The following is a 144,179-nucleotide window of genomic DNA, read 5'->3' as shown; positions in this document are numbered from 1 at the left end:
ATATGGGCTGGAAATGACAGTGTGTGTTGTAGTAGAATAGTCTAAAAATGGTTATAGGAACTGTAGTGTAAAGGGTGCCACCTAGTGGCCAGGAGAGGAAGGATATCAGACAGAGCAAGCAGGGAGTTTACCAAGACAAATAAAACTCAGGGTAGAGAGAGAGGTTCCTCAAGGACAAAGCCGAGGAGAGGAGGGAAGGAGAAGGGATCTAAAGTCCAAATTTGAGGGGGGAGGGGCTGCTGGTTAACCTGGTAGGGGAGCAAATATGTCCTGGTGAGTAATATTAAGCAGTACAAGATTAGGACATACTTTCCAAAAACGGTCAGCTCTGGGAGGACAGTCTTATTTGGGAGGACGTATAATCCTATTCAGGATTATGGTGCTTAAATATGATGTCCACGTGGCCTCTTTGGCTAGGGAAGGACAGGAACCCAGGTGTACAGTCTGATAATGTTATAGGTAGAGAGAGAAAAAAGGGGAAAAATAAGTCATTAGTCATTGAAGTGTGTACCACAAAATTAGTACATATGCCTTAAATCAAAGAGCAGATCAGTACATAGACTACCATAAGACACATTGTATTAAGCGGTTTAGTTAGACTGCTAATAAACACAGTAGGGCTTTCAATAACAACCTTGCAATAGTTACATGCTAGAATAACAATAAGCAAGCGAGATCAACCACACTGTAAAATAGGTACCACTCTTTAACATGAGTAACAAGCAGTCAGCAGCTTCTAGAGAAATGGCAGGTCATAACATTCACAGCCATGCGTCTATAGCCAAATAATTACAGGATCCCAAAGGGGATACAAGTTAGAATATAGTGTTGCTTCAATGTGAGTAGGTCAAAATATTACATACTTTGTATACATATGTGCACAGAGCTAATAGGCATATTTCAAGAGCATTGCAAAAGAAACAGTGAGCAGAAGCATTTCAGTAATAGCACATAAGCATAAAAAAGTCTTAAACAGCTACAGCTTCATGTGAACGCCAGCTAGAAGTTGTGGGAGACCATGTGGAGGCTGGTCTGAGGCAAGGAACGCTGTCGATAAGCTGCAGCAAGGGGTAACGCTAAAACCAGAGAGGTTGTAAGGGGTATCCACTGTGGTAATCAGAGTGAAAGAATGTGACTGCCACTGTGGTAAGCACGATTTAGGAAATGCATGCGTGCGGCCTCATATATCACGCTACAGTTGAAAAAACCCACTCAGCATCAACAGCTTAGGCTACAGGTTTGGGCCAAGGTATGCTGATGGGATAAGCACTACCTCTGGGTCGCTGGCCAGAAAAGAAGGGAGGAATAGAAAAAAAGAAAAAACAAAGCCTGCCAAGCGTAACCGCTGCTAGGTATAAGGTGTTACATAGGCGCTTTAGGCGCTGCACTCTCCAGCAAACAGGCTAAGAGAGAGCGGTATGCCGAACGCTTCCGCTGTGGCTGTTTGTTTTAAAAAATACACTAAAGCAAACTGGCTTTTCCAAAGTTGTAGTAAATATTCTACTGTGGTGCCAGTAAAACATTAACGGCTCTAAAGCGTCAATAAACAAAGCCTGCCAAGCGTAACCGCTGCTAGGAATAAGTTGTAACATAGGCACTTTAGGCGCTGCACTATCCAACAAACAGGCTTAGAGAGAGCGGTATGCCGAACGCTTCCACTTTTTGTTTGTATTAACAAAAAACTACACTAAAACAGATTGGCTTTTCCAAAGTTGTAGTAAATAGTCGACTGTGGTGCCAGTATAACATTAACGGCTCTTAAGCGTCATTAAACAGTAGTAGGCGATGCTTCGAGTGAGCGGTTAAAATATATGCTACCGCTGTGGTTGTTTGCCTAATGTAAGGATAGGACATAGGCACGGGTACCGCTGGTAGTAAAGTAACTACAGTAGCAGATTAACTGCATGGTGGCTGGCCCAGGGCCAAACAGGAGTAGGAAAGGGGCCGATAACCAGCTTCCGTAAGTTCCTAGTGAACAAGGCATTCCACGTGGTTCACATCAGCATCATAAAGTACAGTTCAACATTTCCAGGTATACAGAGCTAGTCAGACAAAGTCGGACAACAGTAATGGATACAAAGAGAAAAAAAAAAAGAATAAATGAAACAAAACACTTAAACAATGCACTTGAGCCAAGTACTCACATAAGGAATATCTACTCCCAGCCCGAGGAGACACAGCAGCCCACAGAGGGATAGTCTATAGGGAGGAGTCGGCTAGGGGATGGGTGTATTTGTAGGATAGAAACGGAAATGAGGCTGGAGGGGGAGGAGACAGGTAGGGATAGTAGGAATAGGAGTACAGGGCAGAAAAACAACAAGTATGTGGATCAGGAAGCTATAGGTGAGGAGGCAGGGATGGAAGGAAGTGTGGTAGAGTAAGAGCTATAGGCAGACAAGAAATCGAGAGTAGAATACTGAGGGGGAGATGATGGTCAGAGGGAGGTGAGCGTAGTAAGGGGAGGGTAGGGAAGGCAAGTAAAATGAGAAGGAGATGATGGTCAGAGGGAGGTGAGCGTAGTAAGGGGAAGGTAGGGAAGGCAAGTAAAAGAGTAAAACACAGTAGTATGAAAGGTAAGGAACAAGCAGGGCAAAAGAAAAGTCACAGAGTATTACAGGTAAGACAGGGAGAGGGGGAAGCGAGAGTGGGAAAAGAGAATAGGAGTATCCAGGTCAGCAAGTGAGACGATCAGTAGCAGAGAACAATCAGGCAAGAAGAGAGAAGCAGGTGAAAAGGTAAGGGTGATCTCAAGAGTGGAAAAGTCGTGGAGAAGTATGGTAAGTGGGGGGTAGGTGATAGTAGAGGGCAAGGTAGAGGGGTCAGGCGTGAGGTTAGTAGCAAGAGGCAGAGGTGAAATATGGGCTGGAAATGACAGTGTGTGTTGTAGTAGAATAGTCTAAAAATGGTTATAGGAACTGTAGTGTAAAGGGTGCCACCTAGTGGCCAGGAGAGGAAGGATATCAGACAGAGCAAGCAGGGAGTTTACCAAGACAAATAAAACTCAGGGTAGAGAGAGGTTCCTCAAGGACAAAGCCGAGGAGAGGAGGGAAGGAGAAGGGATCTAAAGTCCAAATTTGAGGGGGGAGGGGCTGCTGGTTAACCTGGTAGGGGAGCAAATATGTCCTGGTGAGTAATGTTAAGCAGTACAAGATTAGGACATACTTTCCAAAAACGGTCAACTCTGGGAGGACAGTCTTATTTGGGAGGACGTATAATCCTATTCAGGATTATGGTGCTTAAATATGATGTCCACGTGGCCTCTTTGGCTAGGGAAGGACAGGAACCCAGGTGTACAGTTTTCCAAAAAGGGTCAGCTCTGGGAGGACAGTCTTATTTGGGAGGATGTGTAATCCTATTCAGGATTATGGTGCTTAAATATGATGTCCACGTGGCCTCTTTGGCTAGGGAAGGACAGGAACCCAGGTGTACAGTTTTACAAAAACGGTCAGCTCTGGGAGGACAGTCTTATTTGGGAGGACGTATAATCCTATTCAGGATTATGGTGCTTAAATATGATGTCCACGTGGCCTCTTTGGCTAGGGAAGGACAGGAACCCAGGTGTACAGTTTTCCAAAAACGGTCAGCTCTGGGAGGACAGTCTTATTTGGGAGGACGTATAATCCTATTCAGGATTATGGTGCTTAAATATGATGTCCACGTGGCCTCTTTGGCTAGGGAAGGACAGGAACCCAGGTGTACAGTATGAGGAATATCTTTGATGCTTTGGTGAGAAGTTGCTTATTTCTGTATAACGCTCCTAGTTTTTTGTGGACTTTTTTTATGGTCATGGATATGTGAATGCCAAATTTTAGTTTATTATCTATTTCCACTCCTAGCAATTTGGTGTGCTTACTTGGGTAAATAGTGGTGTTGTCTTTTGCTGTAATGTTAAGGTGAGAGTTGTTTTGAGTATGTTTGGTGGGTTGGAAGATGACTAGTTTACTTTTGTTTGGGTTGAGTATTAATTGGGCATCGGATAACCAAGTTTCAACAGAGGAAAAGGCTTCCTGTGTGACTTTTTGCAGTTTGGGTAGGGACTGGGCTGAGCAGATGATGGTTGAGTCATCTGCGTATTGTATGAGTGTGCCATGTTTGGTGGCAGAGGCTAGATTATTGGTGAAAACAGAAAAGAGTAGGGGTCCAAGGATGGATCCTTGGGGAACCCCTATGGAGACAGGTAGTTGACTTTATCTTGCCTTGTCAATCTGGTGAACTTCTTTGAGAAAGTCATCAGGGCCATGGATGAGGGTAAAAGAGTACACACTACCTATCTAGACCTGGCCAAAGCTTTTGTCACAATCCCCAACTCGGGTATCATAGATAAAACTTACTGAGTTAGGTATAACCTCCTACATAGTCAGATGAATAGCCAACTGTCTCACTAACAGGACACGTGTTGTACGGATAGGTGAATCTACTTCCAATAAAATACCTGTTACTAGCGGTGTCCCACAGGGCTCAGTGTTATGACCCATCCTGTTTGGTATATCCTTCTCTGAAGTGAAGGCCTGTTTTAGGGGCTTCTGGCTCACCAAGTTTGCCAATGACTGTAAGCCGAGAGCAACCACTGAATACCCATATGATGCTGATATCCTACAAACAGGCCTAGAAAGGGCAAATGACTGGTGCCAAAATCATGATCTGAGACTAAATGCTAAAAAATGAATAATCATACCCTTTGGTAAATCAGATATCCTTGCAAATTATAATATTGATAGCACACTCCTAAGAGTAAACCCAGCTGTGAGGGATCTAGGAGTACAGATATATAATAACCTAAACTTTGACCACCAGGTAGCTACAGCAGTGAGGAAATCCTTCTGTCTGGTTCAACTTATACGTAAAGGCATGGCATCAAGATCAAAGGAAGTCACAGTGCCATTGTACTCAGTCCTCATTAGGCCCATAATCAAGTAGTACAGTGCTACCGTTTGCATGTACTTAACCAGGCACTTAACACCAAGTGGAGCAGCCTCAGAGTTTTCTCACTAAAAAAATACAAAGTGTAAGCTACATGTCTTATGCAGACTGCCTAAAGGCCATATCCATTTACTCCATCTCATATCGTTTATTGAGAGGGGACTTATGCCCAACCTACAAGGGATTCTCTGATCCAGCCTGATGAAAATGTTACATAATCTCAAGAAAAGTATACAAGGGTTATACACTCCATGGACCTGAACCTTATTTGTGACTCTAACAGAACTTACTGGAGAGACAGCTTTGTATCTCAAAGGTTACCTCATTTATGGAATAAACTTCCCATCTTTTTGTAAAACAAACCCCATCCCTCACTCTTTACAAAAATAATTTGGATAAACGGATGGTAAACTGAAAATTAACTCATGAGTTACTGCCCACATCCCCTATGGATAGAAGCAGTCTATAAAATGACTGAGGAATCCAACACCTAAAGTCCTGCTACCCTGATACTGCCTCATCCCATATCTGGGGAATTTAGATAATATTGTCATATCCTGGGTATTATTGACTAGAATTGTAAAGGCTTTTGTGCCATTAGCCTAATAATCACATATGAACCTATAAAATTACATGAATTGCATATTGACAACATCATACTTCAAGAAACATTGTATTAGAATGAGCATAGTAGATTGACGATTTCAGAATAATGGCAAATAATAGAATTAATTCTGAAAGGCATATGAGTAATACAATAAAAATAAAATATATAGTAAAATGTTATTTGTTGTTAAGAACAATATTAAGAACAATTGCATCTAGAGAGTTTAGTGTGTTGAAAACAATTTATTAATCAATAATAAGATCAATTATGAAATACTGGGTTAAATTTTGCATTTATTCATTTGCCAGCATTAAAAGGCTGGAAAAAATTAAAAACATTTTTTTCCCAAGACACTAAATTGGATGGAAAATATGAACTATGAATAGAGACTGACATCTTTAAGTCTATTCTCATTTAGTTATAGTTATAGAATTATAAGATGGGATCTAATACAAATGTATAAATGTTTTAGGAAATAATAACTGGAAGTAACTTTGGGTGTATGAATTCTTAGACATTTGGTAACTAACATGGATAGCTATTTTTATTAGTTAAATTGGAAAATATGAAATCCTAATTAGGGATAGAGTTATTTCATCACAGATCAGGTAGGGTTTGGGTTAAGGTTAGTGCATAGGTAGTTGTGTATTTAAGGGTTAGTGTAGGTTTATAAGGTTTTTGGTGTGCTTGTGTTGTGTGTGTGTTTTTTGGAACAGCAAATTTTTTCCCTGGGAAAAAATTCGCTATTCTGATGTTTCAATGTTATTACATTTCGATCTTCCAAGTTTGAACATCTGGTGTTCGACCTTCTGGAATTTCGATAATGTAATATGACCTCGTATATTTTTGGGGGTCTTCCTGCCCAGTTACATAAACCCTTTTGTTGGTGTTGTGCTTGTGATAGGTGCATCTGTGACAACCGTAAGATATTCACAAAGTTTATCCTCAGATCTGGCAAATACTCTAGAACTGATTCCTTCAGGGAATCGCATTTACCTTCCAATCATCATGAGTTAATTCTGTGGGCTCCTGTATATGTAACTATTTAGCAGCATAAATGGAAGGAAAAAACAAAAAAATGTGGATGTTTGGGACACCTGTCTGTGTGCAAAGAATAAATAAGTATTTGTCCCTCGCCTACTTAAACTGATCTATGAACGCTGTCATTGTAATCTTAAAAGCAGAGTTACATTTAATGATACAGAGTAGTTTTACCTGCTTTACCCCACAATGCTTCAGTGAACAGGTCAGCAGGTCTTACATGAAGTTAACCTGTGTGCCTGTCAGTATTTCTAGGGGAACGCCACACTGCTGAAAATATCTGAGTGTTTGCCATCTTATATGCTTCAATAAAGACAAAGCTAAACAGATCAAGTTACCTAGAAGCATGATCTACCACTGCCAGGATTTACCTCTTATCTTAGGTGTTTGAAGTACTAATGGCCCCACAATATCCATGGCTACCTTCTTAAATGCTTCTTCAATAATAGGCAATAACAATGAAGCAGCCTTAGCTTTGATTCCATCCTTACTAGCTTTCTGACACTCCTCACCCATCTTGCAATAGTTTCTCCTGTCTTTTGCTATACCTGTCTAAAAGTAAATTTGCATAAGCTGTATACTTGCTTGGTTCATACCCATACTGCATACAAAAGGTATATAATCTTCTGTGCCCAGACAGACCTGTTGGTAAGGCTGTGAATCATACCAGGTGCTGTAGCACTTTCCCTCTAATGCTCTTTAGGTGCCAGTTGTCTGCATAATAGCTTCTTTTTCAAGTATATGGATGATCCCTAATGTTGAGAGGCAGAAACTTCTATGGCTATCTTCCTCAAGTTCTGCAAGGTGGCATCTGAGAATGTTTGCTTGTCTTAACTTCCAATTTGCAATCTTTCTCAGTTCATTTCCAAGGAATGTTTAGTATATTTTAACAAATGTGTATCAGATTTATGTTTTCAAAACTAGACATCTTTGGGCAGTTGTGACCCAGAATCTGGCTTACTACTACCACCTACCATGCCCAACCAAGTGGCCAAATTATCACCCTTGGTTGGATATTGTCTAAATGTCTGTACTACTACCTTCTCCACATGCTTATATCAATGCAGCATTGATTATAATCATATATACATAAGTTTCTTTATCATTACATTTATCTCCTATTAAACCTTCTGCATGGGTATCATCAAACTTGACCACCGACTTCTTTTCTGCTCTTCTTTGAAGTCCAAGTGAACTCTTGGGCAATAGTATATAAAAAGTACACTTCTCACGGTCATTTCAGGAATGAACTGCTTGATCATGTAATACTCCTCTTTATCATCTGCAGGCTTAAATATAGCTATATTTGAAACAATATCCATTTTATGAATAATTTCTTTACCCTCAAATAGGGTAGATTGGTGTCCTTTGGATAATTTGGAGCAGATGCAGTTTTAAGATAACCCAGCACTACTGTGGCGGCTGTGCTTTTATCTCCCCCTCATGCTTTTCTTTCCTACTTAATCTCTATGGAAATTTGGAGGGTACATACCCCACTTGGTTACTCTGGAGTAATCTAACTCCAAGACCTTGGCATACACTGGAACCCAGAGCCATGGCCGAGTCTCTAGAACCCAGTGCACCATTCCCTGATCTGGTATCCCTCATCTCTGAGATGCTGTGCTCTGGTGCTCTTCTACTTTGAAGCATATTCTGTTCTCAATGATCACCAGTCTGTATGCTCCTCAACCCTCTAAATTGACATAAAAAGGCCTTCTCTTTTTTAAACTGCAACAAAACTTTTACAAATAGAGATGAGCATTGCAGCAAGCTGTTTGCAACAGTTACAATATTACACACTAAGATCCCCTCAGCGATGAATCCCTGACACTAATGACCGTATCAACATTCATTATTGAATGCCAGTACTGTAACGAAGACTCAATTATACCCCTAACATCTTGCACCCTGGGAAGCTGCCCCCTTTGCCCCACCTTAGCTATGCTTCTGTTGGAATCAGTGGCATTTTCTCTTACCTGTGGAAACTGCTATGGTGGTTCACACTGCCCTTTACAGATTCCCTTACATCCATGTTTACTGGTAGGTGTCCACTTCCTGTGTAGACATGCTAAGCTTGTTAGATGAAGGTCACTCTCTCTACCATATCTTTAAGTGAGGTATATTCCCAGTTGGTCGACCATATTCTTAGATTCTCAGGTAAGGTACTGAGTGCTCAGTATGGGCATTTTCATAACACTTGTGCCAATTAATAAGTAATGCCAAGATAATTTTGGATAAATACACACACACACACACACACACACACACACACACACACACACACACACACACACACACACACACACACACACACACACACTGTCTCTCTCTCTCTCAAGTACTTTCTGCAAGGGTTTAATGATGCAATTCTAGTACCAGTGCCCCCTTTCCCATCTTTACAGCATCATGTTGCCACGCAGAAATCTCAAATTTACAGTCCTCAAGCCTCAAGCTTGCCCAAGATAGCATACTTCTAGTGAGGAAAGCTACTATACCATATTCCTAGGTGTACTGAATACATTTCCTTTTCTTTTGCAGATTCTCACTTGGCTGATTGGTTGATTGGGCTAATCCTCACGGTCATTTGAGATTGAGAAACTTAATGCTAGCACACTAATGACACAACTACAGTTCACTCTTAAAATATACCGACCATAAATTATTTGCATGGTAGTTGTGGCTAAAACTGTCAATCTTCTTAAGCCAGACAAGGACAATTAATAATTAACTAAATACAGGTATTACCATTATATACAAATAAACAAGCCACCAGCAACAGGTTACTGAAATTGAATAACATAATTCTTTATTTGAAATAAATTAAATTAAGTAATATAAACAAAGGGTTTGTAAAAATACCGTATTTAGAAAAACACAGTTTGCAGCTATTTTGGTCCTCTTACTAACCACTAAGAAATTTATTGTAGTCTATGTGCCTCTGACTTGTAAAAACATTTACCAGTTGTAGAAAACTCACAGACAATGAATCCCAAACATAAGCACTCAGTCTAAAAATCTTCTATGTGCACATCAGAAGGCAAAGCCTAACTGCCACTGCTTAACAGTTGGTCTATAAACTTTAAAAGAGTCACACGTTTTATATTTCCAGTTTTATGCTGATTTTAAATGAAAACGTCCCAGGATCAGTGTGAACCCAGTAATAGTATACGAAAGTATGCCAAACTTAAAAAAAAAATATTACTGTGAACAAGTGTGGTAAAGTGTTGACTTACAGGTACAGTAGGAATCACAAATGTCGTGGATGCCAACAATTTAAACGTATATATGAACAATGCAGAGGTGTTGTGGTACATAATTTGTTTAATGGGTTGCCCATGGATACATTTAATTGTAATGTAATGGGTGTGATTTGTTTAGCTTGCTGTAAATTATGCAGTACTTTCTATACAGGAAAGATCGAGAAAAGATTTTGATGTAGAATATGTCAGCACATCTATAGTATTCATAAAGTTGATATACACAATGTTTTGGCAAAACAAGCACACAGAGTTCTGTTTAATTCAATGATATTTTATTAATAATTTTGGAAAGGGAAGATAGATACCAAAGGAGAGATGCCTGGAAAAAGGAAGTTGAGCACCAGGAAGTGATATGGCAATTAAAAAAATGATGCAACCAGTCCCTCTGGGTTAAATGGAACTATTGGAACTGGAAACATTTTGAAAATAAAATCTGCTTCTTTATATTTTCAGTTGCTAATTGACTTATTTATATTTGAGATTAGATGAAGAAACACTAATGTTTTTACTAACAGTTAACAATTGTGTTACATTTTATGTATGCAAGAATAATACGATGGTGTCACGTGATAATATGAATATTTATCTAGGTGGAGTGGTTGATTTTAATTGTTCTGCCCAACAGTGAATAAGGGAGGAAGGAAGTTCTTTACCCGATTTATATAAATTGTATTTGTGATTTTACTAAAAGTGTTGTCTGTATACATTTTTAGACAGTGTGGACATGCAGTTCTTTTTTGGTTTAACACATGACATACTCTTTATGAGATATTAGTCTGAATAATGGCATAGTAAATATACTAATATAGTGTTCATGAAATAAGTAGTTATAGGTCTAACTGTATTTTTCTTATCCAAATGTAGTCAGTATTATTATTTTAGCACTCATTCCCCTATACATATATTGATAATTGATATCTCCTTATGCATATATATTGCTTCTTTGTACAACATACAGTTCCTGCAGCATTCACGTTAATAGTGGAATATTGTTAAAACTATTAATTTGTGCCCCAAACAGTCATATCAATGGCCATCTTTCTGTTACCTGCCTATAATTTCTTTTTTTGTAACACTGATTGGCCGCAGAAGCCGTAATATAAAAAAAACTCAACCCATTTTGCTTATTAAAAGAAATAATCAATAAAAACTGAAAGAAATATCTAGCAAGGCTAGACTTTCCACTGTGTGATTCCTTAAACCTCTTGTACTGGAGGCAACATGGGATATATGCAAATGACCGTTTAAGGACATCATGGGTTTCAGCTATATGGCAATTCTGAATGTCCATGACTTTTTTTCTTTTTAAGTCTGTTTATAGAGGAATTCAGGCCAATAAAGCCAAATCCCACTTGCTGTGGACATGCATGTTTCAGCTTTCTTATGGCATCATTAAAAAGAAAAAAGTCACGGACATTCAGAATTGCCATATAGCTGAAACACCTGATGTCCTTAAATGGTCATTTGCATATATCCCATGTTGCCTCTAATACAAGAGGTTTAGGGAATCACTTAGTAGAAAGTCAAGCCTTGCTAGATTTGATTTTGTTTTTTACTGATTGTTTTTTTCTGTGTGACCGTTTTAGTCATATTTTTAGTTTGTTGGTTGGGATCTTTTGCAAACACCCTAATGGTTATGGATATCAGCTGGGTACAATGACCCAGTGTTTTTAATGGTTAGTGTAATATTCTATTTATGCTGTACTGATAATACTAGAAGAAGGCTGAAACATGCATGTCTACAGCTAGTGGGGTTTGGCTTTATTTGTTTGAATTTGTCCATAATAGCCTTAAAAAGAGACAGAATTGGCATATAGCTGAAATACCTGATGTTCTTAAAGAGTCATTTGCATAGATCCCATGTTGACTCTAATATAAGAGGTTTAAGGAATCACACAGTGGAAATCTAGCCTTGCTAGATGTTTCTTTTGGTTTTTACTGACTGTTTTTTCTATGTGGCCTTTTTACTCATTGTTTTAGTTAATTAAAAGAAATATGGAAAATAGTTTATATTTTCATAACTTTTTGCAAAGACTGTTTAATAATTCCACCACTGTATATTCCAAAGTAATTGTTTTGCTGTACATGCCTACCAGATAATGTCAGCTTGCAGATACCAACTTGTTCCCCCATCACTCATGAGATATTAGCATTGATAACAGAATAGTGTTGATATTAATAACTTGTACCTTAAATCGTTATATATCTCTGATTATGTTTTCTTACACAATTTCTCTTACCATCATTTCTTGTCAAACAGCTAATGCTTATACAGCCCCCCAGCATAGCACTGTCATTGCATTATTAATGGAAATATATTATAATTTTCATAACTATCTGTAAATACTTTTGAATTACTCAATCCCTGTATACTCCTCAATGATGGTTTCACTGTTTGTTTACACCAAATCATGCAAGCTTCCTCATGCATCCTTGATTCCTACTGCTCTGTGCATGCATGAGTGCACATTAACACTTCTGCTGCCAAGTCCACTATTGCTATATTAAAGTAGACACAACAAAATATAATATTTTCACTGACAGTCTTGAATGCTTCAGGGACTGTATATCTCACAAATATAATTTCATTGCATATGCCTAACCATTCATATCAGCTTGTGTTTGGCAATGTGCTCCCTTTTGCTGGAACTACCATTCTTGAGATATTAGCATTGCATCTGAGATATCGATAACATTCTGCCATGCATAAACAAAGCTATAAACCTTAGCATGTTTGTAAGTTATTAATATCCTTTCTGTGCCATTTCTTTTTTTTACCATCCCTTACAATAATGGCATCACTCATACATGAATGAATTGCAAATCTAAGTATGAAAAGTGTTATAATCTGCACTAGCAATCATCAGTACTTTGTGCAAAGTACATATTGTGCTGGGTCTTTTGGAGCATGGATACACTAAACCAGACAGATTTTGACTTGATATTTCAATTCCTACTGCAATAGCTACTATTCCTGCCATTGCTGATGTTTTAACTGCAGTAATAAGACATGCCCACCAGACCCTGACACATTGTTAAGGTATCTGATTGTGAGCAAATGAATGAATAGTACATACAGAAATGGCCACAGTAATATATGTTTAGTTCATTGCTGTCAGATGCTTACATTGTAGCGATTTTACACACACACACACACACACACACACACACACACACACACACACACACACACACACACACACACGCACACACGCACACACACACACACACACACACACACACACACACCACACACCACACACATTTCTTACAAGCAATAGATGGAATGGCTACAATTGTCTGATGCTATACCTTGATTGTCCCCATGTACCTGCATACACAGATGCACACACATGCACACACAAACATACACATGCACAAACACACATACATAGATACAAAGATACATATGCTGTTCAAATAATTTCCATAGGCTGTGAAATACATTTTTTCTCAGTTACTAATACAAAAGCAATAACTTTGTTCCCGTAACAGATACTCATTATTCTAGGTTTTAGCTTTCAGTTATTGCAGAAAATACAAATATACTGGATCCCACGCCACAAACAGGATTTTATTGTAATATTCCAAAAAATTTAAATATTGATTTTAAACAACTTGATGTGTCCAGTACGCCAACAGGTTTAGTTGTTTAGACTGGTTATGGAAGATGTTAACCTCATAAACCCATCTCATATACATTCTATTAGATTTCTAAAACACTGCTTCAAAAGTTTGGTTCTCCATTGGATCATTCTGCTGTGCAAGTGGTCTTTGCAAAGTGCTCAGCTTTAGGGTATGAGGCCTGCTGACCAAAACAGAAATGTGGAGAGCGGAAGCTGTATTGTACTTAATCCAATAGTTGGGCAGACTAGCCAGACCAATAGTCTCCATATTCTGATTAACTGTGTGGGTGTATGGTAGCATACATTCAGTCCCAAGTCTGTATTCTGTCCATTCCTGCTTATACCTCAGGTTTCTGAGGGTGGGGGACACCACTACACCTCAATGATAAGGCTGCTAAGTACTGGGTCCTTCTTAGCTCTGCACACTAAGGATATTTGATGCCATTTCACACTGAGCTAATCGGAGGAAGTCAGAGGAAGGGCTCTGAGCCAGCTAATGTGTGATATATAACATTAAGTATCCTGTTTTTTGCTTATTTCTGAGTTATTTATACCACTTTTATTGTCTGCATATACTTTGCTAGCTAGTTTCACTGTGTGTGCGGTATTAACTAGAAATTTTCTACAATTGTTAAGCATCTGGTTGGGTTTGTTTGTTCTGATTTCCTGATAAGGAGCGTATCATATAACCTGTTTGCAGTTAAAAACTTTCTCTAGAGTCTCCTTGATCCTTTATCTGTTTAAATTTTGTGCAGTTTTTTTCTACCTAAGTAGTGTTAGTAGTGTAGCACTGCCCATATTCAGGCTTGTGTTTTGGGCCTAGTTGTTTGTTAGTAGAGGCTATGTGTCTGAGCACATGTTCCAGGCCATCATAGCTTAGCCAAGGCCAGTATAGCATTTCTGTGAGGGCGAATTGTTTGTGGTCATTGGCTGACTGGGGTTGCTCGGACTATGGCTTGGAGTAAGCACCTCATTGGTTCTTTCAAGCTTTTTTATTAAATTGTTTCAGGTTTCAACTTTGTTACTTAAGAAGTTAACTTGTAAGTGTTTCTGCCATTTCACACTGAGCTAATCAGAGGAAGTTGGAGGAAGGGCTCTGAGCCAACTTGTGTCTTTTGGCTTTTCCCAGTTAGGGGTCGCCACAGCGGAACTCCGGTCTGCTAATGATTGGCAGTAGAGTTTTACGCGCTGGCTTGCCGGGCCTAACGCACAACCTTCAATCAAGGAACGCCCGTTCATGCATGTCGCCACACAGAAGATGCTCTAACTGAGAATTGAATGGGCAATGTCTAACTGAGAGGCGACAACGCTACCGTGGCACCATCACCACAGTCCTGGGCTCTGAGCCAACTAATCTGTGATATATAATATTAAGTATCCTGTTTTTGCTTATTTGTGAGTTATTTATAGCACTTTTATTGTCTGCACATACTTTGCTAGCCAGTTTCACTGTGTGTGTGGTATTAACTAGAAATTTTCTACAATTGTTAAGCATCTAGTTGGGTTTGTTTGTTCTGATTTCCTGCTAAGGAGTGTATCATTTAACTTGTTTGCAGTTAAAAGCATTCTCTAGTGTCTCCTTGATCCTTTATCTGTTTAAACATTTCTGCAGTTTTTTTCTACATAAGTAGTGTTGGTAGTGTAGCATTGTACATATTCGGGCTTGTGTTTTGGGCCTAGTTGTTTGTTAGTAGAGGCTGTGTGTCTGAGCACATGTTCCAGGCCATCATAGCTTAGCCAAGGCCAGTATAGCATTTCATTGAGAGTGAATTGTTTGTGGTCATTGGCTGACTGGGGTTGCCTGGACTATGGCTTGGAGTAAGCACCTCATTGGTTCTTCCAAGCTTTTTTTAAAGTTGTTTTAGGTTTCAACTTTGTTATTTAAAAAAGTTAACTTGTGAGTGTTTCTGCCATTTTACACTGAGCTAATCAGAGGAAGTCGGAGGAAGGGCTCTGAGCCAACTAATCTCTGATATATAACATTAAGTAACCTGTTTGTTGCTTATTTCTGAGTTATTTATAGCACTTTTATTGTCTGCGTATACTTTGCTAGCTAGTTTCACTGTGTCTGAGGTATTAATTACAGATTTTCTACAATTGTTAAACATCTGGTTGGGACTGTTTGTTCTGATTTCCTGCTAAGGAGTGTATCATATAACTTGTTTGTGGTTAAAAGCATTCTCTAGAGTCTCCTTGATCCTTTATCTACTTAAACGTTTCTGCAGTTTTTTTTCTACCTAAGTAGTGTTGGTAGTGTAGCATTGTCCATATTCAGGCTTGTGTTTTGGGCCTAGTTGTTTGTTAGTAGAGACTGTGTGTCTGCGCACATGTTCCAGACCATCGTAGCTTAGCCAAGGCCATTATAGAATTTCATTGAGAGTAAATTGATTGTGGTCATTGGGGGTTGCCTGGGCTATGGCTTGGAGTAAGCATCTCATTGGCTCTTTCAAGCTTATTTTTAAAGTTGTTTCAGGTTTCAACTTTGTTACTTAAGAAGTTAACTTGTGAGTGTTTCTGCCATTTCACACTGATCTAATCGGAGGAAGTCAGAGGAAGGGCTCTGAGCTAACTAATCTGTGATATATGACATTAAGTATGCTGTTTTTTGCTTATTTCTGAGTTATTTATAGCACTTTTGTCTGCATATACTTTGTTAGCTAGTTTCACTGCGTGTGAGGTATTAACTAGACATTTTCTACAATTGTTAAGCATCTGTTTGGGATTGTTTGTTCTGATTTCCTGCTAAGGAGTGTATCATATAACTTGTTTGCAGTTAAAAGCATTCTCTAGAGTCTCCTTGATCCTTTATCTGTTTAAACATTTCTGCAGTTATTTTCTATCTAAGTAGTTTTGGTAGTGTAGCATTGTCCATATTCAGGCTTGTGTTTTGGGCCTAGTTGTTTGTTAGTAGAGTCTGTGTGTCTGAGCACATGTTCCAGGCCATCATCGCTTAGTCAAGGCCAATTTAGCATTTCAGTGAGAATGAATTGTTTGTGGTCATTGGCTGACTAGGGTTGCCTGGACTAAGGCTTGGAGTAAACACCTCATTGGTTCTTTCAAGCTTTTTTTTTAAAATTGTTTCGGGTTTCAACTTTGTTACTTAAGAAGTTAACTTGTGAGTGTTTCTGCCATTTCACACTGAGCTAATCGGAGAAAATCAGAGGAAGGGCTATGAGCCAACTAATCTGTGATATTTAACATTAAGTATACTGTTTTTTGCTTATTTCTGAATTATTTATAGCATTTTTATTGTCTGCATATACTTTGCTAGCTAGTTTCACTGTTTATGAGGTATTAACTAGAAATGTTCTACAATTTTTAAGCATCTTGTTGGGTTTGTTTGTTCTGATTTCCTGCTAAGGATTGTATCATATAACTTGTTTGCAGTTAAAAGCATTCTCTAGAGTCTCCTTGATCCTTTATCTGTTTAAACATTTCTGCAGTTTGTTTTCTACCTAAGTAGTGTTTGTAGTGTAGCATTGTCCATATTCAGGCTTGTGTTTTGGGCCTAGTTTTTTGTTAGTAGAGGCTGTGTGTCTGAGCACATGTTCCAGGCCATCATAGCTTAGCCAAGGTCAGTATAGCATTTCATTCAGAGTGAATTGTTTGTAGTCATTGGCTGACTGGGGTTGCCTGGACTACGGCTTGGAGTAAGCACCTCATTGTTTCTTTCAAGCTTTTTTTAAAGTTGTTTCAGGTTTCAACTTTGTTACTTAAGAAGTTAACTTGTGAGTGTTTCTACAATTTCACACTGAGCTAATCGGAGGAAGTCTGAGGAAGGGCTCTGAGCCAACTAATCTGTGATATATAACATTAAGTATCCTGTTTGTTGCTTATTTCTGAGTTATTTATAGCACTTTTATTGTCAGCATATACTTTGCTAGCTAACTTCACTGTGTGTGAGGTATCAACTAGAAATTTTCTACAATTGTTAAGCATCTGGTTGGGTTTGTTTGTTTTGATTTCCTGCTAAGGAGTGTATCATATAACTTGTTTGCAGTTAAAAGCATTCTCTAGAGTCTCCTTGATCCTTTATCTATTTAAACATTTCTGCAGTTTTTTTTCTACCAAAGTAGTGTTGGTAGTGTTGCATTGCCATATTCAGGCTTGTGTTTTGGGCCTAGTTGTTTGTTAGTAGAGGCTCTGTGTCTGAGCACATGTTCCAGGCCATCATAGCTTAGCCAAGGCCAGTATAGCATTTCATTGAGAGTAAATTGTTTGTAGTCATTGGCTGACTGGGGTTGCCTGGACTACAGCTTGGAGTAAGCACTTCATTGGTTCTTTCAAGCTTTTTTTTTAAAGTTGTTTCAGCTTTCAACTTTGTTACTTAAGAAGTTAACTTGTGAGTGTTTCTGCCATTTCACACTGAGCTAATATGAAGAAGTTGGAGGAAGGGCTCTGAGCTAACTAATCTGTGATGTATGACATTAAGTATCCTTTATTTGCTTATTTATGAGTTATTTATAGCACTTTTGCCTGCATATACTTTGCTAGCTAGTTTCACTGTGTATGAGGTATTAACTAGAAATTTTCTACAATTTTTAAGCATCTGGTTGGGTTTGTTTGTTCTGATTTCCTGCTAAGGAGTGTATCATATAACTTGTTTGCAGTTAAAAGCATTCTCTAGAGTCTCCTTGATCCTTTATCTGTTTAAACATTTCTGCAGTGTTTTCTTCTACCTAAGTAGTGTTGGTGGTGTAGCATTGTCCATATTCAGGCTTGTGTTTTTTGCCTAGCTGTTTGTTAGTAGAGGCTGCGTGTCTGAGCACATGTTCCAGGCCATCATAGCTTAGCCAAGGCCAGTATAGCATTTCTGTGAGTGTGAATTGTTTGTGGTTATTGGCTGACTGGGATTGCCTGGACTATGGCTTGGAGTAAGCACCTCATTGGTTCTTTCAATCTTTTTTTTAAAGTTGTTTCAGGTTTTAACTTTGTTACTTAAGAAGTCAACTTGTGAGTGTTTCTGCCATTTCACACTGAGCTAATAGGAGGATGTCGGAGGAAGGGCTCTGAGCCATCTAATCTGTGATATATGACATTAAGTATCCTTTTTTGCTTATTTCTGAGTTATTTATAGCACTTTTGCCTGCATATACTTTGCTAGCTAGTTTCACTGTGTATGAGGTATTAACTAGAAATGTTCTACAATTGTTAAGCATCTGGTTGGGTTTGTTTGTTCTGATTTTCTGCTAAGGAGTGTATCATATAACTTGTTTGCAGTTAAAAGCATTCTCTAAAGTCTCCTCGATCCTTTATTTGTTTAAACAAGTTTGCAGTTTTTTTTCTACCTAAGTAGTGTTGGTGGTATAGCATTGTCCATATTCAGGCTTGTGTTTTGGGCCTAGTTGTTTGTTAGTATAGGCTGTGTGTCTGAGCACATGTTCCAGGCCATCATGGCTTAGCCAAGGCCAGCATAGCATTTCAGTGAGGATTAATTGTTTGTGGTCATTGGCTGACTGGGTTTACTTGGACTATGGCTTGGAGTAAGCACCTCATTGGTTCTTTCAAGCTTTTTTTAAAGTTGTTTCAGGTTTCAACTTTGTTACTTAAGAAGTCAACTTGTGAGTGTTTCTGCCATTTCACACTGAGCTAATAGGAGGAAGTCAGAGGAAGGGCTCTGAGCCAACTAATCTGTGATATATAACATTAAGTATCCTGTTTGTTGCTTATTTCTGAGTTATTTATAGCACTTTTATTGTCTGCATATACTTTGCTAGCTAGTTTCAAGGACCTCCAAAGCAGAAACATAAGCAACTTCCACCCCCCCAACACAACCCAAATGACACATAGCCCACAATCTCAGTGTGCCACTCAACCACAGCCCATAAGGCATAACAATGTACCCAACGCTCTAGTCACAGGTGACTCTATGTTCCACTCACCAGGCTAAACAAGGAGAAAGTTACTGTCAGCTGCCTGTCAGGTGCCAAGATCCGCCACATAATGCATGCACTCAGGTTACTCCACAACAAGTACAAATATGACTCTGTCATTGTCCATGTTGGTGTGAATGACCTGAGACATACCTCCCTGGACTACATGAAAAGAGACATGGAGGAGCTGTCCGATCTTGTAGCCCAGGCAGGTATGACCCTAACCCTAAGTAGCATCCTGTCGTCACCCAGACTGATACCACAGTACAAGGACAAAATGATTGACTTCAACAATTGGCTAAGCTTCTGGTGTCATTCTAAGGAGATCCAGTATCTGTCTGCCTGGGATGACTTGATCGACAAACCTCGATGCTTTGCCAGAGATGGCCTGCACCTGTCGCCCTTGGGATTCTGGATACTGGCTAAGGCTCTTTCCACCCCTATAGTGCCTTTTTTAGGCAAGATTCAGATGACAAATTCACCACCATAACAGATACAAGCAAGCAAAATCTGAGGGTAATGCTACTTAATGCTAGAAATCTAAACCTCAAAATGCACTCACTCGAGGCACTCCTTAAAATTGAGAACATCGACATCTGTTCAGTGTCAGAGACCTGGTACAAGGCTTCAGAGAGCACACCTGCATTACCAGGCTATAATTCATACCACACCTTTCGGCCACCTAACCTGGACTGAAGCACTAAAGGTGGAGGTGTGTCCATATTCATTAAGGTTATCCACACCTCCAAGCTAGTTGCTCAGCATAATGCATCCAAGATTATACAAGTGCAACTAACTCTGGGCAAGACCACAATCCAAATTGTAGCTTGCTACAGATCCCACACCATGGCCCAGGATTCCCACTCCTTATTTCTTGATACACCAGAAAATATTAGGATACAACCTAACACCCTAATAACTGGCAATTTCAACTACCCCACCATTAACTGGGAAAACTGCTCATGTACCAACTCTTGTGCTCAATGTTTTCTGGAATTCATAAATTCCAATGCCTTTGGATCAACTTATGCACACCCCCACCAGGGGCAGTAGTATCCTAGACCTGGTCATTACCAACATGGGCAACCGGTGTTCCACACCAGAGGTCAATTTGTCATTGTTCAGATCCGACCACAACCAAATCACCCTAGACATCCACATCCCACCCCCACCCCCATTTGGGAAACAACCATAAAATTTCTCCAAAGCCAACTTCATGCTTCTTAAGCAGAAGTGGCAAACTTCATGACACCCATGCTGACAGACAATAGAGGTACGACTGCTGAATCCTATACAATTGCACTTTATAAGTACTTACACGAGTGCATGGATCGTGCAATCCCTAACAGAACCAAGATGCTATCCTCCAAAAAAGGGAAGCCAATCTGGTGGTCCCCTGCCATAAACAAACTCTACAACAGAAGAAAGAAACTGTTGCAAAAACGTGTAAAATCTCATGATTGGAGGAACTCCATGGTCAGCCTCGGTAAGAAGCTGAGATCCCTCATAAAATCCTCCAAAGCTAGTTACAAAAACAAAATTGCCACTGATTCTAAAGACAACCACAAAGCATTCTATAGCTATGTCAAGAATCTCAATGGCAACACTCATATCTGCTCCGAGTTACAACACAATGACACTAAATATACAGAACCAACTGATATTGCCAACATCCTGACAGATAGGTTCAGTGCTAACTTTACCCCTCACTCATCCCCTAAAGGCCCCATCGCTATACCAGAAGAATGCAAAGTTCTTGTAATCATGGCTGCACAGGTAAAAAACACACTCTCCAAAACCAAGAGCACAGCATCCATGGGACCTGACAACATCCCAGGCTGCATTCTACATGAACTACGGAATGAACTGGCACTCCACCTAAGTACCATGTTCAGTCATAACCTCACCTCAGGCTTTGTGCCCACTGAATGGCGCACAGCAACGGTTATCTCACTCCACAAAGAGGGAGCCATCACAGACCTCGGGAACTACCGCCCCATTAGCCTGATGAGCCTGGTCTGCAAGGCTATGGAATGTATCATCATGGAACTTATAAACAATGACAATGGTAATCTCCAAACTCTGGACCCTACCCAGTTCGGGTTTGTAAAAGGCAGATCATGTTTCCTAAACCTGATCGACTTCTTTGAACTGGTCACCAAAGCCGTAGAGGAGAGTAAGGTGGTTCACATAGCCTATCTAGATCTCGCCAAGGCTTTCAACACCATCCCCCACTCCGGAATTTTTGATAAACTCATTAAACTAGGTATAAATCCCTATGTCACAAGATGGGTTGCCAGCTGGCTCAGTGACAGAACCCACACTGTGAAAGTAGCAGACTCTAAATCCAACTTCAGACCAGTGACAAGTGGATTACCACAGGGTTCAGTCCTAGGCCCTCTCCTGTTTGGTATCTACTTCTCTGAAGTACAGGCTAACACAGAAAGTCTTTGGCTAACAAAGTCCGCAGATGACTGCAAACTAGGAGACATAATCAAAACTCCTAACGATGTGGACATCCTACAAAAAGGCCTCACTGAGACAGATGCCTGGTGTCAAAGCCATGGCCTCAAGCTCAATGCCAAAAAGTGCATTGTCATCCCTTTTGTTAATAACTCTGTACCCATGAACTAGCACATAGGCGGTAGTCTACTTAACACCGAAAGTGTGATAAGAGACCTTGGGACACAGGTGGACTGTAGTCTCTCCTTTGATAATCACATCGCCATAGTAGTCAAGAAATCCTTCTACATGGCACACCTCATCACAAAAGGTTTCTCATCCAGGAAAAAAGAGGTCATTGTTCCCCTCTACTCATCACTCATTAGACCCATTATAGAATACAACACCCCTTTTAGTATGTACCTTACAAGACATCTACAACAACTGGAAAGGCCACAGAAATACCTCACAAAGAGGATTACCAGCATCAAACAGATGTCCTACGCAGACCGTCTCAAAAAACTCCAGCTTTACTCTGTCACATATCGCCTACTCAGAGGCGCTCTCTGCTTAACATTCAAAGCTATGTCAAACCCAGAGCTGTTGGACATGCTCCACTTAAAGAAATCCCAATCCCTCTGAGCTACATGCTCTAGGGACCTAAATCTTGTCACCACAATAAACAGAACATGCTGGAGGGATAGATTCTTGTCCCAGAGACTTCCCAAATTCTGGAACAAACTACCTATCTATATCAAACAAAGCTCCTCATTAGCACTCTTCAAGAAAAATCTTGATGATTGGATGGGAAATAGAAAATTCACCCCGGGGATCACTTCTGTGGCTCTGCTTGACAGGGGCACAGGAAAATAATTTTCTTGGGTGGCAAAAGCCAGGGTACCATTTGGCTAGGCTTATATAAGCCCTAGGGCCAATAGCCTAGTACCTACCTACCTAAGAACCTATGAACCTTCATTTTTAACCCATTGCTTTCTACAGGTGGATACTCTCAGGAAAGCAGACTACCTGAGTATCCTGTAAGAGTGTACTTGTCTTTACAGGAGACTTCCCCGTACTCTTAAAATAAGTATACTTGTCACGGTGTTCAAAGTTTAATTTCTGAAGTTCTGGTAAAAATGCATATTTAAAACTAAGGCAACAAGGTGGCATTTACAATCAGACATGATTTTCTAAGAATGACAGTGAAATAGTTAGCATGGGATGCATGGAACTGGAGTTATTAAGGAGTGATTCCAAAATATATGAAAAAAATAGGGTATTTCTATGTTTACAGTAGCAATGCAAAAATAAAGTGTGATACTCTTATGATGGGGTGTTGTATTCAAGCAATTGGTATTAGAAAAAAAATTACATTAAAACATGATGGGTAAATTGAACACATTCTGAAATATAAATGCTCTTTTAGTAAAGCAGCTATATTACCCATATTTTCATAACTGCATTAATTTCATAAAAGCTGTGAGACCTACTTGAGAAGAAATGGTGCAATCATATACAAAATAATAAAGCACACAATGTTTTTCTAGAATAATATTGTTTAGAAATAATGTAAAATTATTACATGGATAATTTTCCTAGGTTCTGCACCATCAGCAAACAGCAGTATGCTACCAGTCTCTTCGTGTTGTATATCTTTGGAAAGCACTTGAACAGGTGAAGGGTTCAATCACTGATGTTTTGGATCTATCTTGTACACTTACAGATATTCTGTTTGATCATAACACTAGTATACTTTAGCAAATAAAATACAGTTTTTGTTTCATAAATCTGCAATATAAAATCAGCAGCTACAGACAGACCTTTGATATCAACACCAATATATAGCCCATTGTCGACCAAATCTATATCATAGTTTACATTTTTTTTGTAACTCACAGCCTTTATCACATATTAGAAATCTACTGAAGTGTGTTTTCAATAGAGGATTTTAGAGAAAAACTCTCTGGAAGTAAGTGGTTTCCTGGCTTAGAAGATCTCAGGAAGCAAAGGTGTTAATTAGCCTCCTGCTGTTCTGGATTAAATAAACTAAAATCTTTCTTGGGCTTCCAACCATTGTGACCTCATCTCCCATAAGTCCCTTCATTTTACCCATTCTCTGGTATCAAAAAAATACTGGGGAAGGAAGGTTAAAAAAAAAGAAGGACCTTAGCCATCATCCAAAAGTGGTTCGAAAAGTTTTGGAACATTCTAGCACTTTCAAAGGCTGAGAAGTGAGTATGATGCCCACTACTGTGAGGCCAATGTGAGTACATGTTTCATCACATTAGCAATCTTCTGTCACAGTGTTGTACATTCGTTGGGGGAGTTCCTCTCCCCTGAGCCTTAAATACAAGAGCTACATTTCTGAAACTTCTTCAAGATGGGGCTCTACTAATGCCCTCCTCCCACCAAGGATTAGTGAACCAGCATGGCCCACTCCTTCCAATGTCTCCTCAGTCTACTGCTACACTACGCTGGACCTTCAGTTATTTGAGGTTGCAAGGAAACAAACAGAGCTTGTATATCTATGCTGTGATGGAGCTGTCTTCATGTCTTCCCTGTGTTTGTATGGGTTTCCTCTGGGTGATCCGGTTTCCTCCCACATTCCAAAGATATGTAGTAAGTGGATTGGAAATTCTAAATTGGCCATAGGTCTGAGTGTACATGTGAGTGCGTGGTATGGAAGAACAGCGGTGGCAAGGCTTGCCACCCAATGGTATGAACCTTGGCTCTAGATAATCATCACTGTTGAAGTGACACTCTGACCCCTTGTGAAAAAATGGGAAAAAGGGTTGTGGATGGATGGATGGATGGATGGAAGGATGGATGGATGGATGGATGGATGGATGGATGGATGGATGGATGGATGGATGGAAGGATGGAGCTAGCACAGATTGGTTATATTCTACTTCAGTCTCTGCATAGAATGGAAAGTGGACATTGCTTACATCACAGTCCAAGCTCTTCAGGGAAGAGTACATTATCAAATCTTGCAGCAGTGCTTACAGTAGAATGCAGAAAACATAACTTGCCTGCTTGGCCTAAATGCCCACAAGTAGGCATCGATAATATTTCAGCAGAGGTTGTCCATTCTGGTAGTGGGGATTATGCATCCTTCAGTACCTATTATTCAGAGGGTGAAAGCATCCCCAGTATTTCCATTATCTCTTTTGTACATATCTGAGTACTGATACTGTTCTCATTCCAGCCTGTGTGCCTCCTTCCATTAAGTTCAGTATCCAGCCAAAGGTCCTTTAGTCTGCAGGATTTACCTGTCCAGCTTGTTATTGTTACTGTTAGTAGAACAAGATCCTGACAGCTGTTTGCACTGTCAGAATAGGCATGGGAAGGTGCTTTGAGCCGGTAATACCAAGGCTGAGAAAAATGTTTCTCGGTTAGCAATGCAAGTGTCTGGCTATCATTACAGGATACTGAAGAATTATATGGCTTGGCTGTAAGGATACTTTTGGGAGAGATTTATGATTTACAATCTAGTGCCTGTGAGAACACTTTTGAGTGTGATTTGAGATGGTCATTAAGGAACTGTAAAAGTACTTCTGGGAGTGATCTGATTTGGTAGTGCAGAAATGGCAAAAAACTCTTGGAAGTGATTTGAGTTAGCAGTATATGGACTCTAGGAATATATCTGGGATATATCTAGGAACTGCAAAAATAAGGGCAGCACAGTGGCACAGTGGATAGTGCTGTTGCCTTACAGCAAGAGGTTCCTTGGTTTGATTCTTAGCTGTGGTGCCTTCTGTGTGAAGCCTGCATGTCCTCTCTGTGTTTGCATGGCTTTCTCTGGTTTACTCCCACATTCCAAAGACATGAAATTGGTGGATTACATACTCTAAACTGGCCATAAGGGGTGAATTTGAGGTGTGGAAAAACTACTGCGGCAGGACTAGCTACCTGTTAGTGTAAACCTTGGTTCTAGATGATTGTCACTCTTGAAGTGATACTCTGACCAGATACACAAAAAGGGGTTATGGATGGATTTGAGTTGGCAGTGCATTACCGTGGCTGTCAATTCAGGATCTATGATGAGTCCCTCATCAGAGTAGGGACCTATAAGGAAGTCTGACTCACAAATGTAAGTTTCTGAGGGCAAATGAAATCAGAAACAAGGTGTTCACATAAATATGCACCTTGCCCATCAAGGGCATTTACTGTTTTTTCCAGACAACCCCCCTCCCCCACCACCACCATCATTAACTGAAAAGCTATAAAACTTGCTGAAGCATGTTCTTGGCATTGCCCCCCATCTCTCAATCACAGATGCATGGTGTTCAATAACTTCATGTAGGTGGTAGACACAAACTGGAAGGGAAGACTGCTTTGGAATGCTCAGCTTAAATTCCCATAGCGTACCCCTTTTTGCATACTCCCAAAATAAGCTTCAATAAAAAGCTGTGGTTCACTAACAGGGATTCATTATGCACACACCTGTATCTGTGCTAGAAACCTACTATCAAAGTCCATGCTTTTTTTTTACAAACACTCCTACACCCATGCTACACACATGCTATCATGATGCACACATGCTGTCAACACCCATTCTGAAAACATTTTACAAATATGCTTACACTCTTATAACAAACATACTATGAACACCCACACTGTATACTTACATTAACAAACACACATGCTCTTATGCTGCATACTTGCTATCAACACAAATGCTGTTTGCTTTCGTTTACAAACTTGCCCACACTCACCCTGCACACATACACTTAACATGCACACTGTTTATGTAGTTTTTTGAATATACTTGTGTTTCTCCTCATTGCAGGCTTCAAGACAGTCTCTTTATCTAGCTGCCCACAATCATACAGGCCCTTCAGACAATATTTTGCTCAAATCATTTTAAGATGATGTAAGTAGTTTCCTTAGAACATTTGTTCAGAATGAGGAACAAACATTCAGGTAGAATGCTTATTGCAGTACTTTCCAGACCTGGCTGGGAACATTTACTTCCATACCACTGATGTTTAAGCACAGTGACATTTGCATGACTAGCTGTAGGTCTGTACAACCTTTAACTGGAGTCTGCATGGAAAGTGAGAATGCAGTGATCCTCAGAATGCCACCAACAAACAGAAATAAAGTCTTTTTCATATATTTTTACACTGTTTGTTGAACAAATTGATTCTGAATTGAGAACAGAGGCAGAGTATCTTTAAACAATTGACATTTTAACACTGGTCATCACTGCATGCAATTGCTGGAATAACACAGATACAGTGTTAAAAGCTATCTTTCTTGACTATCTTCTGTGTAAACAGACAGATCACATTCTAAGCTATAGATGTAGCTTTGTTAGTCTGTATGTGTAGTATTTCATCTTACATGGACTTAGAGAAGCTTGTGGGTGAACATAGTCATTGCAGGAGTCTACAGGATGCTCCTGTTCAGAGTAATATTCTCTTCCAAGTTAGACAGCAACATTGATTTCCTATCCTTGTATACTTATGTAGGAAAAAGAGTTAATGCCTACAGCATGTTTAGTAAATGCAGTTTACATGTAATGTAGATCCAGGCATTTTCCCAACTTATAACCCTGGCATTCTCTGTTTATCAGAAATGTGCCTCAGTTTCCATGTTAAGAGTGAAACAGTTTTCCCATCAATATACACTGAATAGGCAGAACTGATCTTATAAGGGAGCCATTGGCCTGTCTATTCTTACAAAAGACTGCCTTATCTCTTCTTTATTTACTAAACAATATGCTTTCAATAAAGGCAGTGATACAATCATTGTCAGCACCCTGCTAATTATTTACAAATCCTCCAAGATCTCAACAATGTACAATCTCTCAATAAATCACTCAGTCTCCTGGAAAGTATCCTTGCATGGGTGGTAGAATCCATCAAGAAAAAGTTACTAGTTAATTTGATTTGATTATTTCAGCCATATGACCATCACTGAACAGAACCTGTACAAATATGTTGCCATAATCAACTAATTACTATCCCTACTTGCACTGATGGAAGAACCCATAAATATATACTATCTTGAACTAGATATTTTTCTCTCACTCCTTTAATAGTCAAACAACTTCCCTCTTCTCAGACCTCATCATCACCCATCATGCAGTCTGTATTATGAGATGTCCTTTGACCGGGATCATATTAACTTATAGGTTCATCAGATTTAAAAGTTACAAAAGCTAAACCAAGGATAAGGCAAGTATATTGCCCAGTCAAGTGACTAGCATGGCTTGGACCATCTACCTAGAGTTGTTGATGAAATAATCTCCATTACTGAAACCATAGAGTAACTCTCTTCATTGAAGCCACATAAACAAATGTGCATGGCTATACTCCTTAAAATATTTCAGTGTAAAAAGCACAGCAACCATAGCCGAAAGATGTTAAAATTCCTTATGATCTCTGGGAATAAAACCTGGACATTCCACAAGCACTCAAACTCTTTTATCTTACATCAGTAAAATAGAACCCTTGCAGAAAGACAACCAAATTTGAAAATGAAAGTTCCTTGAACCAGAGTAGACTCCCCAAATATCTTTTAGGATAGTATAAATCAATATTCTTTATCCTGGTAAAAATAATCAGCATCCTTGCATCTCTTTGATGATCTGGCTTTTCCATCACTTTAAACTATATTTAACTCAGCCATGTCATCACCAGAGATTACATTGCTGATGTTGTATGATCTGTCAGATCACATTTTTGCCTAAATGCCATCAGTCTTACACTTTTCAGAAAATGACTTTCCTCAGTCAAGGAATCAAGATTCCCAGGAAGCAATCTAGTTTCCCCCAAAATTAATTAGGTTTACAGTCACCTACCTTGATGTTCCTCTAAAATGTGTGATAAACTGGAGTATTGTAGAAGGAAAGATACCCAGGCTTTGAAAGTTTTCTTCATACTGCTGTACATAGCAGTCAAAATCAACAAGCATAGACAGACAGTTGATTTTAACACCCTAAGACCATTAAGTGTGTAGAGCTGCTCATCTGAAATTCCTGCAGAAAAAGGAGCTACTTATGGCTCAATGTTGGGTCTGTCACTTATTCTGTATATTAACTCTCCACCATCCTACTGCCTGAAACTATCAATCTGTCCTAACATTATATGCAGATGACACAACTGTCATCGACAGGGACAAATCACTATTGGAGTCTTAATTCATGATCTAGAAAAGTCCCCCCAAGCTTAGATGATGACCAAATAACTCCTACTTCATCTTTATCTTCAAAATCAGCACTGTTCTGTAGTAACCATTATTTTTTGAAGAACTCCAAAGACCATAAAGTCACTACAATGGGATTCCCTTTGCAAAGGTAAACTCTCTCTAATGCATATCATCAGATGCATATGTAGACTCCATCATTACAAAATGCAATGAGATAATAGGATGGTTATACTGAGTCAAAGACCACATTCTCCCTAACACAAGGCACAAAGTCATTACTTCCTTAATGTACCCCAAACCCTCCTATGGGCAATTTATCCTTCTTGCCTCTCTACTAGCAATAAAATAAAAATTTGACAAAGCCATATCTGTTCTTTTAGCTCTTTCCCTTATGTAACACAGCAACTTCAACAAAGAGCAACAATGGTTATCCTTCAAAGATAAACTTAAGAAGTCACTTAAGTCACCAGTCATTGTTTCTTTGCAGCTGCTTTTATTATTAAAATTGTAAACACAATAATGCAAGCATTCCAGAAAGCACAACTTCAAAACAATGTAAAAGAAGAAATGCAGCACAAGCACTAATGTTCCAAGGACAGTAAAGACCCATTAGATTCTTCTTAAATCCACCATAAAAATGACAAGCAACTAGCTCTCTTCCACTCGTACTACCATGGATTCATGCTCCAGTTTTCAAGATTTCCTTGCATTTACTAATCTCCACTGTTAGTTTATGCTATTCTGAGGCCTTCACTCATAAACGGTATTTCCTTTCATCCTTTCGGTCCATCTGACTCTTTAACTGCTCATAGCCAGCATTGCTTGTAAAACTGATAAAAGATTGACTACTATATCTATCCATCTATCTATATAATTATATCATAATAGGAAAACAGCACAAATGAGAAAACAAACAGAGAGAACAAAAAAAAGCTAATGTATAAATGTGTGATGGCAAATGAGCGAATCACAAAACACAGAAAACCTCATTTCACACTATTAACAAACCCCAGTTACAAAACCTAGATCAACAATGACAGAAAAGTGACTATATTAGGATACTTTTTTAGCAACTTAATTTGTACGGCCAGGGTTAGGGACAGGGCTGGGTTTAGGGTTAACACACATGAATAAGGTAGTGCAGACAGATCTAGATCTAAATCTAGAACTAGACGCACACACACACACACACACACACACACACACACACACACACACACAAGCAAACGTACACACTCAAACAAAGCTTAGTGCTATACTGTTGTAAATACACCAAACCATCTTAAAGCATCAATTTAACAGGTTGTTTATAAGTATATATGAACACAAAGCACAACTTTTAAACACAAATAAGTATTCATGCTTTTCTTAAATGCTTTGCCCGAAAATGGCTGTAGGCACAAAATATGAAAAAAAAAATCTCATCCTCAGTGCAAAACACCTAACATTAACTACTCACCAAAACTACACATTTAAATTTTATGCATATATATATATATATATATATATATATATATATATATATATGCGCCGAGGTAAGACACGGAACATAAAGGGTTATGATCAAGTTTCTGGCTATAAATTCTTATGTAGTCAAGAAATGGATTCAAGAAATTTACCCTAAAGGCAAACTTGGGGGATGAAGTTCTTAAGTCCATGTCGAGGACACAGAAAGGTGGTTGTTATTGAAGATCTGATCATAATGCTTCATAATGTGTGGGAGTTTTGTCTGCCATGCTGAGCTGTGTCAACACAAATTGCCTATCAGTTTTTCTTAGCGGTGCCTGAGTTTAAAATCAAAATTTGCTGTCTCATCAAAAATTGTGATTGCTTTTTTCATTAGAAAAGATACTAGGTTTAGTTAGTAAATAATCACAGTCAGTATAGTTGCAGATTTTGTTTACCTCAGTAAAGTTTTTGTCAATTCAGTTCTTCTTATTCTGTTTACTTTCTTTCAGTAGTGCTGGTATTTAAAGATTACCCTCATCCTTGATTATTTTTGGCTCTGTCCCTGAGTTAGGAAGTAGTGAATAGATATGGCACTTTGCTTCTGGTTTCCAAGTGTGTGTGGCATTGTAAGATAAGTTAATTAAGGTGATTAGCTAGTCTTTGGTGCTGAAGTGCTATGACTGCCCTCTGTATGGCAGCACAAGGTTTGCTCACTTATAACAGCTAGATTCACACAAGAACCTAGCTGAAACAAGCTTGTCATAAATGTATGCATATTCATCTCACTACAACAAGGTTATTTTTATCTGTGCTTCAGCACACAGTGAGAATGCTTTATGAATTGCAGGAGTGGAGCATAAATCTCAGATATAGCTTTATCACTTGTAAGATAACTCATGTACTCTACTTCTGTTCATGATTACCATAGTATCATGTAACCCACAAGTCTATGTAATATATATCATTTTAGAAAAAAAAGATTTATTTTTAGAAATGCTAGACAGCAAAGGAGCAAAGCTTTTGTGCAAGGAGTGCTACAAAATGACGGAGTTAAGGATTAAAATTTGATACCTAAAAGAACTGGAAAGGTGTGTGTGTGTGTGTGTGTGTGTGTGTGTGTGTGTGTGTGTGTGTGTGTGTGTGTGTGTGTGTGTATGTATGTGGGGGTCTACACCATAGTTTTCTATAATACAGGTGCAACTTGTGCTGTGTGATACATTTATGGTATTAACTTTTTTCCTTATCAGACTTGCTTTGCACAATGATTTTTATCAGTGAGTATTATTGCTATTACCTAATGGGGGAAAGCTACTTTAACCAGTCATACATGCATATGGATTGTTTATGTGGTGTACAATACAAATATGTTTGCACAGAATGTCACATGCATTTAATAAACAGAACAGTAATAGAAGATCTTCCTAGATTTACAGGTTCAAAGGTATATACTAGATAATTACCACTAGGCCCTTATAAACCTAGCTATGCAACCCAAACATGACCCATACATTTGATTTATATAGGGGGTGATTACGGACTTCCTCTGTCCGTCAGAGACAAAGGTACCAGACCAGGGGTTAATTTTTGATTGCCAATCCATTGGTCCAAGTTGTGCTTAAATAGAGAAAGGGAGAAACTCTGCTTTGCTTTACATGGATGGGGCAACATTATTTATTTATTTATTTATTTATTTATTTATTTATTGACATTTGATTACTGGGAAAGTCCATATGGGTAGGGGCCCATTTTTAGTGAAGACCTACAGATAAAAACTCCAACGTATTACAAAACATTTTAAGAATAATAATTTTACGGCCTTTAAAAAATAATACAAACAGAAAAAAACAAATACAGTTTAAATAATTATATCAAATTAGGCATACTATGAAAACATTCATTAAGAACTGATACAAGTTATATGACAATGATTTAATAGTTAGAAACATTTTAGCCAGTTTGTAGAGAAATTAAAAGTAAGTTAGTATAACACAAACAGGAACTGCAATATGAAGTGAGAGAAATGCAGGCTTATGGTATATTTAGAGAGAAAGTCAGGGGAGAGAAATTGATAGAAGTAAAGAAGTGACTGAAGAGGAGATAGTAAGGAGATGTTAGACAGTAATAGGTATTTGTCCACATTTAGGGATATAACCCGGTGTTGAGTAAGAACAGAGCCAGATTTTGGCTAAGAAGTTTTGCATGATAGGTTTGAAGGATGGAAGGGGAAGGTATTGATCTCATGGATGGAGATAAGTAGTTCTAGGCCTTAGCAACATGGTATGAGCAGAGACAATGACCAGCAGATTTAATAGGTTTGTGGACAAACAGGAGTTTTTGGTCATTGGATCATAATGACCGACTAGGAATATAGTTGTATGGAATATTATTTAGTGCTGGTCAAGCAAATATATTCTGTATAATTTTAAAGGTGGTAAGAAGCTATGCTTATGTTAGTTGATGGGGCAGATTTAAACAGTATAATCTTTTTAGTGTTATACAGTGGTGGGTTTTGAAAGGAATATTTGTGCAAATTTAGCAACATTGTTATGGCATTGTTCATGTTTTGATTTTTGTGATGCCTGAAGTTTAGTAAGGATGGGGGTACCATAAAGAAGTGCATGGAGGAGATCAGTAGTGGTAAGTGTAGCTTTAGCTGCATCAGTGAGAACATTTTTGGCTCTATAAAGATCTGTAAAATAACAGTATTTATTTTGAATGTTATAACAGTTTGTTTGAGAATGTTATTTTATGGTCTGGCAGAATGCAATAGTTATTCTGTGAAGCTTACAATTATATATGTGACAGATAATGCTGGTCCCAGTTTTCACCTGCAAATGTTTTACACTGTTAGCTAGAACATCTTTTGTTTCATTTAGCCTGTGCAAAAATAGCCATTTGTCCATTTTCTAAACCACTTTTCCTGATAGTGGTAATTATCTTAAAAAAGATTAAGAGGACAGAATAGGTACCACTTACCCCAGCAATAGTCTCCAGCTAATGCTGCAGGACTCACAACCATTCCCAGCCAAGCTGAGCAATATCTGAGTAATATTACATGTTTCTGGGTCATTCTGGGACTGACCCACATCCAATGGGTCTTGCTTGATACATTTCCCATGACAGGTTCTGAGGGAATATACTTATTTAGTGCCAAAAGCACCTCAGGTAACTTGTCTCCCCTCAGAAGAGTAGTGTGTCTAGTCTACGATCCTCCCAGATTGGCAAACTCATTACTCTGCAGTGGGAGAGAAGTCCTGCAACTCTGCAAAAGGAGGTTTATTTCTACTATCCTTTTAGTCACTATCAAAAGCTTGTGACTGTACAACAAGATTATATAACATCACCAGTAAAATGAAACCTTATATATCAGCATGCATATGTTGAAAGTAGATCGATTACCACCTGTAACATGATGTTCTATAACAATATAATATCAGCTATGAATGAAAAATTGTGCTGTGATGTAATTTACATAGATTTAACTTCAGCATTTGACAGGGTCATACACAAATCACTGATCAATAAATTAGAACAACTGGGTATTAATGTACTCTTAGGTTCATAGGTTCATAGGCTCATACTAGGCTATCTGCCCTAGGGCATTTATAAGCCTAGCCATAGTGTGTTTGGCTTTCGCCACCCATTTTAAATTAATTTTGCTATGCCCTTTTTTGAGGTTAGTATACTGTGCCTCTGTCTAACAGTGACACAGAAGTGATACCCGGGGTAAACCTACGATCTCCCATCCACTCATCAAGATTCCTCTTGAAGAGAGTCAATGAGGGACTCTGCCTAACCTGGACTGGGATTTTATTCCAGAGTGAAGGGAGCCTCTGGGTTATGAATTTGTCCCTCCAGCATGTCCTATTTATTTCAGTGCTGAGGTTCAAGCCTCGAGCGTAGCTCGATGGGATTTGGATTTTCTGAGGTGCAGCATGTCCATTAATTCCGGGTTGGACATGGCTTTATACGTCAGGCACAGGTCACCCCTGAACAGGCGGTATGCCACTGAGTAGAGCTGGAGTTTCTTTAACCGGGCAGCATATGGCATCTGTTTGAGCCCTTTGATCCTCTTGGTGAGGTACTTTTGGGGTCTTTCCAGTTGCTGCAGGTGTCTGGTAAGGTACATCCCAAAAGGGCATTGTACTCAATTATGGGCCTGATGAGGGATGAGTAAAGAGGCACGATGACCTCCCTGATCTAGATGTGAATCCCTTCATGATTAGGTGGGCTATATAAAATGTTTTTCTAACCACTTTGGCCACGTGGTTGTCAAATGAGAGATTGCTATCAACTTGGGTCCCCAGGTCCCTAATTACTACTTCTGTATTAATGGATTACCACCTATGTGGTAATTTGTGGGCACTTTGTTTTGCCAAAGGGATGACTATACACTTTTGGCGTTTAGCTTGAGGCCATGGCTCTGGCACCAGTTGTCTGTTTCTATGAGGCCCTTTTGGAGGATGCTTGTGTTGGCTGGAGAGTCTATTATGGCGCCCAGTTTGCAGTCATCTGCGAACTTGGTCAGCCACAGTCCTTCCGTGTTGGCCTGTACCTCCGAGAAATATATACCGAACAAGAGAGGTCCCAGGACTGAGCCTTGTGGGACGCCACTTGTAACTGGTTTGGAGTCTGACATGGCTCCAGCAATTCTAACCATGTGGGTTCTGTCCTTGAGCCAGTTTGCAATCCATCTAGTGACATAGGGGTTTATATTTAAGCTGGTGAGCTAATCTATAATGCCCGAGTGGGGTATTGTATCAAAGGCTTTTGTGAGGTCCAGGTAGGCTGTGTGGACCACCTTCCCCTCGTCAATGGCCTTGGTGACTGTTTCAAAGAAATCGACCAGGTTTAAGAGGCAGGATCTGCCCTTAACAAAGCCAAACTGGGTAGGATCCAGTGTCTGTAGGTCCCCAATATCTTTATTTATGAGGTCCATGATGATCCTTTCCATAGCTTTGCAGACCAAGCTAGTCAGGCTTATGGGGCGATAGTTTCCAGGATCTGTTGAGGCACCACCTTTGTGGAGAGGGACCACTGTTGCTGTACGCCACTCTTTGGGTACATATGCTGTAGTAAGGCTGAGATTGAACAGTAGTTTTAGGTTTGGGTTTAGCTCTTCTTGGAGTTCACGTAGGATGCAGCCTGGGACACCATCTGGTCCCATTGATGCTGTGTTTTTTGCTTTGGAGAGAGCAGCTCTTACCTGAGCATCTGAGATGTCAGGGGGGCAGCACTCTGCTGGGATAGATATTTGCCCTTTTGGTGGGGAGGGGGGGAGAAGTTTGCGCTGAAGCTGTCAGCTAGGATGTTGGCAATGTCTGTGGGTTCGGTGTATTTTTTGTCATTTTGGACTAATTCTGAGCATATCTGGGAATTCCCACCCAGGTTCCTAACATAACTAAAGAAGCCTTGTGATTATCCTTAGTGTCCTGTGCAATTTTTATCTCAAAGCTGGCCTTAGACAATTTTATGAGTGCCCGTAGTTTTTTGCTAATACTGATCAGAGATACCTTCCCTTTTTGGGATTTTGCTCTATCATGTAGTAGCTTCCTCCTTCTATTGTATAGTTTGTTTATGGCTGGGGTCCACCAGACAGGACGTCTGCCTTTGGAGGATTGGGTCTTGGTTTTATTTGGGATTGCATGATCCATGCATTCCTGAAGGTGTTCATAGAATGCGTTTATAAAGGATTCTGTGGTCTGGGCCATATTTTCCACGGGCCCAGGGGCTTTGAAGGATTCCACTTCGGTTTTGAGGAGTGTGAAATTTGCTTTAGAGAAGTTTTTCACTGTGGTTTTCTGGGCAGGGGGTGGGGTCGGGATGTGAATATCCAGTGAGATTAGTTTATGGTCTGATCTTACCAGTGAGGGATACACTTCTGGTCTGGAGCATAGAGTCCCCATGTTGGTGATGATCAGGTCCAGTATGTTTTCCCCTCTTGTGGGAGTGGTAACAAGTTTTTCCATAGCATTTGAGTTTATAAATTCTATTAACCTTTGGGCTAGGGTGTTGGAGCTTGAGTAATGCTCCCAGTCTATGTTTGGGTAGTTGAAGTCGCCCAATATAATGGTGTTTGGAGAGACCTTCATATTTTCCAGTGTTCTCAGGAAGGCCGAGTGGGGTTCCTGGGTTTGGGAGGGTGGCCTGTAGCAGGCTATAAACTGGAAGGCAGTTTTACCCACTGTTAGTTGCACATGGATAGTCTCTGATGCGTCGTGCTGTGCCACCAACCTGGAGGTGTGGGTATCTGCATGGCTTTCAAATAGGATATGGCAAGTATCATACAGCAATTGGACAGGTGAAATTTTTGGTTACAGTCAGGGTGTCCCGCAGGGCTCTGTCCTAAGCCCTTACTTGTTTAGATAGTAATTTCATCCCTAACTTTTTCACCTGAATTCTTCTGCAGTCTTTAAGCAGATGACCTGAAACTGGGTAAACTGATTATATATATAATCTGCACAAGTAACTGATTTGTCTGCAGTTAAAAGCATTCTGTATCTTTACAAATCTTTATCTGTTTGTGCTTTCTCTAGTGCTACTGTCTGTAGGCTATTGTTTCTAGCTGAAGCCTCTTTAACTTTGCTAGATTATGTTAATAGTCTGCTGAGTGGAGGCTGGTTCTTTTGTGTTCTTGTAAAAAAAAAGTTGTTCTTCTGGTATTTAAGCCCTAACTTTGATAAAGTTTCTGTCTATACACACTGAGCAGAGTGGATAAGTTGTTGACCGCAGCTGTTACCTGAGATATATAAGTATCCTGTTTAATTCGATTTATACAGATTATTGTTTTTAACAATTAATATAGAGCACTTTTATTGTCTGTTTTTTAGTCTTCGAGTGCATTTTATTGCTATTAACTAATCTGCACAAGTAACTGATTTGTCTGCAGTCAAAAGCATTCTGTATCTTTACAAATCTTTATCTGTTTGTGCTTTCTCTAGTGCTACTGTCTGTAGGCTATTGCCCCCCCTCCCTCCCAGTTGGTGTCTTGCTCTTATACTTGGTGGCTTTGTAGTTGCCCGCCCCTACTGTAAATCTGATCTGTGACACTCCTCCCAGTCTAGTGTCATCATCTCATTGCCTTAATATTGCTACAACTCAAGTGTCTAGGTTGCAGTGCATCTGAAGTGGTTGTGTGTTTTAGCTGCTTTTCCGTATATATAGACTTCTCTGTTTCTTTTACTAAATAAGCTCTGCAAAGTTGTTTTATTGCATTCCTGCCTGTATTTCTGAGTTTTTTGCACTTTTAAAGTTTGTTTTTGCTTAGTTTAACTGGTAGGCTACACACTCAAATGCGCTAGCTGAATTAAAGCATTTACTGTGTTTCTGTACCTAATTTCTGCTACTTTGTAAAAAAAAAAAAAATCCTTGTTTCCCGCCTTTACTGAACTAGAATAGTCCAGTCTTCAGGTATTGCTGATCTCTGGACTGTGTCATAGTTCTTGTGTTGCCCATATCCTTATTTGGATAGGAGGAAGCTTCTTTGTTCACCAGTGAGAGTGGGGAGCTCTGAGCAGCCTATCTGTCCCTTGAGGAGTGGTTCCAGCCCAGTGACCTGTAGCTTATTGGCCGTTTTGGGCCATTTCCTATCTCTTTCTAACCCCCTGCTTTAAAGCCAGCTTTAGCGCGCTTTTGCGCTTGTAATTTAAAGTTTGTCCTGTTTGTTGCTTTTACCTGTTGAGGCTACACACTCAAGTGCACTAGCCTGTGTTACATATTTATTGCATTTTGCTGCTGTTTGTTGCAAAAAAAAAAAATTATCCTTGTTTCCCATCTTTCCTGACCTAGAGTAGTCCAAATACAGACTTTGCATTTTTCTGGACTTTTGGAAAGTTCCTGTGTTGCCCATTTCCTTTCTTGGATAAAGGGAGGCTTCTTTGTTCACCAGTGGCAGTGGGGAGCTTAGAGCAGTCTATCTATCCCTGGAGGAGTGTTCCCAGCACAAGAATCTGGTAGTTCCTGTGTTGCCCATTTCCTTTCTTGGATAAAGGGAGGCTTCTTTGTTCACCCATGGCAGTGGGGAGCTTGGACCAGCCTATCTATCCCTGGAGGAGTGTTCCCAGCACAATAATCTGGTAGTCTGTTGAAAAAAAGAAAAAAAAATGTATCCTTGTTTCCCATCTTTCCTGATCTAGAGTAGTCCAAATACAGGCTTTGCTGTATTCTGGACTTTTGGAAAGTTCCTGTGTTGCCCATTTTCTTTCTTGGATAAAGGGAGGCTTCTTTGTTCACCAGTGGCAGTGGGGAGCTTGTAGCAGCCTATCTATCCCTGGAGGAGTGTTCCCAGCACAAGAATCTGGTAGTTTATTGGCTGTTTTGGGCCAATTTTTAGCTCTTTCAAGCCCCCCTGTATAAAACCCACTTTGGCATGGTTTTTGCGCTTGTTACTACTCAGCCAAGCTCCTTGTGGTCCTGCAGAGTGGTGCTAGCAGCAGAGAGGCTAAAAGAGCGACTGCTAACCTGATAAAAGTGTTTGTTTTCCTGCTACTACCTGGGTGACTGTCCGATCTAGCTAAACTGCAAGTATTTCTGCTTCTTGAACTGTTTTAAACTGTTTAAAGTTGTTTTGCACCTGCACTTTTAAAGTTTGCCCTGTTTGTTGCTTTTACCTGTTGAGGCTACACACTCAAGTGCGCTAGCCTGTGTTACATATGTATTGCATTTTCCTGCTGTTTGTTGCAAAAAATAAATAAATAAGTTATCCTTGTTTCCCATCTTTCCTGACCTAGCGTAGTCCAAATACAGGCTTTGCTGTATTCTGGACTTTTGGAAAGTTCCTGTGTTGCCTATTTCCTTTCTTGGATAAAGGGAGGCTTCTTTGTTCACCAGTGGCAGTGGGGAGCTTGGACCAGCCTATCTATCCCTGGAGGAGTGTTCCCAGCTCAGGAATTTGGTAGTCTATTTGCCAATTTCTAGCTCTTTCAAATCCCCCTGTATAAAACCCGCTTTAGCGCGGCTTTGTGCGATTTTGCGCATAGCGCAGCATCGGGCATCACCGCATAATTGGGTTTAAACCATTCTCGGCTCCACAAAGTCTGCTCTTCACTTTTTCCCTTAGAACTGATCTAGTTCTCATAATAAACACCCTATTCCCACTCTAAAGCCTGACACTTGCTCACTACAGCAATTATATAAGTCAGCACTAAAAAATTAAAAGCACTACACCCTCACAAACTCCCCTTGAGTACTTTGTTCCCCATTGGCCCTTTTTTTCAATTATAAAGGAATTCCCAATACTATTCTAGCATGTCCAAAGGTCAGTTGTCAATCTTCTCTCTGGTCCAGCTGGTGAATCTGGGAATCTTGAGGCAATGTTACAACTGCCTCATGTACACAGATAACCCTCTCCTCCTCCCAACAAATTCCAACACATGTGAGAGATGCAACCATATAGCCAAACTGGAGGCTAAGCTCTCTCAACTCAGTACTGGCGTAACCAGTCAGGAGGAGAAGGAAACCACACTCACTACAATTCCAGTCTCACATAGACCTACCACGACAGCAAACCAAACACATAAACACACAAAAACATACTCGAAGGCTCTAAATAAAAATCTGCCTAAGCAGCAGAGACTTCCAAAGCAGACACCCAAGCAACCACTACCCCAAAACAAAACACGTGCAACACATAGCTCACAAAGCCAGTGTGCTGAACAGTCACAGCCCTTAAGGCTAAACAACACACCTGATACACTTGTAATAGGTGACTCTATCGTCAGGCACACTGACGTCCCTCTCACCAGGCTGAACAAGGAGAAGGTCATGGTGAGCTGCCTGTCGGGCGCTAGGATCTGCCACATAACACAAGCACTCAGGTCACTCCAAGGCAAGTACAAATATGACTCCGTCATTGTCCATGCTGGTGTGAATGACCTGAGATGTACCTCCCTGGACTACATGAAAAGAGACATAGAGGAGCTCTCTGAGCATGTAGCCCAGGCCGGTATGACCCTGACCTTGAGTAGCATCTTACCCTCACCAAGAATGATGCCACAATATGAAGACAAGATGATCAATTTCAACAATTGGCTTAAGTATTGGTGTCATTCAAATGGGATCCAATGCCTGTCTGCCTGGGATGACATGCTCAACAAGCCACGATGCTTCGCTAGGAATGACTTGCACCTCTCACCCCTAGGCTTTCGGATATTGGCAAAGGCTCTTGCCACCCCCATAGTGCCTTTTTTAGGCAAGGCTCAAAAGACAAACCCACCTCCATAGGTATCACAAGGTATAAGAAACTAAGAGTAATGCTACTCAATGCCAGAAGTCTAAACCTCAAGATGCACGCACTCAAAACTCTCCTTAGCATGGAGAACATCGATATCTGTGCAGTAACAGAAACCTGGTTCAAGGCTCCCAAGAGCATCCCAGCACTACCAGGTTATACCTCATACCATGTTTTTCAGCCACAAAACTTGGACCGAACCACAAAAGGAGGGGGAGTATCAATATTCGTCAAAGATACCCACACCTCTGGGTTGGTGGTATAGCACGAAGCATCAGAGACTATTCATGTGCAACTAACAGTGGGTAAAACTGCCTTCCAGTTTATAGCCTGCTACAGACCACCCTCCCAAACCCAGGAACCCCACTCGGCCTCCCTGAGAACACTGGAAAATATGAAGGTCTCTCCAAACACCATTATATTGGGCGACTTCAACTACCCTAACATTGACTGGGAGCATTATTCTAGCTCCAACACCCTAGCCCAAAGGTTCCTAGAATTTATAAACTCAAATGCTATGGAACAACTTGTTGCCACTCCCACAAGAGGAGAAAATATACTGGACTTGATCATCACCATCATGGTGACACTATGCTCCAGACCAGAAGTGTATCCCTCACTGGTAAGATCAGACCATATACTAATCTCACTAGATATTCACATCCCGACCCCAGCCCCTGCCCAGAAAACTACAGTGAAAAACTTCTCTAAAGCAAATTTCACACTCTTCAAAACCGAGGTGGAATCCTTCAAAGCCCCCGGGCCTGTGGAAAATACAGCCCAGACCGCAGAATCCTTTATAAACGCATTCTATGAACACCTTCAGGAATGCATGGATCATGCAATCCCAAATAAAACCAAGACCCAATCCTCCAAAGTTAGGCGTCCTGTCTGGTGGACCCCAGCCATAAACAAACTATACAATAGAAGGAGGAAGCTACTACATGATAGAGAAAAATCCCAAAAAGGAAAGGCATCTCTGATCAGTATTAGCAAAAAACTACGGGCACTCATAAAATCGTCGAAGGCCAGCTTCGAGAGAAAAATTGCACAGGACACTAAGGATAATCACAAGGCTTTCTTTAGTTATGTTAGGAACCTGGGTGGGAATTCCCAGATATGCTCAGAATTAGTCCAAAATGACAAAAAATACACCGAACCCACAGACATTGCCAACATCCTAGCTGACAGGTTCAGCTCAAACTTCTCCTCCCCCTTCCCCACCAAAAGGGCAAATATCTATCCCAGCAGAGTGCTGCCCCCCTGACATCTCAGATGCTCAGGTAAGAGCTGCCCTCTCCAAAGCAAAAAACACAGCATCAATGGGACCAGACGGTGTCCCAGGCTGCGTCCTACATGAACTCCAAGAAGAACTAAACCCAAACATAAAATTACTGTTCAATCTCAGCCTTACTACAGGATATGTACCCAAAGAGTGGCATACAGCAACAGTGGTCCCTCTCCACAAAGGTGGTGCCTCAATGGATCCTGGAAACTATCGCCCCATAACCTTGACTAGCTTGGTCTGCAAAGCTATTGGAAAGGATCATCATGGACCTCATAAATAAAGATATTGGGGACCTACAGACACTGGATCCTACCCAGTTTGGCTTTGTTAAGGGCAGATCCTGCCTCTTAAACCTGGTCGATTTCTTTGAAACAGTCAACAAGGCCATTGACGAGGGGAAGGTAGTCCACACAGCCTACCTGGACCTTGCAAAAGCCTTCGATACAATACCCCACTCGGGCATTATAGATAAGCTCACCAGCTTAAATATAAACCCCTATGTCATTAGATGGGTTGCAAACTGGCTCAAGGACAGAACCCACATGGTTAGAATTGCTGGAGGCATGTCAGACTCCAAACCAGTTACAAATGGCATCCCACAAGGCTCAGTCCTGGAACCTCTCTTGTTCGGTATACATTTCTCAGAGGTACAGGCTAACATGGAAGGACTGTGGCTGACCAAGTTCGCAGATGACTGCAAACTGGGTGCCATAATAGACTCTCCAGCCGACACAAGCATCCTACAAAAGGGCCTCATAGAAACAGACAACTGGTGCCAGACCTATGGCCACAAGCTAAATGCCAAAAAGTGTATAGTCATCCCCTTTGGCAAAAACAAAGTGCCTACAAATTACCACATAGGTGGTAATCCATTAAGTATGGAAAAAGTAATTAGGGACCTGGGGTCCCAAGTTGATAGCAATCTCTCATTTGACAACCACATGGCCATAGTGGTTAGAAAAACATTTTTATATAGCCCACCTAATCATGAAGGGATTCACATCTAGATCAGGGAAGGTCATCGTGCCTCTTTACTCATCCCTCATCAGGCCCATAATTGAGTACAATGCCCCTTTTGGGATGTACCTTACCAGACACCTGCAGCAACTGGAAAGACCCCAAAAGTACCTCACCAAGAGGATCAAAGGGCTCAAACAGATGCCATATGCTGCCCGGTTAAAGAAACTCCAGCTCTACTCAGTGGCATACCGCCTGCTCAGAGGCTATCTGTGCCTGACGTATAAAGCCATGTCCAATCCAGAATTAATGGACATGCTGCACCTCAGAAAATCCAAATCCCATCGAGCTATGCGCTCAAGAGACTTGAACCTCAGCATTGAAATAAATAGGACATGCTGGAGGGACAGATTCATAACCCAGAGGCTCCGTTCACTCTGGAATAAAATCCCAGTCCAGGTTAGGCAGAGTCCCTCATGGACTCTCTTCAAGAGGAATCTTGATGAGTGGATGGGAGATAGTAGGTTTACCCCGGGTATCACTTATGTGTCACTGTTAGACAGAGGCACAGTATACTAACCTCGAAAAAGGGCATAGCAAAATTCATTTAAAATGGGTGGCGAAAGCCAAACACACTCTGGCTAGGCTTATAAATACCCTAGGGCAGATAGCCTAGTATGAACCTATGAACCTATGAACCTATATGTGTTACGGATAAGGCATGTCTCCAAAAGAACTTGACTAAATTGACCATTTGGGGCACAGGAGAATAATATACTAATAAATACATCAAAAGCTAAGCATATGAGATTTGATAGACATAAACTGAAAGGTGAATATTTAATACAGCGCACAGTGATTGAAACGGTAGATTAATTTAAGAACCTAGGTATATGGGTAGATCCAGCTTTGAGTTTTTCTAATCATATCAACCAATTGGTTATTGATAGTTATAGAACTATATGTTGTACAAAAAGATTAATAAAGTCTAGGAAATCAGAAATGATGAAGTCATTTGTTTGTTAGTTACATTAGACCCAAACATGAGTATGGAATAACAATATAGAAACCTTAAAAGAAAACAAGCATGAGTAAACTGGAAAGAGTACAGTGGAAATATACCAACATACCTCTCAACTTCTTACAGCAAGAAATCCGGACAAAGCCATTAATAAAGGTGAGACAAAGGCCCAAAAATAGGGACACTTTTTTAAATATTGCACTTACAAGCTTAGAATAACAGGTTTTGCTTTAGCATGAATTTTCTGAAGGGCATGAAGTCTGAAACTCAAATGCCTGTTATTATTTTCTAACTTCATTCTTTAATAATTTACCACTAATTAGCAAGAAAACCGCAATTTTATGAAAAATGGACCAAAAATGTGAGGCAAAATGTGGACATTCTGTGAAAATCTGTACAGCTGAGAGGTATGTCAAGGGCATCCATGGATGTGAACATTTAAGTTATTATGAAAGACTAAAATATATGAACTTGTATAGTGTCTATTATAGATATCTAAGAGGAGCTCTTATTCAGGTATATTTAGGGCATTTAGAGACAACTACTTCTAGGAATGTATGGGATTATCAAAAAGTAGTAGAGAATCATCAGATAACCTGTGTAGAAGATTCTATAGGAATGAGAAGTGTACTAACTAGTTCTCTGAGAGAGCAGCTGATGCAGGGAACAGACTACCAAACTACATTAAAGCAAATACCAGTTTAGATATTTTTAAGAACACCCTGGACTCTTATTATAGGAACAAGTGTTTTGCTATATTGCCAGGATAGAAGGGCATTAATCCCAATGCTTGAAATATTTGTATGTATGTATGTAAAGCTTTGTCCAATAACTCAGGACTCACTTCATTACCACCATTTGGTACAAGGTTTGTTTTACTGGAGTCATTAAAATCATCTGTGTCAGCCTCCTGTTCTCTTCTGGCTTCTTTCTTGAATAAAACCTCAAAAATCTTTGATAAAATGTCACTTTTAGAAGGTGATTCACTCTCTTTTAGGGGAGACTAATAACTACTGATTTAGAGGTACTGATTTTCATTGCAGATTTTTAAGAGTCAGTAATGAACCACACTAGTGCACATTAAGATCATAACCATTTAAAGTCAAGAGAACGACATTGTCTGAATAAAGCTAAGATTTAGACCTTGCATCAGCAGAGTAGGTGTTTACCAAACATCAGTTCAGCCTCTGTAGCCTTTCCAGGAAAATCACAAACATGAGCAGACAAGCTGCACCCTTGGCAGAGTCCTATGCCCATCATGAATGCATCTGACATAGCACTGATAATACATCTGGTAACTGGTACAAGCCTTTCTTTCCACAATTTTTTGAAAACTGGGTCCACCACTCAACTCCAGTTAGCCAGTCCAGAGATATTGTTCCCATCTTCTATGCAGCACTGAAGAAGTGGGTTAACAATAACACCCCAACAATATCCAGTACGCAAACATTTCCTGCTGCCGCTCACCTACACATGCAGCCCTATCACCTTAGAATTGTTTAACTGCCACAGTGAGTTCACCTACATAATTAGATATAATAACAATCATTGCTTTTGGTATTGTCTCTTCAAAGGAGGGTATGTTCACCAGACTCATGAGTTCCTGAAGGCATTAGTTTAAGCTCGTGAAGATGCTCATAGTCAAGGTTTGCACTGCAGTATTTCTCCCTATTGCTGAGAACAACTTCAGCAATGGGACCTCCCCCCGAGCAAGGGTTTGCTCAGAAACTCTTTGCAGGCATACAAAAGTCATTTTCTTTTCATGCCAAACATCTACACCCCAGCTATTGCTTTGGAAATTGCTAAAGTTGCTGACTTCCTGAACTGTAAGTACTTCTCAGTCAGATCTATAGACCTTGCCTGCTAACAGTTCATTGAAAGCCTCTTTCTTTAATCTCATATTCTTTGGGAAACATGATCTGCAAATAGCTTATAACCCAAAGCATAGGCCATGTCTTGTTAATCATCATCATCATCATCATCATCAACTTCCTTTTCCCCATTTTTCTATATGTGGTCAGGATGTTGTTTCAACTATTATCACATTTCATTTCAGTGCTGCTTCCCAACCTTCTTCAACTGTTATGCCTGATTGTTCTTAGGTCTTCTCTCAAGAAATCCATCCATTTCTTGGCCGGATGTCTTTGTTTCCTCTTAACTTCTTCCTGTCTCTCCCAAACATTCTTCACCAAATCATCTTCTGCTTTCCTGCACATGTGACTGAATCACCATTACATTGGCTACTGCAGTAATGTCCTCATTTCTTCATCTTTCCCACAGTGGAAATCCTAACACCTGTCTCAGGCACTTCACTTGTGTCACCTGAGGTTTCCTCATTTGATTTGCCTTCACTGTCCTCATAACTTTCTTAGTCAAGATGGAATAACAATATTTTTCTTTATACTGTATATTGATGATTTTGGATCCCTATTTTAATTCTGAGACTCTTAAGTGGGAGTCCTGGAATTATAAAAAAGTAAGAAATTGCAGGAGGACATCAAAAATTGAGCACTGTAGTTTCCTTAAAAGTTGCTTTTTCACCCAGCAGCAAGCATTTTCTCTGTATCCCCTAGAATGTAGGTGGCAAGACCACCCCATGAACTTATATACCAGCTCTTAGATCACCATACATTGGAGGAAATAGAATATTCAGAAAAACAGCTGTCTTGGACTCAATATATGCAAGTCTGCATTTTTGGACAACTAGTCTTCCTATTCTGGGACTTACACTAATGAGCTTTTGAATATTAAATGGTTCTGATAATTTCTTGTCCTGGGCTGGAAGACACATCCTGTTTTTTTATGAGCAATAATCCCAGGCATGATGTTTTCTCAGTGCAGCACACATTGCTTTGCATGTATGTTATATGAAAGTAGACAGACACAGTAAATAATATGAAGAATAAAGGCTACAAATAAATGACAAAATATACAAACTAGTCATCATGGCAACTGTAATAAAACAAAGTAGAGAGAGTTTATATAGACAGAACCACAACACAAAAAAGATTCACAAAGCATCATTCATTAAGCATAGCACACCCTGTCATTAGATTAATATCTGAAGTAAACAAGTGTGATATGAAGTCCAGTAAGTAAAATTTCTTCACAGAGGAGGATATAAAGGAGAAATTTGCAATTGTTATGCAGTAAGGCACAACCCACAATTTACTGAAGTTTAGTATGTTTATCTAATTTTTGGCATAGACTTCCTCTGAGGAAGTGTGTTTTGTGTTTTTTACTTTTCAGTAGTGAATGCATTTGCTGCATATTCATCTTTGATTTAAATTGTCAGATACCTCTTACTAATAAAGAGACAGAGGAAAGAATTGGAGTGCACCTCTTTTCAACGAGCTTTAAAAGCTGTTTGAGACTTTGTCACATCACTTGCTTATGGGGTACCACAAGGTGTGTTACAGCTTTCAAAGCTGTCTCTAGGTTTCTGATTCATTACTTAAGTGTTGCTGTCTCTATGGCACTGTGAGTCTCATTAATAACAAAGTTCACACATGAACCTCGTTATAAAAATGTGCTGCAGCTAAGTTTTGCATATGGGCTTTGTAGTCAGTGAATTCCATGTGTTGCATATTATGTGATATAAAAATGCTGACAGAAGGACATCAGGAATTTCTTTGCTCTTACCAGATGTTATAGCTATCCCACAGCAGTCCCTCCCTTTTTTCCCAGTGCAAGGCATAAATGTGTCACTAGGCTAATGTTGCATATGCAGATGACACAACAGTTTAAAATATACATGAATATAGAAGCAGGTACAAATAGCACACCGCTGTGATTCATGGAGGTAGCTGGGCTGAAAAGGAAACTTTATAAATGAAACACAGTGGCATAGACAAAAGTCTGCAAAGCAAAATAAAAATGCTATATTGAGCAAAACTCAACTCCTGAGAATTTAGGGGCACACTCACCGTTGGTAGCCTGATGTCATCATGCAGTTGGTCCAACGAATCTGCTACTTGATGCAAGAAGGGGTTTCTGGATGATGATCCAGCATGTTATTGTCCATTCATATTCATTGTAGGTCTGGCACCCTCAGGGTCAGTGATTAGCATGGGCTAACTGACCTGTATTAACAAGATTCAGCTTCATCTGGGACAGCAGCAACCAGCAACAGATTCACTTGTGGCTCTGACTGACCATGGAGACCTGCAGAAAGAAGATGAAAGTGGGAAATCTAACAGTAACGAGGAGGGCTCAGTAGTTATTCAGAAAAGGCTATAGATCTATCTAACCCTGTTTTGTCTGAAGTCTCTGCTGTGTCTTACAGAGCCGCCTGCTTGTGCTGAAGCAGAGAATGATGCCCACTTTTCTCCATGGACACAGCTCTGTGCCCATTAGAGCAAAACAACATAGAGCCGCAAAGTGATAACTGCTACCAACAGCATACATAACAGACAGACAGACATTCACCCACAGCAGGTAACCTGGAATATTCTGGGATCTGTCTGATTAAGTAAAAATGTAGAACGAGGAGCACATCTTTTACAAACAATAACAAAATGTTCATTAAAAGCAGCTCTGCAAACAGCAGACAATGGCAATAGTTACCAAACCATTTCTGTTATCTCTGCTTAACCACTGCTCTTCACATATTGAAATCTTCAGACTGATAGTAGTACAGGTCATCTTGCCAGTGTCCACACTGCCCTCCAGTATGTTGAATGCTAGTCATAATAGCAACTCTCATTTGAGGTGTCCACTTTCTTGAATGGACCTATATAAGATTCCAACAACTGATCCCTGAACTGGCTGGCAGAAGACAGATCATTGTTTTGCTTTACTTTGTACTCCAGGCAGGTGATCTCCATACAGCACTATCGATGGCAACAATCTCCATGAATGTATAGCAAAACCATATCACAGCATGTAATTCATACCATACATGGGACATTAAATCACATGCAATATACTGCAGTGTCTCATATATGCAAAATTTATGTATGTGGACAGCTTGCAAAAAAAGAGCAGATGTGCACAGCATGCCTGTGATGTGCATCGAAATGAATCTATGGCTCATATCAAGGATGAGCTTCAACAAAACATAGTGATTCATAGACAAAGGTGAAATGTAGTCTCATTAGCAGAAACAAGGTGGAAATTAATACTTATCAGTGATGCTTACACAAGGGAGCTACCATTTTGGGCACCAAAATGTGCAGCAAAGAAAAATAAACTGCAAACTCATTTCAGCAACTTGAATCACTTACAGCTAACATAGAAGAAGCAGTTGCTTAGGAAATACCCTATACAAGGGAAACAGAGGCCTGTATAAGGATATATTAGTGGTATCACATACATCAGTAACTCTCTGTTTTCTAACAGTAAGGTTGTTATGTTAAATTAGTGTGTAGCACTAAACATGCTAAAACTGGCACCTATACTCCTTAGGAAACAGAGGCTCTGAGAACTACTAGATGCCATGTATCTCTCATAGAGATCAGTCGAGTAAGTACCCATATAGAAAGAGGCATAATGAAACTGTAATTGAACCAGTGCCATACGGCTTGCACTAAACACTGTCTCTGGCCTACACATGCACATCGTGTATACAGAGTCAGAAGACTAATTCCACAAGTAGGTGTTTCATATTCATCACTGGAAATTCAGCTATGGTAGCATGCAGACCATGGGGCATTCAGACTTATGGGACAAGCAGTGTCATACAGTCTTGTCATGTACTTATCCTCACAGTGGCTACCACACATCACACATATAGATGCTAGACTAAGACAACAGGCTGAGGACAGTCCATTATGAAGGTCTGAAGTGGAAGCTGACATTGAGTCACAATTACAAGACAAAGTGATAATGTCTGTCTTACTTCGAGGGAAATTTTTCGCACTATGCAGTCCCACAATGATGATACGAAGTTAGTTTCAGCTTTATCTTGATTAAAAGAATAATTTATGAGTAGGGGTTACAAGAGTAAGGTTATTGATAAACAGATATCTGAAGCACGGAAAGAAAGGAGCAAGAGATGTAAACCCTAATATGGTAATAATACACCCACCGATACTTTATTAGAGCCTGATAACATCTCTGATTCTAATGTAGCTATAAATAATAACAAGAAGATTTGTATGCCTTTGGCTTTTGCTAGTAATATTGATTTTGTATGTTAAACTATCACTACTAATTGGGACATTTTATTAACTATACCTGAACTCCATGGGTTTGTTGGTGAGAAACCAGATTTTACTTTTAGAAATAATAGAACCCTTAAGCAACAACTTTGTTATAGACCCCTGAATTCTTCAAACTTTGTTTCATCTGACAGAAAAGGCACTTATGCCTGTAGAAAATGCATGGCTTGTGCTCACCTACATATAGGTGGTCACTCTCTCCATCCGAGTCTTAATTTTAAAATTGATACTGACTTTTATGCAGATTGTTCTACCAAACATTTGGTATATTTTTGTTATTGTATTTTATGTTTTTCTTTTTATATAGGTAAAACCAACAGGGCATTTAAAGAGAGAATTTTAGCGCACTTGAGGGATATCAGAAATGCTAAAGAGATGAATGCATTGACTATGCATGTCAAAAATGAAGGTTCTGCACATAAGTTTAGGTTCCTAGCCTTAGGACTTATATGACCCAGTGTTAGGGGCATTGACCTTATAAATAAAACCAAATCCAAGGAACAGAAATGGATATTACAATTTCATGCTGATAGACCTCCCCCCCCCGGGTTAAAGAGCAAGGTTTCTTTGAAACCTCTTCTGAAAGCTAGACTGCTTAAACATTGACCTTTACTCTTGAATATACATTACACATATATAAGAACAGAAGATGGGTTTAGTGTATCTAGCCAATACCACATTTTTGATATGTATTTTTTATATATATTTATATTTATTTTTATGTATAGAGATATATATTTATGCAGATATATGCACAATATGGATTTTATATATTTTTATATACTATACTATTTATTTTATATACATTTTTTATAATTATTTACATATAGGTTTGCATAGAATGTATCTACAACATTGGTTCCTTTTTCATATATATATATATATATATATATATATATATATATATATATATATATATATATATATATATATATATGCTCTGCATTTATATGTTGCACTGTTGTTGCTGACAGATTACTTTTCCTGAAGTGCTTTTTTGAACAGCCAGGTTTTATCTATTACATAAGTTTTCTCTCCCTTTTTCAGTTGTTTTGATTGGTTGTTCTGTGCTTTAAATATTTGTCAGTTTACTTGTGATTTTAATATGGTCTGATGAAGCAGATTTCAACTGTGAAAGTGCTTACTTGTTCAACAAAATAAAGGATTTCTCAGTTTTCCTAAGGATTATTTATTATTCCTGTGAGCCTTGCTTGAAACCTTAGTTTTTGTGACTATATTTTCATTTTTTGCTTTGTGGTTTCTTCATCAACAACGAGGTATGTATATTCTTTCTACATTTTTTACTTCTGTATGAGCCTACAACAAATAGCTGAGATGGCTCCTCCACACCTACCCAATAAACAACACAACATTATATAATGTCAAGCTAGCTTTTGGGAGCCTTCACATGATTGATATCATAGCCCAAGTAATAATGGGATGGCAGGAGTGGATCACTGCACTGCTTCTGACGTATAGATAGGGACAGTATGATGAGCTAGTGGTAGCGCAGTGTTCTCCACTGCCACTGCCAGCCTCTGACATGTAGATGACTCTCAGATTCAGCTAACACATTTTTAGGGTTGTTATCCTAGCAGAATCTATAGCTACTCATTAAGAAATGGAAATGGTTGTCATTGTAGTTGAACTTTGATAGAGGCTTGTTCACTCCACTGTGGGAAATATTGCTTCCATGGGGGCATTCATGTAAATGTTTGTTTGAGGGGACAGGCATGTGCCCACTCATGGATGACTATTGTGAGGATCAAAGCCATCAACTACCAATGTTAGTCTTCCATCATACTCACAAGATCACTGATAATGACCATGGCACAGGGCTGCTCAGGGAGGGCCATTTCTTGTGTAATCTAGAAACAGGTCATGACTTGCTCCTTCTGCCATAAGCACATCCTTAGTAACATCTGGATCAGCAATGCTATCAGAGTGCTATGACCTTACTGCATGGTTCCTTAACATCTCTCCCACATGTCCTCAGCTCACTCACTCAACTAAATGGTCCAGAGTGGCACTTCCACTTGGACCACATAAGAGATCATATTTGACACAGATAGCACTCTTCCCCATGACCTCTGTCTCTCTCTCTCTCTCTCTACATTGATCTGTTGCCCCTCCCCTGTCCCCTGGTAGTATAAACTGCTTTGTGTCCTTATGTCCTCTGGAACTTGAACAAAAGATGATGGCTGTGACTCCTGCCATCTCATTTATGTGTAGGTCATGTGGAGATTTCTTTTGTACTGTGGGATTCAAACATGGAATGCTAATCGTAGTTGCTAGATAACATTGTATGAATCATTGTTATCTGTGTGATATCACACTACCACTGTGTATAAATCAAGGTTAGTTTTGGTGGACTAAACATTGTTTCTTTGCCTGCGCTGTGGTATACTATGTATTATGCTATCTGAAAGGGTGTGGTGTACCTACTGGTGGCTATCTTCTATAATCTGTGTTGCTGCTGGTGGATGTGGCCGTGGTGGTAGTGGTGGTCAGAATGGGTCATGATGGTGCACTGTTTTATGTTAAGGGATGTTGGCTGCCCTGCCTTATGTCATCGTATCATACTATGTACCTTATTGGATATTGCATATATCTGGATGTCTGTGGTGAAGACATAATGTAGTGTCACTTATATAAATATCAAGACAGTGAAACCAGTCTTTCAGCAGGCTGAAGACATGTTCAGCCACATTTCTTGTTTGATTATAGGTGACATTACACTGCTGTCCAGCCATACCTTGCAGAGTTTGTATAGGCATCATCTGCCAAGGCTCTGGGTCTTACCCTGCATCACCTGTATCTCATTAGGAACACGGGAGGAGAGACTGAGGGAGTACTGCTGTGTACATGCTATATATGTGCCTGAGAATATGGAGATACAGACCTGTGCCTGTACGTATCCACGACATGGTCTTGTGAGATGCCTCCAAACAGGAAGCAGCAATATACAGATGACTTGCTACTCCTCAGACCTCCTTTCACCTACTTATCTTCCTTAACGGTTGTTCTTTTTTCCTGCTCTGCCTTACTTCTGCAACCCCTCTGATATCACTAAATTCTATTCCACATTGTCTTCCTTTTTGCTCACTCACTCCTATATTTCTCAGTTCACAATCCTTCCTTCTTTACCCCCCAACAGTATTTCACTCCCTCTCCCTCCTCCTTAAATTCTTCCCATATAGCTTTCCTGATATTCCTCCTCAGATATTCTTTGCATATATTGTAAATAATGTAATGGGGGTATTTGGACCTCTTTAGGGCAACCTCTGTAACACAGTACATCATTCTCATGTATAGCCAGTCCTACTATTTGTTTTACATTCAGAATAAATAATTGTAACCCAGAGCTAAATCTGAAAATGGTCCAGGATGATCAGTGTTCTATCCTGATCAGCAAATGAAAAGGAAACTAAATAAAATATGTGGATGTCATGGACACTGTCACTGTGCTGTACAAATGCCTTGGTTATTAGCCCTTAAAGATTGCACACTACCTGGCAGTTCATATACTAGTACACTATCTTGTTGATATAAGGATGTCCATGGATACCACTTGGGGCCCTTCCTGCCAAACTGGTGCATTTTATTTCTCCCAGAACTTTAGGGATTCAGGCAATATTACAGAGTCCACGTCGTAGAGTAGGTTCTATCCCCTGCTGTGTTGATGAAGGAGATGTGATTCTCCACACATGGAAATGATTTGTCAATGGACATCTTATGTATTCTGCAGGCTTATGCCTACAATATATCCAAGATGTCCTCAGTTTATCTCAGGAAGATCCTTGTAGCTAGTATGGTAGGAGCTATATATTCCTTGCTATTCACATGCAAAGGATAGCCATGCATGCTTATTGGTCGTTAATGTCAACCGATGTTCATGTAATGCCCATGTCTATGAGCAGCTAGTCTCAGGCTTGATAGTCTGTCAGCTGAATGGATGTAATCCTCTGCTGGTACCATTTGTCTACAACATGAGCAGCCATATCATACTCCTAGGATACCACTGCTTGAACTTATCAAATGTTGGTTTACTAAGACTGCTGCTGCTGCTAACCTGTTGCTTGGATTGTCAGACATTTGGGTGTTTTCTTTACCTTTATAATTTGATGACTTTGCACTGCAGCATGCTTTACCCTACCCTCATTTACAAGTCAATATGCACTCATATGTTTGCATTGCTTTGCATATATACACAGACGGATAGAGATTAGAATCAGTTTGTAAAAATATCACGAAAAAATATCATATCCATTAGAATAAATATCATTGCTTTAAGTGTGACTTTTAAATGCAGGACTTCTGATTCTTGTTTAGGAACCAATGTACAGCACTGGAAACTTTAATTTATACGCTTTTACTTCTGAACTGCAAATGCGTTGAATAGTTTGATTTTGGCACTAATGTGCTGCAGATGGGAAGCAAGAGGATTTCTGCAAAACCACTTTTTTGTTTTCCATTGATTTCTATGTCTTTGCTTCATCGATGATAATTTACAATTGCAGGATCTGATATTAGCATTTCTGATGTTCAGACATGAATCTTAAATACATAAACGTGTGTGTGTGTGTGTGTGTGTGTGTGTGTGTGTGTGTGTGTGTGTGTGTGTGTGTGTGTGTGTGTGTGTGTGTGTATGTGTGTGTGTGCGTGGGTGTGTTTGTGTGTGTGAAGAACATAAAACAAAACAAAGCAAAGAACACAGACCAGACAAGAGTAAGGAACAGCAATAACACGCACACACACACATGCGCAAGCACACACACACTCACACACACACACACACACACACACACACACACACACACACACACACACACACACACACACACACCACGAATTGCACAGCATCATCAGGACTGGAAGATAGCACTGGGAGAGGTAATATGAACACATTAACTTCAAATCATGCAAGGAACAGTGATAGGAACTCAGCAAATGTAGATTATACAAAAAATATGTGGAGTCATGAAAATAGATCAAAGGATACAGCAACCCAGGCATACAACAGAAAGCACCACATGGAGAGACAATCAGATGATAAAGGAAGAATATGAATTCCAACAAAGGCAGCAATGACTGCACAAGCAGCAATCAGAATGACATGGGCAATATAGGCTCACCAGCAGACGGCCACAATGGAAAAGACAGCAGGAGGATTGACAAGTGGGTTAAACAACAGAGACATAGGATGAGCAGAGGTGCAAGAATCAGGAAAAGGATTTCACTGGTGAAATGGCTTACCTTCACTTTCTTGACCTGTCATGCTTGAGCTATATTGAATCAAGCACAATGACTTACTTTAATATTTGAAAACATTTACGTTGTTTGGTTATTTGGAATGTGGGAATTACGTATTTGCTTTGTAGTCAGCTTTGTGTAGTCTAAGGATGTTGCATCTCAGAGAAAGAGCAAGACAGGTGTTACACTGCCTGTCAGTATTCACTAACAGTATTAAAGTTTGGGGGTGCAAAGGGGATTGCCTTGCAAAACACACCTTTTTGTCACAGTTACTCATAAATTGAGTAAGTTAAGTGCATGCTTTCCAATAAGGTGTGCATTTAAGCTATAATTTATGAGCTGTGGTGACCAGGCAATTGTCATATGAACTTTCATGCAGCATGTTTCAACACAGCATCTAACAACACCTACTACAACTGTTTAAACACAGCATCTAACAACACCCACTACAACCTGCATATATTTATCACTGAGCAGCTAATTGTAGATGCTGGAGCAATGATGGCTGAACAAAGCACACAGCTGCAGACAGTACATCTGAGAGTATGTTTTGGTACAGAAGTGACAGCAGGCACTGGAGACTGAATAGTGGTACTGTGAAGTATAAGATAAATAAACATGTTGCACTAGGTACTTGTGTCATTAACATGCACCTTCTCTGCATGAGCTGTGCAAGCAAACCATGCAACAAATCATGCTTGACGTATTGTTTTATACAGACCACAAATTACCAGTGAGACAGAAAACCACAGCAAGAGATCCAGCCTTGTGATCTATGACACTGAATGAGGGTGGTTTAAATCACAAGTGGCAGCATCATTATGGGGAAGATCAAGTGACTTTGTAGTAGCTGAACTAATCTCTATGTTACAAATCAGAATCATATGATACATGCATCATTATGGACGTTTTCATACTGAGTCCTTGATTATTGCATTAAGTATTTCTTCTGTCACTGGTAAGATCTGTCATCTATTGCTACTCCTGTTCTGTCTTCATCAGTATCTCTTTTCATTTAGTATTGTATTTTGGATTTGGAGATGGCTGTGAACTTCTCTTTAATAATTTTGCTGTTGATAAATCACAGATGCATTCTACAGTCTGTTTCAGACTTTGATGTTAAGCTTGAGGAGCATGTAAATTATGCCATCTGGTTCAGGCTTTCTGTTATCCATATAGTGTTCAGTAATATCTTCATGTACTAACGATTTTTTTTATTTGCATTTCCTCCTTTGTGGTGTCTATCAGTGGTTACAATAATGTCATGGGCAGGGGATGTGTGAAGTGTACCCCATTTGTTTGAGTCTTTGGTTGTTATATTCACTTACCTGGTTGCACACATTTTGAGAAACAGTCCTTTATGATAGGATGGGACTTTCTTACATACCCATAAATGAAACCAGAAAGCTTTCTCTGATGAAAAAAATGTAAACAAATCTATGAACCGTGTCTAATTAGACTATGTTTCTTAGACTATGTTTCTTGGTACAGTTCTGATAATCAGAGGAACACTATTTAGTTGCACATTCTGTTTTTTTTTTTAATTTCCTTTTTAATGTTAGTATCCAGTTCAAGCTTTTTATTCAGTGTGAAATCATGATTATGGTGCAGGATCTACACTGCAAATTAATTTATTTTAGAGTGTGACCAGTGCATACTACCTGTATATGGCATTTATGTTACTCAATGCATAACAAGGCTGCTGACTGGGAAACGTTAACGATGGCCATATTGTAAATAAACAATGACCCATGAGGGGGTACACACTGTACAGGTAACACTACATTTGCAATGCAATTGTAAGACATACGTTCAAATAGCATCTCTCTTATTGCTAGACTGAAAATGTGGCAACCGGAATACCATGAGCAAACTTAACTTATAGCAGTGTTAGTGGAGCAACAAATCAAAGTGATAACTGCTACCAACAGCATGCATAACAGACAGACAGACATTCACCCACAGCAGGTAACCTGGAATATTCTGGGATCTGTCTGATTCAGTAAAAATGTAGAATGAGGAGCACATCTTTTACAAACAAAAACAAAATGTTCATTAAAAGCAGCTCTGCAAACAGCAGACAAAGCCAATAGTTACCAAACCATTTATGTTATCTCTGCTTAACCACTGCTCTTCACATATTGAAATCTTCAGACTGATAGCAGTACAGGTCATTTTGCCAGTGTCCACACTGCCCACCAGTATGTTGGATGCTAGTCATCATAGCAACTCTCATTTGAGGTGTCCACTTTCTTGAATGGACCTATATAAGATTCCAACAACTGATCCCTGAACTGGCTGGCAGAAGACAGAGCATTGTTTTGCTTTACTTTGTACTCCAGGCAGGTGATCTCCATACAGCACTATCGATGGCAACAATCTCAATGAATGTATAGCAAAACAATATCACAGTATGTAGCTCATACCATACATGGGACATTAAATCACATGCAATATACTGCAGTGTCTCATAGATGCAAAATTTATGTATGTGGACAGCTTGCAAAAAAAGAGCAGATGTGCACAGCATGCCTGTCATGTGCATCGAAATGAATATATGGCTCATATCAAGGATGAGCTTCAACAAAACATAGTGATGCATAGATGAAGGTGAAATGTAGACTCTTTAGCAGAAACAAGGTGGAAATTAGTACTTAGTGATGCTTACACAAGGGAGCTACCATTTTGGACACCAAAATGTGCAGCAAAGAAAAATAAACTGCAAACTCATTTCAGCAACTTGAATCACTTACAGCTAACATAGAAGAAGCAGTTGCTTAGGAAATACCCTATACAAGGGAAACAGAGGCCTGTATAAGGATATTTTAGTGGTATCACATACATCAGTAACTCTCTGTTTTCTAACAGTAAGGTTGTTATGTTAAATTAGTGTGTAGCACTAAACATGCTAAAACTGGCACCTACACTCCTTAGGAAACAGAGGCTCTGAGAACTACTAGATGCCATGTATCTCTCATAGAGATCAGTCGAGTAAGTACCCATATAGAAAGAGGCATACTGAAACTCTAATAGTACCAGTGCCATACAGCTTGCACTAAACACTATCTCTGGCCTACACATGCACATCGTGTATACAGAGTCAGAGGACTAATTCCACAAGTAGGTGTTTCATATTCATCGCTGAAAATTCAGCTAATGGTAGCATGCAGACCATGGGGCATTCAGACTTATGGGACAAGCAGTGTCATACAGTCTTGTCATGTACTTATATTCACAGTGGCTACCACACATCACACATATAGATGCTAGACCAAGACAACAGGCTGAGGACAGTCCATTATGAAGGTCTGAAGTGGAAGCTGACATTGAGTCACAATTACAAGACAAAGTGATAATGTCTGTCTTACTTCGAGGGCAAATTTTTCGCACTATGCAGTCCCACAATAATGATACGAAGTTAGTTTCAGCTTTATCTTTATTAAAAGAATAATTTATGAGTAGGGGTTACAAGAGTAAGGTTATTGATAAACAGATATCTGAAGCATGTAAAGAAAGGAACAAGAGATGTAAACCCTATTATGGTAATAATACATCCACCACTACTTTATTAGAGCCTGATAACATCTCTGATTCTAATGCAGTAGATATAAATAATAATAAGAAGATTCGTACGCCTTTGACTTTTGCTAATAATATTGATTTTGTATGTTAAACTATCACTACTAATTGGGACATTTTATTAACTATACCTGAACTCCATGGGTTTATTGGTGAGAAACCAGATTTTACTTTTAGAAATAATAGAACCCTAAAGCAACAACTTTGTTATAGACCCCTGAATTCTTCAAACTTTGTTTCATCTGACAGAAAAGGCACTTATGCCTGTAGAAAATGCATGGCTTGTGCTCACCTACATATAGGTGGTCACTCTCTCCATCCGAGTCTTAATTTTAAAATTGATACTGACTTTTATGCGGATTGTTTTACCAAACATTTGGTATATTTTTGTTATTGTATTTTATGTTTTTCTTTTTATATAGGTAAAACCAACAGGGCATTTAAAGAGAGAATTTTAGCGCACTTGAGGGATATTAGAAATGCTAAAGAGATGAATGCATTGACTATGCATGTCAAAAATGAAGGTTCTGCACATAAGTTTAGGTTCCTAGCCTTAGGACTTATACGACCCAGTGTTAGGGGCATCGACCTTATAAATAAAACCAAATCCAAGGAACAGAAATGGATATTACAGTTTCATGCTGATAGACCTCCCCCCCACCCCCGGGTTAAATAGCAAGGTTTCTTTGAAACCTCTTCTGAAAGCTAGACTGCTTAAACATTGACCTTTACTCTTGAATATACATTACACATATATAAGAACAGAAGATGGGTTTAGTGTATCTAGCCAATACCACATTTTTGATATGTATTTTTTATATATATTTATATTTATTTTTATGTATAGAGATATATATTTATGCAGATATATGCACAATATGGATTTTATATATTTTTATATACTATACTATTTATTTTATATATATTTTTTATAATTATTTACATATAGGTTTGCATAGAATGTATCTACAACATTGGTTCCTTTTTCATAGCTATATATATATATATATATATATATATATATATATATATATATATATATATATATATATATGCTCTGCATTTATATGTTGCACTATTGTTGCTGACAGATTACTTTTCCTGAAGTGCTTTTTTGAACAGCCAGGTTTTATCTATTACATAAGTTTTCCCTCCCTTTTTCAGTTGTTTTGATTGGTTGTTCTGTGCTTTAAATATTTGTCAGTTTACTTGTGATTTTAATATGGTCTGTTGAAGCAGATTTCAACTGTGAAAGTGCTTACTTGTTCAACAAAATAAAGGATTTCTCAGTTTTCCTAAGGATTATTTATTATTCCTGTGAGCCTTGCTTGAAACCTTAGTTTTTGTGACTATATTTTCATTTTTTGCTTTGTGGTTTCTTCATCAGCAACGAGGTATGTATATTCTTTCTACATTGTTTACTTCTGTGTGAGCCTACACCAACTAGCTGAGATGGCTCCTCCACACCTACCCAATAAACAACACAACATTATATAATGTCAAGCTAGCTTTTGGGAGCCTTCACATGATTGATATCATAGCCCAAGTAATAATATGATGGCAGGAGTGGATCACTGCACTGCTTCTGACGTACAGATAGGGACAGTATGATGAGCTAGTGGTAGCGCAGTGTTCTCCACTGCCACTGCCAGCCTCTGACATGTAGATGACTCTCAGATTCAGCTAACACATTTTTAGGGTTGTTATCCTAGCAGAATCTATAGCTACTCATTAAGAAATGGAAATGGTTGTCATTGTAGTTGAACTTTGATAGAGGCTTGTTCACTCCACTGTGGGAAATATTGCTTCCATGGGGGCATTCATGTAAATGTTTGTTTGAGGGGACAGGCGTGTGCCCACTCATGGATGACTATTGTGAGGATCAAAGCCTTCAACAACCAATGTTAGTCTTCCATCATACTCACAAGATCACTGATGATGACCATGGCACAGGGCTGCTCAGGGAGGGCCATTTCTTGTGTAATCTAGAAACAGGTCATGACTTGCTCCTTCTGCCATAAGCACATCCTTAGTAACATCTGGATCAGCAATGCTATCAGAGTGCTATGACCTTACTGCATGGTTCCTTAACATCTCTCCTACATGTCCTCAGCTCACTCACTCAACTAAATGGTCCAGAGTGGCACTTCCACTTGGACCACATAAGAGATCATATTTGACACAGATAGCACTCCTCCCCATGACCTCTGTCTCTCTCTCTCTACATTGATCTGTTGCCCCTCCCCTGTCCCCTGGTAGTATAAACTGCTTTGTGTCCTTATGTCCTCTGGAACTTGAACAAAATATGATGGCTGTGACTCCTGCCATCTCATTTATGTGTAGGTCATGTGGAGATTTCTTTTGTACTGTGGGATTCAAACATGGAATGCTAATCGTAGTTGCCAGATAACATTGTATGAATCATTGTTATCTGTGTGATATCACACTACCACTGTGTATAAATCAAGGTTAGTTTTGGTGGACTAAACATTGTTTCTTTGCCTGCGCTGTGGTATACTATGTATTATGCTATCTGAAAGGGTGTGGTGTACCTACTGGTGGCTGTCCTCTATAATCTGTGTTGCTGCTGGTGGATGTGGCCGTGGTGGTAGTGGTGGTCAGAATGGGTCATGATGGTGCACTGTTTTATGTTCGCAGGGATGTTGGCTGCCCTGCCTTATGTCATCGTATCATACTATGTACCTTATTGGATATTGCATATATCTGGATGTCTGTGGTGAAGACATAATGTAGTGTCACTTATATAAATATCAAGACAGTGAAACCAGTCTTTCAGCAGGCTGAAGACATGTTCAGCCACATTTCTTGTTTGATTATAGGTGACATTACACTGCTGTCCAGCCATACCTTGCAGAGTTTGTATAGGCATCATCTGCCAAGGCTCTGGGTCTTATCCTGCATCACCTGTATCTCATTAGGAACACGGGAGCAGAGACTGAGGGAGTACTGCTGTGTACATGCTATATATGTGTCTGAGAATATGGAGATACAGACCTGTGCCTGTACTTATCCACGACATGGTCTTGTGAGATACCTCCAAACAGGAAGCAGCAATATACAGATGACTTGCTACTCCTCAGACCTCCTTTCACCTACTTATCTTCCTTAACGGTTTTCTTTTTTCCTGCTCTGCCTTACTTCTGCAACCCCTCTGATATCACTAAATTCTATTCCATATTGTCTTCCTTTTTGCTCACTCACTCCTATATTTCTCAGTTCACTATCCTTCCTTCTTTACCCCCCAACAGTATTTCACTCCCTCTCCCTCCTCCTTAATTTCTTCCCTTATAGCTTTCCTGATATTCCTCCTCAAATATTCTCTGCATATACTGTAAATAATGTAATGGGGGTATTTGGACCTCTTTAGGGCAACCTCTGTAACACAGTACATCATTCTGATGTATAGCCAGTCCTACTATTTGTTTTACATTCAGAATAAATAATTGTAACCCAGAGCTAAACCTGAAAATGGTCCAGGATGATCAGTGTTCTATCCTGATCGGCAAATAAAAAGGAAACTAAATAAAATATATGGATGTCATGGGCACTGTCACTGTGCTGTACAAATGCCTGGGTTATTAGCCCTTAAAGATTGCACACTACCTGGCAGTTCATATACTAGTACACTATCTTGTTGATATAAGGATGTCCATGGATACCACTTGGGGCCCTTCCTGCCAAACTGGTGCATTTTATTTCTCCCAGAACTTTAGGGATTCAGGCAATATTATAGAGTCCATGTCGTAGAGTAGGTTCTATCCCCTGCTGTGTTGATGAAGGAGATGTGATTCTCCACACATGGAAATGATTTGTCAATGGACATCTTATGTATTCTGCTGGCTTATGCCTACAATATATCCAAGATGTCCTCAGTCTATCTCAGGAAGATCCTTGTAGCTAGTATGGTAGGAGCTATACATTCCTTGCTATTCACATGCAAAGGATAGCCATGCATGCTTATTGGTCGTTAATGTCAACCGATGTTCATGTAATGCCCATGTCTATGAGCAGCTAGTCTCAGGCTTGATAGTCTGTCAGCTGAATGGATGTAATCCTCTGCTGGTACCATTTGTCTACAACATGAGCAGCCATATCATACTCCAAGGATACCACTGCTTGAACTTATCAAATGTTGGTTTACCAAGACTGCTGCTGCTGCTAACCTGTTGCTTGGATTGTCAGACATTTGGGTGTTCTCTTTACCTTTATAATTTGATGACTTTGCACTGCAGCATGCTTTACCCTACCCTCATTTACAAGTCAATATGCACTCATATGTTTGCATTGCTTTGCATATATACACAGACGGATAGAGATTAGAATCAGTTTGTAAAAATATCACAAAAAAATATCATATCCATTAGAATAAATATCATTGCTTTAAGTGTGACTTTTAAATGCAGGACTTCTGATTCTTGTTTAGGAACCAATGTACAGCACTGGAAACTTTAATTTATACGCTTTTACTTCTGAACTGAAAATGCTTTGAATAGTTTGATTTTGGCACTAATGTGCTGCAGATGGGAAGCAAGAGCATTTCTGCAAAACCACTTTTTTGTTTTCCATTGATTTCTATGTCTTTGCTTCATCGATGATAATTTACAATTGCAGGATCTGATATTAGCATTTCTGATGTTCAGACATGAATCTTAAATACATAAACGCGTGTGTGTGTGTGTGCGTGTGTGTGTGTGTGTGTGTGTGTGTGTGTGCGTGGGTGTGTTTGGGTGTGTGAAGAACATAAAACAAAACAAAGCAAAGAACACAGACCAGACAAGAGTAAGGAACAGCAATAACACGCACACACACGCGCACACACACACACACACACACACACACACACACACACACACACACACACACACACACACACACACACACACACCATGAATTGCACAGCATCATCAGGACTGGAAGATAGCACTGGGAGAGGTAATATGAACACATTAACTTCAAATCATGCAAGGAACAGTGATAGGAACTCAGCAAATGTAGATTATACAAAAAATATGTGGAGTCATGAAAATAGATCAAAGGATACAGCAACCCAGGCATACAACAGAAAGCACCACATGGAGAGACAATCAGATGGTAAAGGAAGAATATGAATTCCAACAAAGGCAGCAATGACTGCACAAGCAGCAATCAGAATGACATGGGCAATATAGGCTCACCAGCAGAAGGCCACAATGGAAAAGACAGCAGGAGGATTGACAAGTGGGTTAAACAACAGAGACATAGGATGAGCAGAGGTGCAAGAATCAGGAAAAGGATTTCACTGGTGAAATGGCTTACCTTCACTTTCTTGACCTGTCATGCTTGAGCTATATTGGATCAAGCACAATGACTTACTTTAATATTTGAAAACATTTACGTTGTTTGGTTATTTGGAATGTGGGAATTACATATTTGCTTGTAGTCAGCTGTGTGTAGTCTAAGGATGTTGCATCTCAGAGAAAGAGCAAGACAGGTGTTACACTGCCTGTCAGTATTCACTAACAGTATTAAAGTTTGGGGGTGCAAAGGGGATTGCCTTGCAAAACACACCTTTTTTGTCACAGTTACTCATAAATTGAGTAAGTTAAGTGCATGCTTTCCAATAAGGTGTGCATTTAAGCTATAATTTATGAGCTGTGGTGACCAGGCAATTGTCATATGAGCTTTCATGCAGCATGTTTCAACACAGCATCTAACAACACCTACTACAACTGTTTAAACACAGCATCTAACAACACCCACCACAACTTGCATATATTTATCACTGAGCAGCTAATTGTAGATGCTGGAGCAATGATGGCTGAACAAAGCACACGGCTGCAGACAGTACATCTGAGAGTATGTTTTGGTACAGAAGTGACAGCAGGCACTGGAGACTGAATAGTGGTACTGTGAAGTATAAGATAAATAAACATGTTGCACTAGGTACTTGTGTCATTAACATGCACCTTCTCTGCATGAGCTGTGCAAGCAAACCGTGCAACAGATCATGCTTGACGTATTGTTTTATACAGACCACAAATTACCAGTGAGACAGAAAACCACAGAAAGAGATCCAGCCTTGTGATCTATGACACTGAATGAGGGTGGTTTAAATCACAAGTGGCAGCATCATTATGGGGAAGATCAAGTGACTTTGTAGTAGCTGAACTAATCTCTATGTTACAAATCAGAATCATATGATACATGCATCATTATGGACGTTTTCATACTGAGTCCTTGATTATTGCATTAAGTATTTCTTCTGTCACTGGTAAGATCTGTCATCTATTGCTACTCCTGTTCTGTCTTCATCAGTATCTCTTTTGATTTAGTATTGTATTTTGGATTTGGAGATGGCTGTGAACTTCTCTTAAATCATTTTGCTGTTGATAAATCACAGATGCATTCTACTGTCTGTTTCAGACTTTGATGTTAAGCTTGAGGAGCATGTAAATTATGCCATCTGGTGCAGGCTTTCTATTATCCATATAGTGTTCAGTAATATCTTCATGTACTAACGATTTTTTTTGTTTGCATTTCCTCCTTTGTGGTGTCTATCAGTGGTTACAATAATGTCATGGGCAGGGGATGTGTGAAGTGTACCCCATTTGTTTGAGTCTTTGGTTGTTATATTCACTTATGTGGTTGCACACATTTTGAGAAACAGTCCTTTATAATAGCTTGGGACTTTCTTACATACCCATAAATGAAACCAGAAAGCTTTCTCTGATGAAAAAAAATGTAAACAAAACTATGAACCGTGTCTAATTAGACTATATTTCTTAGACTATGTTTCTTGGTACAGTTCTGATAATCAGAGGAACACTGTTTAATTACATATTCGTTTTTTTTTTTAATTTCCTTTTTAATGTTAGTATCCAGTTCAAGCTTTTTATTCAGTGTGAAATCATGATTATGGTGCAGGATCTACACTGCAAATTAATTTATTTTAGAGTGTGACCAGTGCATACTACCTGTATATGGCATTTATGTTACTCAATGCATAACAAGGCTGCTGAGTGGGAAATGTTAACGATGGCCATACTGTAAATAAACAATGACCCATGAGGGGGTACACACTGTACAGGTAACACTACATTTGCAATGCAATTGTAAGACATACGTTCAAATAGCATCTGTTTTATTGCCAGACTCTGAAAATGTGGCAACTGGAATACCATGAGCAAACTTAACTTATAGCAGTGTTAGTGGAGCAACAAATCAAAGTGATAACTGCTACCAACAGCATGCATAACAGACAGACAGACATTTACCCACAGCAGGTAACCTGGAATATTCTGGGATCTGTCTGATTCAGTAAAAATGTAGAATGAGGAGCACACCTTTTACAAACAAAACAAAATGCTCATTAAAAGCAGCTCTGCAAACAGCAGACAAAGCCAATAGTTACCAAACCATTTATGTTATCTCTGCTTAACCACTGCTCTTCACATATTGAAAACTTCAGACTGATAGCGGTACAGGTCATCTTGCCAGTGTCCACACTGCCCTCCAGTATGCTGGATGCTAATCATCATAGCAACTCTCATTTGAGGTGTCCACTTTCTTGAATGGACCAATATAAAATTCCAACAACTGATCCCTGAACTGGCTGGCAGAAGACAGAGCATTGTTTTGCTTTACTTTGTACTCCAGGCAGGTGATCTCCATACATCACTATTGATGGCAACAATCTCCATGAATGTATAGCAAAACAATATCACAGCATGTAACTCATACCATACATGGGACATTAAATCACATGCAATATACTGCAGTGTCTCATAGATGCAAAATTTATGTATGTGGACAGCTTGCACAAAAAGAGCAGATGTGCACAGCATGCCTGTGATGTGCACCGAAATGAATCTATGGCTCATATCAAGGATGAGCTTCAACAAAACATAGTGATTCATAGACGAAGGTGAAATGTAGTCTCATTAGCAGAAACAAGGTGGAAATTAGTACTTAGTGATGCTTACACAAGGGAGCTACCATTTTGGACACCAAAATGTGCAGCAAAGAAAAATAAACTGCAAACTCATTTCAGCAACTTGAATCACTTACAGCTAATATAGAAGAAGCAGTTGCTTAGGAAATACCCTCTACAAGGGAAACAGAGGCCTGTATAAGGATATATTAGTGGTATCACATACATCAGTAACTCTCTTTTTTCTAACAGTAAGGTTGTTATGTTAAATTAGTGTGTAGCACTAAACATGCTAAAACTGGCACCTATACTCCTTAGGAAACAGAGGCTCTGAGAACTACTAGATGCCATGTATCTCTCATAGAGATCAGTCGAGTAAGTACCCATATAGAAAGAGGCATACTGAAACTGTAATTGTACCAGTGCCATACAGCTTGCACTAAACACTGTCTCTGGCCTACACATGCACATCGTGTATACAGAGTCAGAAGACTAATTCCACAAGTAGGTGTTTCATATTCATCACTGGAAATTCAGCTAATGGTAGTATGCAGACCATGGGGCATTCAGACTTATGGGACAAGCAGTGTCATACAGTCTTTTCATGTACTTATATTCACAGTGGCTACCACACATCACACATATAGATGCTAGACCAAGACAACAGGCTGAAGACAGTCCATTATGAAGGTCTGAAGTGGAAGCTGACATTGAGTCACAATTACAAGACAAAGTGATACTGTCTGTCTTACTTCGAGGGCAAATTTTTCGCACTATGCAGTTACACAATGATGATACGAAGTTAGTTTCAGCTTTATCTTGATTAAAAGAATAATTTATGAGTAGGGGTTACAAGAGTAAGGTTATTGATAAACAGATATCTGAAGCATGGAAAGAAAGGAACCAGAGATGTAAACCCTATTATGGTAATAATACACCCACCTCTAAAGAAAGGAACAAGAGATGTAAACCCTATTATGGTAATAATACACCCACCTCTACTTTATTAGAGCCTGACAACATCTCTGATTCTAATGTCGTAGCTATAAATAATAAGAAAAAGATTTGTACGCCTTTGACTTTTGCTAATAATATTGATTTTGTATGTTAAACTATCACTACTAATTGGGACATTTTATTAACTATACCTGAACTCCATGGGTTTGTTGGTGAGAAACCAGATTTTACTTTTAGAAATAATAGAACCCTTAAGCAACAACTTTGTTATAGACCCCTGAATTCTTCAAACTTTGTTTCATCTGACAGAAAAGGCACTTATGCCTGTAGAAAATGCATGGCTTGTGCTCACCTACATATAGGTGGTCACTCTCTCCATCCGAGTCTTAATTTTAAAATTGATACTGACTTTTATGCAGATTGTTCTACCAAACATTTGGTATATTTTTGTTATTGTATTTTATGTTTTTCTTTTTATATAGGTAAAACCAACAGGGCATTTAAAGAGAGAATTTTAGCGCACTTGAGGGATATTAGAAATGCTAAAGAGATGAATGCATTGACTATGCATGTCAAAAATGAAGGTTCTGCACATAAGTTTAGGTTCCTAGCCTTAGGACTTATACGACCCAGTGTTAGGGGCATTGACCTTATAAAAAAAAACAAATCCAAGGAACAGAAATGGATATTACAATTTCATGCTGATAGACCCCCCCCCCCCCCCGGGTTAAATAGCAAGGTTTCTTTGAAACCTCTTCTGAAAGCTAGACTGCTTAAACATTGACCTTTACTCTTGAATATACATTACACATATATAAGAACAGAAGATGGGTTTAGTGTATCTAGCCAATACCACATTTTTGATATGTATTTTTTATATATATTTATATTTATTTTTATGTATAGAGATATATATTTATGCAGATATATGCACAATATATATATATATATATATATATATATATATATATATATATATATATATATATATATATATATATATATATATGCTCTGCATTTATATGTTGCACTATTGTTGCTGACAGATTACTTTTCCTGAAGTGCTTTTTTGAACAGCCAGGTTTTATCTATTACATAAGTTTTCGCTCCCTTTTCAGTTGTTTTGATTGGTTGTTCTGTTCTTTAAATATTTGTCAGTTTACTTGTGATTTTAATATGGTCTGATGAAGCAGATTTCAACTGTGAAAGTGCTTACTTGTTCAACAAAATAAAGGATTTCTCAGTTTTCCTAAGGATTATTTATTATTCCTGTGAGCCTTGCTTGAAACCTTAGTTTTGTGACTATATTTTCATTTTTGCTTTGTGGTTTCTTCATCAACAACGAGGTATGTATATTCTTTCTACATTGTTTACTTCTGTATGAGCCTATACCAACTAGCTGAGATGGCTCCTCCACACCTACCCAATAAACAACACAACATTATATAATGTCAAGCTAGCTTTTGGGAGCCTTCACATGATTGATATCATAGCCCAAGTAATAATGGGATGGCAGGAGTGGATCACTGCACTGCTTCTGACGTACAGATAGGGACAGTATGATGAGCTAGTGGTAGCGCAGTGTTCTCCACTGCCACTGCCAGCCTCTGACATGTAGATGACGCTCAGATTCAGCTAACACATTTTTAGGGTTGTTATCCTAGCAGAATCTATAGCTACTCATTAAGAAATGGAAATGGTTGTCATTGTAGTTGAACTTTGATAGAGGCTTGTTCACTCCACTGTGGGAAATATTGCTTCCATGGGGGCATTCATGTAAATGTTTGTTTGAGGGGACAGGCATGTGCCCACTCATGGATAACTATTGTGAGGATCAAAGCCTTCAACTACCAATGTTAGTCTTCCATCATACTCACAAGATCACTGATGATGACCATGGCACAGGGCTGCTCAGGGAGGGTCATTTCTTGTGTAATCTAGAAACAGGTCATGACTTGCTCCTTCTGCCATAAGCACATCCTTAGTAACATCTGGATCAGCAATGCTATCAGAGTGCTATGACCTTACTGCATGGTTCCTTAACATCTCTCCCACATGTCCTCAGCTCACTCACTCAACTAAATGGTCCAGAGTGGCACTTCCACTTGGACCACATAAGAGATCATATTTGACACAGATAGCACTCTTCCCCATGACCTCTGTCTCTCTCTCTCTCTACATTGATCTGTTGCCCCTCCCCTGTCCCCTGGTAGTATAAACTGCTTTGTGTCCTTATGTCCTCTGGAACTTGAACAAAAGATGATGGCTGTGACTGCTGCCATCTCATTTATGTGTAGGTTATGTGGAGATTTCTTTTGTACTGTGGGATTCAAACATGGAATGCTAATCATAGTTGCCAGATAACATTGTATGAATCATTGTTATCTGTGTGATATCACACTACCACTGTGTATAAATCAAGGTTAGTTTTGGTGGACTAAACATTGTTTCTTTGCCTGCGCTGTGGTATACTATGTATTATGCTATCTGAAAGGGTGTGGTGTACCTACTGGTGGCTGTCCTCTATAATCTGTGTTGCTGCTGGTGGATGTGGCCGTGGTGGTAGTGGTGGTCAGAATGGGTCATGATGGTGCACTGTTTTATGTTCGCAGGGATGTTGGCTGCCCTGTCTTATGTCATCGTATCATACTATGTACCTTATTGGATATTGCATATATCTGGATGTCTGTGGTGAAGACTTAATGTAGTGTCACTTATATAAATATTAAGACAGTGAAACCAGTCTTTCAGCAGGCTGAAGACATGTTCAGCCACATTTCTTGTTTGATTATAGGTGACATTACACTGCTGTCCAGCCATACCTTGCAGAGTTTGTATAGGCATCATCTGCCAAGGCTCTGGGTCTTATTCTGCATCACCTGTATCTCATTAGGCCCACGGGAGGAGAGACTGAGGGAGTACTGCTGTGTACATGCTATATATGTGCCTGATAATATGGAGATACAGACCTGTGCCTGTACTTATCCACGACATGGTCTTGTGAGATACCTCCAAACAGGAAGCAGCAATATACAGATGACTTGCTACTCCTCAGACCTCCTTTCACCTACTTATCTTCCTTAACGGTTGTTCTTTTTTCCTGCTCTGCCTTACTTCTGCAACCCCTCTGATATCACTAAATTCTATTCCACATTGTCTTCCTTTTTGCTCACTCACTCCTATATTTCTCAGTTCACTATCCTTCCTTCTTTACCCCCCAACAGTATTTCACTCCCTCTCCCTCCTCCTTAAATTCTTCCCTTATAGCTTTCCTGATATTCCTCCTCAGATATTCTCTGCATATATTGTAAATAATGTAATGGGGGTATTTGGACCTCTTTAGGGCAACCTCTGTAACACAGTACATCATTCTCATGTATAGCTAGTCCTACTATTTGTTTTACATTCAGAATAAATAATTGTAACCCAGAGCTAAATCTGAAAATGGTCCAGGATGATCAGTGTTCTATCCTGATCAGCAAATGAAAAGGAAACTAAATAAAATATATGGATGTCATGGGCACTGTCACTGTGCTGTACAAATGCCTGGGTTATTAGCCCTTAAAGATTGCACACTACCTGGCAGTTCATATACTAGTACACTATCTTGTTGATATAAGGATGTCCATGGATACCACTTGGGGCCCTTCCTGCCAAACTGGTGCATTTTATTTCTCCCAGAACTTTAGGGATTCAGGCAATATTACAGAGTCCACGTCGTAGAGTAGGTTCTATCCCCTGCTGTGTGGATGAAGGAGATGTGATTCTCCACACATGGAAATGATTTGTCAATGGACATCTTATGTATTCTGCAGGCTTATGCCTACATTATATCCAAGATGTCCTCAGTCTATCTCAGGAAGATCCTTGTAGCTAGTATGATAGGAGCTATATATTCCTTGCTATTCACATGCAAAAGATAGCCATGCATGCTTATTGGTCGTTAATGTCAACCGATGCTCATGTAATGCCCATGTCTATGAGCAGCTAGTCTCAGGCTTGATAGTCTGTCAGCTGAATGGATGTAATCCTCTGCTGGTACCATTTGTCTACAACATGAGCAGCCATATCATACTCCTAGGATACCACTGCTTGAACTTATCAAATGTTGGTTTACCAAGACTGCTGCTGCTGCTAACCTGTTGCTTGGATTGTCAGACATTTGGGTGTTCTCTTTACCTTTATAATTTGATGACTTTGCACTGCATCGCGCTTTACCCTACCCTCATTTACAAGTCAATATGCACTCATATGTTTGCATTGCTTTGCATATATACACAGACGGACAGAGATTAGAATCAGTTTGTAAAAATATCACGAAAAAATATCATATCCATTAGAATAAATATCACTGCTTTAAGTGTGACTTTTAAATGCAGGACTTCTGATTCTTGTTTAGGAACCAATGTACAGCACTGGAAACTTTAATTTATACGCTTTTACTTCTGAACTGCAAATGATTTGAATAGTTTGATTTTGGCACTAATGTGCTGCAGATGGGAAGCAAGAGCATTTCTGCAAAACCACTTTTTTGTTTTCCATTGATTTCTATGTCTTTGCTTCATCGATGATAATTTACAATTGCTGGATCTGATATTAGCATTTCTGATGTTCAGACATGAATCTTATATACATAAACGTGTGTTTGTGTGTGTGTGTGTGTGTGTGTGTGTGTGTGTGTGTGCGTGGGTGTGTTTGTGTGTGTGAAGAACATAAAACAAAACAAAGCTAAGAACACAGACCAGACAAGAGTAAGGAACAGCAATAACACACACACACACACACACACACACACACACACACACACACACACACACACACACACACACACACACGCACACACGCACACACACACACACACACACACACACACACACACACACACACACCATGAATTGCACAACATCATCAGGACTGGAAGATAGCACTGGGAGAGGTAATATGAACACATTAACTTAAAATCATGCAAGGAACAGTGATAGGAACTCAGCAAATGTAGATTATACAAAAAAATATGTGGAGTCATGAAAATAGATCAAAGGATACAGCAACCCAGGCATACAACAGAAAGCACCACATAGAGAGACAATCAGATGGTAAAGGAAGAATATGAATTCCAACAAAGGCAGCAATGACTGCACAAGCAGCAATCAGAATGACATGGGCAATATAGGCTCACCAGCAGAAGGCCACAATGGAAAAGACAGCAGGAGGATTGACAAGTGGGTTAAACAACAGAGACATAGGATGAGCAGAGGTGCAAGAATCAGGAAAAGGATTTCACTGGTGAAATGGCTTACCTTCACTTTCTTGACCTGTCATGCTTGAGCTATATTGGATCAAGCACAATGACTTACGTTAATATTTGAAAACATTTACGTTGTTTGGTTATTTGTAATGTGGGAATTACATATTTGCTTTGTATTCAGCTGTGTGTAGTCCAAGGATGTTGCATCTCAGAGAAAGAGCAAGACAGGTGTTACACTGCCTGTCAGTATTCACTAACAGTATTAAAGTTTGGGGGTGCAAAGGGGATTGCCTTGCAAAACACACCTTTTTTGTCACATTTCACGAAAAAGGCAAGGCAGCCACACCAGTCCAATAGCTTGAAGCCAAAAAAGCTCACAATTAGGCAAAAGTATTCCGCCAATCAATTTATTAACGTGTAAAAATCCCAGCACTAAGCAACACACACGTTTTCGTCTCTACAGGAAGACTTCATCAGATACAATAAATTTCCTGTTCACACCCAGGTTAAATACTCAAATGCCAAAACGTTAATTGATTAATTAATCCATTTCACTAGTGTGAGTCAGATGAAATAAGTTTCAGACTAACATTTTCCGAAAAGATGCGTGAATGCACAAATGCAAGTACTTGTAATACATAATACAAAGTACACAACTTGAAATAAAAATAATAATAAAAAATTAAAAACATGAGATGATTGAAAGTTTTGTAAAAACAAAACAATCCAACTAACACATTTATTACAATATATACAGATATGTTTGCATGTGAAGATTATATATTTTTAAAAATATGCTCTAAAACTTTAGGAATGTATTACTTGATATACTGAGCCTTAATTTTCAAATACGGAACAATAGAGATGGATTCATTGAGGCCAGGAGATTTGTTGGCTTCCAACAAAATCTGCCAGTATGTTTCTTTATGAGCAAGCTGAGCCTCCCATGGACCCCCCCTAATGTCCTTTGGAACTACTTCCAAAACAAAAAACAAGAATTTTGCATCTACACACAAAATAGTATGTTTGTATAAGGCACTAGTATTTTTGCACTTGGAGATGTCATATATATGTTCATATATACGTCTGTGAAATAACCTTTTTTGTCACAGTTACTCATAAGTTGAGTAAGTTAAGTGTGTGCTTTCCAATAAGGTGTGCATTTAAGCTATAATTTATGAGCTGTGGTGACCAGGCAATTGTCATATGAGCTTTCATGCAGCATGTTTCAACACAGCATCTAACAACACCCACTACAACTGTTTCAACACAGCATCTAACAACACCCACTACAACTTGCATATATTTACCACTGAGCAGCTAATTGTAGATGCTGGAGCAATGATGGCTGAACAAAGCACACGGCTGCAGACAGTACATCTGAGAGTATGTTTTGGCACAGAAGTGACAGCAGGCACTGGAGACTGGATAGTGGTAAAAGTAGTACAGACTGCAACTGTGAAGTATAAACATGTTGCACTAGGTACTTGTGTCATTAACATGCACCTTCTCTGCATGAGCTGTGCAAGCAAACCATGCAACAGATCATGCTTGACGTATTGTTTTATACAGACCACAAATTACCAGTGAGACAGAAAACCACAGAAAGAGATCCAGCCTTGTGATCTATGACACTGAATGAGGGTGGTTTAAATCATAAGTGGCAGCATCATTATGGGGAAGATCAAGTGACTTTGTAGTAGCTGAACTAATCTCTATGTTACAAATCAGAATCATATGATACATGCATCATTATGGACGTTTTCATACTGAGTCCTTGATTATTGCATTAAGTATTTCTTCTGTCACTGGTAAGATCTGTCATCTGTTGCTACTCCTGTTCTGTCTTCATCAGTATCTCTTTTCATTTAGTATTGTATTTTGGATTTGGAGATGGCTGTGAACTTCTCTTAAATAATTTTGCTGTTGATAAATCACAGATGCATTCTACAGTCTGTTTCAGACTTTGATGTTAAGCTTGAGGAGCATGTAAATTATGCCATCTGGTGCAGGCTTTCTATTATCCATATAGTGTTCAGTAATATCTTCATGTACTAACGATTTTTTTGTTTGCATTTCCTCCTTTGTGGTGTCTATCAGTGGTTACAATAATGTCATGGGCAGGGGGTGTGTGAAGTGTACCCCATTTGTTTGAGTCTTTGGTTGTTATATTCACTTACGTGGTTGCACACATTTTGAGAAACAGTCCTTTATAATAGCTTGGGACTTTCTTACATACCCATAAATGAAACCAGAAAACTTTCTCTGATGAAAAAAAATGTAAACAAAACTATGAACCGTGTCTAATTAGACTATATTTCTTAGACTATGTTTCTTGGTACAGTTCTGATAATCAGAGGAACACTGTTTAGTTACATATTCATTTTTTTTTTAATTTCCTTTTTAATGTTAGTATCCAGTTCAAGCTTTTTATTCAGTGTGAAATCATGATTATGGTGCAGGATCTACACTGCAAATTAATTTATTTTAGAGTGTGACCAGTGCATACTACCTGTATATGGCATTTATGTTACTCAATGCATAACAAGGCTGCTGAGTGGGAAATGTTAACGATGGCCATACTGTAAATAAGCAATGACCCATGAGGGGGTACACACTGTACAGGTAACACTACATTTGCAATGCAATTGTAAGACATACGTTCAAATAGCATCTGTTTTATTGCCAGACTCTGAAAATGTGGCAACTGGAATACCATGAGCAAACTTAACTTATAGCAGTGTTAGTGGAGCAACAAATCAAAGTGATAACTGCTACCAACAGCATGCATAACAGACAGACAGACATTCACCCACAGCAGGTAACCTGGAATATTCTGGGATCTGTCTGATTCAGTAAAAATGTAGAATGAGGAGCACATCTTTAACAAACAAAAACAAAATGCTCATTAAAAGCAGCTCTGCAAACAGCAGACAAAGCCAATAGTTACCAAACCATTTATGTTATATCTGCTTAACCACTGCTCTTCACATATTGAAATCTTCAGACTGATAGCAGTAAAGGTTATCTTGCCAGTGTCCACACTGCCCTCCAGTATGCTGGATGCTAATCATCATAGCAACTCTCATTTGAGGTGTCCACTTTCTTGAATGGACCAATATAAAATTCCAACAACTGATCCCTGAACTGGCTGGCAGAAGACAGAGCATTGTTTTGCTTTACTTTGTACTCCAGGCAGGTGATCTCCATACAGCACTATTGATGGCAACAATCTCCATGAATGTATAGCAAAACAATATCACAGCATGCATCTCATACCATACATGGGACATTAAATCACATGCAATATACTGCAGTGTCTCATAGATGCAAAATTTATGTATGTGGACAGCTTGCAAAAAAAGAGCAGATGTGCACAGCATGCCTGTGATGTGCATCGAAATGAATCTATGGCTCATATCAAGGATGAGCTTCAACAAAACATAGTGATTCATAGACGAAGGTGAAATGTAGTCTCATTAGCAGAAACAAGGTGGAAATTAGTACTTATCAGTGATGCTTACACAAGGGAGCTACCATTTTGGACACCAAAATGTGCAGCAAAGAAAAATAAACTGCAAACTCATTTCAGCAACTTGAATCACTTACAGCTAACATAGAAGAAGCAGTTGCTTAGGAAATACCCTATACAAGGGAAACAGAGGCCTGTATAAGGATATACTAGTGGTATCACATACATCAGTAACTCTCTGTTTTCTAACAGTAAGGTTGTTATGTTAAATTAGTGTGTAGCACTAAACATGCTAAAACTGGCACCTATACTCCTTAGGAAACAGAGGCTCTGAGAACTACTAGATGCCATGTATCTCTCATAGAGATCAGTCGAGTAAGTACCCATATAGAAAGAGGCATACTGAAACTGTAATTGTACCAGTGCCATACAGCTTGCACTAAACACTGTCTCTGGCCTACACATGCACATCGTGTATACAGAGTCAGAGGACTAATTCCACAAGTAGGTGTTTCATATTCATCAGTGGAAATTCAGCTAATGGTAGCATGCAGACCATGGGGCATTCAGACTTATGGGACAAGCAGTGTCATACAGTCTTGTCATGTACTTATATTCACAGTGGCTACCACACATCACACATATAGATGCTAGACCAAGACAACAGGCTGAGGACAGTCCATTATGAAGGTCTGAAGTGGAAGCTGACATTGAGTCACAATTACAAGACAAAGTGATACTGTCTGTCTTAATTCGAGGGAAATTTCTTCGCACTATGCAGTCCCACAATGATGATATGAAGTTAGTTTCAGCTTTATCTTGATTAAAAGAATAATTTATGAGTGGGGTTACAAGAGTAAGGTTATTGATAAACAGATATCTGAAGCATGGGAAGAAAGGAACAAGAGATGTAAACCCTATTATGGTAATAATACATCCACCTCTACTTTATTAGAGCCTGATAACATCTCTGATTCTAATGTCGTAGCTATAAATAATAAGAAGAAGATTTGTATGCCTTTGACTTTTGCTAGTAATATTGATTTTGTATGTTAAACTATCACTACTAATTGGGACATTTTATTAACTATACCTGAACTCCATGGGTTTGTTGGTGAGAAACCAGATTTTACTTTTAGAAATAATAGAACCCTTAAGCAACAACTTTGTTATAGATCCCTGAATTCTTCAAACTTTGTTTCATCTGACAGAAAAGGCACTTATGCCTGTAGAAAATGCATGGCTTGTGCTCACCTACATATAGGTGGTCAATCTCTCCATCCGAGTCTTAATTTTAAAATTGATACTGACTTTTATGCAGATTGTTCTACCAAACATTTGGTATATTTTTGTTATTGTATTTTATGTTTTTCTTTTTATATAGGTAAAACCAACAGGGCATTTAAAGAAAGAATTTTAGTGCACTTGAGGGATATTAGAAATGCTAAAGAGATGAATGCATTGACTATGCATGTCAAAAATGATGGTTCTGCACATAAGTTTAGGTTCCTAGCCTTAGAAATTATACGACCCGGTTTTAGCGGCATTGACCTTATAAATAAAACCAAATCCAAGGAACAGAAACGGATATTACAATTTCATGCTGATAGACCTCCCCCCCGGGTTAAATAGCAAGGTTTCTTTGAAACCTCTTCTGAAAGCTAGACTGCTTAAACATTGACCTTTACTCTTGAATATACATTACACGTATATAAGAACAGAAGATGGGTTTCGTGTATCTAGCCAATACCACATTTTTGATATGTAATTTTTATATATATTTATATTTATTTTTATGTATATAGATATATATTTATGCAGATATATGCACAATATGGATTTTATATATTTTTATATACTATACTATTTATTTTATATATATTTTTTATAATTATTTACATATAGGTTTGCATAGAATGTATCTACAACATCGGTTCCTTTTTCATATATATATATATATATATACATATATATATATATATATATATATATATATATATATATATATATGTATATATGTATATATATATATATATATATATATATATATATATATATATATATATGCTCTGCATTTATATGTTGCACTATTGTTGCTGACAGATTACTTTTCCTGAAGTGCTTTTTTGAACAGCCAGGTTTTATCTATTACATAAGTTTTCCCTCCCTTTTTCAGTTGTTTTGATTGGTTGTTCTGTTCTTTAAATATTTGTCAGTTTACTTGTGATTTTAATATGGTCTGATGAAGCAGATTTCAACTGTGAAAGTGCTTACTTGTTCAACAAAATAAAGGATTTCTCAGTTTTCCTAAGGATTATTTATTATTCCTGTGAGCCTTGCTTGAAACCTTAGTTTTTGTGACTATATTTTCATTTTTTGCTTTGTGGTTTCTTCATCAACAACGAGGTATGTATATTCTTTCTACATTGTTTACTTCTGTATGAGCCTATACCAACTAGCTGAGATGGCTCCTCCACACCTACCCAATAAACAACACAACATTATATAATGTCAAGCTAGCTTTTGGGAGCCTTCACATGATTGATATCATAGCCCAAGTAATAATGGGATGGCAGGAGTGGATCACTGCACTGCTTCTGACGTACAGATAGGGACAGTATGATGAGCTAGTGGTAGCGCAGTGTTCTCCACTGCCACTGCCAGCCTCTGACATGTAGATGACGCTCAGATTCAGCTAACACATTTTTAGGGTTGTTATCCTAGCAGAATCTATAGCTACTCATTAAGAAATGGAAATGGTTGTCATTGTAGTTGAACTTTGATAGAGGCTTGTTCACTCCACTGTGGGAAATATTGCTTCCATGGGGGCATTCATGTAAATGTTTGTTTGAGGGGACAGGCATGTGCCCACTCATGGATGACTATTGTGAGGATCAAAGCCTTCAACTACCAATGTTAGTCTTCCATCATACTCACAAGATCACTGATGATGACCATGGCACAGGGCTGCTCAGGGAGGGCCATTTCTTGTGTAATCTAGAAACAGGTCATGACTTGCTCCTTCTGCCATAAGCACATCCTTAGTAACATCTGGATCAGCAATGCTATCAGAGTGCTATGACCTTACTGCATGGTTCCTTAACATCTCTCCCACATGTCCTCAGCTCACTCACTCAACTAAATGGTCCAGAGTGGCACTTCCACTTGGACCACATAAGAGATCATATTTGACACAGATAGCACTCTTCCCCATGACCTCTGTCTCTCTCTCTCTACATTGATCTGTTGCCCCTCCCCTGTCCCCTGGTAGTATAAACTGCTTTGTGTCCTTATGTCCTCTGGAACTTGAACAAAAGATGATGGCTGTGACTCCTGCCATCTCATTTATGTGTAGGTTATGTGGAGATTTCTTTTGTACTGTGGGATTCAAACATGGAATGCTAATCATAGTTGCCAGATAACATTGTATGAATCATTGTTATCTGTGTGATATCACACTACCACTGTGTATAAATCAAGGTTAGTTTTGGTGGACTAAACATTGTTTCTTTGCCTGCGCTGTGGTATACTATGTATTATGCTATCTGAAAGGGTGTGGTGTTCCTACTGGTGGCTGTCCTCTATAATCTGTGTTGCTGCTGGTGGATGTGGCCGTGGTGGTAGTGGTGGTCAGAATGGGTCATGATGGTGCACTGTTTTATGTTCGCAGGGATGTTGGCTGCCCTGTCTTATGTCATCGTATCATACTATGTACCTTATTGGATATTGCATATATCTGGATGTCTGTGGTGAAGACTTAATGTAGTGTCACTTATATAAATATCAAGACAGTGAAACCAGTCTTTCAGCAGGCTGAAGACATGTTCAGCCACATTTCTTGTTTGATTATAGGTGACATTACACTGCTGTCCAGCCATACCTTGCAGAGTTTGTATAGGCATCATCTGCCAAGGCTCTGGGTCTTATTCTGCATCACCTGTATCTCATTATGCCCACGGGAGGAGAGACTGAGGGAGTACTGCTGTGTACATGCTATATATGTGCCTGATAATATGGAGATACAGACCTGTGCCTGTACTTATCCACGACATGGTCTTGTGAGATACCTCCAAACAGGAAGCAGCAATATACAGATGACTTGCTACTCCTCAGACCTCCTTTCACCTACTTATCTTCCTTAACGGTTGTTCTTTTTTCCTGCTCTGCCTTACTTCTGCAACCCCTCTGATATCACTAAATTCTATTCCACATTGTCTTCCTTTTTGCTCACTCACTCCTATATTTCTCAGTTCACTATCCTTCCTTCTTTACCCCCCAACAGTATTTCACTCCGTCTCCCTCCTCCTTAAATTCTTCCCTTATAGCTTTCCTGATATTCCTCCTCAGATATTCTCTGCATATATTGTAAATAATGTAATGGGGGTATTTGGACCTCTTTAGGGCAACCTCTGTAACACAGTACATCATTCTCATGTATAGCTAGTCCTACTATTTGTTTTACATTCAGAATAAATAATTGTAACCCAGAGCTAAATCTGAAAATGGTCCAGGATGATCAGTGTTCTATCCTGATCAGCAAATGAAAAGGAAACTAAATAAAATATATGGATGTCATGGGCACTGTCACTGTGCTGTACAAATGCCTGGGTTATTAGCCCTTAAAGATTGCACACTACCTGGCAGTTCATATACTAGTACACTATCTTGTTTATATAAGGATGTCCATGGATACCACTTGGGGCCCTTCCTGCCAAACTGGTGCATTTTATTTCTCCCAGAACTTTAGGGATTCAGGCAATATTACAGAGTCCACGTCGTAGAGTAGGTTCTATCCCCTGCTGTGTTGATGAAGGAGATGTGATTCTCCACACATGGAAATGATTTGTCAATGGACATCTTATGTATTCTGCAGGCTTATGCCTACATTATATCCAAGATGTCCTCAGTCTATCTCAGGAAGATCCTTGTATCTAGTATGATAGGAGCTATATATTCCTTGCTATTCACATGCAAAAGATAGCCATGCATGCTTATTGGTCGTTAATGTCAACCGATGCTCATGTAATGCCCATGTCTATGAGCAGCTAGTCTCAGGCTTGATAGTCTGTCAGCTGAATGGATGTAATCCTCTGCTGGTACCATTTGTCTACAACATGAGCAGCCATATCATACTCCTAGGATACCACTGCTTGAACTTATCAAATGTTGGTTTACCAAGACTGCTGCTGCTGCTAACCTGTTGCTTGGATTGTCAGACATTTGGGTGTTCTCTTTACCTTTATAATTTGATGACTTTGCACTGTATCGCTTTACCCTACCCTCATTTACAAGTCAATATGCACTCATATGTTTGCATTGCTTTGCATATATACACAGACGGACAGAGATTAGAATCAGTTTGTAAAAATATCACGAAAAAATATCATATCCATTAGAATAAATATCACTGCTTTAAGTGTGACTTTTAAATGCAGGACTTCTGATTCTTGTTTAGGAACCAATGTACAGCACTGGAAACTTTAATTTATACGCTTTTACTTCTGAACTGCAAATGATTTGAATAGTTTGATTTTGGCACTAATGTGCTGCAGATGGGAAGCAAGAGCATTTCTGCAAAACCACTTTTTTGTTTTCCATTGATTTCTATGTCTTTGCTTCATCGATGATAATTTACAATTGCTGGATCTGATATTAGCATTTCTGATGTTCAGACATGAATCTTATATACATAAACGTGTGTTTGTGTGTGTGTGTGTGTGTGTGTGTGTGTGTGTGTGTGTGTGTGTGTGTGTGCGTGGGTGTGTTTGTGTGTGTGAAGAACATAAAACAAAACAAAGCTAAGAACACAGACCAGACAAGAGTAAGGAACAGCAATAACACACACACACACACACACACACACACACACACACACACACACACACACACACACACATACACACACACACACACACACACACCATGAATTGCACAACATCATCAGGACTGGAAGATAGCACTGGGAGAGGTAATATGAACACATTAACTTAAAATCATGCAAGGAACAGTGATAGGAACTCAGCAAATGTAGATTATACAAAAAAATATGTGGAGTCATGAAAATAGATCAAAGGATACAGCAACCCAGGCATACAACAGAAAGCACCACATAGAGAGACAATCAGATGGTAAAGGAAGAATATGAATTCCAACAAAGGCAGCAATGACTGCACAAGCAGCAATCAGAATGACATGGGCAATATAGGCTCACCAGCAGAAGGCCACAATGGAAAAGACAGCAGGAGGATTGACAAGTGGGTTAAACAACAGAGACATAGGATGAGCAGAGGTGCAAGAATCAGGAAAAGGATTTCACTGGTGAAATGGCTTACCTTCACTTTCTTGACCTGTCATGCTTGAGCTATATTGGATCAAGCACAATGACTTACGTTAATATTTGAAAACATTTACGTTGTTTGGTTATTTGTAATGTGGGAATTACATATTTGCTTTGTATTCAGCTGTGTGTAGTCCAAGGATGTTGCATCTCAGAGAAAGAGCAAGACAGGTGTTACACTGCCTGTCAGTATTCACTAACAGTATTAAAGTTTGGGGGTGCAAAGGGGATTGCCTTGCAAAACACACCTTTTTTGTCACAGTTACTCATAAGTTGAGTAAGTTAAGTGCATGCTTTCCAATAAGGTGTGCATTTAAGCTATAATTTATGAGCTGTGGTAACCAGGCAATTGTCATATGAGCTTTCATGCAGCATGTTTCAACACAGCATCTAACAACACCTACTACAACTGTTTAAACACAGCATGTAACAACACCCACTACAACTTGCATATATTTATCACTGAGCAGCTAATTGTAGATGCTGGAGCAATGATGGCTGAACAAAGCACACAGCTGCAGGCAGTACATCTGAGAGTATGTTTTGGTACAGAAGTGACAGCAGGCACTGGAGACTGGATAGTGGTAAAAGTAGTACAGACTGCAACTGTGAAGTATAAACATGTTGCACTAGGTACTTGTGTCATTAACATGCACCTTCTCTGCATGAGCTGTGCAAGCAAACCGTGCAACAGATCATGCTTGACGTATTGTTTTATACAGACCACAAATTACCAGTGAGACAGAAAACCACAGAAAGAGATCCAGCCTTGTGATCTATGACACTGAATGAGGGTGGTTTAAATCACAAGTGGCAGCATCATTATGGGGAAGATCAAGTGACTTTGTAGTAGCTGAACTAATCTCTATGTTACAAATCAGAATCATATGATACATGCATCATTATGGATGTTTTCATACTGAGTCCTTGATTATTGCATTAAGTATTTCTTCTGTCACTGGTAAGATCTGTCATCTATTGCTAATCCTGTTCTGTCTTCATCAGTATCTCTTTTCATTTAGTATTGTATTTTGGATTTGGAGATGGCTGTGAACTTCTCTTAAATAATTTTGCTGTTGATAAATCACAGATGCATTCTACAGTCTGTTTCAGACTTTGATGTTAAGCTTGAGGAGCATGTAAATTATGCTATCTGGTGCAGGCTTTCTATTATCCATATAGTGTTCAGTAATATCTTCATGTACTAACAATTTTTTTTTTTTGCATTTCCTCCTTTGTGGTGTCTATCAGTGGTTACAATAATGTCATGGGCAGGGGATGTGTGAAGTGTACCCCATTTGTTTGAGTCTTTGGTTGTTATATTCACTTACGTGGTTGCACACATTTTGAGAAACAGTCCTTTATAATAGCTTGGGACTTTCTTACATACCCATAAATGAAACCAGAAAGCTTTCTCTGATGAAAAAAAATGTAAACAAAACTATGAACCGTGTCTAATTAGACTATATTTCTTAGACTATGTTTCTTGGTACAGTTCTGATAATCAGAGGAACACTGTTTAGTTACATATTCGTTTTTTTTTTTAATTTCCTTTTTAATGTTAGTATCCAGTTCAAGCTTTTTATTCAGTGTGAAATCATGATTATGGTGCAGGATCTACACTGCAAATTAATTTATTTTAGAGTGTGACCAGTGCATACTACCTGTATATGGCATTTATGTTACTCAATGCATAACAAGGCTGCTGAGTGGGAAATGTTAACGATGGCCATACTGTAAATAAACAATGACCCATGAGGGGGTACACACTGTACAGGTAACACTACCTTTGCAATGCAATTGTAAGACATACGTTCAAATAGCATCTGTTTTATTGCCAGACTCTGAAAATGTGGCAACTGGAATACCATGAGCAAACTTAACTTATAGCAGTGTTAGTGGAGCAACAAATCAAAGTGATAACTGCTACCAACAGCATGCATAACAGACAGACAGACATTTACCCACAGCAGGTAACCTGGAATATTCTGGGATCTGTCTGATTCAGTAAAAATGTAGAATGAGGAGCACACCTTTTACAAACAAAAACAAAATGCTCATTAAAAGCAGCTCTGCAAACAGCAGACAAAGCCAATAGTTACCAAACCATTTATGTTATCTCTGCTTAACCACTGCTCTTCACATATTGAAATCTTCAGACTGATAGCGGTACAGGTCATCTTGCCAGTGTCCACACTGCCCTCCAGTATGCTGGATGCTAATCATCATAGCAACTCTCATTTGAGGTGTCCACTTTCTTGAATGGACCAATATAAAATTCCAACAACTGATCCCTGAACTGGCTGGCAGAAGACAGAGCATTGTTTTGCTTTACTTTGTACTCCAGGCAGGTGATCTCCATACATCACTATTGATGGCAACAATCTCCATGAATGTATAGCAAAACAATATCACAGCATGTAACTCATACCATACATGGGACATTAAATCACATGCAATATACTGCAGTGTCTCATAGATGCAAAATTTATGTATGTGGACAGCTTGCAAAAAAAGAGCAGATGTGCACAGCATGCCTGTGATGTGCATCGAAATTAATCTATGGCTCATATCAAGGATGAGCTTCAACAAAACATAGTGATTCATAGACGAAGGTGAAATGTAGTCTCATTAGCAGAAACAAGGTGGAAATTAGTACTTAGTGATGCTTACACAAGGGAGCTACCATTTTGGACACCAAAATGTGCAGCAAAGAAAAATAAACTGCAAACTCATTTCAGCAACTTGAATCACTTACAGCTAATATAGAAGAAGCAGTTGCTTAGGAAATACCCTCTACAAGGGAAACAGAGGCCTGTATAAGGATATATTAGTGGTATCACATACATCAGTAACTCTCTTTTTTCTAACAGTAAGGTTGTTATGTTAAATTAGTGTGTAGCACTAAACATGCTAAAACTGGCACCTATACTCCTTAGGAAACAGAGGCTCTGAGAACTACTAGATGCCATGTATCTCTCATAGAGATCAGTCGAGTAAGTACCCATATAGAAAGAGGCATACTGAAACTGTAATTGTACCAGTGCCATACAGCTTGCACTAAACACTGTCTCTGGCCTACACATGCACATCGTGTATACAGAGTCAGAAGACTAATTCCACAAGTAGGTGTTTCATATTCATCACTGGAAATTCAGCTAATGGTAGTATGCAGACCATGGGGCATTCAGACTTATGGGGCAAGCAGTGTCATACAGTCTTTTCATGTACTTATATTCACAGTGGCTACCACACATCACACATATAGATGCTAGACCAAGACAACAGGCTGAAGACAGTCCATTATGAAGGTCTGAAGTGGAAGCTGACATTGAGTCACAATTACAAGACAAAGTGATACTGTCTGTCTTACTTCGAGGGCAAATTTTTCGCACTATGCAGTTACACAATGATGATACGAAGTTAGTTTCAGCTTTATCTTGATTAAAAGAATAATTTATGAGTAGGGGTTACAAGAGTAAGGTTATTGATAAACAGATATCTGAAGCATGGAAAGAAAGGAACCAGAGATGTAAACCCTATTATGGTAATAATACACCCACCTCTAAAGAAAGGAACAAGAGATGTAAACCCTATTATGGTAATAATACACCCACCTCTACTTTATTAGAGCCTGACAACATCTCTGATTCTAATGTCGTAGCTATAAATAATAATAAGAAGATTCGTATGCCTTTGACTTTTGCTAGTAATATTGATTTTGTATGTTAAACTATCACTACTAATTGGGACATTTTATTAACTATACCTGAACTCCATGGGTTTGTTGGTGAGAAACCAGATTTTACTTTTAGAAATAATAGAACCCTTAAGCAACAACTTTGTTATAGACCCCTGAATTCTTCAAACTTTGTTTCATCTGACAGAAAAGGCACTTATGCCTGTAGAAAATGCATGGCTTGTGCTCACCTACATATAGGTGGTCACTCTCTCCATCCGAGTCTTAATTTTAAAATTGATACTGACTTTTATGCAGATTGTTCTACCAAACATTTGGTATATTTTTGTTATTGTATTTTATGTTTTTCTTTTTATATAGGTAAAACCAACAGGGCATTTAAAGAGAGAATTTTAGCGCACTTGAGGGATATTAGAAATGCTAAAGAGATGAATGCATTGACTATGCATGTCAAAAATGAAGGTTCTGCACATAAGTTTAGGTTCCTAGCCTTAGGACTTATACGACCCAGTGTTATGGGCATTGACCTTATAAATAAAACCAAATCCAAGGAACAGAAATGGATATTACAATTTCATGCTGATAGACCCCCCCCCCCCCGGGTTAAATAGCAAGGTTTCTTTGAAACCTCTTCTGAAAGCTAGACTGCTTAAACATTGACCTTTACTCTTGAATATACATTACACATATATAAGAACAGAAGATGGGTTTAGTGTATCTAGCCAATACAACATTTTTGATATGTATTTTTTATATATATTTATATTTATTTTTATGTATAGAGATATATATTTATGCAGATATATGCACAATATATATATATATATATATATATATATATATATATATATATATATATATATATGCTCTGCATTTATATGTTGCACTATTGTTGCTGACAGATTACTTTTCCTGAAGTGCTTTTTTGAACAGCCAGGTTTTATCTATTACATAAGTTTTCCCTCCCTTTTTCAGTTGTTTTGATTGGTTGTTCTGTTCTTTAAATATTTGTCAGTTTACTTGTGATTTTAATATGGTCTGATGAAGCAGATTTCAACTGTGAAAGTGCTTACTTGTTTAACAAAATAAAGGATTTCTCAGTTTTCCTAAGGATTATTTATTATTCCTGTGAGCCTTGCTTGAAACCTTAGTTTTTGTGACTATATTTTCATTTTTTGCTTTGTGGTTTCTTCATCAACAACGAGGTATGTATATTCTTTCTACATTGTTTACTTCTGTATGAGCCTATACCAACTAGCTGAGATGGCTCCTCCACACCTACCCAATAAACAACACAACATTATATAATGTCAAGCTAACTTTTGGGAGCCTTCACATGATTGATATCATAGCCCAAGTAATAATGGGATGGCAGGAGTGGATCACTGCACTGTTTCTGACGTACAGATAGGGACAGTATGATGAGCTAGTGGTAGCGCAGTGTTCTCCACTGCCACTGCCAGCCTCTGACATGTAGATGACGCTCAGATTCAGCTAACACATTTTTAGGGTTGTTATCCTAGCAGAATCTATAGCTACTCATTAAGAAATGGAAATGGTTGTCATTGTAGTTGAACTTTGATAGAGGCTTGTTCTCTCCACTGTGGGAAATATTGCTTCCATGGGGGCATTCATGTAAATGTTTGTTTGAGGGGACAGGCATGTGCCCACTCATGGATGACTATTGTGAGGATCAAAGCCTTCAACTACCAATGTTAGTCTTCCATCATACTCACAAGATCACTGATGATGACCATGGCAAAGGGCTGCTCAGGGAGGGCCATTTCTTGTGTAATCTAGAAACAGGTCATGACTTGCTCCTTCTGCCATAAGCACATCCTTAGTAACATCTGGATCAGCAATGCTATCAGAGTGCTATGACCTTACTGCATGGTTCCTTAACATCTCTCCCACATGTCCTCAGCTCACTCACTCAACTAAATGGTCCAGAGTGGCACTTCCACTTGGACCACATAAGAGATCATATTTGACACAGATAGCACTCTTCCCCATGACCTCTGTCTCTCTCTCTCTCTACATTGATCTGTTGCCCCTCCCCTGTCCCCTGGTAGTATAAACTGCTTTGTGTCCTTATGTCCTCTGGAACTTGAACAAAAGATGATGGCTGTGACTCCTGCCATCTCATTTATGTGTAGGTCATGTGGAGATTTCTTTTGTACTGTGGGATTCAAACATGGAATGCTAATCATAGTTGCCAGATAACATTGTATGAATCATTGTTATCTGTGTAATATCACACTACCACTGTGTATAAATCAAGGTTAGTTTTGGTGGACTAAACATTGTTTCTTTGCCTGCGCTGTGGTATACTATGTATTATGCTATCTGAAAGGGTGTGGTGTACCTACTGGTGGCTGTCCTCTATAATCTGTGTTGCTGCTGGTGGATGTGGCCGTGGTGGTAGTGGTGGTCAGAATGGGTCATGATGGTGCACTGTTTTATGTTCGCAGGGATGTTGGCTGCCCTGTCGTATGTCATCGTATCATACTATGTACCTTATTGGATATTGCATATATCTGGATGTCTGTGGTGAAGACTTAATGTAGTGTCACTTATATAAATATCAAGACAGTGAAACCAGTCTTCCAGCAGGCTGAAGACATGTTCAGCCACATTTCTTGTTTGATTATAGGTGACATTACACTGCTGTCCAGCCATACCTTGCAGAGTTTGTATAGACATCATCTGCCAAGGCTCTGGGTCTTATTCTGCATCACCTGTATCTCATTAGGCCCACGGGAGGAGAGACTGAGGGAGTACTGCTGTGTACATGCTATATATGTGCCTGATAATATGGAGATACAGACCTGTGCCTGTACTTATCCACGACATGGTCTTGTGAGATACCTCCAAACAGGAAGCAGCAATATACAGATGACTTGCTACTCCTCAGACCTCCTTTCACCTACTTATCTTCCTTAACGGTTGTTCTTTTTTCCTGCTCTGCCTTACTTCTGCAACCCCTCTGATATCACTAAATTCTATTCCACATTGTCTTCCTTTTTGCTCACTCACTCCTATATTTCTCAGTTCACTATCCTTCCTTCTTTACCCCCCAACAGTATTTCACTCCCTCTCCCTCCTCCTTAAATTGTTCCCTTATAGCTTTCCTGATATTCCTCCTCAGATATTCTCTGCATATATTGTAAATAATGTAATGGGGGTATTTGGACCTCTTTAGGGCAACCTCTGTAACACAGTACATCATTCTCATGTATAGCTAGTCCTACTATTTGTTTTACATTCAGAATAAATAATTGTAACCCAGAGCTAAATCTGAAAATGGTCCAGGATGATCAGTGTTCTATCCTGATCAGCAAATGAAAAGGAAACTAAATAAAATATATGGATGTCATGGGCACTGTCACTGTGCTGTACAAATGCCTGGGTTATTAGCCCTTAAAGATTGCACACTACCTGGCAGTTCATATACTAGTACACTATCTTGTTGATATAAGGATGTCCATGGATACCACTTGGGGCCCTTCCTGCCAAACTGGTGCATTTTATTTCTCCCAGAACTTTAGGGATTCAGGCAATATTACAGAGTCCACGTCGTAGAGTAGGTTCTATCCCCTGCTGTGTTGATGAAGGAGATGTGATTCTCCACACATGGAAATGATTTGTCAATGGACATCTTATGTATTCTGCAGGCTTATGCCTACATTATATCCAAGATGTCCTCAGTCTATCTCAGGAAGATCCTTGTAGCTAGTATCATAGGAGCTATATATTCCTTGCTATTCACATGCAAAAGATAGCCATGCATGCTTATTGGTCGTTAATGTCAACCAATGCTCATGTAATGCCCTTGTCTATGAGCAGCTAGTCTCAGGCTTGATAGTCTGTCAGCTGAATGGATGTAATCCTCTGCTGGTACCATTTGTCTACAACATGAGCAGCCATATCATACTCCTAGGATACCACTGCTTGAACTTATCAAATGTTGGTTTACCAAGACTGCTGCTGCTGCTAACCTGTTGCTTGGATTGTCAGACATTTGGGTGTTCTCTTTACCTTTATAATTTGATGACTTTGCACTGCATCGCGCTTTACCCTACCCTCATTTACAAGTCAATATGCACTCATATGTTTGCATTGCTTTGCATATATACACAGACGGACAGAGATTAGAATCAGTTTGTAAAAATATCACGAAAAAATATCATATCCATTAGAATAAATATCACTGCTTTAAGTGTGACTTTTAAATGCAGGACTTCTGATTCTTGTTTAGGAACCAATGTACAGCACTGGAAACTTTAATTTATACGCTTTTACTTCTGAACTGCAAATGATTTGAATAGTTTGATTTTGGCACTAATGTGCTGCAGATGGGAAGCAAGAGCATTTCTGCAAAACCACTTTTTTGTTTTCCATTGATTTCTATGTCTTTGCTTCATCAATGATAATTTACAATTGCAGGATCTGATATTAGCATTTCTGATGTTCAGACATGAATCTTATATACATAAACGTGTGTTTGTGTGTGTGTGTGTGTGTGTGTGTGTGTGTGTGTGTGTGCGTGGGTGTGTTTGTGTGTGTGAAGAACATAAAACAAAACAAAGCTAAGAACACAGACCAGACAAGAGTAAGGAACAGCAATAACACACACACACACACACACACACACACACACACACACACACACACACGCACGCACGCACGCACGCACACACACACACACACACACACACACACACACACACCATGAATTGCACAACATCATCAGGACTGGAAGATAGCACTGGGAGAGGTACTATGAACACATTAACTTAAAATCATGCAAGGAACAGTGATAGGAACTCAGCAAATGTAGATTATACAAAAAAATATGTGGAGTCATGAAAATAGATCAAAGGATACAGCAACCCAGGCATACAACAGAAAGCACCACATAGAGAGACAATCAGATGGTAAAGGAAGAATATGAATTCCAACAAAGGCAGCAATGACTGCACAAGCAGCAATCAGAATGACATGGGCAATATAGGCTCACCAGCAGAAGGCCAAAATGGAAAAGACAGCAGGAGGATTGACAAGTGGGTTAAACAACAGAGACATAGGATGAGCAGAGGTGCAAGAATCAGGAAAAGGATTTCACTGGTGAAATGGCTTACCTTCACTTTCTTGACCTGTCATACTTGAGCTATATTGGATCAAGCACAATGACTTACGTTAATATTTGAAAACATTTACGTTGTTTGGTTATTTGTAATGTGGGAATTACATATTTGCTTTGTATTCAGCTGTGTGTAGTCCAAGGATGTTGCATCTCAGAGAAAGAGCAAGACAGGTGTTACACTGCCTGTCAGTATTCACTAACAGTATTAAAGTTTGGGGGTGCAAAGGGGATTGCCTTGCAAAACACACCTTTTTTGTCACAGTTACTCATAAATTGAGTAAGTTAAATGCATGCTTTCCAATAAGGTGTGCATTTAAGCTATAATTTATGAGCTGTGGTGACCAGGCAATTGTCATATGAGCTTTCATGCAGCATGTTTCAACACAGCATCTAACAACACCCACTACAACTGTTTCAACACAGCATCTAACAACACCCACTACAACTTGCATATATTTATCACTAAGCAGCTAATTGCAGATGCTGGAGCAATGATGGCTGAACAAAGCACATGGCTGCAGGCAGTACATCTGAGAGTATGTTTTGGTACAGAAGTGACAGCAGGCACTGGAGACTGAATAGTGGTAAAAGTAGTACAGACTGCAACTGTGAAGTATAAACATGTTGCACTAGGTACTTGTGTCATTAACATGCACCTTCTCTGCATGAGCTGTGCAAGCAAACCATGCAACAAATCATGCTTGACGTATTGTTTTATACAGACCACAAATTACCAGTGAGACAGAAAACCACAGAAAGAGATCCAGCCTTGTGATCTATGACACTGAATGAGGGTGGTTTAAATCACAAGTGGCAGCATCATTATGGGGAAGATCAAGTGACTTTGTAGTAGCTGAACTAGTCTCTATGTTACAAATCAGAATCATATGATACATGCATCATTATGGACGTTTTAATACTGAGTCCTTGATTATTGCGTTAAGTATTTCTTCTGTCACTGGTAAGATCTGTCATCTATTGCTAATCCTGTTCTGTCTTCATCAGTATCTCTTTTCATTTAGTATTGTATTTTGGATTTGGAGATGGCTGTGAACTTCTCTTAAATAATTTTGCTGTTGATGAATCACAGATGCATTCTACAGTCTGTTTCAGACTTTGATGTTAAGCTTGAGGAGCATGTAAATTATGCCATCTGGTGCAGGCTTTCTATTATCCATATAGTGTTCAGTAATATCTTCATGTACTAACGATTTTTTTTGTTTGCATTTCCTGTTTTGTGGTGTCTATCAGTGGTTACAATAATGTCATGGGCAGGGGATGTGTGAAGTGTACCCCATTTGTTTGAGTCTTTGGTTGTTATATTCACTTATGTGGTTGCACACATTTTGAGAACAGTCCTTTATGATAGCTTGGGACTTTCTTACATACCCATAAATGAAACCAGAAAGCTTTTTCTGATGAAAAAAATTGTAAACAAAACTATGAACCGTGTCTAATTAGCCTATGTTTCTTAGACTATGTTTCTTGGTACATTTCTGATAATCAGAGGAACACTATTTAGTTACGCATTCTGTTTTTTTTTTTAATTTCCTTTTTAATGTTAGTATCCAGTTCAAGCTTTTTATTCAGTGTGAAACCATGATTATGGTGCAGGATCTACACTGCAAATTAATTTATGTTAGAGTGTGACCAGTGCATACTACCTGTATATGGCATTTATGTTACTCAATGCATAACAAGGTTGCTGACTGGGAAATGTTAACAATGGCCATAATGTAAATAAACGATGACCCATGAGGGGGTACACACTGTACAGGTAACACTACATTTGCAATACAGTTGTAAGCCATACGTTCAAATAGCATCTGTCTTATTGCCAGACTCTGAAAATGTGGCAACTGGAGTACCATGAGCAAACTTAACTTATAGCAGTGTTAGTGCAGCAACAAATCACACATTTGCCTTTGATAAAGAAGGCTGTGGGTTCTATTCCTACACTACTTATGCCAATTGCTGATACTGCATAGCAACATAAGAGGGGTGCTGACATCCTTCAGAGGAGACATTAAACTGAGTCCCCGTCTGCTTGAGATGGTTGTAAAAGTAGGGGAAGTTTCTTCATTGCTCTGGCCAAATTTCCCCTAGTAGTATAAATGCCACCTCTGGTCTTCCATGAAAAGAGGCTACTAGCCTAGTGGGACTAATCTAGTCAACAAAAGAATTAAAAAAAATGACCAGACATAATGAATTTTTTTTACTTTACATACATATTTAAGATTAAATTAATTATCTTAGGTAATATACATTTTGGTGTAGAATATCTGTACTGACTATATAACATACTTTAAAGTTTAAGGCGCAATATACTAATTTCCAAATCTTTGTAAGAACAACTTAATGAAACTGGGATTTAAGCATTAAAACCTTTGAAAGCTGGTACGTTTTTCTTGGTTACAAATGTAGGCATTGCTGGGCTTGTCACTAAGTTCTCTGGACAATTCACTTCACTTGCCTATGACCATGTTATAACTGGGGCCCCAATCCATGTTGTCAGTGATTGCACCTGAGGTTCAGAAGATTGTGACAAATACAAATACTTGACACAATAGTAACACACCAGTATTGAGAGTGCTAAGTATTTGTGGTTTTAGTGCATCTTTTTATTGGTTATAGAAGTACTTTTTCTCTTTTCCAGTACATAAATAATGGCATAATTATTTAGGTAGACAGAATGTGGATGAAAGCAAGGGACATCTAGGATGATCACAGTAAAGTGGCCATTGCTGTGGATTGTTGGTGATGGAAGATGCACAGTGCTGAAAGATGCCAGGTAAAATATTTTACTATGTTCATTTTATTTATCTTTTTGTACAACTTAAAATCTGTAAGTTACACAGAAAGTTGCAATTGTTTTTTTTTTTGTGGTGGGGGGGGGGTGCTGGAAGGTGGGTGTGTATGTGAAAACACAAGATAATGATATTTTCTTTAGCTAGCCTAAAGGCAGTGTATGTTTTAAAGGACAACAAAATTAAATGTATTATTCACGCCACAATGCCTTTCAGTTTCTTCACATCAGCACAACAAATATTTGCATATAAAATGTCTGTTTTGTTGTTTTTGGGTAGGTTGTGCATGAAAGCAAAGGACAGTTCCACGATTTGGGCAAAGTGATCATTAATATGGCCAGTTTGGGGTTGAGTGGGACATATATATATGTCCAAGGACAACAACCTAAAAGAAATTACCGTGGTCATTGCTTCTTTCACTTTCCTCAAAAATGAGCATTAGAAATGTATTCAGAATGTAGATGATTTTTTGAAGTGAGGTTAAGAGGCATGCTGCACATGAAGGCAGAGGATCATTCCATAATCACTGTTGAATAAAAATGATATGGCTTTCTGGTGGGGGTCAGTGTATGTGTCTAATAACAGAAAATTGAAATATATTAGTGTGGCCATTATGCTTTTCACTTTTTTTCTCAATCAGACATCAGAAGTATAAAGAATGTGGATAACATTTTTGGCACAGGTGATATGTGAAAACAGAGATGAACTGTATGATTATTAATTTGGTTTGTAGTGGGATGCAATCTCTGTCAAAGGTCAAAGTGTCCATTATATTTATGTGATGACTTCATAGTCAGTGGTGATGTACCCTTTTGGCATAAATAAATTCTACTGGGACAGTGTCTGTGTATGTGTGTCAGACATAAGTAAACGCACAGTCAATTAAATTTTCATTAGCAGTTTCAAAAGTGTGTAATAAACCTGTCATGAACAAATACTACAATACATAAGTACAATAAGCAGATAATAAAATTGATGATGCATAAATAAGAATATTACAACACAAAAACTGATATATCCAGGAAATATAGACTCTAGCAATGACACATTCAAACAAAACAGACTGTGCTTACCTGTAAATTTCCTGGCCACTCTGTGCATCAGACATAAGCAGGCAACATCAAACATCCTTCCAGAGGGCAGGGCACTTTCAGCATCATCTTCTCAGGTGGTTAGGCAAGATTTTCAATACAAGTATGACTACAGAACTTAAGCATATAAAGACACAATAAAAATGTTCAGTTGTAGGTATAAAAACAAACTTTGCCTACCCAGAGCATTGCCTGGTCATTCTGTGCATCAGACATAATCAGCCCAAGAGAGACACCCCTACATTGGGCAGGGCACTTTCAGCATCATCTGCATAAGCCAGTGTGCAAACTGCCTTACACAACTCCTGCTACTACTGCTACTGCTACTACTACTACCATACACACACACAACTCCTGCTACTACTACTACTACTACTACTACTTCTACTACTACTACTACCACCACACACACAACTCCTGCTACTACTACTACTACTACCACCACACACACAACTCCTGCTACTACTACTACTACTACCACACAAACAACTTCTGCTACTGCTACTACCGTAAGCTGCCCTGCACAATTCATGCTACTGCTACTACTACAGCAAGCTGCCCTATACAATTCCTGCTACAACACGTCTACTGCCACAAGCTGCTCTACACAACTCCTGCTACTACTACTAATACCGCAAGCTGCCCTACACAACTTCTGCTACTATTACCACCACAAACTGCCCTACAAAACTCCTGTGACTACTACTACTACTACTACCGCAGGCTGCCCTATATAACTCCTGCTACTACTACATCTACTGCCACAAGCTACACTACACAACTTACCAACCTATGAACCTATAGTCGTCCTGCTAGACCGGGGTCCAGGGAAGTAAATGCTGTGGTAACTAATACCAGAGAATTGTTATGGCTATGCTTGTATAGGCCCTAGGTTCGATAGCCTAGTACCAACCTATGAATCTATGAACTCCTGCCACTACTGCTACCACAAGCTGCACTACACAACTCCTGCTATTACTACTACTACTAGTAAATGTAAGCAGACTAAACACAAATTAAGAATGTTTAGGAATACACAGGAAAATAAGACGTTCATTACTTATGCATTGGTTGGCCACTCTGTGCATCAGACACAGGTAATCTTAACTCAGAGACTATGGAAAGAACAGGGCACAATAATCATTTGCCTAGTCTGGGGACCTTACAGGAGGGTACGTCTTACACAGGGGAAATGTCTGAGTGTGAAAGATGAGCTTGTGTCCACATGTGAGGAACTCTGTGGTGAAGTGTGTGTGTGTGTGTGTGTGTGTGTGTGTGTGTGTGTGTGTGTGTGTGTGTGTGTGTGTGTGTGTGTGTGTGTGTGTATGAGGTGTCATAGTCTGTGTGGGATGAGTATGTGTGTTTGCACAACCACAGCATTTGTACCAACACTATGGCCTTGCATACTGGACAGGAGTGAGCCCTGCATGGGAAATGATCAAGTTCATTGTATACACCTGTCTGGGTAAACTGCCACTGCCAGGAGTTCACTGGTAGTTCTGTGACCCTGTCTAGAAGTTGGAGTGGTACCTGAACATGAAAGATGCCTGTTGGATGAGCTGTCATCATGACCATACCCACTGCCATGGCAAAGTGGGCAACCTCATCTAGGTATAGATACATCCACCATAAATGTAGCAGTGAAAGTGCTAACACTGCTGAAGTAGAATCTGGCATGTCCATAGCCATGTTTCCCATCCCCCAACAGATGATCCAAAATAGTTACCAAGAAGGTGCACATATGATACATGCAGTCTTTTATGTCAGAATGCACAACATGCAGTAGTGTCTGGTGGAACTTGCCTGTGCCTCCATGACAACACTGCACATACACTGGGTGGCAGCTACTGACACACCAACCTCAAGGGTTGGGCAGTAAGCATACATTTTTTGTATACTATAACTGACACACCTGTGTGGTACCTCCTGCTCATGAAGGGTTGGGGGAGATTCTGTCATATCTGCACCTGAGGCTACCACACTACCCAGATCAACTGTGTCATCAACAGTCTTTCCACTGTCAGATCGTTCTGTGTCATGGGTATACATAGGCACATTGACTGCGTCTTGTACTGTGGGATTGGGGTGCAGGGGGTACATTCACTGTTCTGATATACCCTCTGCAGCCCCAGACTGTGACTGCTAATCCCTGCTATCATTGTCAGAGGTTAAGGTTCCTTAAACATCAGATGGAGAGAGGACCACAGTGCTGGTACCAGACAAAACTTCACTTGAATACACAAAACAAAATGGCAATAAAAATAATTATAATACAAATGCAAAAATAGTGTGACTAGTAAACATAAGAAAAATATGTAAGTGTGTCCATACCATATGCAGGTGGAAGTTGTATCTCAATGCCAGATGTACCTAGACCAAATAGTTGATAGAGGTAGTATATGCATACATGTGACTATCAATCATAAAAGTGGATATAAAAATACTTAATTTGCATGCTTGGGGCATCAATAGTGGAAATCATCTGGGTCTGCTTCACCTCTGCCCAAACATCAAGCCCCAGATGGTGAAACTCTTCTGATCTGCCTGAATCCCTGACTGATGACAGGAACTCCTCTGTCTCACTAAGTGGTGGTTCAGTAGTTGGCAACCCCAGTAGCCCTCCACCCCCATGGCACAGGCTGTGCTCTGAGCTTGTTACCAGCCTTATGTTAGGTAATTGTGTATACATAGCCCTCATCACCAGCAACAGTGACCTACCCAGCCACCTACACATGAAAGGGCTTCTTGGAGGCATGTAAATCAAGTGACTGTTCACTATGGAGATGTAAAGCTTGTAGTATGATTTCATTCTCAGCATCTGAGAAAGAAGACTTCTATGAGGTTGAGGCCTTATTAAATTTGGTTGCCTTATCCCTGATGTGACAGAATTAAAAATGGATATAGCAACACAACTTAACATACAGGATAGGACTTGCACTTTATAGTTATGTTACAAAATGTATCAGTATGGAGTCAGTGAGTAGTGTAACACAAACAGACCTGTACCCTGAAAAAATGCACCCTAAAAATGCAAACAACAGTCTAAATAACAATGCAAGTTCCCCAATATAACACTAAACATAGTTGCAACCTAGGGAAATGCAACTAGCACTGTAATATCCACATGCATTTCCTACTCTCAAGAACAGAAAATAACAAGCAGTACCAGATGCAGGAATGTACAGCTAACAAACAGACAAACATCATAAGCAGAACAGTACTTAGGGGAAAGTAAGGAAAACTTACTTAGATCCCTCAGTGACAATAGTTTTATACACTTGCATACATAAAACAGCTTTGTAGTGGCACATATCAAGAGATATACCTATCCAGAACTTTTTGTCTGTTACAATAATAGACAGTCTATACACATGAATTTGTGTGTTGCCTGATCATATAAATTATATTTCAGATTATTTGATCAGATTTCAGTGAAAAACTGCAGGTAGACAGCACATCAGAAATATTTATCAGCATAGTATAACTGACTGGATGTATGGAAGAAGACACACCTTGCAATATTTTCCGAATGTAGCCTCCCTAGTCCTATAGCAAAAATGTTGAGAGTAGCAGGTTGGGCAGCACTTGGGAAACAAGCAACCTTCTTTACACAATGGAAGATCCATAGTCCCTTCCTCACACAATGGAATATCCATAGTCCCTTCCTTACACAACAGAAGATCCATAGTCCCTTCTTTGCATAATGGAAGATCCATAGTCCCTTCCTTACACAACAGAAGATCCATAGTCCCTTCCCTACATAAAGGAAGATCCATAGTCCCTTCCTTACACAATGGAAGATCCATAGTCCTTTCCTTACATATTAGAAGATCCATAGTCCCTTTTTACACAATGGAAGATCCATATTCCCTTCCTTACATAATGAAAGATCCATAGACCCTTCCTTACATAATGGAAGATCCATAGTCCCTTTTTACACAATGGAAGATCCATAGTCCCTTCCTTACATAATGAAAGATCCATAGACCCTTCCTTACAGAATGGAAGATCCATAGTCCCTTCTTTATACAAGGGAAGATCCATAGTCCCTTCCTCACACAATGGAAGATCTATAGACCCTTCCTTACACCACAGAAGATCCATAGTCCCTTCATTGCATAATGGAAGATCCATAGTCCATTCCTTACACAACGGAAGATCCATAGTCCCTTCCTTATGCAACAGAAGATCCATATTCTCTTTCTTACATAATGGAAGATCCATAGTCCCTTCCTTACACAATGGAAGATCCATAGTCCCTTCCTTACATAATGGAATACCCATAATCCCTCTCTTACACAATGGAAGATCCATAGTCCCTTCCTTACACAATGGAAGATCCATAGTCCATTCCTTACACAATGGAAGATCCATAGTACTTTCCTTACATATTAGAAGATCCATAGTCCCTTTCTTACACAATGGAAGATCCATATTCCCTTCCTTACATAATGGAAGATCCATAGACCCTTCCTTACATAATGGAAGATCCATAGTCCTTTTCTTACACAATGGAAGATTCATAGTCAATCCATAGTCCCTTCCTCACACAATGGAAGATCTATAGTCCCTTCCTTACACAACAGAAGATCCATAGTCCCTTCATTGCATAATGGAAGATCCATAGTCCATTCCTTACACAACGGAAGATCCATAGCCCCTTCCTTACACAATGGAAGATCCATAGTCCCTTCCTTACATAATGGAATATCCATAGTCCCTTTCTTACACAATGGAAGATCCATAGTCCCTTCCTTACACAATGGAAGATCCATAGTCCCTTTCTTGCACAATGGAAGATCCATAGTCGATCCATAGTCCCTTCCTTACACAATGGAAGATCCATAGTCCTTTCCTTACACAAGGGAAGATCCATAGTCTCATCAAGCTTACAAGGTATAGATAAACTCCTCTGGGAATATGGAATATGTGAATTAGCTCTCAGTTCATTATCCTTTTGGAATCACTCAATTTGCACAATGTGCTATGGATATTAACATTGTGTTGGTTTCTGCACTGTGACATGCACATGCCTGAGCATCAAAAGACATTGGCAAGCTAATGCCTTGCATGTGTGCCACATTGGCAGTACTGGCCAGTCAATGATGTGTTAAAGTTCCATGCTAATTAACATCACACTTTGAAAGGGTGTGTTAAACGGGTAACTCTTACTAATACATTTAAGTTATACTTATGTTGAAATATGACTGAATCTTGATCCACATAATGGCTACATCAAATAAAAGTTATGTGAGCTGGTTGTACACATATCTCAGACATGGGAAAAAGATGTCTAATAATGTGAATGATATCTACAACAGTGTGACTATGGTTTAAAACTGGACTATATATATATATATATATATATATATACATACATATATATATATATATATATATCTACAGCTTAAAAACAATGGGGTATATATTTATTGCAGGCTTTAAGTCATTCCCTGAATAAAGGTAATGCAACTAATTTATGCACAACAATGTTATGAATAAGTCTGTCCTATAGAAACTGTTGGTAGCCTCATTATCATCCTTATGACTGCAGTAATACCAGCAATAGAATTATACTGGGTAAGCAAAAATAAAAGTCTGGCAGCATCACTATAATGTAACATAACTGCCCATTTTAAAAGTACAATGACCTGGATATGTAGCTGACTTGGTGATTTTTATTTAAATGTTCACATGGTGTAAATTGTCCCTGATGTCAATGTCCCATTGCAATGCTATGGTGCAGTGTTGAAATCTTGTGAAGATGTTTTCTAACTAAAAATGTGATAATTAGTTGTTAAAACCCAAATAATTGACAAATCACTACATTGAATTTTATTCATATTTTTTTCTTCATCCTTTGCATGACGTTTATTATTGTGCAGTGGAGCTAGGCACAAATGCCCCTTAAGGAATGATAGTTCCCATCCTATGGCAAAACCTAAAAAAATATTCCGAATACACAAAGACTTATCCTTCAGTTGCATAAACAAGACTATTGTCAGTACTCCCCACTTAGCATATTGGATAATAATGCATTCAGAAGAGCACTTTAACTGTAACTGCCTTAATGGTTCATCATCTTAATTAAGTCTGTACTGAATGATAATACAGCATGTGTAGGGTTTGAATCTACATCAAGGAAGGTATATCTTCTTGCTGTTATATGGAATAATATATTTGATTATTTCACTTTTACATCTTAATGTAGCCTACACTTTCTGTACATGCATACATGCAATTTATAATGGCAATTTTGAAATATAATTCTTCACTGTAAATAACTCAGATAATGCCACCTATGTGTCTTTTGGAGTGGACACCTTAACAATAACAATGATAATAATAATCATAGTAACAAAAAATAATAATAGAATACTTCTATGTGCATGCTATGGAATAAAAAGTACATATGTAAAAAATGACAAAACATAATTTGCAAGGTACACAGATAGATGAATATGTAAAACACGTCAAAACAGCTTGGAAACAACATACTGACACTGCTTCAGTGGCATATCTGGATAATGATCATGTCCAAGTTTTCCTGGAACACACTTTGTTGCATGTCCTGTCACGTACAATCTGTATTGTCCTTTCCGCTATATTTGGCCTCCCCTAAAATAATAATGATCTTGGATAAAACAAAAGCATATCACTCACATGGACAACAAGTGTCTTGTAAACTACACCAGTCATTTTTGTGGTAATTCTTTGTGCAACATTTGGCATACAACGCTGTCAGCTGTCAGCAGTGAATGTACAGAAAAGGCACTTCTCGTCATATGGCAAAATATCAAAAAGAAATTACACACATATTAATAGTTTGCCATCAGCAGCACACCTTAGCTTTGGAGTGGCATATATTAGTTAACTTTCAAGGTATAAACATAATTAATGTAAATAGAAAATATTCCACATAATAACATTTCTGTCTCAAATTAGTACTCCTGTGAAGGAACTGTGTAAAGTGAAATAACTACAGACGTCATATATCGCAAAGGTCTTCATTAGAGCATTACCATGTCAGTCTGTATATGTAGCACAGTACAAATGAATCACATCATAGACGTCACAAGAAAAAATATGACTTGATAGACATGATGATATATGTAAATTACTACAGTATATACTGTATAATTTCCAATACACCTAAATATGTAGTCTATGTTATAAATAGGTTCATAGGGTAGTACTAGGCTAGCAGTCCTTGTGGGCCATTTTAAGCCTAGCCAATTTCCCTTTCAAAGGTGACACTCAAAGCCTGCACCATGGGTTTGTAAGGTAAAGACCTTAACTATTATGCCAATTCTCATCCACTGGCTATTAAGTAGGTATATGCCTAGTCACGTACAAGTTTGCAGTCCTCACTTTATACATTTGTAATATCAGTGGTTTAATTCCAAGGTGCTATATATAATCAGTCACATGCTAATTTTTATGTCACTGCAAAGCATCCTGTAATACTGACACAAAACAAACATAAGTACAAGACAGAAGAACAACACTATTATGTAAGTGACCATATTTGTGTGTAACAATGTTAACCTTATGGATGTTATAAACCATCCATGAGTGCATACCCAGAGCTGGAACAATATCTGTTAGAATGTAACAGAGATATCAGCAATAATCAGCATGAGCTGGTGGAGCATATATATATATATATATATATATATATATATATATATATATATATATATATAGCTAGATATGGATACATTCATACATACATACATGCACATATCAAAAGTCAAAAGTCAAAGTAAACTTTATTGTCATTTAGGACTACAGAAGTACAGCCTAAACAAAATTACAAGTATCAACTTACCAGAGAGTACATAGGAAGCAAGGATAACAAAAACAATAGTGTAACATTTCAATTTAAAAAGATATTCAATACAAGACCCACAAAAGGATAATTAAATCAATAATAACAGAAAAACACACAAGCCCTCCCAGACAGTCATAAGAAGAATACTGTACATAGCAACATGACAGTGTAGGATTGCACATTTAAGATTGTTCTCCTTTGTTCATCTGCATCAGACAAACAGCAGGCAATTGCACATGAATAAGAAAATATATTGCTACATCAAAGAATAAAAAAAAGATATTGCACACTTTTTATCTGAGCTATGTATCGTGAATGATTACTGACTAAATAATCGATGGCTGGTATCAGAGTTTGTAAGTCTCAACATTGTTGGGTAGAAGCTGTTTAAGTATCTGGTGGTCCTGCAATGGATACTTCCAATATCTTTTGCCCGAAGACAGTTGTGTAAACCAGCCATGTGCAGGGTGAGAGGGGTCACAAATTATTTTGGATGCCCATTTAATGCTTCTTGCTGTGAAGAGATGCTGGACTGATGGCAAGTTGGTGCCCAAGATTTTTTCGGCACCCGCATCACTCTCTGTAGCTTCTTTCTTTCTGTTATCATACTGTTCATAAACATGTGTGTGTGTGTGTGTGTGTGTGTGTGTGTGTGTGTGTGTGTGTGTGTGTGTGTGTGTGTGTGTATATGTACAGATACACACACACACACACACACACACACACACACACACACATATATATATATATATATATATATATATATATATATATATATATATATATATATATATATATATATGCACACACACACACACACACACACACACAGTATAATGTGTGTGTATATATGTATATTATATATATATATATATATATATATATATATATATATATATATATATATGGTTCTCTATTACGCTGTTGCAGACACGGGTTGTCGAATGCATTTTTGTCGAACAGTAAAGCGCAAAAAGGCAAAATAGCAAAGTGGCTGTTCAGTGAATTCTTTCCCTGGGAAATAATTTGTTTGGCCACTTTCGCTACTTTGCCTTTTCCGCACTGTAGTGCGATCTTGGAGTTGGTATATTTAAGTAGGGGGGGTTTGGGGTGGTGCATATATAGACACACACACACACACACACACACACACACACACACACAAAACAGAAAGAATAAAGCAAGCGGTTGCTAAAGGTAGATACCCAAACTGTAATAATGTGATAAAAACTACAAAGTATCATAACCACCAAGGTGAAAATCATGCAAATCCACTTTAATGCATGAGTAAAAACAGAAGATGAGTGCTTTCGGGTTGCAAACCCTTCTTCAGATCTAATAAAATAAAGTTCCATAATCATTTAAAAACTAATCAATAACCAATCACATAAACATTTTAAATAAGTTATATCATCCACTAAAACAGCACTGGTCAAAAATAAAAAGACCATGTCCAATTAAAACAACTTCCTATTCGTATATAGATTCACCCTTATTGGTCTGTGTGAAATATTAGATAGCCAATGGCTAGCATATACAGACTTAAACAGGACTGGTACTGCATAAAAGCTTAAACCAATCTAGAATAAGGAGTGCCAAATCTATGATACACATAGGTTTCCTATTCATCAAAACAGTATGGGTCAAGCGGCAAGACTAAGGGCAATTAAAGCCACTTCCTTGTTGTAGATCAATATGTGTGCATATATACCTTTAAGGAGCTATCTGAGGGCTTGCACAAGTGTATGAATACTGAGCACGTGCAAGTCTGACTGTCATTTTGTTGTTAGCTGTTGAGATGTGAACATGTATGCCTGCTCTGTCTGTTAACAAGTTTGTTTGTATTTAAAGAGTTGCTATCCATCCTGATATGTTCCTTTGTATTAAAGCATCTAAATGAAACCCCAAGCCTTCTTATTATTTGTGTTAATATGAAATGAGGCATACAGAACATTCCAAACAATATTCACATGAACTGACATGTATAAATATTCAAATTACTACAGAAAATGTTTGAAATAAGGTCCAAAGTGCATAACATTAATAAAATAAGGGGAAATTACTGCAAAGCATATATATTTTCATATTAAGTAAAGATATCCGAGGTATCAGAAGTGTATAAAGTATTTGCATGTTTGTGCAGTGTTACAGTAAAGCTATTTTACAAAGTATAGCCAATACAGAGCATATTTCACAAAGTAAAGTAGTTGAAAAAGTTTATTGTGCATTTGGATGTTGTTACAAGCTCACAGAACAGTTTGTTCGCACATAATTGTAAGGGCCATATTTTCAGTGTGTTTGTGTATACTTTGCGGGCATGACAGGTGGATTTCAAAAACTCAGTGCACTTATGTTTGACAGTAATATTGCTGAGAATTGGAGAGTGTTTGAGGAAGAGTATGATATTTTCATACAGGCTGCATTTTCTGATAAAGATGACCATACAAAGGCATTTATTCTACTTATTATAGCTGGGTCAGAAGCTATAGAAAGGGAATGTTCATTTGTGTATGCACCTGCTATCTATGCTAGTGAGGGGGAAACTATCATATTGCCGTACCAGCTGAGTCAAGGGAGGACTCTGAGTGTTTAAAATGTAAATTTAGACAGATGTGTAACCCCTAGACAAATGTTACAATGGAAAGGCACTTATTTTACACAAGGGATCAAAAGCTTGGTGAAACTTTTGCAGCAAATATAACTGACCTCAGAAATAAAGCTAAAACATGCATATTTGGTGATTTAAGGGATGAGTTGATAAAAGAGAGACTTGTGTTTGGTATAAAAAATGATGCTGTGAGAAAGATTTTGCTTTGTGACAGTGATTTAACTTTGAATAAGGCCATTGAGATGTGTCAGCTATATGATCTCACAGGAAAAGCACCCAAATATGCTTACAAATGAAAATAGCTCTAGAAGGCACAGTGATAAAGCTCATGTTGACAGTGTGCAGCATGTTGTTAAAAGAAATAGGCCCAAGCACATGGCAGCTGTAAACCCTGCAGCACGTAGTGGTAAACCTCAAAACTTTCTAGCAAATTCCAGACTTTGCTCAGTCTAATTGAAGCATGAGTGAGTCAGCAAACTTAAAGCATGGGCCTCAACCAAGTTTTGTTGCCAACTGTCGTAATTATGTTGGTAATCATGAATCTAAAAGGGAAAAGAGTTTAGCTTTTGATCAACAATACCACAAATGCAAATTCAGGCTACAAGAAGTTACTTATGTTGGTCATTTATTTATGAGTACAGGACTATGACCAGATCCTTCAGAGCAAACAGCCATTCTTGAGATGCCAGCCCCAGAAAATGTTCAAGCCCTGCTCTGTTTTCTTGGCATGGTCAACTACCTAGACAAATGTATTCCAGACTTGAGCCAACTTTCAGCACCATTCAGAGAGCTGGCATGTAAAGATGTATCCTGGTCTTGGTTAGAGCAATACCAAAGAACATGTTGTGAAACAGAGAATTTCTAGTACCCCAACGCTCAGATGCTATGATGTTCACAAACCAGTTTTACTTTCTTGTGATGGTTCAAAATTTGGTCTTGTTGCAATTATTCTACAAGAGGATCACCCTGTTGCCTATGTATCAAGACATCTTACCCAAACTGAGATGCAGTAATGCCCAGATTGAGAAAGAGCTTTTGGCAGTTGTGTTTGCATGTTCCAAGTTCCATGATTATGTTTATGGTAGACCTAACCAGACTGAAACAGACCACCAACCATTAGTCACTATCTTGAGAAAAAATATGTATTCAGCCCCAGCCCGACTGCAATGTATGATGCTGAGATTGCAAAAGTACAATTTCAATGCTGTCTACAAGAAAGCAAATGTATTTATCTTGCTGATACGTTATCCAGATCACTCAGAAATACCACTGAACAGAATGACAATCAAGATTCTCATTACATTGATGATTTTGAAGTCATGGAAGTGAGTAATTTTTCTTCCACACATATTGATTAGTTGTTTAATCACACAGCTACAGATCCAGTTTTACAGAAGTTCAACCACTTTATTAATCAAGGATGGCCATCAAAGCAATTGAGCTTACCTCAAGAACTGTGAACTTATTTTCCATATAGAGATGAGATTTTGTCTGACAAAGATATCATAATGAAAGGTCTGAAAGTGATTGCTCCAAAATCCTTGCAACCAGAGTAGATCATTATCTTGCATCATGGTCACCCAGGAACAGAATGCTCCAAAAGCAGGGTGAAAGAGATAGCATTTTGGCCTTCTATGTCACAAGACATTGAGAAGTCTTGTTCCATGTGTAATAGTACAAAGCCACATTAACAGAAATAACCACTTCAGCTTAACCAGATTCTGGAACTAGCTTGTTCGACAGTAGCCACAGACATCTTTGAGTGGAATGGTCAACATTATTTGGTGTTAGTAGACACTTACTCCAATTGGTTCGAGATTGACCTACTTCCCAATCCAGTATCCAGTATAGTCATTACTAAGATGAAGCATCATTTTGCTGTGCATGGGAGTCCACACAAAGTTATTTCTTACAATGGCATGCAGTTTACAAGCCAACAGCTCAAATTATTTGCTGAAGAATGGGACTTTACTCTTGTCACAAGTAGTCCAGAGTACCAGCAGTCAAATGGTGTGGCAGAATGTGCAGTGCAAAGTGCAAAACAGTTACTAGAGAAGTCAAAATGAGATAATAGTAATGATTTCCTGAATCTCTTGAATCTCAGAAATGTTCCTCATTATAAACATCTTGGTTCACCTGCTTAGAGACTTCTGTCAAGACGAACCACAACCACATTATCACTTAATAGTCAATTGCTGGGTCGATGTGTCAAGAACGGCAGATCAGTGAAATATAAAATGTTGAGGAAATGCCTATCCCAGAAGGCCTACTATGATAAAACCAGTAAACCGCTCAATCCACTATGAAAAGAAGACATAGTAAGGATACAAATGTCCAAAGGTTATGATCAGATTGGTGTTGTGAAGAATATTTGTTCAGTGCAGAGATTGTACATTGTGCAAAATAGAAGAAGGAATCTTTAGGTGGACTCAGAAACATGTGAGACCAATATCCGAGCCTATACCACAGAAAACAGCATGTGAGAGAGACTCTTTATTTCAAAGTGAGTTGTCTGGTGTTCCAATTCCAGAGGAAGTTCCAGAAGACATTCCTGTTCCTGTGACAAACTGAGACATTCCTGATATGATTTGTGTACCACAGACTGTCCCTGTTGCTAATTCTAGTCCCAACTGTTATGTTACGAGATATGGTTGAATCTCTAAACCTTGCAAAAGAAATTAAGCATCTTGGACATAACCTTGTATTTTGTTTCTGATGTACATAAGTAATGCACGCCTATCTCTGCTGTTGTTTTGCATAAAGGGCAGTCTTTTTAAGAGGGAGGATGTAGATCAATATGTGTGTATATACCTTTAAGAAGCTGTCCAAGGGCGTGCACTAGAGTATAAATACTGAGCATGTGTAACTCTGACTGCTGTTTTGTTGTTAGCTGTTGAGATGTGAATATGTATGTATGCAAGCTCTGTCTGTTAATTAGTTTGTTCATATTTAAAGATGCTGCTTTCCATCCTGATGTGTTTCTTTGTATTAAACCATGTAAACAAAACCCCCAGCCTTCTTATTATTTGTGTTAGAGATGAACGACTGGCACTTGTCAAGTGTATCTCCAGCCCATTTGGTTAGAATAGAGTATTCAGTAGCCAATAAGTGATACACAAACACTGAAAAAATTAACAGTGTTGCATAAAGGCATGAGCCAATCACAAAAGAAAGGTATTATGAACCAGGGTAGCATAAATCACAAATTCAGTCATAGCAGCTAGGCTGTTGAACACAGTGATCAAAAACATACCCAGTCAGTAAACATAGACCACTACACATGTGAACCATAAAATATATCCACATAGCCCCTGTAAATTAGAAAAAACAATTATATTATTTCAGCCTACACCTCTTCAGGGCAGGTTTAAGAGATAGGAATGTATTTAAGCCTGGAGGTACATTGGCACGTAAATTTCCAATCCACTGCATCTCCACATAATCTGTTTCAGTGGTTAAATCATTACTTCAGATGTTTACAAAAATTATTTGCAAAATTTGAAACGAAAAGGAATGCTCAGGATTGTGTAAAATATGTTTATATAATGGACTTTTCTCATCTTTAAGGCGAATGTCGCTAACATGCTTGGACATCCTTTCTTTGAATTGTCTATGCTTTTACCAGAATAAAATTAGGGCAAAATACGCACATAGCAACATAAGCGATATTTAATGTCTTGCAATCTGCATAGAAATGTGAAATATATTTTTACATGTCATTGGATATACAAAGCCCTGTACAGGAGATATTTATTTACACATAGTGCAACTCCTGCAAGGATATGTACACATCCTCTTAGATAACCGTCAATTCTGTTTGTTGTTCCATTGACATAATTTACGTTTTAAGTTCTTATTTTTCCTGAAGGATCTTCCAGTTGTTTCTGATAATATCACAGACATATACAACGTCACTAGAGAAAGTCAAGGTAACCCTTGAAAGGTCTTTGGATGGCTTGATATTACAAGCTGAGGAATTCACTTCATCTCTTGTAGAAAAATAAGATTTCACTTTAGTGTTCTTCTGTTGTTTAACTTCATGCAAAAAATGTTGGAAGTCCTTCTTCTTGTAGCCTCTTTGTATAAATTGTTGACCTAGTATGCAGGTAGCCTTCACAAAATCTTCATCACTTATATGCAGCCTAGAGGTCCAAAGTAGTTGACCTTTCATATATATATATATATATATATATATATATATATATATATATATATATATATATATATAGATATATATATATATATAGATATATATATATATATATATATATTTATATAATGGGGATGCATACTATCCATAGACAAAAGATTATTTCTTTTACAATCTTTTATATGCACAGCAGTATTCATGCCATGTATCACATCCAGTTCCAACAAAACAACCAAAAAGTCAATCTTAGTTCAAGAGTACTTCATAGAGAATCTTAGGAAGTTCATAGTGCCTTCCAAATATTTAACAAACTCATATAGCAATTTAACTGGACCATGCCACATGAGAAAGACATCATCCACATATCTTTTATAGTACTTCAAATATGGAGGAAAGATGTTATCATTAAACACATAAAGATTCTCCCAGAAGTCCAATACTAAGTTAGGGTACGTGTTGGCACAGGGAGTTCCCAAAGCTACTCCCCATTTTTGTTAATAAATATTGCCTTCATACAGAAGGATATTATTTTCACATACTATGTCCAAAAGCAAACACAGCAGCTCAGCCTTTTCCTTATCATAACTAATCCTGTTTAATAGAAAGCTCCTTATGGCTGAGATGCCGTAGTCATTTGGGGTCATGGTAAAAAGCCTGTTAATGTCCATAGTCACCATAACAACAATTTTCAAGTTGGTCACAGAAGTCATAAAATGAAATAAATAGTCCAAGAAATCGTTTGTGTCTCTTATCACACTTCATGCTAGTAAAAGAGATTTCTTAATTTCTCTCTCTATAAATATTGAGATTGGCTTAGACGCCCATCCTTCTCTCGCAACTATAGGTCATAGAGGTGGATCTTGATGGCATTTATGAATCTTTGGAAGGCCTTTAATTATTGGTGTAATCAGGTATGTAACTTTAAAAAATTCATATAGATCTTCATTCACCTATATACAAATAGGAAGTTATTTTTATTAGACATAACTTTATTTTTGACAATACTGTTTTAGTGGATGATATGACTTATATAATTTTTTATGTAATTGGTTGGAGATTACTTTTTAAGTGATCATGTAACTTTATTTTATTAGAGCTGAAGAAGGGTTTATTACCCGAAAGTACTCATCTCCTGTTTTTATTAATGCATTAAAGTGGATTTGTATGATTTATGCCTTAGTGGTTATGAAACGTTTTTATCTATCTATCTATCTATCTATATATATATATATATCTATATATATATATATATATATATATATATATATATATATATATATGTGGGTCTACTTCATTCGACAGCTCATTTGGTTGACAACAAGTATTCAAGGCACTTAACAGGAATTTGCCCCCCTCCCCAATGTTGTGCCACCCTGGAGTTGTTATATATAGTTGGGGGGTGTAGGGGCATGAAAATGCAAGCAAGACTACACATTTTAAACAAAAATAGGTGAAGGGCTTCATCCCCACACCCCCCCAATGTGGGGGGCTGTGCCCCCCACACCCCCACTAACTATATATATCAACTCCAGCATCGCACAACATTGGGGAGGGGGGCAAATCCCTGTTAAGTGCCTTGAATACTTGTTGTCAACCAAATGATCTATTGACCAAATGAATGTCGATGAAATAGTCTGTCGATCTTATGAAGTAGACCACATATATATATATATATATATATATATATATATATATATATATATGGATTCACTTTAGAAGCTCAAAATACTGAAATGTCGAAATTCAATATTTTGAGCCCATAAAGTGGAATCCTGAAAAGAGCGAAAGCTCAGAAGTGTGAAATTCAAAACCTTGAATACCGAATGTTTTGAATTTTGTGCTTCTGTGGTTCTGCTGTGGTTACGGATTCAGGCAAGTGTGCATGTGTGTTAAGGGTTTTGGGTAGGGGCTGTGGTTTGTGTTAGTATGTTTTATTGCTGTGATGTGTGTGTGCGAGCAGAATGTATCTTGTGTGGTAGTGTGTGTGTGTTTGTATGTAGTGCGACCTCAGAAATAGGATATTTAAGTAGGGTTGTGTGTGGGGGGCACAGCCCTCCATATGGGGTGCCCTGCTTTTATGTAGTAGAGAGCTTGTGTTTCATGCTTCTGAGTTTTCTATGTTTTAAAGACTCGACTTTATAGCTTTGAAATACTGAATTTTGACATTTCAGTATTTCGAGGATATAAAGTGAATCCCTATATATATATATATATATATATATATATATATATATATATATATATATATATATATATATATACAGACACACACACACACACATATATATATATATATATATATATATATATATATATATATATATATATATATATATATATGCAGACAGACACACACACACACACGTGTGTGTGTGTGTGTGTGTGTGTGTGTGTGTGTGTGTGTGTGTGTGTGTCTGTACATATATATATTAGCACATATAGCCAAGAGTTTTCTCACGTAATATGGCAGTGCAGAAATAATGCATACAGTTTACTCTAGGCCGTTTTTTGTCATCTGTTACACAAATACAGTTCTTCACGGTAGCCATCATTGTCCACAGGCTGGAGCACATAAGAACGGATTTGAGCACCAATTCCCAGCCAGTTTTTCCTGGGATTATTGAAGAGAAGACATGGCATATGTTTATGAGATTAATGTCCCATTTAGAGCACAGGGTGGTATGAGGAAGAGTCTTGCATTTTTCTAGCCTTTCTTATTAGAAATTACAGCTAGAGACTTATGCAGGGTGGCTATACCATGTCTCAGTACAAGTCTGAAGATTGGAATATTTTTTATTCAAGGCTGTCTCCCATGTTTTTGTACTGAGGTGGATACATTTGAGTCTCTTGGCATAATTCATTGCTTTCTGAGATTATTTAGGTATCAAGCCTACAGATGTTAAACATTATGTTATGGCCCATCATTTGGTAAATACAAATAATTGGAATAGTTTCTCTGTTCCAGGACATGACAACTATTTTGATTTAATTTTCAAATTCTACTTTCCTGTTAACTTAACTGGGCAAAAGAAAACTTAGCTACGACTTAGTTAATGTTTAAAACATTATTTTAAGAAATTTAGAAAAACAAATAATTGAAGCTTTACAGAGTTGGCTAGACCTTTTGATAGATACAATTTTAAACATAAAATACTTTGCAATAAAAACTAGGGTGATATGGTTTTATTGGAAAATAATAATTTATTACTCAGCTTTATTAAAATGTGCTTGTGAGATTATTTCCATTAACTAATATGGACTGAAGTTCTATTACTCACAGCAAAACTGAATTTTATGAATGCTTATATGCAGACTGTCCTATAATAAAATATATACATGCTATTAATTTGCAGTTATTACTTAGTTGTGAAATTAACTGTTTCATTATGATTGTATGCTTTTTGTCAATTACAGCAGCTTATAAACTGTGTTAGATTTCTTTTAAGGAGTGCGTTTTAAAAATGTGTTTTAAATTGTTTACATATTTTGTACTTTATGACTACATATTAAATATGTTACCATATTTTGAGGTTTTACAACATTTCGCTAAGCTTCCGTGTTTCAGTTCTGAAAAACATACATCAAAAATGTTCTTTTCTGGTACTTCATTTAATCAGGGCAGTTCTGTGTCACTCAGATGTAGTTAAGCTCTATTGAATCTATAAATTGCCCCACCTAAGAAAAAAATAAATAAATAAAAATGAAAAAAAAAAAAAAAAAAAAAAACCATGAAGAAAACATTCACAACCATCTCTTTGTTTGGTAGTGTGTGATATCAGATAGGTACTGTAGACTCTTCTTAACTGCAACTACAGGTTAAGTAATTGTCCTCACTGCCTACAGCTCCTGGGATTTCAGCAAACACTGCTGTGTTGAGTTGTCATGTATAGTGTGTGTTACATGTGTTTGAATCTGACCCATTGTTCTGCAAATTTAGTAAGATACAGAAATCTTTAAAACTTAAAATGCTAATAATTTCAATAACTCCAAACTTTATTTTGCTGAACTGCAGGAGACTGATGCTGACAGCCATGTGTAGCCTGATACTCTCCCACAGCTTAACATTAGCTGATTGACTTCTCACCCCCCTGTCAGTGCTGTCTCCAGCCACCCAGTCCACAGATACATTTATAGCATCACGTACACACATCCTGTCACATTTGCTGCATTATCTGTAGCACATAATACATTTAATTTATCATGAACCTGCTCCATTTATAAAAAAATTACCAATAATACTGTAATATCAATAACATTATTTCACCTTATCTTCTTTATCACTTACATTTAGCGTATCAGACTGCTATCCATATGCCTCCAAATCAGACTATTACTGCATTTTTAAAATCATCACACAGTTTTGACCAGCACAATCCCATTTAACAAGTATACATGCTCTACCACTAAATAAAATACCTGGTACAGCCATTGGTGAAACACTATTCTCCAGCAGAATCCACTAAACACACCTATCATAGTCTCAACCTCCATATTCCCATACACATTCACTTTTGTATAATGCATTCTGCTCACAGCACATGAAAAGCAAATACTATCTAGCCTTTCCTCTGGCAGACTTCAAAAGATCCACTGTCTACTCATAACTTTCTTCTGCTCCTTCTTTCTAGAGACATACAAACAAACCCTGTACTCAAATTCCTCTTTCTATCCCCGCACAGCAAAACAAGACACTCCACTTCACTTATTACTCCCACCCCAACATCAGCCTATTCAATTTTGTGCGGATCAACAATAAATTGGTCTATGTAAATGGCTAGGTCATATAATCAGATCTTAACACAACAGCTGTCTTTGACATTTAACTAAAAGCATAATTTCCAAACATGCAGAGTGACCACCCAATCTAGATAGAGCTTCACATGCTTTGGTAATCCAGAGAATAGAATTGGAGGTGGATGCATAATACTACCGAAAAATTAACTACACTGAGTGACTACATATACCTCATTTCCTGCTTACAAATTTGGCTCAGACTGGATAATCATAGACCTCTATCTCCTGCAAAAGGCAGATATTATTATCAACATATACTCCTACCCCCAAACCGGTCCTTGCCTCTGTTTCCATCGACATCCTGGAAATACTAACCACACCTCTAAAACACAAATGAATAACTTACTCAGTGACAATTTAAACATGAACTTCCATGGTCACTCTAAATGTCACTTAAATAGCTTCCTTTCTGGGATAACCTCTTGTAGCTAATCAACAAACCAGCTATACCCAACATAACCTGTATCAGTTGCCCATTCCTAGATTTTCTTATCACTAACTACCCAGGAAAAATTAACTCAGTCCAAACCTCTCTCCAACCAACATTAGAGACCATTTGGTATCACATTTTTGGTTAGGTAAAATACATAAACCTCACGCATCCTCTGCTATATTCATTATGGCAAATTAGATAATATTCTTGTGTGTAGGATTGCCCTAAGCACCATAGGTTGGACACCATTCTACCAAACTGAATATGTTAACACTGCACAACTAAATGTTACTTCTCATCTACTAAACCTCCAAATTTAATTTCTCCTACAAGTCTATAAGGCAAGTAAACTACCATAGATGCAAATGGTCAACATGGTCCCAATGAGAAAAGAAAAAAAATTCCTTCTGATCATTCAACGTGTACAAACCTTTTAAATTTAGCAAAAACTCTTCATTAGACATCTGAAAGCAGTTTACATGATCAACAAGCAGTTTTCAACTAAAATAAATGCAGCAAGAAGTAAATAAAGAAGAGATTGCACAAGAATTCTCTACCTCACTTCAAAATCAAACTCATACCGCCATCACAACTATCCATGATATCCCATATGAACCGTATGTTCCCCCATTTTTCCTCAAGAAAATCTGAGAAACACAAATAATAATTGAATCATTTCTACTGCATGCATGGTCAGGATTTAGTGACACATCCCTATGATTTATTAACTATTTGGTGCTGACATATATTATCAGTTATGACATGTCTTTAATTCTTCACTCAAACATCATGCATTCTTTCGCATTAGAAAGAAGTCATTATAATACCCATCTCCAAATGTGGCAAACTGCCAACACAACCAAATAGACCAATCTTTTTGCTATCTCTACTACAAAAAATGCTCACAATATTTATTTCTCCCAGTACTGCACTGTAAGATTAAACCAGCATGAGTTCATGAGAAGAAGTACTCAAACTGCCATCCATAACTTTACTGTCAAACACCAATGACAGTCAACTGACAACAACCTTGTTCATCAAACTTTTCTACCAAAGACAATCAGCGATACAACTATTTAGTTGCACCCAGCTTCAGATCTTGAACATTGAAATAGCTCACTGGATAGATTTTGTTAATTAACTTTCCACTGACTTCAAGTTATGGAATCTTACTGTGTACACTGATAATCTAGCACTGTATGAATAGCCCTAATCTGCACTATTGCACAACCTTTAAAAAGGTGTAACCTATTCTTTGACATGCAACTGACTTTGAAAAAATGTTGCTACCCTCTTACCTACAACAAATACATCAAAAGTCTCTCTTTTAGATTTCTAGTTGTCAGACTTGATATTTTACTAAGTATGTCATTTTACACTGACAACCTAAAATCAAAAATAAATTCAAATCTGTATGACTGCCACAAGGTTTTCCATTTCCTTACTCCAGTAGGATGAATGGCAATAGGCTTAAACATTAAACTGTAATATGGACTCATAGTCATTGTCTATGCCTGTAAATATATCATGACAGATCTACATATAGTCTGCAACAGGACTTGTAACTTTATCTTCCTTCCTCCTCAAAAGCGCAACATAATTGAAGTTCCCTAAAAATGTGTTAAGTGACTAGTCTTTCACAAATGTTCAGTCCTCTTCCTACTTTCCCTCATCTACAAAGTAATTAGATCTTCATATGTTACCTCATAACTGTCAGCAAAAACAACTCCATATCAACTCCAGTCTCAGGCCATCAGAACTTCTGTCCTTGTAGAACTCAGAATGACTTGATCACCATTCTCAATCTCAGCCCCTGAACTATCCTTCCAAGAACATTTGTGGGGGAGGTCTTTGGTGGTCTAGTTGTCTAGAAATTACTCCTCAGATCAAACAATGCTACTCTTCCTAACTGAAAGAGCCAACTTCTGTTTTTGACAGTCTGTTATTCTATAAAACCCAGCTAAACAACCACATTTATCGCATTTTTACTAAATTGTTAACTTCTGAGCAATGTCAAATGAAACTTCCTAAACAGAGCTGGATCATGGTCAAATGGGACCCTAGGCAGGGGACTGGACCAGACACACCACCCACAGCCATTCTGGTGTCCCATTACTTGTCTCTCCTCCAATTTACCATAAACACTGCTCAAAATGGTCAGAGTATGTATTATTTTCTATTTTAATTTTGAAATTAAGTTAGAGTTATGGATTTAATTTAAAACTTTTAATTTAAACATTCTTTGTTGACCAGGTCAGTTCTATTAGGCTAATGGTGTCTTTTCAGGGAGACCCTTGGTGATATTCATATTGCTAGAGGAAATTTGACCAGGTTATTTGGGAACTTCCCCCTTCTCTTTTAGATATCTCAGCTGGATGTAAAATATTTCACAGCACCTACGATTAATGCAGCCAGATGAGGCTTCATTTTAACATCTCATCCATAGTATGGAGCACTTAGGAGTGCAACACTCTTCCCCCTTTAAAGTGCACAGCAGTATCAGCAATCCATCTACATGGTGTGAAATTCAAACCCATAGCCTTCTGCACCAAAGGAAAGTATGCTACCTGTTGTGCTGCTAATACTGCTTTGAAATTATATAGCACAAACAGAGTCAGCCATTTGCTAAACAAAACAGCTGGACATTAAAAACAGACTTAGCATGAATAACAGTAAACTTCCCTTCCCTTGAAACTCAACATTGCTTGAAAATGCACTGAAACTCAACATTGCTTGAGAATGCACTGAAACTCAACATTGCTTGAAAATGCAGCCCAGCAGTTTTGAAGATTTTTTCATTAAGCAGTGAAACAAAATGTATGAACCAATAAAATGCAAAATTAACGTTTTCAGTCCAAGTAGTCTGATAGTTTGTATAGAGGAGTAAGACTCTTGTTTCCTGTAGTCAAGGTACAGGGTTTCAGTCTGAGCATGTTAATTACCTAACTTGCCCTAACTATGACATTTTACAGAGACACACACACACACACACACACACACACACACACACACACACACCTACCTCTCTTCTGGAGTACCTGATGAGAAGGAAGCACTCTCCACTTTCCTTGGTCAACAGTAGCACTGTTTGTTCCAGTAAGAATGTGGACCAATATCGAAGAACAGTGACTGTGAATTCTTTTAAGAAAACCATTAATCTTGCTGACAATCTTCTCCTTTCTTTTAAACTTGACATGCAAGTTATTGGAAAGTGAATATGACCTCCTTTAATTTGATCTTAAGTGAACTGGAACATAAATTATTTAAGTTAAAAAAGTTGCCGTGGCAAAGACTGTACCTTGAAGCCTATCTTCACCATATGGTCATTGCTAGGGCGTCTATGAGTTTTCTGTATGTCATCTTATGGTGAACACTATCCACAGCTACTAAGAAGATGGCAGGCTATGAATATAGAGTTATGTTTTAATTACATCAGACTACTTATTGACTTTTTCAAACCTGTAGAGTCAGGTTTAGTGTCTGATGTTGAGAATATATTCCATGGCTTGCATGATAGGTTTGCACTGAGCAATGTGCCAAGAAGTTTGATGATTTACTGTTGAGTGTTACTATCTATGATTACAAACTGCAGCAACAGAAGCATAGGAAACTAGAAAGAGATTATGAAGACTGCAAAAGGGGATATATTTTTATGTGGCCACATACATCGCAGGTGAAATCTAATCAAAAAGCTGTAGATTCACAGAATATAGGATCATCCAGTCTAATGGATGCAGCGTTGGCTGTAGATGATGAATTGGTAGTAGTACAGGAGATAAATTATAGCTCAGAGACAGGTGTAAGTATGAGCGTTGTCTTACAGAAAGAACAACATCTGGATTCTGGTGTAAGAAGTAAGAATATTATGGTCACGGCTCCTTTAAACTCTAAAAGCCTGTACAAACTCCCTGTACCTTTAAGGAAGCAACAGCAGCTGACCAATCAATGGTTATTGAGCAGGGGGAACTGGAAGAGATGGCAGTCTGTAGAGCAAGAAGAAACAACTCCAGGCAGCCTGAAACAAGGTTGTCAAGTGTTTCATTAGTACACAACATCTCCACTTTTGCTTTAACTGATATGCACTTAAGTGTGCTCTCTTTGGGCTTATCCTTTAGTCCATCTGTATTGGCGAACTTTTGCGATATTGTCTTAGGTCTATGGATGTTTGTGAAAGAAGTCATGCTTAGGATTTTGGTTTTGGATGGTACAGGTGATCCTATGCCCTTTAAGAGACCGAGCTCTTTCAATCCTCCTCTGCACTTAACCTTAGAGGCTTTTATTCATGTGTGTGAACAAGATTTGCAGCAGGTGTTTTTGAATAAGAGAGGTAAAATCTTTCATAATTTAACTAAATAACAATATGCAGCTCTGGTTAAGCTGCAGTTAAATAACACTATATGTATCAGACCAGTGGATAAGGGAGGTGCGCTGGTCATTAGTTTTGATATTGACTGCATGCAGAAGCACCTGTCAGATGAGTTAACTTATTGTTGCATTGAACAGTTTAAGATATAATCTATTATCGAGAAAGTACATTTGGAGTTATATGATATGCTGATGACTGGTTTGGTTACCTATAACCTTCATAACTTTTTTACAGTTAAAAAACCGACAGTACCTGTTCTTAATGGCCTCCCTAAAATACATAAAAATGATGTTCGCTCACCCATGAGGGCTATAGTGGTGGGACAGGGTTGGTTGGCTGAGACCCTGTCAATTTATGTGGAGGATAAGTTGAGACAGGTGTTGAATAAAGCTCCAGCTGTGTTAAAGGACACCTACACTTTTTTAGTTAGACTCTATGAGAGTGCCTCAGCTGTGGGTGATTGTTCTGGTCTTTTGTTAGTGATGATGGAAGTCACTACATTACTTATGGTTATTTTGAATTATTATGGTTTGGATGCTATTAGTTGTTTTTACACAAGTAATCAGATTTCATTGATTTGTACATTATTAGAAATTATTTTAGAGAACAATGTTTTTATATTTAATCATGAATTCTACCCGCAGAAACATGGCTTAGCTCTGGGCACAGTGTGTGTGAATAGCTATGCCAATATGGTGGTGGCCCACTGGGAAGAAGGAAATGTATATGCTAACAACCCATTCCTAGATTGTTTAGTATGCTATAGCAGATTTGTTGATGATGTGTTTATTTTATGGCAAGGTACATGTGAGCAACTTAATGAGTTTGTGCAAAGGCTTAATGGTAGTACTGTTTTTTTGAGGTTTACTGTCTCTTCCTCTGTTACATCTATTGATTTTATTGATGTTCATGTTTATAAATCTGTTAATAGCATGTGTGTAACTGAATTATGTAGGAAATCTTGTTGGAAGAATAGCAAATTACATCAGACTAGTATACACCTGAATTATATATATAGGAACATACTTAAAGGATAGGTCTTGTGGGCATCCATATTATATGTGGATGAGAATAGTCTGCAAAGTATCTTTGATAACCTTATTAGTGAGTTTTTTGAAAGAAGCTATGGTTATAAAGAAGTCAATGATGTTTTAACAGAGGTTATGGACTTGAGGGAAACACAAGGGAGGCCTTATTTTTCTGAAAAGAAGTGTAGAACTGACATTAGGACTGACATTAGTAAGCATGCAAGTTGTAGATGATCTAGAATAGGATTTACTTTTTCTAATAATGTGAGTTATGTTTATATGGTTATAAAAAGGAATTGGCCCGTTCTACTGACTGATGAAGGGCTGAAAAAGATTGTAGGGATGCAACCCAGGTATTATTTTAAAAATGCAAAGAATCTTAAGCAGAGACGCTGTTTTAAACACAGCTCTTTTTGTATAGAATGACCATTGTCTTCAAGTTTATTTATTTATTTTATTTTATTTTACATTTGTTAACCGGGGGTGTCTGACTGAGCCGAAAAGGCCCTTTTTCAGCAGAGGCCCGGGGAGAAAAGCTCCACAAAGAAAAATTACAGACACATTTAGTTATTTAGACATAATCAGTATACACACAAATTACAAGAGACATGTTTTTACAGTGGCATGCGGCACAAACAGTTACAGTGGAGAGAACAATCAAAAAAGATATTAATTTTAAAAATAAAGGTAAGTAATAGATTTGTGGTGTACAGCTGAACTTTGGAATGTAGGTAGAATACATACATAGTACAGAGGTACAGTACATACATTGTAGATTAGCCAGTGTTTGTGAGTAAGATTGAAAAACTATTATAAATTGCTCTAGATTTAGTATGCATATGTTATCCGCTTTCACTAGCCTGGGTACTTAGGTACTTACCTCGCTGTAGTTGCAAGACCTGTGATTATATTTTAGATACACTATTTTCTGTATGTCCCTCTACTAATATTAGGTATGAATTTAGGTTCTATGCTGATTGCAAGAGTAAAGATTTGGTGTACCTTGCAACCTGTACAGAGACTGCCCATGTTTCCTTGTTGGAAAGACTAATTGTAGTCTTAAAGAATTTTGAACATCTGAGTGAAATTAGGAGGAAAGTTAGAATGAACACATTGCGTAAACATGTTATGTCTAATATTAATCATACCTTTCTCTTTAGAGTGGTACAATTAACATCTAAGAGTATTATGAGAGGATGTGTTGTTAATAAAACAGAGAACAATGAATTGAAATATATCATCACCTTGCAGGCAAATAGAGGTTTGGGTTTAAATGACAATATTTCACTTAAACCTTACTTGCTTTCACGAAAACTTAAACATTAATTAGTTGCTATGGTGACAGTGATGAGAGTTTGATTTATTAATTGATTTGATTATTTATTTATGTAGTTTAAGGTTTTTGTTAGTTGGTCTGAAGAAGTATTCTATGTACGAAAGCACTCACCTTTTATTTTTCTATATTAAATGTTTTTATTGGCTGTGTTGTTTGTTCATTTTCTTTTACTGACTTCTCTTCAGGGTACACCTGAGGTGGTATTCATACTAACTAGTGTTAATTTGGCCAGGGCACCAGAGAATCATTTATATTCACCTGAGTTGCCACAGCTCAAGCAGATAAGGCTTTGGTTTAAGATCTTATCCAAAGAAGAAGAAGCATAACACCCTCCTTATGCTGCATTGCAGTGTCAGTACTGGAAAATGAATCAGGTTACTCAGTGTGAGAATGGAATCCACAGCCTATTGCACCTAAGGTAAGTATACTACCTGTTGAGCTACTGAGACAACAAGCTGTTGTTTACTTTGAAGCTCTCCAAAAAGTTTTGTTCACCAAAAGGATATAATGCTGATTTACTAATGTTTGGGCTCATGTTATAGTCATTTTATCCATTTGAGTAGTAATTGTGCAGTGATATGCTATATAGTCCATCCCTCATGTGTGACAATTTTGATATCATCTGTATACTTGCAGACAAGGGCAGTGTTCATTAAAGTAAGGTCACAAATATATAAGCTAAAAACTGATAAAGTCAAGCAAAATGGTCCACAAGGACAGTTAGCATAGTACTTACCTATGAACCTATAATCCTTGGGGAATACCTAGTTCTATTTCATAGGTTTAACTCAAGAGTATTCCAATCCAAACTTCAAAGAGACAATAATAATGTGCAAGCTGAAGCCATCTGTCCTTTTTTACATACCTGAAGGCTTTACTAAGATAGATAAAAAGTATATCAGCTTATAAGCTCTAGATGTTGCTAAGTAGTCCCAAAATATTACAGAGTTGCATACTCCCTTAGTGAGTAATTTCTATATCTCTGATCCTCAGCTGACTTGGAATCAAGTCATGAAAAATTTTCTCCATCATCTTTGATGGACTGCAGAAAAGGCTAGTAGGCTTATATGACCCTCCTTCTGAATTGATAACTTTTTCCTTCTATATAAGAGTGCCAGTTACCTCATTCCATTTGGAAATGATTTTATTCTCTCTAAGAGACTTGTTTAAAAGATAACATAGAACTAGGATAATTCCATCTTTGACATGTGTTAATCCCATCTTTGAAACACCATTTGACGATTAGCCGTGTATGCTTTAAGTAAGCCAAGGACTTTCTTCATGTGACCTGCTATTCATGTGCCTAGCCTACCTCCTTCCCTTGTCCTCCATTTGTTTAGAAGACAGCAGAGTGATGGAGGTACACTATTACTCAAGAGGATGAATAGAAGCCATTATGTCTAGTAAGCTGCTGTTGTCATCACATAAATTAATATTTCCCTTTGATGTTTCAATAGTCTAAGCAAGTTAGGCAGTCCTTTGTTATTTTACTTTTCTCATAATATGATGTCAGTCAGTTTTTTCATTTGCTTTTTTGTTTGTTTTTTGTTTTTATTGTCACTGTCTTTTCTTGTCAACATAAAAGTTTGTATTTTGACAAAAATATATAGCTAATTACCTAAGGTTTCCTATATGATGAATATGTTTTTATTTATTTATTTATTTTAATCGATGACTGCTTCACACGTTTTGCAGAGGTGAAATGCCTCACTTAACTATAATCATGCATTCCCTATATCTCATTTTTCCATGGGTATGTATTTTTCCATAATTATGCATGCCTTTTTTTCCATGGGTATGTATTTTTCCATAGTTATGCATGCCTTTTTTTTCCATGGGTATGTATATTTCCATAATTATGCATGCCTTTTTTCCATGGGTATGTATTTTTCCATAATTATGCATCCTTATATCTCATTTCCATAATTGTGCATTTCCTATCTCTCATTTTTCCATAAGTTGCATTTTTTTAAATTATGAATGCCTTATTTGTCATTTTTGCATAATTATGTTTTCCTGTGACTCATTTTTCCATAATCATGCATTCCCTAAGTCAAACTTTCCTGCCTTCAGAGGATATTCTAGTTATACCACTTCCTGTCTTTACTTCTAGCCTTAACATTTACAGCAGCCAAATGACATTGCTTAATCTGCTCAGAACCACCAACTACGTATTTATTTACCATTTCCTAACCAGGCTGGTACACTGCTGGTCTGGTGATCCTTTTAAGGTACAGCCCGGGCCACAAGAGAAACAAAAATAGTGGATCCAAAGTCAAAAAAGACTCAAAGATAGTTGATTTTCTCATTTGTCAGGTTAGAAGGAGAACCCCTTATGGACTGAGGTGAATACCATTCCTTTGTAACCCCTCCTTTTTCCGCATAAAAATAAGACTAATGACTTGAACAAATTAAGTTCTGTCTCTGAAATCTACTGAGTATTGCAAAGGATGACTTTGCCTCATTCTTAATGCCACAGCCTTAATAGCTACAATTCTTTTCAGGTGTTAGATCACATGTTCATAAGAATTATTATGGTCCCAAATGCTAAGCTGCACTTGGGGAAATTTCAATATTTTTTGAGAAGTCTGTAAAATCAGGTTTCAAAACTTTCTACAAAGTAATCTTATGACGAATGCCAGTCAGTTCAAAGAACTCCATTAATGTGTGTGTATGTCTGTGTGTGTGTGTGTGTGTGTGTGTGTGTGTGTGTGTGTGTGTGTGTGTGTGTGTGTGTGTGTGTGTGTTTGTGTATGTGTGAGTGTGTGTGTGTGTGTGTGTGTGTGTGTTTGTATATGTGTGTGTGTGAGTGTGTGTGTGTGTGTGTGTGTGTGTGTGTGTGTGTGTGTGTGTGTGTGTGTGTGTGTGTGTGTGTATATGTGTGCGTGTGTGTGTGTGTGTGTGTGTGTGTGTGTGTGTGTGTGTGTGTGTGTGTGTGTGTGTGTGTGTGTGTGTGTGTGTGTGTGTGTGTGTGTGTGTGTGTGTGTGTGTTCGCCTGCGTGTTTGTTTCTGTGTTGGAGTTGGTTTCCCAAATGAATGTGCACTCTTTCTTCTTTCTCAGTCTCTTAAAAAAGATTGATTAGGTACTGTGTGAAAAGTACAATAATGGATGGTCTAGGAATTTAATTTCCCTCCTATGCAGAACTAATTTTACAACCATTTCAAAGATGTTTTAGCAGTCATCATTGAACTAATGTATATCAAGAACAGTCTAAAGTCTAAATTCTTCAGATATTAGAAGACCGACAGTTGTGGGAGACAGCATAATTAAAGTCATGACACAGTATGGAATATATATAATTACGTTTGCACTATAAGAATTCATATTAAATAATAGAGTGCACAGTAGCCATGATTCAGTACACTGCAGTCCTTCACTATAACATCTGTGATTAGCTGGGAGCACAGTTACAGAAAGATTAAAAAAAACTGCAACATTCTCCAAGGATATGCAGCTTTTTTGATTCAATTACAGATGTGATCTTGACATATAAGTAGGTTACAACAGTCTTGTCCTAATTTCATGTTCTCCAATATCTCCCAGCAATGGAACTGAACCAGCAGGTCTGCCTATGAGACTAAACACAGCACACTGCTCCTGTTCATTAATCTATACCTCCCTTTTTGCTGGAGGATGGAAAAATGAGCCATAGACCCTGGTCTTTATCCTTAAACACCATGAGTGTAACACTGATGAAATCATCAGAAATGACTTCTACAAACTTGAACAGAGTAACCATAATTTTATTTTATTTTATTTTACATTTGCTTACCGGGAAAGTCCAACTGGACACAAGTCCTTTTTCAGTGGAGGCCCGGGTAGAAAAGCTCTACCTAAAAAAAGCAATATCTAACAAAGATTCAAGTACAATGTTGTGTCTTTTGGCTTTTCCCGGTTAGGGGTCTCCACAGCAGACCTCTGGTCCGCTAATGATTGACAGTAGATTTTTATGTGCCGAGTTGCCGGCCCTGACACACAACCTTCAACGAAGATACGCCCATTCACACATGTCTCCACACAGAAGACACTCTAGCTGAGAATCGAACAGGACAACATCTTACTGTGAGGCGACAATGCTACCGCAGCACCACCACAGCAGTTAAAGATTCAAGCACAATATATATGACAAATACAGTTGAAAACAGTAGAAAAAATGGACAGTGTAATATACAGGCAAGGTAAACATTGTATTTGACATAATTTGTATACAAAAGTACATATAATGAGATTGAATCAGTATAGAAACAGTATTAGGAACAAGCTGTCTAGCCAGGGGCCATAACTGGACATGCTCATTTTCTGGATAGTGGACTTTTTAGTAAAAGTTTGAAATGTGGTGAGTTTGTGGTGGGTGTAATGTTGGGAGTAATGCATTCCAGATTTTACCTATAGAGTTGGAGAACTCAGCCTGATTGTTAGCAGTGGCAACTGTTATCAGGCATTTGTTGTTGGATCGTAAGGATCTGGAACTAGAGTAAGGTTGTAGTAGATTTTTCAGGGCAGGTGTCTTGTCTTTCTGATAGAGTATTTTTTAGTCCATGGTTAGTTGGTAATAAAGAAGGAGATAGGGAAGCTCGAGCCAGTTTAGCTGCCTAAGGGCTTTACAGTGATGAGTCCTAAAGTTTGAGCTGGTTGCAAATCTAGCGATTTTGTTACAGCATATCTCAAGATTTGCAAGATCAGATTTTCTAAGGTTGGTGAGTATGGGAGATGCTTATATCAGGGTTGAGATCAAATGTGTTTGAGCTATTGTGGCTTTTGTGTTGTTTGTGAGGTATAGTGTATTCCTATATTCCTATACAGTATACCTATTTTTTTGTGCACTTTTTTATGGTTTGAGATATGTGGATGTCAAATCTCATGTTATTGTCTATTTCAACTCCAAGTAGCTTAGTATGAGCAGCGGGAATGATGACGGTTTTGATAGTAGATTCATTGTTGAAAGTGGGGGTAGTAAATTTAGTAGGGTGGAATAGCGTAAGTTTTGTTTTGTTGGGTTTCAGGATTAGACAGGAATTTGTTAGCCATGTTTCAACTGCTAGAAAGGAGTTATGTGTCAGTGATTGTAGCTGTTGTACAGAAGGGGCAGCACAAATCACTGTGGAGTCATCAGTGTACTGAATAAGGGATGCTTGTGGGACTGAGGTATGGAGGTTGTCAGTCAATAGTGAGAATAGCAGGGACACCTATGGTCACGGGAAGGAGGGATGATAGATCTCCTTGCCAAATAGTTCTTACTGGCATCCAGTCAGATAGTCTTGGAACCAAGCAAGAGTGGATTGGGAAAAGTTTAGTGCTCATAGGGTGGCTAGAAGTTTGTTGTGTGAAACCATATCGAAGGCTTTTGATAGGTCTAAGAAAATAGAGGATGCATATTTGTGATTGTTTCTATGATGATTAATTATGTTGCTGAAAGATAACAGGACAGTAGTAGTACTGTGATGTGGGCGAAAACCATGCTGTGTATGGGATAATAGATTATGTGTCTGCAGGTAATGCATGAGTTGTGTGCAAACAATTCTCTCTAGTATTTAAGAGAGAGGGGGTAAGATAGCAATAGGACAAGAGTTGGCTAGCTCACTAGAGTTGTCTCCTTTGTGAAGTAGAATTGGGAGGTCTTCCAAATGGTTGGTACTTGGTGTTCTAATATGGATCTGTTTATAAGCATTGAAACTGGGTAGGCAATTGCCTAGGCTGCTAGTTTTAGATATTGTGCTGGTAGACTGTCTGCAGCTAGGGTTGTAGGCTTTAGTTTATTAAGTATTTTTTTATTGTTGCGATTGAGACTGGTTGAAGGGAGAAGGTGTACTCATCTTTAATCGGACTTGGAATGTCCAGGTTGGATGAGGGTGGCTGTTTTCTGGGTAGGGCTAATATGGTTTCAGTAAAGTATTGATTGAATTGGGTAACGGTACTTCCATTATTATATGAGTCTGTGGGTTGGAGAGAGCTAGCTTTACTTGGTTGGAGTAGATTGTTAATTGCTGACCAGAATTTTTGTGGGTGCTTTTGATGTGTTATCTGAATATTAGTTCATTAGCTTATTTTGTCTTGCCTAATTTGTTTTTTTGCTTTATTTCTAAGCTCATGGTAGCTTTGTTTAGCGACTTTGGATTTAGTTTTGTGCCACTGACCCCAGGCTTTATCTCTAGCTACTAATAGAGACCTTGTTTCTTTTCTTAGTCATGGGGCATAATTGGATTTCACGTGTATGGTCCTGGTAGGAGCTTGAGTGTTTAGAAGAGAGAGGAAGATATTATTAAAGTGTTGGATAGCATCTTCCAGGGGAAGATCTTTCAGTGGCAACCAGTCAGAGTGACTTAGGGAGTTGATGAAGTTTTTGGGGTCAAATTGTTTTGTGTTCCTTATTTGTTGGTATGTTATTTGTTTTTTGAGTTAGTTCATTGTCTAATCATATATGTTGGGAGATGGTTGCTCAGGCAGTCTAGAAGACAGCCAGACTAGATGGTGTGAAGTGGTTTGTTTGTTAAGTCGAGTATGGATTCTTTATCAGATGACTTACTGATCCTGGTGGGGGTTTGTATGAGTTGGATAAAACCATACAAGTTAATGTGATTAATAGGATTTTGAGAACTACAGGCTGTCCAATCAATATTAAAGTCATCCAAGATAATAGTTTCCTGGGGTAGGGATTTTTCAGACCAACTTAATATGTCTTCTATTGTGTGGGTATTGTCACTGGGTGGGATGTAGGTTCCGATGAGGTTTATATGTTTATATGAGTTCAGGGAGAGCTTGGTTAGTAATACCTCTGCATTATTGAAATTTGGAGTGATTAGCTTGGAGGCTTCTAGGGTTAGGTGTTTTTTATATAGAAAGGAACTCTGCCGCCATTCTTGCCTAACCTGTCAAGACGTTGGGATACTGTACCCTAGAAGGAGTATCTCATTATTGGAAATCCTAGGTTTAAGCTATGTTTCAGTAAGTAGGACTATGTTGGGGGAGTATATTGCTAGGTTGGCATGTAGTTCATGAATTTTATTGTTTACACTTCTTATATTAAGGTTTAGGATTAGGAGATCAGATTTGTTCCTAGCACGGATTGTCAAAGATCAACCAACATTCTTTCAGATGTTTGGATTATGCTAGGCATTCTCCTAGAGATGTATACCTTGTAGAGGCATTTAATATGTATTTATGAGGTGCCTAGCTATTCACAACCAGCTGTGACACATCTGTGACTGGGGTTGGTCTGCAACACAAAACTGATGGCAGCTCATGCATATGCACTGTATATTTCACAGCTGATGCAGCCTATATAAAGCAACCATAAAGGGTGCCCCACCACCCACCATCTCCAGTGGTATGAAGGTCATGTGTATGTATGTATGTATCTGTGCATGCATGGCTATGAATAGACTAGTATTTAGCACTCAGAAAAGGTGTCTCATGTACCCGGATACTTCACGAGATGTTTAACAGTATGTATTAGACATGGCTGCTAGGGAGTTCCTAGCCTGTGTCATACTACACAACACATGGCTGCATCAGAAGTAGGCAGCATAAGAGCACATGGTAGACAGTGCATAGCAGGTAGCCACATGCACTGCACATGCTTGTAGAACATGGATACACATAAGCACTACCACAGCACTGCATACAGTGGCCTGTATGGACGACTTAGTGTAGTTTTATGAAGCGTAGTATTAATCCAGTATAGAAACACTTAGCCTGATATTGCATCTGTAGCACTGTCATTGTAATATGTCCGCATTAATATGCTTCACAAGCATGCACCACTGCCTTGTATAAGCTGCATCATAGTGTAGGGCATGAATTTAAGCATCTGCTGGCCACCCATGCATAATCATATGCCACTGTCATATAGGCAGTATATTGTCAATGTTGTAGATCTCAAAGTGTGGTTCTACTAATGAAATAACCATGGCCACCTGGAGTGGAGGTAGTTGCACTGGCCTTTGAATACCTGGCCTCCAGACTACAAGAAGGGGGTGTGTATTGGTAGTTGACTGTATAGATGCCTGCTATGGATCAGCTAGTGTGCTTATAGTGGTGTACATCATAGGATCATAGGACATTACTAGGCTATCGACCCTGAAGTCATTTTAAGTCTTGCCATTTCAGTCCAATGTAATACCATAGAAATACTAGTCAACACCCAAGATTGCATTTCATGATGACTATCCATATCCAGGAGGGTTGTGGGTGCTATCCCTTGTAAGAATTTATGTGGCCCCATCCACTCATCCAGGTTCCTCTTGAACAGTGTCATAGAGGTGCTCTGTTTCAAATGAATTGGTAGCCTATGACAAAGATGTGGCAGTCGCTGTGAGATAAATCTTTCCCTTAAGCATGTCCTATTTAAGTTGCAGGTCATATTTAAGTCCCTGGAATGGGTAGCCCTAGACCCATTTGATTTATGGCTATGCAGTTAGTTCATTAGGTTTGGGTCTTGGGTTGCTCTGTAAGCCAGGAATAAGTCTCTCCTAAGAAGTCTATATGACACGGAGTATAGTGTCAGGGAGTTTAGTTGGTCCATGTAAGGCACATGCTGGAGGCCCTTGATATTCTGTGTTAGAAACCTCTGAGGCCTCTCTAATTCTTGTAAATACTTAGCATGGTATGGGCCGGATAAGTGCCAAGTATAGGGAGTTATAACCTCTTTTGCTCTCAAGGTGATGGCTTTACTAATCATGTGAGCTATATGGAAAGCTTTCTTTACAATGGTAGACAAGTAGTGGTCGAAGTTAAGGTTGTGGTCAACCTGTGATCCCAGGTCCCTTACCACTTCATAGTACTTAGGGTATTGTTATTGATTTGATAGTGTGAAGGGAAATTATTTGTGCCAAAGGGAATGATGGTGCATTTCTTTGCACTTGATTTGGGACCATGACTAATACACCAGTTGCTGGTCTGAGTGAGACCATCCTGGAGTATAGTGACATCATTTGGGGATTCAATGATTGCACCTAGTTTGCAGTTGTCTGCAAATGTGGTCAGTTGCAACTCTTTAGTTTTGACTTGAACTTCTGAGATGTATATACAGCACTGACCTCTGTGACACCCGGCTAGTAACAGGTCTGCTGGTTGATGTGGAGTCACCCACTTTGATAGTGTGTATCTGGTTTGTGAGACAGTTGGCAAACCATCTTACAATGAAGGGGTTTATATTCAGTTTGCTAAGTTTATCAGTAAAGCCCGAATGTGGGATTGTGTCGAAAGCCTTTGCCAAGTTGAAGTATGCTGTGTGCACAGATTTGCCATCATCAATGGCTTTGGTCACACTTTCAAAGAAATCCACCAGCTTTAACAAGCAGGATCTGCCCTTCACAAAGCTGAATTGGGTAGGGTCCAGGGTTTGAAAGTCACCTGTCTTTATTTATGAGGTCCATAATGAATACTTAGTAAACAGTGGAAACAGCAAGAAAGTTTGCTAGTTCATGTGTTAGCCTATTTAGAAGATAGCCTAGGATGTCATCTTGTCCCATAGAGGCTGTTTTCTTTTCCTAGGACAGGGCTTTGAGGACCTACTCTTCAGCTATGTAAGGTAGCGGGAGAGTTTTGGGGAGGGTTTGTTGTAAGTTAGGAGGGAATAAGGGAGTGAAATGTTTGCCAAACCTATCCTCTAGCAGGTTCGCTATCTCTGTGGGGTCAGTATGTATGATACCATTAGCCACCAGTTCTGCACATGCTTGGGTCCTACCCTTTAGGTTACGTACATAGCTGTAAAATGCCTTATGGTTATCCTTGGCAGTACTTGCTAGGTTTCTCTCAAAGGAGCTCATGGATGATTTGACAAGTTGTCTTATTTGCCTGTTAAGGCTGAGGAAGGTGCTTTTCAGTCATTGGGTCCTTGTCTTTGTTTTCTTGGACAGCAACTTTTTGTGTTTATTGTAGAGTTTGTTGATACTGGAAGTCCACCATGGGAGCTTACACAAGTGATTGTACAGGGCTTTAGTATACGCTTCAGCATAGTTTCCACTTTCAGCTTGGGGTGGGGCTTGGAATGCATTTATACCTTCACCTTGGTAAAGTTTTTTGTCTGATTTTACCCTTTATGAGTTGTGATGTTAGTGTCAGTTTGAAGGTGACTGATTTGTGGTCAGTTTTAACTAATGAGGGTCCAGCAGTGCACCTGTTTGATATGTTGGTGAGGACCAGATCTAGAATGTTTGTTCCTGTTGTTGGGGTATGGACAATTTGTTCCAGGGCATTTGAATTCACAAAGTCAAGGAACTTTTGTGCTAGCAAGTTTGGGCTAGAATAGGTTTCCCAGTTCATGGTGGGTAATTGAAATCCCCCATAACCAGTGTTCTTGGTAAAATTTGGATTGCCTTTAGTTTGGATAAGTAGGCTTCATGGGTGTCATGACCCATGGAGGGGGGTGTATAATTGGCTAGGACTTAAATTGGGGTCTTACCCACTGTAACCTGGACCTGGAGTAACTATATGGCGTTTTCCAGTATAACTAGTCTTGAGGTGAATTTACCTCCAATATAGGTTGAAACACCACCTTCTTTGGTTTTCACATGTTCCTTTTGCTGTCTAAAGGTGTGGAAAGCATTGTAGCCTTGCAGAGCTGGGGTACTGTCTGAGGTCTTAAACCAGATGTCTGTGACTGCACAGACATCTACATCTTCTAGTGATAGAAGAATTTCCAGGGAGTGCAGTTTTTGGTTTAAGTTCTTAGTATTTAGCAGGATGACCTTTATTTTGTTCTGATTGGTTAATTTCATGTCAGTAATGTTGTTTTTGAGACCTTGCTTAAAAAGGGCACTATGGGGGAAGCAAGAGTCTTTGCCAGCAGCCGAAAGCCTAAAGGTGCCAGGTACAAACCATCTCTGGCAAAGCAGCAAGGTTTGTTGACCATGGATTCCCAGGCAGAGAGGAACTGGATCCCCTTGGAATGACACCAAAGACTAAGCCAATTATTGAAATCAATTTTTTTTTGATTATACTGTGGCATCATTCTAGGTGAGGGTAGTATGCTGCTCAAGGCTAGGGGCATGCCTCCCTGGGACACATACTCAGAGAGCTCAACCATGTCTCTATTCATATAATCCAGTGAGGTACATCTCAGGTCATTCACACCAGTATGAACTATGACAGAGTTATGATGGTACTTGTTGCTGAGAGACGTGAGTGCATGCGTGGTTTGGCAAATCCTGGCACCAGACAGTCAGCTGACTGTGACGTTCTCCTTGTCCAGCCTAATGAGTGGGACATCCGTGTGTCTCACTATTGAGTCTCCAATGACAAGAAAACTTGTTTTTTGAGTATTACACCTTATGGGCTTGGTGGGTGAGATACTGGTGTTGCTTTGTGTCATGGGTGCTGTGCAGAATGTGTTAGCTGTAGCAGACTTGTGTTTTGGAGGTCTCTGGTGTTTCGGTAAGTTTTTTGAGAGAACCTCCACGTATGTGGATTTACATGTTTGATGAGTACTATGTGTATGAGTAGTGGTATGTGTATGGGTAGTGGTACGACGTGAATATGTAGTGGTAGGTGAGTTGACAATCTTCTCTATGTTACTGTTTTGAGAGAGAGAGAGCATGGCTTCTAGATTTTTGGTGTAAATACATCTCTCACACTCTGTACTAGAGGGTGTTATTAGTAGAGGATTGTCGGTGTACATGAGGCAATTGCTACACTGCCTCAAGAGACCTAAGCCAACAAGGCTGGCAGGAGAAACAAGGGTAGCCCAACTGTCCGCAATGCTAAGTTGAAGACTGTTGTCACTAGGGGTGACTTTTCGGAAACAATCACAGAGGACCTCAGTGACTGGATATTTCTGCCTGAGTTTTAAGGGAAGATTTGTTGAATTTAACTGTCTGGTTTTGGCGCACAGTTGCAAGATAGTGTGTGGTGCTGTGTGATGTACAAACAAGCAGAAAGCTGTTCAGATGCAGGGCCTAAATACCAAAAGCTAAAACTTGAAGAAAATTCTAATTTAAAAGGACCAATAAGGATGCTTATTCCAAGTCCTAGACTGGCATCCCTTTACCAGTCAGGTGCCAGTCAAACACAATTCTATCACTAAAGTGCAGCTAGGCCCCTTCCATTCCAAGATGGCCTGGAAAATGTACTCAGAACAAACAAACCACTACAAACTGTTCTAGAAGCAGCAGGTGTGGATCTGGACTGTGCTACAGCTACTAGCTACCCTAGTTTCAGTGGGGAACACTAGTGAATATTTAACACAACAGAAAAATAACAGTGAGACACTGAAAAAATATTTAAAACAACAGAAAATCAGTCAGTAGGTCTGATGAATGATTTAAACAATTAACAGATCAGTTAATAAAGTACTGCTTGGTGGGAAAACCAGACCAGGCAGAAAAAATAGCTTTGAAACAGTGAAAAAATACCAGTGAATGCTTAGTAAACAGTGGAAACAGCAAGAAAGTTTGCTAAACAGTGAAAACAGCAATAAAATTTGATTTTACAGGCACAGTGTAGCAGTCAAGTGAGTATAACAGTGTAGTTTAGTACACAGTAAATAAATACAGTATAAAAGTAGGCGACAGGCAATAAAAAGTGCAGTAAATAGTATAAATAAACAAAAAGCCAGGCAACTTATGTTTTTTTTGGAAGCTCAGAAGGCTCTGGTTGTCTGGTATCTCAGCTCAGAGTTGTAACTGGTAGCCTCCCTCAGTTCAGCTAAATACAAACAAGCAGAAACCTGCTCAGATAAAAAGGCCTAACTACGAAACGCTAAAACTTGAAAAAAAAAACTCTTAACAAAATTCAAAGGACCAATGAGGATGCTTATTCCAAGCCCTAGACAGGCTTCCCTTTACCCACCAGGTGTCAATAAAACATAATTCTCTCATAAAAGTGCAAATAGGCCCCCTCCAATCTAAGATGGCCTAGAAAAACGTGCTCAGAACAAACATGCCACTACCAACAATTCCAAAAGCAGCAGGCATGGATCAGGACTGTGCTACAGCTACTAGCTACCACAGTTTCAGCGGAAAACACTAGAGAACATTTAGCACAGCAGTAAAAATAGCAGTGAGACACTGAAAAAACATTTAAAATAGGAGAGAATCAGCCAGGAGGCTCTAAAGAATGATTTAAACAGTTAACAGATCAGTCAATTAAGTACTGCTTGGTGAGAAAACTAGAACAGGCAGAATGGATAGCTTTGAAGCAGTGAACAAATACCAGTAAATACTTAACAAACAGTGGAAAGCTTGCTAAATAGTGAAAACAGCAAGAAAATTTGATTTTACAGGCACAGTTTAGCAGGCAATTGCAGTATAACAGTGTAGTTTAGTACACAGTAAATACATACAGTATAGAAGTAGTTGGCAGGCAATAGAAAAGTACAACAAATAGTATAAATAAGCAAAAAATCAGGCAAATTATGTTTTTTATAAGCTCAGAAGCCACTAGTCATCTGGTATCTTAGCTCAGAGTTGTGGCTGGTACCCCACTTCAGTTCAGCTGAGTACAAACAACTGGATCGTCCGCAGAGGTTCCTCACTAAAAGAATACAGGGCATAAGTAATATGTCCTATGCAGACTGCCTCAAGGCCCTATCCCTGTATTCTGTTTCTTACAATGCTTTTGAGGGGAGATCTATACCTGGCATACAGGGCATTGTCAAACCCCACTCTGATGGAACTCCTGCATATCCACAAAACAAACAGTACCAAAATTACCCATTCTAAAGACTTAAACCTTGTCTGTGATATAAATAAGACCTGCTGGAGAGATAGGTATGCATCCCAGAGACTACCTCATCTATGGAACGGGCTCCCCATCCATGTGGAGTAGAGTTCCTCCCTAATCTAATTCAAGTGCAACTTGGACAATTGGATGGGAAACTGGAAATCCGTCCCTGGTTTCGCACCTATGTCTCTGATGCAAACAGGTAATCTGTAAATGGTTCATCTCTCAGGCCCATGCTTACACTTATCAATGTATCAGAACTTGTCAGAGATTTGGGATGCATGCCTAGGCTTAAAAAAAGCCCTTGTGGTCGTTAGCCTAGTAAGTAAACACCTATGAACACCTAAACAAGCAGAAACCTGCTCAGATGCAGGTCCTAAATACCAAAAGCTAAATCTTGAAAAAACAAACCACTTAACAAAATTCAAAAGGACCAGTGAAGATGATTGTTCCAAGCTCTACACTGGCTAGCCTTTACCAGTCAGTTGCTAATAAAACACAATTCTCTTACTAAAGTGCAGATAGGCCCATTCTAATCCAAGATGGCCTGGAAAATGTGCTCAGCACAAACAAACCTCTACAAACAGCTCCGGAAGCAGCAGGTCTGGCTCTGAATTATGCTACAGCTCCTAGCTACCATAGTTTCAGCAGAACACAGTAGAGAATATTTAACACAGCAGAAAAATAGCAGTGAGACACTGAAAAATTGTTTAAAACAGCAGAAAATCAGCAGGGGAGGCTCTAAAGAATGATTTAAACAGTTAACAGATTACTGCTTGGTGGGAAAACCAGAGTAGGTAGAACAGATAGCTTTGAAACAATGAAAAATTACCAGTAAATACTTAACAAACAGAGGAAACAACAAGAAAGCTTGCTAAACAGTGAAAACAGCAATAAAATTGGATTTTTCAGGCACAGTGTATCAGGCAATTGTAGTACAACAGTCTAGTTTAGTACACAGTGAATAAATACAGTATAAAAGTAGGTGGCAGGCAATAAAAAAGTACAGTAAATAGTATAAATAAGCATATACATACTGAGAATAAGTCATGTTACTCAGATATGTTATGTGTGCCTTTATCAGCTTGACGGTAACAACATGAGTGCACCTGTACAACATTTATGTGCTTGTACAACCTCTATATAATACAAAATGCAGTTATGCTCATCATAAGTAAGGTAGTTATGCACACCACAAGTGCCTGTGTGTACTGCAAGTAGAGGATTATGATTAGGTTGCCAATCATAACTGGCTTAATATGTGTCTGAGATATGGATGCCAAGACATTTCCCTCAAGAGCAAAGCTTTGGTAGGTCAAGGTAAGCTGTATGGACACTGTGACCATTATCCACAGCTTGCAATGCCTATCAAAAAAAAATGACCAGATTCATTAGACCAGATCTACCTTAAAGTCAAATTAGTGACAGTCTAGTCTTACAAGATTTTTTATATTATAATTTATTAGGTCTGTTATAACCTGTTCCATTACCTTGCAGATGAGGCTTGTCAAGTGGATGGGTTTATAATTCCTGGGGACCATGTTGAGGCTGCCCTTTTAAAGTGGCATCAGTACTGCCATGATGCAAACCTCTGGGGCAGCATCAGTGAATAAGATGATATCAAATAGTAGGAGTGGGCCACCAGGCCATGTTTAGTGCTGTTCGCTATTCAGTAGGCAGCTTGGTATGTTATCAGGTCTAAAATGTGGTGTATCTTTTATTTTGGAAAATACCTTTAGCACATGCTCTTTAGTGTTGATAGAGGGCTTGAGGTCCTTAGGTATATGTGTGCTTTATATAGATGTCTGTGGATTGATATTTGCACTGAATTTGTTTGCTAGTAGATTTGTGATACCTGCTGGATCAGAGTAGGTAGCGTCATTTTGAATATGTTCACAGCAATGTTGAGTGCTATTTCATAACTTCCTGGCATAAGTAAAAAAAGATTTGTAATTATCCTTAGCTTCTGATGCTAGTTTAAGCTCATGGGAAGCCTTAGTTTTTCCTTATGGTATTTTATAGTATCTTGGATAAACTTATGATGTTAACCTTGATTTGTGGGTCTTTAGTTTGGATAACCTTATGATTTTAACCTTGATTTGTAGATCTTTACTTTTGCAATGAATTCTAAATGAGCTTTTACCTGTTGTATTGTATTGTCTATTTACACACATGGACCACCAGGCTGGTTTGCTCTTTCTTTTAAATTTCTGTTTGGTTTTGGTAGGCACTGATAGATTTATACAGTTTTCTAGGTGAGCGTAGAATTTATTTGCATGACTACTAGCTGTGTCAGCATTTTAGGGGTTACAGTTATATTTAAACTTGAGTCTTCAGCATGCAATTGTTGGAAGTTGTGTCATCTGAAATCTTTTAACACTGCGATATTTGCATCTACTTGTTTAAGACATTTGAAAGAGAGGGCTATCAAATTGTGATCAGACTTGACTAGGGAAGGGAATACCTGTGGGATAGTGCATATAGCTGCCATATTTCTAAAGGTCATGTTAAGATCATTTTGTCCACTAGAGGGATCTTTCAGTACCTGATCCAGGGAATTGTTTATGAAATCAAGGAATTTTTGATACTAGTCTACTTTTTAAGTATAGGCCTCCCAGTTTATTGATAGTTAGAGTCACACAGGAAGATGGAATTTTTGTATGTTTGAAGTTCATCCATTGTATTTAAGAAATGGATATGTTTGTCACTGAGGGAGTCCTGGAACACGCTATAATCTGACAGTTGGTTTTATTTAGAGTAAATTGAATCTCAGTAAGTTTGGTTTGTGATTCTCTTGGAATCTGCTTTGAGGTTGTCTGGTCTGTAACAAATATGGATACTCTGCAACAGTTTCCATCGGGTCAAAATGCATGGGAGATACAAAACTCCTGTATAGAGGGGGTGCTTTCTACAGTTTTAAACAAGGCTCAGTAAAACACACATGAATATGCTTCAAATGCAAGGGGGTTTGAAGGTCAGGCAAGCTGTTATTTAGACCCCAAGCATTGAGCACAACAATGATACTTACTGCTACATTGTTTGTTATGTTTATTGGGATGGAAGATCCTTTAGCTGGACTCTGCCTAAAAAAGGCACTATGGGGCATTATGGGATAGCAAAGGTTTTAGCTAGTATGTAGAAAACCTGGAATGAGAGATGCAAAACATTTCTTGGCAAAGCAAGTAGGGCTGTACAGCAGTTTGTGCCCTGGTAACACACACTGCACCCCCCCTTAAATGATAGCAGTTAGTGAGCCATTTGTTGAAATCAGTAATTTTATCCTTGTACCTTAGCATCATTCTTGGGAAGGCATGACTCTGCTCAGTACCAGAGCTGATCCTGCATCTGTGACATGCATGGAGAGCCAGAAATATCTCTCGCTCTCTCTACACTTCCCTTCGGGTTTTGCATGCCATGTCATTTACACCTAGATGGACTACCAATATGTTGTATTCATATTTGTTTGTCATATGGGTGTTGAGGGCAATTGACACTTCATGCATCTTGGCACCTGAAAGACAATTCAGTGGCATGCTGTTTTTGCCCAAAGTATAGTCTGTGTGTCTTATTATGGAGTCACCAATCACTAGTAGATCATTGTTAGTTAAGGGTTTAAAGCATGCTTGGTTTGGGGTGAGCTTTGCCCTGGTGACTTTCAGTTGTGGATATAGCAGTTATGTGTTGCAGTTTGTGACCTCTACTTGCATCCTGTTTGACTGTGGAGACTTAAGCTATGATTTTTACAGCCTCTGCATATGATAATTTTACATGCATTTGATGTATTTGTGCAGAGTGCTTTGAGGTGTGTGGTGCTCACAGACTGTGTTTTTTGTGAGAGTGATACCCGCATCTTAGTTAAACATTTGCATATCCACAGGTAGTTTGTGATGGGGCTGCAGTTCATTGTCTATGAGCATCAGATCTGTCTGACCTTCTACCTAGCTCAACAGTGCAAATATTTGGGGATACAAGACTTACCTGAATGGTATTATAAGACTTCTTTGTAATCTGTGATAGAATAGTCAACTATTAGATGTGTTCTGCAAAGGCAGAAGGAGCTACAGCAATTTAACTTGGTCCTAATTAAGGATGCAATGCCTTTAGCACAGCCTACTAATGGATATGATTCTAACAAGGCTTGCTAGGAATACATCTTCAATCCCATTTTTTTTCTGGTTGTGTGTGTAGTGAGAAAATATGTCATTTTCTTTACTGTACACACCACACATGCTGCCACATTGGGCGGACATAATTGTAATGTCACAGAGACATGCCACGGGTTTACAATGCCACTCAGTCAGGTGTGCTTCATATATAGTAGTTAATAGAAATAATGTCAAAAATACTGCCAGCTGCACACCACATAAAAGAATTTTGTACACAAAACAGCTTTAGAGAGTTAAAATGTTAAAGCCCATAGTAACATTAGCTTAAATGTCATTCCTGCTTTAACACCTTGATGATAGTCCAGAAAATGTTTTGCCATTACAAAACAAAATATTATCTGAGACACCACAAAGCTATTACTTGTACAAAAGAGCCATTAGGAAAACCAATGCAATGATATTAAGTGTACAAAAGAGCCTCTTCATGTTAAAAAATACATCATTGTATAAAGATCTAATGCATGAAATTTCTTTTGATTAATGGATTTACATTTGGTGTTGTTACCTAAGGTGAAATGCCTTTCAAATAGATGTAGCAATGCAGATACCATATCCACCCTGACAATGTTCATGAAACTTCCTAGCTGTCATCCCTATTTCTTAGCTTGCTGATGTGGTTGTGGACAAGTGATGTACAGAGGCACTGTTGCTAGCGGCGTTTGTTTGTCATAGGTGGGAACAGACTAAACATATGGACAGCATTATTACTCTGAGTAATGTTGCTAAAAATGCAGAAGCATGACTGTGGTGTGACTTTAACAAAGCATTGAAATCAGAGCAGAAAATATAATATCTATAGTCAGTTACAGAAACATTGTTTTCATAGTAAATTAAAACTATTTTAACACATTTCCTGTTGCACTGGCAATAGCAAAAGTGTATGGAAGCAATACACAGTGACATTCTGAATGAGATTTTTTATTTGTAAAAACCAAAATGTGTATTTGTTCATTAAATTTGAGTGGTGGGTAGGATGGCATTGCATCACTGAAAATCAGATTGCTGCTGCTAGTCTGGAAAATAAACAGTCCACAGAGAAGGTCACGGGTCCTAATCCTGCTACAATTGTCTGCCAAATACCTAGGCGGAATGTCCTAAATGGAGACTAGTGAGTAATGATGTCAACATCTGACACTGATGTGATTGTATGCTGGGCCTGGGGAAGGGGGGGGGGTGGGCAGGACTGCAGTTAGGGGAAGAAAAAGGGAAAAAACACACCTGATGATTATGACCCACTAAAGCCAGACACCCCCCCCCCCCACACACACACATACAGGCACACATTTTTGTAGTGTGGCTAAGGTTCACAAATGGGAGGAAGGGGACTGGTGGTCAGGGCAAAAAGAGCAAAAATGATACAAACGATTAGGCTTAACATTGTTTAGTTTTCTTGATTATTCTGATTTATTTTTCATTTATTTACCATGACTGACACAGAGAAAAACAAGGATGAAATCTATATTGATGATGGCTAAAGACTGGATATTCTCAATAGAACTGTCAGGGTGCATTGATTTAGTAGTGAAAAAGCTGCAGTGTGTGACCATAGTCATCATTTTTGTCAGTACAATATATGTGATTTTGAATTGGTGTAATAAGTATAGCTAGGAACGATTTTGAAATATGCATATGTGTGTATATGTATATATATATATATATATATATATATATATATATATGTGTGTGTGTGTGTGTGTGTGTGTGTGTGTGTGTGTGTGTGTGGGTGTGTGTGTATGTGTGCGCGCGTGTGTGTATGTGTGTATATATATATATATATATATATATATATATATATATATATATACATATATATATATATATATATATATATATATATATATATTAGATAGAGATATAGATATATGTAATTATATATATATATTATTTTTTTTTTTTATATATGGGGATGGGTCTACCAAAAAAGATTTAGACCACAAAATTCTGACATTAAAAATGTTACCAAAAAAAAAAAAAAAAAAAAAAGATGCATTCAAAGCATTGTCTGTATGCTCTAGGAGACATAACTCCCCCCTCCTGCATGCCCCCTAATAAAATATAACAAGTTCAAGATTCACAGCACTGGGAAACGGGTATATTTCCCACTCCCAGAATTATACTGATCTACTACAAATATCAATAGGTTTGTTATCAACCAAATTAAGTTGACAAAAAAGCTGTCCACTAAGTTACAAAATTAAAGGATTTCATATATGCAGATACACACACACACACACACACACACACACACACACACACACACACACACACACACACACACACACACACAAACACACACCCACACACACACATACACACACACAAATATATATAACAATAGATACAGGTGACTGGCATTTTTACTTAAGACAGCAGTCATGAAATTGCCTGTTTTCTACATCAACTTTGCATTTAACTTTATTCTGGTTTGCAGCCATGACTTATGTTATTACAGACTCTTGTAGAAAGTTACTACTGTTTACAGACTACAAGTTATAAACAATAAAGAATAGTTACTTCTGTAGCTAAAATTAGAGGTGTGCACAACTGTAGACAATTAGATAAGTAAGCATGTGCTGCAAAGTTTGCATGACTGGAGTAAGACATAGCATTTTTCACTTTTTTTAAAATTTTTGATTACTCTCTGGGGGCCAGATGGTGTTGTGTCGAGGCCCAGATTTGGCCCCAGGGCTGGACGTTGTGCACCACTTTTCTATAGGTATATCATTTCTTAAGTGTGTGTTTGTCTGTGGGTGTGTCTGTCACATTATTCATATATGAGGGGTTGGCATAAAAGCTAAGGTGTTTACCACGCAAAGTACAAGGTTTGATTTTCACATTTGGTCACTGTCTGGGTATTGGCTACGCATTTAACAGTCAACAGACTGATTGCCTAGAATTCACCTATATATCTATATCTGTCTATCTATCTGTAGATAAGTAGACAGATAGATATTTGTACAAATATTTAACTGTTCTAGTCTTTTAGCCTTTGTCTTTCTCTAGACATGAGTGATGTGTGTGCGCCCGTGTTTGTGTGTGTATGAACATATACCCACACACACACACACACACACACACACACACACACACACACACACAGACACACACACACACACACACACACACACACACACACACACACACACACACAAACACACACACACATACACACGCGCGTGTGTGTGCACACGCACACACATATGCACACGTGTGTGTGCACATATAAATAGATACATAGATAGGCAGAAAAAAATCACCCTTAATTTTGTTAAATTAAGAAAGAACCCATTTTGACCCGCTAAGGTGGAGCCATGAATGCGTGTATGTATGTTGGTGGAGGTAGGGTGTGCATACGCATGTTTGTAGTAGTACAGTCACTGACTTATTTAAATTAATAGGTATATAGGGGATGCAAATGAGGGTTGCAGGGAGCATGCCCCCAGCATAAAGCATTTATTTTAGTTTTGACACTGTTGAATGTGTCCATTATTTGATAATTTTTTTCAGTAAAATGGACTTTGAACAGATTATATTTTGATAACTTACTATGAACTCATATATATATATACACACACACACACACACACACACACACACACACACACACACACACACACACAGTTATATGTAGATATAAAGATATATATATATATATATATATATATATATATATATATATTTATATATATAAAGCCACATGAACACGTACACAGACACACACACACTCACACACACACACACACACACACACACACACACACACACACACACACACACACACACACACACACACACACACATACAAACACACACACATATTGTGTGCAGGTCCATTCTGTGTTATCTGTGTGTGTGTGTGCGTGTGTGAGTGTGTGTGTGTGTGTGTGTGTGTGTGTGTGTGTGTGTGTGTGTGTGTGTGTGTGTGTGTGTGTGTGTGTGTGTGTGTGTGTATGTGTATAGGTTCATAGGTTCAGAGGTGTTTACTAGGATAACGACCACGAGGGCCTTTTCAAGCCTAGCCATGATAAGTGTAAGCATGGGCCTGGGAGATGAACCATTTACAGGTTACCCGTCTACATTAGAGACATAGGTGTCAAACCAGGGATGAATTTCCAGTTTCCCATCCAATTGTCCAAGTTGCACTTGAATTGGGTTACGGAGGAACTCTGCTTCACATGGATGTGGAGCCTATTCCATAGACAGGGTAGTCTCTGGGATACATATCTGTCTCTCCAGCAGGTCCTATTTATATC

The sequence above is a fragment of the Protopterus annectens genome, chromosome 2.part2 (assembly GCF_019279795.1).
Source record: "Protopterus annectens isolate FY-2018-M chromosome 2.part2, PAN1.0, whole genome shotgun sequence".
Classification (NCBI taxonomy): domain Eukaryota; kingdom Metazoa; phylum Chordata; order Ceratodontiformes; family Protopteridae; genus Protopterus; species Protopterus annectens.
Note: the sequence above shows the minus strand (reverse complement) of the source record.